This window comes from Salarias fasciatus, chromosome 18 (assembly GCF_902148845.1).
Source record: "Salarias fasciatus chromosome 18, fSalaFa1.1, whole genome shotgun sequence".
NCBI classification, from domain to species: domain Eukaryota; kingdom Metazoa; phylum Chordata; class Actinopteri; order Blenniiformes; family Blenniidae; genus Salarias; species Salarias fasciatus.
This window is the reverse complement of record NC_043762.1, coordinates 15,941,207-16,060,602: the sequence shown is the minus strand read 5'-3', so window position 1 is coordinate 16,060,602 and position 119,396 is coordinate 15,941,207. Positions and strand designations below refer to the sequence as shown.

Below are 119,396 nucleotides of genomic sequence, written 5' to 3'. Positions count from 1 at the left end.
GTACAGGATCTGTACAGCGTCTCCAGGTGAACAAACTGGCCTGAGCATCTCTGGCTGGCACAATCAAAATCATTAGTGTTATCTTTACTGTCTTGTCACCGTTCTTCTCTCTTTTCTATATTCTCTCACACAAAATCGCACAGATCAAATCACAGCCCTGTCAGCAGCCATTTCCCTGCTCCCTCTGCATCCACGGGGAGCACAGCGAGTGCGGTGTAGACACACACCCAGGGTGGCGTCTCGTTCCTGCGGCTGATGAGAGCAGGCATGATGGGAGCGAGGCATGTAATGTGATTTATAGAGCTGGGCTCACTTTTCAAATTCAATCAGGAACTTTGATTACTGATGAAAATTTGAGACAGGAAATCGCTTTGATAGCAAACTAAAACCTCATGAGACAGAGGAGCACTGATGTGTGCATGTGTGCGCGCGGACCTGGAAACACTGAGCCCTGTCTGAACTCGGCCATATTTGATTAGACCGAACACATGCGATGCAATCAAGAGTGAGGAAACAGGAACTGCAGCAAGTTTGAACAATGACTTGATGAAATCTTTAACTCGAGTTTTTCTCATTTTGGACTCACCTGAACTCATGCATGGGCATGTCCCACAATAGTTTTAATGGGGTGAAATTCATCCAAATATGCACACACTTTCACACACACTGGCCTACACATTATGGGTGACCCTGCAGGGGTCACGGTGGATCTATGGCCGCTTGGTCCCTTGTGTTATTTTAATGTCTGCTGTTGCACATGAGGGGACACTCAAGCCCACACCTGACAGCATGACAGAGGAGCCCATTTACCAATCCCAGTGTGTGTGTTTGTGTGCGTGCGTGTCTGCGTGTGTGTGTGTGTCATAGAAAGAGCGAGTGAGCAGAGGAACAGGGAAAAAGATGGCGACTGAGCGGCAGCGTGCTTGTGCATGTATGTGATACAAACATGACAGCCTCATCAGTCACCAGTGGCCTTTTAAAGTGTTCTCCATAGGGACATGTGACCTTTTCACATGATGTCAATAGCAGCTGCATGATGAATCAATTGCCCAAGCTGTTGGCTTCTGGTCGCCTCTGTTATCCAGAGTAAATACGCGAGATGACATGCCGCCTGTTGAGACACCTGGAGACAAAAGCCCAAGGTTATGGATTGACTTTTAATGGTGAAAGGAAACCCAGCAGCGATGGCGGTGAGACAGCAAAGAACCAATGAACCTCAAAGTGGAGGCTGCATGTGGAAAGAAAAAAAAAAAAACTTTTGGATGGACGGATAGATGGATGGATGGAGGTGAGGGAAATTAAAAAGCTGTGAGATGAAGGGGGGAAGCAAGGAAAGGGAGATAATGGGGTAGTGGAGGTCAGGGAGCCAGCCCTAACCTTTCTGTCTGTCTGCTCGGGATGGATAGGGATTGGGAGGAAAAGTGGGGATGCACAAGGCCAGCAGGAAGATTAAGAGTGGCGGCGGGAGGAGGCAGATACTGAGGAAATGGAGAACAGACCCTGAAATTTTGTGTGTCAAACCCTGTGTGTGTGTGTGTGTGTGGGTGTGTGTTTGTGTGGGAGGCATGGGAAGGCGAAAGAGAAAGATGGAGGGAGCGAGTGATAGGGGAATGTGGAGCCTAATATGATGGGCTAAATGAGGTGTAATGGCGGTAACATAGAGTGACAGCAACTGGGTCAGTGCATTAAGGGGTTAACCAAGGCCAGGAGTCAGCGACCTTCTCTCTCCCCTGAGACTGCAATATATCTCAGAAAGAAGCACACACACACACACACACACACACACACACACACACACACCCTGATAATGAAGACGTGGTTGCCGGACGACCATATTTCGCCATTCAAGAATGTTATGATGGGAATTTCACCACCGCTATCATCATTAGAGCAGAGCTGGGGACAAATGAGACTCCCCTTTGAATTTTCCAGTCAGGCAGTGATTTTTATGTGAGATTAATCAGACCCTCGCCCACAGAAAATTTACACCCTCGGGCAATAACACCTTTGAAACACTCCTATGTGGGGATGCCTCACATTTTGTACAGCCGTATCTTTTAAAGGTTCACTGTCGTAGTGTTTCAGCGCTGCTTATGCGATTTATGTGTTTATAAGAGGGAAATGCAGAGAGAGAAAGGCAAAAGGCAAAGGATGTGCGAAGAAGACACAGCAGGCTCCAGGTGAGAAATTAGAAATATTAGCATATTTATTACAGCAACATGAAAGACATTAGAATGCCTACAACCCTTTACAACAAGCAACGCTGAGGAAACTGGCATGAGGACAAATAAGCATTGTTTGGTGGCCGGAGAGAAAGAGAAAAAGAGAGACAGACTGAGAGCCCGAAAGTCTCATATGAGAAGAACTCATCAACATTTACAATACAGGCCATATGGAGAATGGAAACAAACACTGTGTATGATATTCAGCAACTCGGTCTCGGTTCACGTAGCTCACCTCGAGAAGTGTGAAAAGTGACAGAAACCCGGGATCGGAGAGTCGAAACCAAACATTAACTTTGTGTGTAAGTGCATGAAGAACTTGTCAAAAGGGGAGGATATCGTTTGGTTCGCCATTATTTTGCGGGAAGCATGTAATGTTGCCCAAACCTCAGAGTCGTACCAGAAATTTTAGCACAAAGAGTTACGCAACCAAAAAAAAACAAAACATTGAGTTGTACACCAGTCACATTCATAGTGTGCAAAGAAATAACACTGATAACTGGACTTTTCCAATCAACTGTCATGTATTTCTGACAGCAAGTTAGTTTCGTCTCTACGAAGAAGTGAAAGTTGTGATGCTGTTGAAGGGCGTCTCTGGACTTGTTAAAAAGAAACTGGGGTGTTGATGTGAGGTCACCTTAGGAACACAGATAAATACCACCTGTATATACACTGTACTCTTTATATCGCCTTTATGGGGCAACAGAAAAGAACAATAGCTCAGTAAATAAGGCATCTAAACGACTAACGGTCAAATGCAGACCGCTAGGGTGAAATCATAGAGTTAGCAAGAGTAGAATGAACCACTTCACACTCTTGGGTTTTTGTGTTTTTCTATTCTTATCTGTGGATTATGAAGCATAAAAGTGCATTTTATATTTAAAATATTCTGTATTTAAACATATACCACACCATTATTTTCACTAGTTCAAAAACAATGGAGGAGAAAAAATAAAAAGAAGTGTTAAAGCCCCTCCCATCGTTGACTGTTGATCTGCCTGGAGGCATATTTATTCCTGCACAGCACCTGCAGTGCTGTACACACATACAGAAGCGTGGTTATGGCAGCGTATTTAAATTCAAAAGACGTGCATGGTTTGAAATCAGAGGTAGAAAAATGAGGCATTTTATTTCTCGCCAGCAAAATTGCATGTAAATTTGCAATGCAAAAAAATAAAATAGATCTTCTGAGCTGGTCTGTCTATCGGTAACAGTTTTTTTAAATCACCCGTGGATGGCTAATACATTTTTCCTAAATTAATCAGTTTAAATGTTCTTGATGTTTCCAGGGGACACGTGGCGGAGCCGCGGATGTTCTCCAGCGCTCTTGATGGCATCCACATGCATATTCAATGAAGCGATGAGGAACAAAAGGTAAAAGAGTTTTAGGGGAATGCTGGGTAGATCGTTCCTTTGTGGCAACAATGAATCTCATACCATTGAAATTCCCCCCCGGTCCCCTTTCCGTATGATGCCACATTTACATGTCTCTGTATTGAGAGCTGCTAATCAGGCGCCTCGCTGACGGCGTGCGACTGTCGGATGTCTGATGATGGGAAAGAAAAGCTGTTTCAGCAGAGAAGATTTGGAAATTTTTTTACATGATTGCAGCAAACACACTCAGCTCTGCCGCTCATCCCACACATGCATGCGCCCATACGAATGTGGCACAGTTTATAAGGGGATACAATGATATGAGATTAAATCCCATCAGCATCGCTAACAACAAAGAAATAATCCACAAAACAACATCTGCCTCACGTTTTGCACATTACGTGCTGATTTTAACATAAGTTATAACCCCGGACTTCTTTGTAAATGAGATTTCTTGACTTTGAAGTAACAGTTGGTTACTAAGCTGGCAGGCATGCTCGGGGCGAACTCACATTTCCACATCAGCATGCCTACAGTGGTTAACAGTTGCAGCTAACATGAGGACAGGTAAAGGCCATGTGTAATCCATTGCTCGCACATTTGCTGTTGTATTTTGGTTTTGAAAAGGCTCAAGAATAACGCCGCCTCTCAAACGCTTATAATGCATTTTGTCTTTAGTCCATGCACACCACTTCAGCACAGGGATTAATGCAAAGCGGCATCGATGCAACGCTAAAAGGGAGGATTACAAAAATGTGAAAAAGTGACTGAAAGATTTCTTTTATTATGTGCTCGCCCTTTCCTCCCTTCCTCTTCCAAAAAAAAAAAAAAAGCATTTTTTTTTAAGTTGTATTTAAGCAGAGACGAGGTTAAAAAGTGCTCATCATTATTGTTTAATGTGGATTCCAATTGAAGCCAGTGTGTCAGTAAGGAAAGTCCATTCTACTCATTCTAACGCTATAGTAGAAACTGCAGTCACTGTCACCTGTCAACCAAAGCTGGAGCTTTGCGCCATGCTACATTCCTTTGTTCAGACCAACCAGTCGCCTCCCTTCACTTTTCCCCTGAACGAGTACTTCAGAAATCTCTTTTTCACAAAAGTACATCATCATTATTGTTATCATTACAAACATTCTAACATTGGAAATCAACACTGTACATATTTTACACTATGATACAATCATATATACTGTACTTTATGCCACTGTTGGTCCTATAGTACCACATATATTAAAACTGGGTTTGGGAATACAAGGAAAGCAGATTCAGTGCCATTAATACAGTGTGCACAAAGAGGGTCCCTTCATATCTAGCTGTGTAATTCAATGTGATAAGCAGCAGTTTCCCTCTGAGGAGGAAAATAACATCAACAAATTTATTTACCTCTTTCTGTAAACATCGTCTTGTAACTTTTACGCTGTGGGTCGGTTTGAAAACAGAGATGCTCAAAATATGTCGGCATGACTGGTAACAAGAAAGACGCTACAAGAAAAAAATCCTCTCGTCTTTGTTTCTTTTTTTTTCTCTCTCTCTCTTTTTTCCTTTTGAGTCCAATTTACGTTCTTGTGGTGGCACAGCTGAAAAATCAACACTGCGTATATTTCTTCCTGCTGAAAAAGGGTCCAGTCCGCTGCTCCTTTTCATCAAGCAGACTAATTGGCAAACACAAAACACTGTAATGATTGTGACTGGGCTTGTGTAACCATCCAGATATGGAGGCCGATGAAAGGAACACGCAGTCGCAATAGCAATATGTTGCCCAGACGAACATGTCAAGGTTACTGTACATGGCACAACACTGGAGAAACAAGGTATACGCTCTTAACAGTGTCAACTCTATCGTGACCTTTGCATCACCTTTTGCTCTACACGAAACACTAAAACTTTCTCCACACACCTGAAACATGGGAAGGCAAACTCTTGGGCTGGAATACACCTCACAACATTCAATCTCCTTCAGACTATGCTGCTGGGAAGAGACAGTGGAAGAGTAAAACGTTCTCTTTGCGGCGTTTCACCCGGAGCGCTTTCTGCCAGCTCTTTGCTGTCAGGTACGCGTCGGCAGGCGTGCTCTGGGCCTAGCTGTTCTGGAAGTGTGTCTTGGAGCAGTCGCTGAGGAAGCCCTTATCCTGGTCAAATACACTATTTAAATTAATGCTATTTCCATCCTACACAATCTACATCCCTGCCTAAATCTAAAGGTCCAGTTCCTCTGTTCTCCGCACATTCATTTCATTCAAAGCCTCGGCGCTTTCCGTCGCCTCTCTTCGGACAGAGGGCCAATGGAAGAGGCCGGACTTGTTCAAGGTAGTAACTCCTGTTAAGGTCGAGCCGTACAAACCTCACCACCGATACAAACGTTAGGTCCATCTCTACGGTCGTGGGACGCACAGCCCATATAAACATATATCTACACATATACAAATCTGACCCTTATTCAACTCATCCAGGTGAAAACTCAAAACAACAAAATGACAGTAAAAACTAACTGTACATCTCACAGACAGTGATGATAATCATTTTCTAATCTGTTTTTTTTTTTTTTGTCTTTTTTATTCTCTTGTGTTAAAGTCTTTTTTTTTTTTTTTCCTTTTGTTGAGCTGATATGATGTGAAATGGTCTTGGACGCTGCAGGTACGGCCCCTCTCTGCTGCTTCGTAATGGTGTTTTGTGTAGCTTGGGAGTGCGAAAGCCGGTAGTGCCCATCGGGGATGGGGAGAAACGGGGAAAACTGCGAGAAGGTGAAGGAGTCAAGCGTCCATGTTGTCTCCGTCTCGGTGTGTCCTAAAATCAATGGAGGCCCAAGCGCAGAGGATCCATTTCCATTTTCACAGGGGAGACTCTTTGCAGGAGCATCCAGTTTGACTCTGTCCCTCTGTGTGTTTGTGAGGAAACTGTTATACTTGAACATGCGTCCCCTGGGTCTGCAGGCTCTGCACGTTGGACAAAATCTTCTTCTGGTGGCCGGCCAGAGTCACTCCCATCTTAGCCAGTTCACTACGCAGGAAAATGAGAAAAATACAGAAAAAAAAAAAAAAAAAACACATTACAAAGATGTTTTCAGCCAAAGAATTCTGCAGTCAAAGAGAAAACCAGACGTTGATGTTTTATGTGTAAAACCCTGTCTTCAATTTTAAATGACACTGATGATGAATGTAATCTGGATCTGACAGCACTGGCGAGCTTTGGGGATGAGACAGCAATGGGACACTACACGTCAGTACCTGATACTGATGTAAAGGATTGAGTCCAAGCTAACATATCCAGCACTGGAAAAGTTGTCCTTATACTGGCCCATCTTGATGGCCTCCAACCACTCATCCACTGTGCTCACACTGAACTCTGGGGTGGTCGGGTCCTCCCTGCTGGGATATAAAACGCACTCAAATTGTAATTAAGTGTTTTATCATAGCAGTATTGATACAATATATGTGCTGAAGTCAGTTACACCTCTGGGCAGACGTTTTTAAAACTACTGTTTGCAGCACTTTTAAGTTGATTATTATTCCTGCGTCTAGATTTGCATTTGGACAAAACAGGTTTAGTTCTGCAGTAGATACAGCGTTGGCTGTATGTTAAGCTATTAGTGGGTAAGTATGATCAATGGTTCATTATCTGTTGCCTTCACCCCACCCTCAGTGCGAATGCTCATGGTTTCACTTATGGAACGGAGTGACTTGTTTGCTTCCCTTCCTTTGTTACATGAATTGTTACTAATGATCTTACAGTTTATTAACCTGCATGCAAAAAGTTGTAAAAACTGAGCATTTTAGTCACTTTAATAGTGTAGTTTATTCACTTTTGATCACATATTTACTCTTGTAGAATCTTGTTAGTGGTATTTTTGAGTCTCTTATCTTTTTAAATGTGCTGAGAGTGGATTTTTTTTTTTCTGTTTTCTGTTTGTAAAAGTGATTAAACATCTGTATGCTGGCCTGAATCTGCTCATTAGTTAAATGCCTTAAGTGTAAAATGTAAATGCAAGAAGTAATGGTATTCTGTGTGGATGTGTGTGATGCAACTGGGAATAAACTGAATGTGATACTTTTGATATTCAAGCCCACGACTCCCCCATATTCATATCTTTGCTCTGTAAAGTGAAAAATGTGGATAGAAAAGATAGTCCAACCTATAGTCTCACCAAGTATCTCATTTATATGTGCATGTACCAGTGAAATTCACAGGTTTAAAATTCATAGCTTTCTCGTACTGACCATGCTGAGCTGTTGGCCAGTTCTCGGAGACTGCCCGGGTTTCTGATGAGCTTATCCAGGATTGTGACAATCTGTCCAAACTTTGGCCTGTCGCTTCGTCCCTTCTCCCAGCAATCCAGCATGAGCTGGTGCAGCACCACAGGACAGTCCATAGGAGCAGGAAGACGGTAGCCCTCATCTATTGCTTTAATCACCTACACGGAAAGACAAGTCGATATCAGATTCTTTGATCAATACGAAATACAGATAGATGCTTTTTATAGCTGAAAACTGCAGCAGATTGAAGCAAAAGGCCGCCGTCTTTATAGTAACAGGCAGCTGATTGACACTGCAAGTGAGAGGTGGGGTGTGTGTGTGCGTGTGTTAGTGACTCACATCCTGATTGGACATTTCCCAGTAGGGTCTCTCCCCGTATGAAATCACCTCCCACATGACGATACCATAACTCCACACGTCACTGGCTGAGGTGAACTTCCTGTAGGCGATGGCCTCTGGAGCAGTCCATCTGATAGGAATCTTTCCTCCCTGGAAACGGTTCACAAAACAGACGAGAGACGCATTCACAAACGGAATCTGTCACCGTGAACTTTCAGCTTTCTGTCATTGATAACGGCTTAATTACTTTTAGTTTAGTTCAATTGGTTCCTGACTGAGCGCTGAAGTAAATGAAAATGCTTTTGAATCAAAGTGCAAAAAAAAAAAAAAAAAAAAAGATTGCAGCAGCAGATAATCTGGGCACAGATTGTTTTTAAAAGCAAGGTATTTTCAGGTTATACCTCAACCTAATAAAACAGCGCGTCTCTTGAATGCACTCACAACACAGGGGGAAGTTTGCTCCTGTGTTTATTCCTCGACTTGTCTTTCGTCTCCCATCATTTTTGTTTTTCTCTGTGTTGCCTCCGCCTTTGTTGTTGATGCACAGATCAAAAGAAAATCCATACAGCTCACTGTATAGTCACAATAGGCAGTGAAAGATACCTGCATCTGCTCTCTTTCAATCTGACACGCGCACACACACACACACACACACACACTGCATCATACCTCTATAGGCTTGGTTGAGCTTTTTAGCATGCGGCAGCTGCCTCTGCACCATCTAGCATTCCCCATCTCTGCTTGGTCAAAGTCAAATAAAAGACAAAGCTGCCAAGTCACTCGGCACTGTACTTTTGTTTCCACCTCCCCCTGTCCACCCCTACCCCATCTCCTTTTTTTTTTTTCCCCCCTCCTTCTTAACTGCTCTCACTGGATGTTTTCCTGCCTTCCTTCATTCTCTCTTTCTATCTTCCTCTTCCCCCCGTCTCGCAGCCTCCCTGGATCTCGCTCTTATTTGATATCCACCTCTCTCTCCCTCTCTCTCTCTCCCTCTCTCCCTCCTCCTCATCTTCGCCTCGGCCTCTGCTTCTCCCCCTTCCCGCCCCCCAATGCCTGCAGCTCTCCATCTAGGTCTCCTGACATCAGTGGGAGTTTGTGTGTGATTGCAATAGAGCAGTCAGCGGCTGATACACTCCTCCCAGGGCAATGCTAATGCCATATTAAAAATAACATCCCCAACACTTCCTATGAATATGAATAATGCCGTCTCCTTGTGGACATTTTAGATGAGTTACTCCACAGTGGTTTAACTCACTGACGTTTGAGTTTCTTCATTCTCTCTGAGCTCTGTGAGAAGATGTTGTTACCAAAGAGTTCCCTGATCTGACTACATATAAGCAAACGCATTAATGATAATAAAAACTTTGATTGTATGTGCTGATCCTCTGTAAAATTAATGTGAACAGTAGGAGCTGGTTCTCTCAGCTGTGAGTAGAAGATCTCCAGATCCGCAGACCATTTTATTTTACGAAATCTGACTGACCCTAAATGCACCGTTGTGAAAATAATAAAAATCTGCTAGTCCTTTACACTTTTTCCTTTTTTTTATACTCTGTTTGACAGTTAAGGCAGATTGAGAGCCTTTTAGTGTCATAATAGTTTTGCCCTGCAAAGAAGGAAAGTGAAATTCTTCTCCTGCTGCATTTATTGAGAATTGTCATGGCTGCCTGACATAACCCAATTATTTTCAGATCTATTGTTTGAATTGGCCGTCCGTCCAGACTGGATATTAGCCACTGATCTGTGTGCAGAAATCATATGCAGCACATTTTTTGGACTGGTCAGGCCCACTAAAAATATATATATATGAATAGATTCTGATCATGTTAGTGTGAGCTTGAACCATAAATAAATCCAGATGGTGTGGTTCATTGTGACAGTGTGATACCTGGAGAGTATCTACAACGGTAACTACTGATCCAGTGAATTTTATTAAGTCAGCACATGCTGACTGTGTAGTTGCGATTACTCTCAATGTTCATAATGTGGGGAAAAAAAAGAGGGCTTAGTCGGCAATGTAGCTTCAAGTTCAGTATAAAGACTCCATAAAACTGTAACAAAAACACTGGCCTCGGGTGACAATCTAGACACGTTTTTGAGATAGTCTATGCTGATGTGCATGTTTAACTGTTCCTAAAATCCCTGTTGGTGTACAAATTGGGTTCTTCTAAGCTTTATGTGCAGATATGTTTGGATCTGGCTGCATATTTCTTTATTTAAAAATCATCTGGTTCAGTGCTTCATTGGCTTTTTTTTTTTTTCTTTGCTTTTTCTTTTGGTAAAGAACAATAACAGAGAACTCAATGCACAGAAGAACTCTTGATCTCGTTTATGTATGACGGCCGTGTGAAAGCGAGTCTCACCCTCGTAGTGTAGGCGGCCTCGGGGTCGTCCTCCAGGACTCGGCTCAGGCCGAAGTCGGACACCTTGCACACCAGGTTGCTGTTGACCAGGATGTTTCGAGCTGCCAGGTCTCTGTGAACGTAGCTCATGTCTGACAGGTACTTCATACCCGAGGCGATGCCACGCAGCATCCCCACCAGCTGGATCACCGTGAACTGGCCGTCATGTTTCTGGAGTGAGAGATGGGGATTAACAAGAAAAACGCAGTCAGAACATAGTGCGAAGGCTGATATCAAGGTGCAGCAGGGTGCCACAGTGATTAGACTTCAGTCCCTAACAACTTCAGCTAGATGGAAAGGTTTATTCCAGGATTTGGGCCGCTGAGATGGCAACAGCCCGCACTGCTCAAGTGTCCCTGAGCAGGACTGTGAATCTGCAGCAGATCCCGCTAACCCTGCGCTCTGACCTCCCCGAGAAGCGCAGCAAGCAAAAGATGAATTTCTCCTTCCAGGGATCAATGAAGGATCACAAAAAAATGAACCCCACTTGCAGAGGATTGGATGTGACGGAGCAGGCAGAACTTTCCCCTCCGACGCTGACCGTATTCCCCGGCACAACTCGCTGGATTTCAGATTTGAGCCGTCTTTGGCAGAGAGTGGAGCCTGTTGATCGATGGTGGTCCAACTCACCTTCCTCTGCCAATTATTTCTGCCCTGGGCCAATGGTCTCCGTTAAAAAGCCATTCATGTTATCAGTCACCCTCCCTCTTTTATATCATCCCTCCTTCCTCTGTCTCCTTGTTCTCTCCATCCATCTCTGTCTCCCCTCAGTCTCGGTCTTTGAGAGAGGGAACTCTGCACTACTTTGACTCCGAGTCTCCATCTATCTCTCTATCTTCCTTCATCTCCATGCATTTGTACAACCCCTCCCTCCACTCCCCTTTCTTCTATCGCTTCTTTTTTTTTTTTCTCCCTCTCTCTTCCCTCAGCAGCTGTGGAGTAAGTTAATTAGCTGGTGGTTTTGTGAGATGCTGATTGATTGGACTGTCTAACAAACCTACAGACTTCCTCTATCAATCTGCCCACCACATTGCACTGCCAGGAAGGAGGGGGGGGGGAAGGGTGGGCAGGGGAAAGGAGAACAGACAAACGCAGGGCAGAGAGGTTAGGCTCGGAGAAAGAGGAGAAGGACGAGACACTTCTCTTCTTCTGTGCAAAATTTAGCATCTTATTTCCATAGTTTCAGTAAGTGAAAAGATGGATAAGTGAGAGAGGGATGAGATGGAAGAGTTGAGAGGATGGAGGGCGCCGGTTTTGTTATTTCAGAGGGAGATCTGCTTAATAAATGGTCGGAATAATTAAAGACACATATGGATGCCAGATGCGCGGATCAGTTGTAAAAACGATAAAAGTGATTCCGTAATTATACGGAGCCACTGCGGACACTCTTTACGATCCTCATTATAACACACAGTGTAGCACAAAACATGCATTTAATCCTGCATGTGGCTGTGCGTTGAAAGGTGTCATCCTTCAGACATTTTTTCTCCTTCCTGTCGTGTCATTTCGCTCCAGTGTTGCCAGTGGGATTGGCGTCTGTTCAGCAATGGGCCTATCATCGCAGCCTTAATGGCTCTGGAGCACTGCAGTGATTTTACTAGCTGACAAACAACTCTGAATATGAATCAGGGGGGCGTTGAAAGTGAAGCACGCCAGGGCTGCAACATGCTCTTCATCCCCGAGCAAAACCAGGCTCAGGGCCCCTCAGATTAATCAGTCCTAATACCTCTGCATGGTTTGCACTGTACGAAGGAGGAACCATGGATACATGATCAGTTTCTACAACATCATATCATCAGTTTTCATGAGTAAATTATTAAAACAACATTCAATAGTTCACGTCTTCAGGTTTTTTAAAGAAAAGATTAAGGGACTAATTATTTTATAACATTAGTTTCACACTATTATTACATCTAAGTGTCGGCTCGTCTCTTTCCACATTGAATAGAATAAAGCAATGCCTCCAAATCTTTTCTTTGATTTTTAAATCGCTTCACTGATAGCGATTCAGGATTAACCTTTTATTCAGAGCTTACTTTGGTAAAGCCTCACATGGATTTAAAATGTGCTACATTGTGTGCCATACAAAACTGTATTTATTAAGTGAATCAAGATATTTTTCAAATGCGTGATCGGCACACTAAGAGCCTTACGCAAAAAAAGCATTTCTTACAGACACTGGAAACTCTTGGATTTACCAACATTGGAACTGATGTGGCTTGTGTGTGGTATATATATATTTATGTGACACAGCAAATGTAGCACATATTGACAATTTATTTCAGTTTTCTGTTCTACGATGTGGGCATTAACCCAAGTTTTATCAAGCCAAAGATCAACTGATCCGTTTCTCTATCTGGACTGAAGATGTGCTGATTATTGTATGGGCGATGTGGCGGAGCCGTGCTTTATGCTCTCATGACAATAGCGATTTGAACCTCATCTCTGTTTGTCATCTCATAAAAACACACTCACTGTGTAATTACTAATCAACATTTCTGCCAATGTATTTTAAATTCAGCAGCCCGCCGAGCCTAAATTGATCTCCCGTTGTGTGAAAGCATCAGGGATTTTTAAAATTATATTTTGGAGTTTCTTTTTTTTGTTGTTGTTGTTTTTCGGTTGTGTTGGAAACAGCAGTTTGAGGCTCCCACGTGATTCAGCTGTGGATAAACACAGCCGATAATGTGGCCAGTGATTATAAATGCTTTTACTTATGTAGTCAAAAGAAGTCGGTTTCTATTTCGTTTCCCTGTTTATTGTGTTTCTTTTAAGCAATTATATGATGTGGCTTTTAATTAGCTTCATAAGACTGTCTAATTCATATTTGGCAGTTTTATGAATATGTGTAAAAACTTGATAACCATCTGAATAACTCCTGGGTGAACTCTTGGTTCTCGGTAAAACATTTATCAATTGAAATCTCAACCTTGTAGAGATGAAAGTCAATTTTTTGTCAGCTGCCTTATGAATAATTTCATCGAGGAAGTTTTGACCCGAAGCGGAGCGTTTCGGAGCGATGAACCCCGCAGCTTCAAGCAGTTTACAGCCGGAAGTTCACTTTCATGCGTGGCCTCGGTTAAGGCTCGTAGCGGCGACCTTGGAAGAAATGTGAGCGCAGCGTTCTTTTCCGCCGAGCCGTGACTCACCTTGAGGAAAGTATCCAGAGATCCATTTTCCATGAACTCCGTGATGATCATCACCGGCTTACCTAGAGAGGCGCATAACAAGGCAGCTGTTACTAAGGCAGAGTTACAAGCAAGAAACACACAAAAACTATAAAGAGATGAGAAGAGAGAAGAGGCAGCGTCCACAGCTGTGACCAGTGGCTCTCGCCGCCTCGCTGCCACTCTCAGGGGAATAACGTGGCATGTCGTCATCAGTCACAATGACAGCTTCTAATCAGCCCTCTCCATAAACGCCAGGAGATAATTAGAATAGACCAATCCACCAGAATGTGTGTGTCTGTGTGTGTGTGTGTGTGTGCGTGCATGTTTAAGGAGGGGGGGGGAGCCCTCCTGAGATCTCATGAATACTAATCAGCCTCAGGGGAAGGCATTTGTGGTTGGATCGCTGTGCACCTGCACCTGCATGAGTGTGTGTGTGTGTGTCTGTGCGTGAAGGGGCGGTTGACTGACAGGCGCCGTGCACTCTGGTCCCCTGCCCGGCATCTGGCCAGGCTTACAAATCATTAACAAAGTACCTGCAATCACATGCATACAAGCACACAGACGGACACACACACACACACCAAAAACGCAGCACTCGTCTTTTCTTTTCACAGGGTCCTCCCTCGGTTCCGCCCCCTAAAGCCACGGCTTTGCCGATCACAGCCACGCACGCGACACGCAGTTACAAATGAGTGCGGGGGTGCGTGCGGCTTGTAAACACACAGCCGTGACGAATAGGTCACTTTTTCCAAATCACACCGCAGAGATGTTGAATGACATCCAGGGAAAAACAGAAGTCTGGATGGAGAGAAATCAAATAATTGAATGTCAGATCAGATTGTCTCGGTATGAACTTGAATATCTTGTCTGAGAAAAGTTGAATTCGAGAATATGAGGAATGGATGGTTGTTTCAATGGAAGAGGAGAAGTCTGTGGGGGGGAAAAAAAGGAAAGGAAATGAAAAAGACAACAAGAAAAGAAAATTAAGGAAGGAAAGTATACAAGGCCAAATATGGAGGCTTGGTTGGAGGAGGGGTCAGTGGGCCTGTCATGGAAAGGCAGGAACAACACCACCGAGGCCTACAGTAAGATTGTAGGTAAAGACAGCAATACATCACCTTAAATGAAATCACTATCTCACTGCAGCAAACACACAAACAGAGTCGCCTGGGCTCTGGCGGTGGTGTCTTCTTTGACAGTAACATTAGTCTCAGGGATAAAAGTGAAAGAGAATTGGATTTTCTTCTGCTGGGGGTGAGGACTGCTGGTCACATTTATCTCCACACGGGGTCTGTGCTGTGTGTGTGTGTGTGTGTGTGTGTGTGTGTGTGTGTGTGTGTGAGTGTGTGTGTGTGTGTGTGTGTGTGTGTGTGTGGGAAGGATAGAAACAGACGGAGCTGGTTTCAGGGCAAGTGGGGAACTACAGCGCCACGATGGCCGCCTGATCTCAGCTCAGATCAGAGGTGAAGAACGTGAAGGTGCCTCTGTGTAGGTGTTTTTTTTTTTCCCAGCGGCAAACAAAACAAAAGATGGGAATGGTCCTGACCGCGAGGAGGTCTCACTCCTCACAGCTTTCTGTCCGCCTCCGTGTGTGTGTGTGTGTGTGTGTGTGTGTGTGTGTGTGTGTGCATGAGATCGAGAACCCGGGACTCTTTGGATATGAATGCATGCGTGTTGTGTATACTGTGACAGGTATTCATGCATGTAAATGTCATACTCTACAAAGTGGAAAGCTTTGAAATGAGAAAGGAGCCTGAAAACCAGCCATGGAAAGCAATTATGTGCTTGACAGTGTGTTTGTGTATGTGTCGTGTTGTGTGTAAGCTTCATGTATGTTAGCAGTGAAGTGGAATATGGGCTTTGGCTCCATGCTGTTAGAGCCGGTGAAAAGAGAGGCACAATGACATTTTTTTCCAGCTCTCTCAGCTTAGAGGACTATGAGGGTGACACAAACACACACACACACACACACACACACACATTGCACTTTCACTGTCCATCGTCTGGACACCTGGCATACAGAATTACACCAGCATTTCTAAAACATAAGGTGGGTTACCAATAAAAACCAAGCACAGGCAGACTGTTGTTGTCTACTGCTTCACTTTATCTCTTTTCGCCAGGTACAAACACACACACTCAACGATACAACGAATCCCTTTCACTTCTCGAAGCAACTTCATCAAATGCTATTCACTCTTCAAACACACGCGGCGGCAGGACCGGGCCTCTCCAGCTTGTCATCTCTGCCAAACATTCACAAGCACTCCTCAATTTCCTCCTGAAAGCACGTAATTAACTAATCACGTTCATATTCAGTGGGATTTATTGCCTTTCATCGACTTCAGAAATAGCACAGCCGCTCGCAGATCTATAAGCTCCTCCCCGCGTGTGGATGTATGTATTTATGTACATGTGCAGATTGGGTATTGGTGTTCTGCCAGGTGGAGTGTGTTATGGAACGGATCAGAAAGTACTTTATTTCGTTTTTTTTTTTTTTTTTTTTCTCCAGTACTTCATTGAGTGAGAGTAGAAAGTGTTGTCTCTGCCTTCCGCCGGGTAAAGCCGGGTCACCGTGGCTCTGTGTACCACTGCGTGTGCATTAAAGTGATAGAGACTACGTATATGCAGTCTGTCTGGTTAAATTGCATTACAAGAGGCTGTTTCTGTGTGTGTTGGTGTGAGTAAAAACGAAAGTGATAGACTCTGTATACATCTAGACAATTACATTATGAGTGCGTGCAGCAGTAGGCCGCATTACCACATTATTGAATGAGGCGGCCCAAGGTACAAACGAGAAAATGAAATAACTGCTGTATTGATTAATGTTAAGGGTCTGAACTAAATGATACAATGCTTTTAACACAGGACAGATCCTTGTTCTGGGAAGCGCCACGCGAGGTTGTAGGGGTGCGGAGAAACAGATGGACAGAAACTCAATAACCTTATCTCCTCTCCTCTCTTCACCTCTCCTCCTCCCTCCTCGCTCTCTCATCTCCTCTCATTTCCTCACGTTTGTCTCTCCGCTCATCTCTCTGCTCCTCTTTTCCTTCAAATCTCCTCGCATGCCGCCCCCCCCCTCCATCATCCTCATTTATTCTCAAGCCCCATCTTCTCTCATTTCCTCGCTCTTGTATCCTATCTCATCCATCCGTGCCCCCTCATTCCCGGCGTCCCGCACCTATCGCCACCTCCTCGTCGCTTCCCCCCCCCCTTCCCGCCGTCCTCCACTCCCCGTTTGTCAATGCGGCCCAATCTTTAGATCTGCACGCATATTCAGAACCTGAATACTTTCAGACAGTCTTGACAGGAAATATTGAAACACTTATTGTTCGACACATAAAGACACCCAGTTAGAACTAATCACCAGTTTCTTCAAACAGAAGATGGGTGCAAAATGTGGTTCCTCCGGTTTTCAACAGCACCTTTGTAGAGCAGCCCTTTTTTTTTTTTTTTATGCGTGTGTGCACGTCTGTGTGGGTCGATGTGTGTGTCAGATGAGATGGAGTTCGGTAATTGAGGGTTTTCCAAATGAGCCGATTGTTGCAGCGATTGTAAAACACATAAAAGAGGGATGGATAAAATGAGGGATGGGGAAGATAAAGGAAAGATAAGGAGATGGGGTGGGGGGAGGAGGATACGGGGGCAGATTGCTGCACTTTTCTGATGTGTCGGGAGACAGATAGAGAAAAGAAAGATCTGCTTTTTTTTTTTTTTCCCCCCCTCCTCTTTTTCCGCATGTGGCGGTCTAATTAGCATGACAATAGCAACAATCAGGTGACAGACGGGAGAGTAGGTTATTAGAGTGGCACATGGCTTATGAGGTTTTAAGCAGAGAACACACACACACACACACACACACACACACACACACACGAACAAACACGCACACACATCCAAACATCCACAGAAATGAATGAAACCAGAAAATGCAGACAGGCGAGACTGGCACTCATGAATATGTTCAATCCAAAATAAAATTGCTGTTTTTTTTTTCCCTTATATTAACAATACTTCCATCATTAGCACTACAAACAACTGCCATAATCACTGCACCAGTGGTTTTCAAAGGCGTAACAGCATGAAAAATCTCGGGGCAGGGGGAATGCCTTCTCCCAGCGGGATGCTACTTTAATAGATTTTTGAGAAGAAACCGCGGTGACGGAAAACACTGGCGAAACTAGGGCTGCACAATTAATCGAATTTTGATCATGATCACGATTTTGGCTGCTGCGATTAAATTTAGATGATCGTCGCGATTTTTAAATTGAAAAAACGGGCTCTGTTGCGTGTCAAATCAAGCACTTTTTTAATCCAACAATAAGCCAACCACCAGGGGGCGACCTGAGCCGTGTAGCTCCTGCTGCCTTCAGGGACACTCCGTAAAAGTAGCTGCTGATGGACGCCACTGCGGTGTCTCAGTCAGCTGTTAGCTTAGCTGTTAGCCACCGATGAACTAGCTGGCTTTGAACGATTCCTTCATGCTCAAACATCAGTCGATGGAACGCATCTCAACTTCTGTACCGGTGGAAAGAAGATGTAAACGCTGAGCGTCTCGGACAGAACGGGAAAAGCTGTTATTGACGGACAGTTCAGGATGTCAGCGGCGTAGCAGCGGCTTGGAGAGAAAGAGGGAATCATTGTTCTGGTAGGTTTCATTTCTGGGTTTAGCGTGGCTGTTTACTGTTCTCTTGTTGTTTTATCTTCATCTTGTTGTTCAGTGATCATCGTGTTGCTCTCAGGGGTTAGAATGCAGCAAGTGACGGTCGCTCAGCTGTGAGGCGTTCAGGTTCCAAAGTCATAATCCGGCTCTTTTCAGAACAGAGGTCTGGTCAAACGTTTGTAAAAACTCACAGTCGGTGCGTCTATATGTTCGTTTCTAAGGGAAAGCGATCGTTCACAACATTGACATGGTTCTAAATAGTTGTTTAGATTCTAATTAAAACATCTTCAATTATGTGCGCATGCACACCAGACTTCGCTGAAGTGCTGAAGACGCACATCTTCAATTTGACACTTGTTTGTTTAAAAAAAAAAAAGTGCAATGAAAAGGTATGTTTTACATAACATAATGAATAATCGTGATGAATAATCGTGATTACAATATTGACAAAAATAATCGTGATTATCATTTTGGCCATAATCGTGCAGCCCTAGGCGAAACTATATTTTATGTTATTAAAACACACGTTTTAGAAATGAACTCACTGCATGTAAGAGCAGTTAAAAAGAAATACGGGAAAACTTCCAGGATGTTTCAAATGAGGCTCAAGCTCTGTGTTGAAGAGGACCAGCCTCTCACTGCACTGCTCCTCCTCCACTTGGCTGAATTAATGCACTGACTACGGCTGCTGACAGTACTTACACCATCAATATGCCAGTGATGCTTGTAAGAGTCCAGCTTTTTTGAAATATTGCTGCAGCAAACTGCACAAATCTACACAATAAGAACACTGAGAACGTACCTGTACTGATATAAATTCTCTTTGCACTGTAGGAAAGGATCGTCCGTGATAGAATGATCAACAGCACATTCAGTTTTCTTGGAGCGTTTAAAATAATTTCTGTCATGATAATAATTTTCACAGTTGGATACTTAGAGGAAGGGACATCTGGAAAGTTTAACAACTACTGTTTTCAAATATTAAATGGACTGAATATTCACTGAAAAGTAGAAATAACTTTTATAAGAAAGGCGGCAAATTTATTTCCCTTCTGAATGTCTGTAACTCCTTCAGCTGCACTGAAACGGCAATCACTCCCAGGCTTCCCCAAACCGTTGCAACGCTCACTAATTTCTCCACTCACACCTACACAAACCAATCCAGCGCACCTGAGTCCGGAGCAGCCGGGGTCAGCCTGCATGATTAGACCGAGGGCGTCGGGAAGGGACCAGCTGGTGCCGGGGAAAACGGCCTGGAGGAATTATTGACCCATCTCAACTCTCACCCCTTCACTCGCACATGCACACCCCGAGCTGTGACCTGTGAAATTACTGCTCCACTAGTGAGATTTGTTTCTGAGGGGCTCTATCAGCTTCTCAATGTGCCGTGAAGACGGGCGAGAGAGGAGACACAAAAGAAACGCACGCGCAGGAGAGGACAGGCGCTCGTTACACGCGCCGAGTAGAAAAAAAAAAAAAAAAACAACACAAAGAAACACCATCGTCCACAAACATTCTTTTTAATGTTCAAAATAACACAGCAAAGTAAAGGCTGTTTTATTATGCTGAAATAAATTGCTTGTCAAGTCAGTTTGCGGCTCTTTAGCTGTTTCCTCTGTCAGCCATGCCATTGTACCCTGATGCACAATTTGTCAGTAATTCTTGAATTTACTCCGGAATTTTACAACCGACTATTAAGTGTTGCTAAAAAGAAAGTGTGGAAATGACATGTCTACATATTCCATATCGCTCTCATGTCTGAGGAGAACAGGAGCAGAGAGCAAAGGGAGCGAGTGACAGTGTGAGAGGGAATGAAAAAGAAATACAGTGGGGTCTCGTTAGTCATATGAATGCCGCTGAATATTCATGAGGCTAAAAACACATCCAATTAACTTTATGAATTATTAATATTCATGATAAAAGCTTGTGCATATGCATTTGCTCTTTTGTTGTTGGCCTAAGTGCCACTGAACACCAGTGTGCGATGGACTAAAGGTCCGTGATGTGTGTGTGTGCGTCGGTGTGAAAAGCAGAGTTTTTTGTTGTTTTTTTTCCCTCTGTCTGCTTGTTTACTATTTTTCAGTGTGTGCTGACCCTCTCCTCCAAACTTTCTCGTCTCCAGGGCTCACATATTTGTGTGTAACGAAGTGAAGGCGCACTGAGGGGACTGAAGATCTCCATCCCTCCAGACTTCAGCTCATATGAACCCAGGTGAGAATTCCTACTCAATTACAGCTTCGATCTTCACACTGAAGCAGTCGTCCGCCGCTGCTCTCTGCGGCCACCTACACTTTGTTTCAAAATAGCAGAACTCACGGCGTATGTAGTGATCCAGGAGCAGAAAACGAGGATTTGATTGCGGGTCAAATGCTGCCCGTTAATCAGAACCTGCATGCAAAATCAGCGCGCATAATACTGTAATGACAACACTTGTATCAAGTGACCACCTGCTTTGACATTTAAAAAGAGAGGGATCACAGAACGTGTCAGAGATAATGGAAACTTGTCTTCCTGAATTTACTGCCACACAAGCCCTCATCAGGCTCACATTATCGCTTTGCAAAAGCCCAGAGGTGAAAAGGTGGGCGATGAATGGTGGGATTTCTGTAATGATTATAATGTTGAATGTAAAATAACTGCCATGCACAGATACAGCGGGAACTAAGCCTCCCTTTTTAGTTGCTTTAGTGGTATCTTTCTGCTTCGGTTCACGCCTCGGGGTATTGCGTGAACAGAAACTGTCAGCCCGAGTTGCTCCTGCAGCGCGGGTTTGGTTGTGGGTCCAAAACGCAGAGGAGAAAGATGTTCAAATTTAGCCTTGGTGTTTATGTAGTCTGACACTGAGTGAGAGTGGCAAAGAGGGAGAGGGAATGTCGGCGGGGGGAGGGTGGGGGAGTACTCGAGGGTGAAAAGAGAAGACTGGAATTGACTGAGTGAGACAGGCAGCAAGGAAAAGAGAGAGGAGCAGGCAGCAACTGAATGAGAAGATTAGATGTCCGGTGATGGAGAGAGAAAGCAGGAGCAGCAGATAGGGATATGAGACAAGAAGAGGATGGATTGAATGAGCTACTGCCAGCGCCGTGCCCAGTGATAACGAATCAGCTATCTTGTTGAACCAGGCCCGTCTCTGTCTCACCTACACGAACACACACACACTCACTGTAATTGTCTAAACACAATCATGCGAAGTAAACAAGTGGCCGTTTGAGAGCCGGGCGGCCGCGTCCCGTGCACCCGGCCACGCGTCACAGGTGTGTTACCATGGGAATACGGCTTTTATCTGATCAGGGTCAGCCCTTATTTACATCACCAGCAGCTCTGCTGTGTCTCCAGCAGGCAAACACACACACACACACACACACCCACACAAACACGCGTGCCTTTTCTCTCATGAAGACGCATCGATCGCCCACGCACACTTGGCCCCGCCACATTTTTTTCTTTACTTCACTCACATCGGGTGACGACGCCCTCCAGCCTGATGATGTTCGGGTGGTCGAACTGTCCCATGATGGACGCTTCCGACAGGAAGTCCCTCCTCTGTTTGTCGGAGTATCCCGCCTTCAGACTCTTGATGGCCACGTAGATCTCCCTCTTCCCCTGCACTCGCAGCCGACCGCTGCACACCTCGCCAAACTCTCCTGCACCAAAAAAAAAAAAGGACATAATGAAACTTTGAAACTTGCTTTTGAAAGATAAGCATTGTACAATCTGATGAATATCTTCTGTCTCTCTTATCTGTTACTTCAGAGTTTTATAAGCTCCTTTATTGACTCTAAATTGCATCCAAGGTTTTTTTTTTTTTTTAATAATCCTGCAAATCTTCAATGTTAGACGTGTTACTGATTTCTCAAAAATGCAAATCCCTCATGATTTGATTTCTAACGAGTTAATGTTTCAAAGCTCATTGAATTATTGAAGTAGTCTTTTGCTGCTTTACTGCCAACTCACCAGCTCCGATGACTCTTTCTATGCGGATATTGGAAGCATCTATCTCTTTGGCAAAGTCTCTGACAGCCTGGTTGGGGTCTTCGTAGGTGTGAGGATGGATGTAAGTCCTGCTGCCTGGAAGCTTGACTGCACAAGTGGACAAGCGGAGGAACGGGAACAGAGTTATTTAGAGCAGATCTGAAATGTGCTGGAAGAAAAACAACTTATGCTCGGTATATGGCATCAAACACCGCTATCAAAAACTTCAGAATGTTAAAAGGGTAGTTTATGGGCAGGCACAGACTTGAGATGCTGGGCGTCTTTTGGACTTCCGCGCAGTTTGATTTGAGGTTGAAATGCGAGCTCGAGCGTGGGTGCTCTGTTTGAGTGACATTACGAATTATTACCTAATAAAACACTTAACTACTTTGTTAGCATTGGTGTTAAAATGACTCATAATTTTAACAGGAACCCATAAGGAGCTTCACTCTGCCAGCAAACGTTTGTGCATGAAACTGTGAAACAATGTGGTTTATTAAGCTCCGACTGCGACAAAGTCGTTGACTTATGTGGTGCGGCTCCAAATGTTTCAGGACTTTACAAGACATGGTTAGCAGCGCAAAGCGAGTGCGACTGTCGCACGTGAAGAAACAAACAGTAATGTTTTTATGGTGTTGTTTCATTGGAGTTTATTTTGTTTGAAACAATCTGCCTTCTCTCTGTAGTTTTGCTGTTTCTCGTCATGAACACTGAAGTGATTCAATACGAGTAAGTGTGAACCTTTGTGTGTTTGTGTTTGTGTTTGTGTGTCGAGAAGGGTTTGTCTTAACCTCGGCCATGTTGGAACTGCATCTTCTCTTCATCGGGGTCCTGCTTGGCTTTGATATATCCACAGTGCCTGAAAAAAAAAAGTAATGAGCAGATTTATTTTGATGCACTTTTCCACAGCAAAGAGCGTTTTCCCACAGCAGAGATGCCAGCGTTGTCTGGCTCATTATGGGACATGAATGAAAGTTCATTTTAGAATAATCCACGACTGTGCATGTGCAATAGTGTGCATCTGTTTGCCATATTAAATCTGACTTTTCTTTTTTTTTTTTAGTTTTAGAAAAGTCTCATACTGTGTAGAATCGTTCACTGTGTGTGTGTGCAAACACTGAGGGATTCCTTTTTGCATCTACACACCACAATCCTGTGCATAAGACAATCCTGGGGGGGTAAAATGAACTATTTCCATTTTTCTCTGCTCCTACCAATCAATTCAATCCTCTCTAAGCTGGCTGGCCTCAGGTTGACCAAATAAATGTGTGTGACTCAGATCTATGAATCAAAGCGTTTCCCTTTACTCAACTCTGGAGCCTTGTGGACACCAAGCAGTTCTCTCAACATTATCACAGGCCACACACACACACACACAGACACACACACACACACACACACACACCTCTCTGGCCTTTTTTCACCCCCAGCTGCACTGATGCACATATCCTGCGGTGTGGGTCGGTGCAACTATCAAGACTAAATATTGACAAATTGATCAAGTCAATCCTGAAGTGCAGCTGTGAGGAAGTGTTAAACTTATTCTGTTTTACAGACCCCGAGGGGCAGGTGGGTGTGCGCTCTGCTGATCCACAACATGAATAATGCAGCTTCTTCGCTCATTTTCTCTTTATTATGAAAAGCAAATAGTAAAATATTAAGATCAGGTGGAGATATAATAAACCGGGATTTTAAATGTCTAAAACATATACTTAAGTCCTCTGTGTGTGTACGATATAAATTTACTTGGTAGGTTCATGAATGTTTCTCTGTTGTCACAGTTTGTCTGAAGTATTAGATTACTAATAAAGAGCCACTGATCTCTTCGTCTCTCTTTCTGCGGCATTTTACAGGTGAGTCAGCCCGCAGTCAGTAATGTCCGTCCATCCTCAAGACAAATTGATTCGGGCTCAGACCCAAGAGTAACTGGGAACGCCTGACGGACAGTATGTGATTTAAGACGGCGGTGGAGAGGAGGAGTGAGGCATGAAAGAAACAAGCAGCAAAGATGCGATAAAGCTTAGGAGAAGAAAAAAAAATCGAGACAACAAAAAGCACTAAAGGGTGGGAATACCAACTAATAATGAAACTGTGCTGCGACTGAAAATGAGACGTAAAGAGCCACAAAAATGGAGAGAAGTGGGGTTTTGTTAGGCCCAGTAAATCTCAGTCATTTGGCGTTTAATCCTTGTGTTGATTTTACACAGCTGAATGCATGGTATAACCCAGACATCAATAGCCTGTCTTGGGAATACACACACACACACACACACACACACACACACACACACACACACTGGAACTGGTTGCTGGTATTTGGGGATAAAGAGGATGGGGGGGGCATACTGTTTTTCTGAAAGAGGGAGTTGGACCCCACCTGGTTATCAGCTGGGACCGAGCAAGTCGAACACCGAGGGACAATCATTACCCCCCTGACACACTCGTACACACACAGAGTGCTCCGGGGCATGTGTTTAAAACATATGGTGAACGGGGACATGGGTCACACCTCTGCTCCAACTGTGATAATCCCACAAGGACGCACACACACTCACACACACACACACACACACAAGCATATTTTCTGCACAACACCACAACACGGACTGGAAACACTTCTCTATCACTGCTGGATGTGTTGCTGTGTGTTAGTGAGAGTGTGTCTCCGTGTGTGTGTGTGTGTGTGTGTGGGTCTGATGGGAAATGAACACATTTCCATAGTAATTACAGAGCAACTCATTTCTCCTCTCCAGTTAGAAGTGTCATGAATCATTAGCGCTGCAGTCTTAAACATGGCACAAAAACCTGACATGGCTGTGGCTTTTGTTTCCCCACGACAGCTGTGTCTGTGTGTGTGTGTCTGTGTGTGCCTGAAACAGATATTTAACGCCTTCAACAAAATGCAGTTGACCTACAACTCATCTATTAAAGACTCAGGAGGACTATGAGGAGATCGTTTTCGGATAGCTTAGGTATTTATTTATTTTTTTCCTTATTCTGGACATTTTACTAATCCGTTATGGCAGTTGTAGAAATGGTAAGTGTCAGTAATCAGCACGCTGTCACACTGGATTGTTTTCTGCGTTTGCCGTTTCCAGTTAACCTCAAACACATGTTTCTATACTTCGAGTTAAGTAGAGTACCTGGAAAAAACAACCATGCGTGCACAAGAGAAAACATGCAAACTGCACACAGAAAGATTTGAACCTCTCACTGTGAGGTGAAACCACAAACCACAACGTCACCAGGGCTCGGAAACATTTCAATCTGGTCTTTTCAGCGTGTTCTGAGACGAACAGATGATTTTAGCAGCATATGTGGAAGAGGCTTGCGAGTGCCTCGCTGCCATAAACACATCACCATAAATGTTTACAATCCCGAGAATAACTATTTCAGCGGAATCTAATGCATGATATAACATTTTAATGATCACGCTCAATCATTTATACTTTAATACGGGCAAAGCCCCTGGGTAATGTTAGGGAAAGATTGCAGCCTTAAATATTCAGAAAATCAACCCTGCATCGCCGTTTAGCTGAAACTGTCGTCTGTCCGTTCCTTAACCAAATGTTTCAACGGCGCGATGCCGCTGCCCATCTGCTGGCTGCCTGTGTGAGTGGCATCCCAAATCGAGAGGCGGTAAGCTATAGTTTTTTTTTCCCCAAGCCAATTTCAGAGGCCCCTGCAACTAACGTGAACGTCTTCCCTTCTGCATGCTCACTTGAATTACGGCTCGGAGTCTCTCCCCCACAGTATTACACAGCGCAGTCTAACACGCATGTCTCGTTCTAATACACTTAGTTTTATTCTCATGTGACTGTATGGTAATGATCTACCCTCAGTCTGCAATAACAGCCTCTGATCTCGGAGTCTCCTGTTTTTTCGCATGAGCCGAACAGGAAAACTGCAGAGTAGCAACAAAAACAACACATTTGATTGTGAATTTGTTTCATAATAACTGACGGCAAAAACAGCAAAGTTGACTGGCTATTGTCTCATATCGATTTGAATGCCCAGTGCGTTTACAAAAAGAGTATCTTGAGAGTCTCTAGCTGAAATAAAACTTCACAGTGAGACAGTCCTGCATCCGCACTTTGCTGCTTCTTTACGCTGTCATTGTGCAATGAGTCATTTACACCGCTGAGGAGAAGTCCTTGTTCACTTTAGCTACCATCCAGAGGACAATGCTCTCTGCTGCCGACAGTAAATACACATCCCACTTGCACAGGTGTATATTCATTCTGATTTAAAGTACACTCTCCTGCACCCATCACGCCAAAACACACACATTAATGGACTGCAATGTCGCTATCATAGCTGAGCTCTCACCTTTCCCTTTGCCTCTCTGTTCCACTTCACTGAGGACAACAGGCTATCCCTGTCCTCCAAAACCACACACTCCACATTTGCATATCAATTTACTTTTTAATATAATACTCTGTCACTCGAGACCCATTTGTCATTCTGCTACCAAGCTTCCACCTTCACAGATCTCCGGCCATATATTATTGTCTCCGAAGCCCCTCCCCCGGTTTTCTCTCCCACCTTCCCCTTGGCCGCCCTTTATTTCTCCAGGGCGTTCATTTTTTTTTTCTTAATTCTTCTTCTAAAATGAAACTTCCCCCTGTTTAAAAATACACGTGTTGCCTTTTTTCATTTCGTTGCAATCTATTTATCATCGGCGGACAGGCCCTGCGCTCGGCTCTCCATGTGGTCGTGCTGCGCTTTCTCTTTTTTTTTCTTTTTTTTTTTTTCCAAGCGATAGAAAGAGTGGACACTGGGAGCTGGAAAGAAGGGAAAAAAGGAGAGCGAGAGAAGGAGATGGAAAAAGAGAGTGCTGACAGGCAAGAATGCACAATGGGGGTCCAAGCCTGCATACCAACTAACAAGCAATCAGATGGAGGGGAGGAGTGGGGAGAGACTGGGAGGCAGCGTAGGAATAGAAACTGGATGGTTAACGTAAGGGATGTGTACCGAAAGCGAGGGGTGCGGCGGTGCTCGTGCCGCAACGACGGGAGCAGAAAGCAAAGCGGAGGTGACAGAGATAGCGCACGCAGGAAAAGAGCTAAATAGAAAAAGTAGCAGGGAGGAGATGTAAAAACCTCCGAACCGGGATAAGTGCAACAAAGAGAGAGATGAAGAAGTCAAATCCAGACCGCGTGGATAGAGGATTAGCTGAGACGGTGGACAAGCAGAACATTATCAGCACATAGCTCACCCCCGAAGGGAAAGGCACGGGAGAGGGAGAGGGAGAGGAGAAGTGCCTTGACGGACAGATTAGGAGCACATGACAAAGAGAAGCCTGTCAAGAAACAACATGGTTGCGGGGCACATCCTGAGAAAGTATGAATGGCATCTGCATCTGTAGACTTCACTAAACTGCTGCACAACAGCAGCTTTGGAGAAGACGAGGACATTCGGACACGGAACGCTCATACCTTCACTTTACTCCCTCTTATTAAACCGCTACAGTCAGTCATTGTTTTCACCCATTTATTCCTTGTCCAGATAACAGGAAGCTGGACGCAGTCCCACTGTCCCGCCCGGGCACGGACAGACCTCGGGCAGGCCGCCAGTCCATCACAAGGCAAACACGGGAAAGATAAACACTCAAATTCACTCAAACAGACAATTTGCAGTATTCATTCCACTCGGGTCTAGAGGGCTACTACGGCACGCAAAGATAAACTGACCTAAGCATGACGTGAATGTTAAACGTTCTCCACGCATTGTCAGAGGTATATCTCCCAACTGTGGCGCCAAAAGTATATTCAATACTTCCAAAACAGTAAATCTGTTCTTAATGACTCGCCTGCCTAAGAAAAGTTTGTTTTCAGTGTTTTTGTTCATCATACATTCATCATTATTTGTATTTTTAGTTCTTTCTGAGCCTCATTAGCCTATACCTTGCATCCACCAACTGTGCCTCCGTGCGCGCAGGTGTGGGGCAAAATAAAAAACTAAAAATCCTTTTTGGCCTTAAAACTGGCCGTTTGCTTGAAAGCAAATGTAAAAGGCATTTCTGCTTCTGCCTCTCTTTCCGATAATGTCAGTATTATGGCAAGTCTTCATTTATTGGTCTATTAGCCTCGGGCTCCATTCCTGCCTCAATTCCCCCCTCAGTCTGACTCCAGGCTATTGAGAGGAAGTCAACAACATATACCGCTCTGAACTGTGCTGATTTGTACTTCCTCTGATAATTAAAACGGGGACTCGGTGTTTCTGGTGTCACTGCAGTGCGCCGAGGCTGCAGAACGTTTGACTGCGTTTTGCGAAACATCTGACCCTTGTCAGACGCAGACTGGGTCATTATCAGATCACACATATGCTGCTATATTCTACAATATCCTCTTTCTTAAGCTGCAGCAGCCCGGAGTCCACAGTATGCTTGTTTTATCAGACAAATAATCTTAAAAAAAAACTGGAGCCTGTGTGAGTCGGAGGGGGAGGACAGAGCGAGGCAACAAACAAAGGGAGGCAGGGATATTGAAGGACGGCTAAAAAGGGAGCCATAAAACACAGGACGAGACAGAAGAGATGGAATAAATTGGAGGGTAGCGAGCGCACCTGAAAGAAAAAAGAATGAGAGGCAAAGAGGAGATCAAACAAAAGGAAACTTTGGCAGGGCAGAGTGAGAAGTTTCATTATGCACCAAAGGCATAATAGAGAGGTTGTGAAAAGAGAGTGAGGTGAAAGTGAATGGTGGATAACCTTGAAACAAAGCGGGACACAACCCAGACTTTGAAAAAGTATAAAGAGATGGACCAAAGACAAAAGACGGCGATGTGTGAATGGCAATGTGTTGGCAAGACTAATTTTAAGTTGAACCTGAATGTTAAGGGAGCTAATGACTCGCCATTTTTCATAAGGCTGGACATCCGCTGCTGGCAGGCAGACAAGAAATAGGAATTGATACAGTCTGAAATGAGTAAAAGTCAAAGGGGATCATTCATACGGAGGCACACTACATTATGTCTTCTTCTTCTTTTTTTCCCTCCCCGTCTCGTCTCCTCGTCACTCGACCTGTCTCTCTCCTCGCCTCTCGTCACCTCTCATCTCCTCTGCTCTCCTCTTTCATTTCCTGTCTCTCCACATTATTTTCCCGCTGCTAATCAGAATGACTAGAAAAATGAAATCAGTAAATCATTAGTCACTCTTCCAGCATGACACAATGAAATGACACATTTACCCTTCTTTCTCCATCATTCCCTCCACACACAGACTCACAGAGGTAAACACACACACACACACACACACACACACACACACACACACCCCGCTGTGGGCATCTGCTCTCATTATTACTCATGATAATGGTAATTCTATTTAATATCAAGCTATTAAATAACAGTAATTACTGAAGAATGAAATCAATTGATTAAATTCACTCATTATTTCACAGCAAAATTATCTGTCGTTTTCCAACCTGAAAAACAAAATACATTCTCTCAGCTTGGGCGCTAATAAACAGCGAGGTTTCTAAAAGCTAATTGAAGACTATTAAGAGTAAAAACAACATGAGGAAAAAAAAAAAAAAATAACAGAAGAAAAGGAAAAGTATTCGGTAATGGAAGCGAGAGCCCGGTCACGGATCCTGGCCTCCTCTGTCCGCGTCTGGCAGCGGTTCAGCTCTCTCTGACCGCAGAGTAAAAAGATTTACTCAGCTCGGGCTAATTATTAGAAAGGGGAAATGATTAGCTGGAGAGTTATGACTAATAAATCTGTCCATGTTTCATTAACACCCTGTTTGGAAACATTTCATTTGGGCGCATCTCATTACGGAGAGCGGTAATGGCAAGAAAGCAAGAAGAAGGGGAGAGGAAAGGTAGGAGGTGTGCGAATCGCAGCGAAGGTCCGCAGCCGCGCTGCCGTAATTGGTGTAATGTAGCAGGATTTTTAACAACGTGGCGAAAGGTCAAATGTGAGAGGACGGAATGAGCAAGACGAGGATAGAGAGAAGCATGTCATCTGTATCATTAAGTAAAGTGTATTTTTATATTTGCCAACACATCAGTGCGAAACTAATTTCCCTAATGATGTTACTACACCGACACAACTTGATTAGGTCATGAGTGTAATACATGCACCGGCGTGTGTGTGTGTATGTGTGTGTGCGTATATATGTGTATCCAACAAATCTGTTTAAATGCATTATAAACTTTAAAACCCTGGATGAACAGTTCTGAATTTGTGGGATGTTTATAGGACATTTGATCAATCCCGCTGCAACATCTGCTCATTTGCATAAGAGTCAGTGTGTGGAATAGTTTTGCACCTGCGGCAACTCGCTGCTATTATTGCAGTTTGTAAGCTACTTTTCCAGGCGTTTTGCAGACAAAGCTGTATTTGGCTACACCCTACAGCTTAGCTGCATTAATTGAAAGCGCCGGCATCCAAGCATCACGCGCAAACCTGCCTAATGACATTTCACACACCGCCGTCAAAATGGCATACATGCACGCACGCACCTTCCCACACCGGCCCTGTTTTGTTTCAGATTTGCCTCGACCGATTCTTTTCGCTGCCAAGTCATTATTAGTGTTATTATCAAGCAGACAAACCAACACCACCTACAACTGCATTGTCCTGTTTCCGCCCTCTCCCTACATGCCCGGCAGTCATGTCTCTGCTACTCTATTTTCTTTTTCCAGTACCCAAACTAAAAATCCTGATCATTTTTGTTGTCACTGAAATGTGTTTCTCATTTCAAATTCTCACCTCATCTTCAAAATACAAACAAGCGGATGCCCACTCACAAGATTTGAGCCGTTTTGCTCGGTTGGTTTTTGTCGTTCCTGAGCTCCTCGCCCAGTCTCCTTCTCTGGCTGCCTCCGAACCCATCCCTCCCTCCTCTCAACAGCATGTTTCTCTCATCAGCACATGCTTCCTCCTTCCTCTCTCCTCTTTTGTGTCATTAAGTTTTTAAGAATCACCCTGGGCTGAACAACAGATGCTGTGGAGGTAAAAGAGCTTACGAGCGCAGCAACAGGACGCTGTATTGTGTGGGAAAGGTGTCGCTGCTCTCTATTAGCGAGACTGAGGAGCCTTTCTGCTCGTATCAGCATCATTATGACAAATCACTTTCCTGTGTGTCATTTCTTTTTACAGCCTTTTGGCCATTGTTATTCAAATTTCTGTTAAAAGCTTTTTTTTTTTTTTTTAATCTGGCTCTCTGAAATACGGATAATTAAATATTGATATAATATCAAATGCGTGAGATCAGAAGATTGGATATTTAATCACACTTCCATGTAGCAAAAACAAGAAAGCCGGCGTGAGTGACGAACATTCAGCTCTGGAAAAGGATGCTCGACATTACAGACGACTTTCAGATATATTTCGGATGAAAAAGCTTCAAAACAAGTCTGGCGTAGATGGAACAACTTCACTCTGACTCTTCACCAAAACTCCCACAAGAAAAACACGAACTCAGAAAAACACACAGGGACCTGGCATGTAGCCAGAGCCTGTAGCGATCCAGACACAAAAAAAGAAAAAAGAAAAAGAAGAGATGGTTGTAAGGCAGGAGAATCATTAGACTGCAGACAAAACCGAGGCACAAACACGCACACTGATGCTGGGAGGCAGAAGCTGTAACATGTTTAACAAGGAGTGAGAGAAAGTGGGGACCGAAGGGGAGAGCGCCGCTTTTTGAGTGAAAGGCCATCTGCTAAATCCACGGCTATGCCAGTCGCCTGCTAGCTTCCCATCGTTCGCACCTGCCAGCCTGCCAAAGCACCCTCAGGAGGACAAAGGCACCGGCTTCACACGCGAGCAGAGACCCGCACGCATATACTTGCCGAGTAATAATGGCACGCACGCGGCAATAACTGGTGTGATTTGTCAGCGCCGTGCTGTGTCTGAGGAGCTTTCCATGTTTTTTCATGTTTTCCCTCCTGCGGTAACAATAGCATAACAGCACTTTATTAAACGGGAACAGGACAGAACAGAATAGCCTGCAAATCAGCCCGTTTATGAGGCATGGCTGTTCAGTATGCTGCCGGTGGAGGCTGCAGGATACGTGCATGTGCCCACAGGGGTATATATATATGAGGCTCCGCAATTTTATTTTAAAATTCAGTGATAAGAGCCTTGTGTTGGGATGATTAGAATTTGGTTCAACAGGTGGAAAAGGAGTGAAATGTAAACAGAGTAGTGCTTATTTGGTGAATGATTTAAACAGCAGGCATTCAGGGGGAAAACAAAAACAAAAGCCTTGAAAATTCAGCATAAAATCAATTAAAACCTGGCTGAATTTTAGCGTCAGTTTCATTTTGATCATTTTCAACATGGAAACGGTCGCAGCAATGTGTCTGACTCATGTAAATTTTTAGAACAGAACAGGAAATTAAAGCCAAAATAAACTGAAAACTCAGAAAGAGTGAAATGAGAGCAGGGAGTGAAAGATTTGACTGATTGTACGATAAGATGAATCAGATTTTTTTTAAAAAAAGAATGCGGTCTGGACAACACGCCGGGGGGGTTATTTGTTCTCAAGAATGACAGGCGTATTGTGCCTCGCAGTGCAAACGGCCACCCATTATCTCTCCTCCCCCTTCCCACTCCTCCTCCAAACACACTAATCTACCTTTTTATCTTTTGCTCCTTGCAGCTCTCCCCTCTTCCTCCTGGCTTTTCCCCTCCTTTCATCAACCTACTTTTCTCTCCATCTCTCTCAAGTCCGCTCCTCTTGCTCTTTATCTTTCACACCTTCTCAAAATGTCTCTCACTCGTGGCGCAAACATACTTCAGATGTACACACACTCACACTTCTGCTGCAGTCTATCAGCCCCGCTGCCCATCGAATGTTTATTCTCTTCCTCTGCCTTCCCCATCCTTGTTCTTTCCCCTCTTTCACTCATCTCCGCAGTGATGTCCCTTTGATCCTCACTTCCTTGCACACACTCTGTCGATGCACACAAAGCACACACACACACACACACCCATACTGACAGATGTACAGATGTTGTTTAATAGAAAGCAGTAATCAACGCCGCTTCCTCCCAAGCGTCCACACTTCTAAACGGAAGAAATATACACAGGGAGAGGAAGAGAGAGGGACCCGGAATTGATGGCAGTGCATCGACCCCTCTGTAAAACCGAGTTAACACTTCCCCAGCCCGTGAAACCTGATTAGACGAACGCGAGAACATGTTTGTGTCATCACACGTGTTCCACGCACGAAATGTTTAGCAGTTTGTTTTTCTCTTTGACAGACAGCCCTGTAATTCCCCTCTGATGAAAAAAAAAAAAAAAGAAAAAAAAAGATGTAGATGTGTTCCTCTTTTTTGTGATGTGTGTATTTGCGTGCACACAGGACAGTCTCGGCTGATTACATTCCCCCTCGTCAATAGTGAATAGAGCACTCAGGCTGATAAGCAATCACCTGAATCAATACTAATGTTTTTAGTGTGTGTGTGTGTGTGTGTGTGTTGGGATATGCATGTTTGCATGCATGTGGAAGTGTCTGTGCATTTCTTGAAATGAGTCTAATGTGGTTGAAGGAAAAATATTTGATTTCAGATATAGGCGCCTGCCGTCTCGTTTTCTCCCCGCTCTCCGTTCCCTCTCCTCCCCGTTTCTTCCTCCTTCCAAAGACTCCATCTCTGATCCTTTTATCTTCTCGCCCCGCACCGGCCGACATTCTTTTATTTTCCCCTCTGCCTCTCATCTCGCTCTCCTCTTTGGCCTTCTTTGAGTCGGAGCATTAACAGTCTCCTAACCTTCAAAGGGCGATCACAGAGTCCATGCTCTTCACATACAGAATAACACAGCCTCTAGTTAGACACTGTCAGCTGCGCAAATGTCAGAGTTCGAGGCCCTGTTTAGACTCACCCATCTGTAATATCTCACAGAAAAACAGATAGATATGCGTTCATGCACACACAAGCCGGTTTCTCTTCCAGTGTTTATCACCAGAGGCCGTCCTCCTCACATGATAACATGTTGAATTACAACTTTGTGAGACATCCTCTTTAAACAAAGTACCAAAACCACCAAATCTTCTAAACTGTGTATTGTAACAATTTACAGGATAAATCTGGTGATATTCTGCATTTATTCTGTGTAATTTCCAATACAGCAGAGGTTTTTTTTTCCCCCCCATAAATGACTGGCTGAAAAGAGTGAATTGTGTAAAAAAAAAAAAAAAATACCACAGCCACATTTGTTTGACTCCACATGATGTGGACATCCCACATTCTCCATAACAAAGAAGCTCCCAGAGTGCATCAGGGGATTTGGCAATAAGAAGCATTACTATGTACGAGGCTTAAGCTGTGCAGGTAACATTTTATAATCCTGGTGTTTTTGTTGGATTCAGTGAGACCAAACTATTTAGCAGTCTTAAGTCATTTGACAAAAATACCTGAGTGGGTAGCTGTTCACCCCCCCACCCCACCACACCACACCTCTTGTTTTTTGCTGAAAATTTGACACGACCTACCTTCCACTGACGACGAAGCAAGTCACCAGGAAGATGAGGAGCACGATTCCTCCGGCGATGGACACGGCCAGGATGGTGGACTGGTTCGGGTCCCCGATGGCCAACACATCTACAAAGGAAATAAAAGTGAACACAAGTGGATTACAAATGTGAGCGTGAGCGAACAGCTGAGGATGGCAGTAAGTCAAAGACGGTTTCTGCAGGGGCAAAGTGATAAGAGGAAAGACTAAAGGAGGCTGGGAGTTAAAGAGGCAGCAAGTGAGACGGTGAATGTGGTAGTGGAGAGATGGGAAGAGAATGAAATATGATAGCGATGGAAAAGTAGATAAAAGACAGAGGCTCAGGGAGAGGAAGAAAGAGAGAGCAGCAAACGAGTGCAGGAGGGAAAGGGAGGCGGTTTGAATAGTAACTAAGGTACTTGATGAAACGCGCTCTCCCTCTCTGCATGGCCTATGAGGGTATGAGAGTAGACGTTAAAGCCATTCCCATTCGCCCGCGCTGTCCAAATGGATATGTTAACATTGCACATAACAAGGCTACCGCCAAGAACTTTCTGCAAAGATGCATCGATTTTTATGCCACACCAATCGAGCCATTACTCAAAACAAATACCCCATTTATCTGGCTTAGCAAAGCATGAGTGGGCACGTGTGTCTGTGTGTGTGTGTGTGTGTGTGTGTGTGTGTGTGTGTGTGTGTATGTGCTGTATATATATATATATGAACGCGTGAGCTGAAGGGGCAAATGAATGCCCTGGAGCGGCCACAGATAAGCATTGATCTCCTATTACATTTGGTTACACTCACACACACACACACACACACACACGCGCACACAGCCACACGCACGCTTCTTTAGTGATCCATTCAGTCGATCTGATCAGATAACCTTGATATGAATGCAACAGGGTCAGTTGCATGTGGCAAATTCTGTATTTTATGAGGCTGAACTTGACTGTGAACCTGCTAGATCGCTCTGTGAAGCCCGAGAGCGACCTAAAGCAGGATATGAATCGAAACAAATGATGTACCGCCATTGATTATTGAATGATCTGCAAACTAATGGACGCCTTTTGAATGCCACAGAATGATCCGTGGAACAGTGCCATATATTTACTGATTTATCCTCTTCTGTCAGCCTGTCAAGGAATCAATGGCCACTCCGAAGCTCATGTTACAGGGACCCGAAAGCAGAAAATCCAGCACATGTAATAAAGCCATAAGCAAAGAGTGACAGCGTATGAAAATATAATGACATAAGGCTGAATATGTAATGCTAGTAGCTGTTTCTGAGGCCTGAGAAAGTCTGAAGAATTCATCAGTATTTCTCCTTCTAGTGCAAAGCAACGAAGACGAATGATGTCCAACTCCAGGAAAGCTGAGCAGATAAGTCAGGAAGGACTGGCTGCAGCTGCATGTGGACGTGTTTGTGTAATTCCGAGTTTCATGTGTAGAGATGTGGATTTTGCTGGGTTTATTCTGGTGAAATCGGTGAGTCTTCCTCTCACCTGCTAAATATTCCAGAATACATTCAAGCCCCTGGTTGAGATACGAAGAAGAAAACACGCGAATCTGCCAAGGTCTCACAAATGACAGCAGAGCTGAAGAAGCCATTTGGATGAAAATGAGCTATTTTATAACCGACCAGTGCGCCGATTTGAAGTGTAGGAGGGATGAATCAGATTTCTACTCCACTTGGAGCAGACCAGTACATTTCGCACTGCAATTAATCGCTTTCCTTTCTCACCTGCAATTATTTACTTTCATTTTTTTTCGTTTGACAACGAATTGCATGACCTGCTTTTATTTTTTTTTCTGAATGCAACCTTTTCCTAGTATTTCAATTCATTGCTTGAAATTGGTTGGAAATTTAGGTCACAGTAACAAAAAAAAAAAAAAAAAAAGGTGAAGAAGATGATGAAGAGAAAAGTCTCCAGTTCATTACGTACCTTCATGGCTGGTTTCCAGCTCGATCTCTCCTCCGTAGCTCCCATAGCCTCCGTCGGTGCGCGCCCTGACCCTGAAGACGTAGGTGGTCCCGGGCTTCAGCCCTTCCACGGTCATCATGTTGGAGCGCGTCTTCAGGACTGTGTAGTTCTGCTCTCGCTGGTTCTGGCGTGGAGAGAAGGAGGGAGAGGCGGAGCAGGTGAAACACTGACGGCTGCCATCAGGTGTCGGGGAAATGAAGTGATCGGACACGTGAACCCTCCGGAGAGCGTAATGCAGAGCAATGGAGCGTGGTATCAAGAGGAACCGACGAAAACTTCAGAACGTGTGGAAAGTAATAGAAATGTCAAAGCGCTGAATGCAAATCTTCCTTGGGACCAAACACCTCACTAAGTTTTCATTTGTTCGTCACTGGACCATTTGTCTGCAGTTACTCATGAGAGTCTGTCAAGCCTCATAACTTAGGCTCTCCTCACTTCATTCTTTCACAACCTTGTAAGTGTGTGTGCATATTTAGGTGTGTGTGTGTGAGTGCTTGTCAGTAAGCTGATTCCCTACAGAGAGGCTGATACTTCGCCTCATGAAAGAGACTCCGAAACACGGATTACCACAATTCTACTGTTAATGCCTGGCAACGAACACACGCGACGACGCACGCAGAGGCTTAATTTCATTATCTTGGCTGCGCTCTGCGAGGTTTACCCGACCGATGTGTGGTTAATTAGCTTCGTGAGAGATGTGGAGGAAATATTCCACAAATACAGTGGTGAAAATAGAGAAACACAGCGAGTGGAAAAACTGACATAAATGTTTTGTGATTAAAGTAGTCAATACAGACATGTCCCAAGGCCGTGTGCGTACTCCACCTGCACAGGCAATGAGATTGAAAAATAGTCTAATAGAAGAAAGAAATACTTTATCATCAAACTTTCAGAAAGGGGGAAATAAGTAGGAATGGTTGTTGGAGAAAGTTTCCTAAAGTGTCAACAATTTTGAAGCAAATAAAACATTAATTCATAAAGAGGAAGCTCTGAATTTCCCTGTAAGTGTGAGTGTTTCTCTGTGTTTGAACTGCGACAGACTAGAGACCAGGCCGGGAGCATACAGTCAGCCGTTGTTTGTTCTTGAATCCCAAACTTCCCACAATGCAGCTGTATGAATTGTATAAAGGGGAGGTCGAGACCGCCTTGTTTGACTGTGATTTTGTGCCGAAGATTCTCTTGCGAACGAGCGTCTGTGTATTTCTCTCTCACCTTCTCATAGTAGATGACTTCGTACTCCACTATCGCGCCGTTGGGTCTCTGCGGACCCTGCCAGGCCAAAGTCACGCTGTCCTTGCTTCGCCTTTCTTTCAACACGACGCTCACTACAAGCAGAGAAGAAATGGGAGGGCGAAAGCATGAACAACAATCACAACGAGATTCAACAAAAAAAAGAAGTAAAGAATCTAAGAAGTTGAGTCGCGGGGGTGAAAGGTGATATTTCACAAATGAGAACATCCGCACTGCGCGGAGTGTGTCATGTCATTTTGATAATGAGACAGCTTACGAAGTGCTTAACATAGTACAAGTGTGATTACAGCCTGCTACAGTGTGTGTGTGTCTGTAAAACCCAAACCCACCGACTTCCTGCCGACTCCTCCCACATCGGGCCACGCGCTCGCGTGGGTTGAGATTATCTGTCTCTGTGCGTGTGTGTGCGTGTGTGTGTGTGCGTGTGTGCGTGTGATCCTAATGAGGTTAACAACCTCCCACATCTCTTTCACCTTTTCCCCTCCAGATATGACACACACATCCGGAGTAAGAAACCTATTAGTCATTGCCACCTTGTCACACACTTCCCCTCACACACCGGGACAGATGCACGTATGATGATTACACATGTGCGAGCCGAGGCGCTGAAAGTGCTCCTCGGTCTCTGGGTGTCGGGGTGTTGCTTCACAGCTGTAATCTGAAAGTTCTCATATGAAAGCTTGATTCTATTTAGGAGTATACTGCAATCAGGATACAATTTTGAAAAATAAACCTCTCCCAGTTCCCCAAAATCCTTAGTTGAGGATGATGGAAAAGTTCTTCCCCAGGGCTTTTCTTACCAGCCTTAAAAGTGACTTCTAGCAGAACGCTTTCATCTAAAGTTTCACCACTTATATACTTACTCACATAAAATACTGTTTGGAAAGGCTGCCTGTGTTACCAAGTGCTGCTGTCGTGACACTCAAAGTCAAATTGTAGAGAATCTAATGTGTTACTGGAGTGACTTTACCCTTGTTACGTGTGTGTGTGTGTGTGTGTGTGTGTGTGTGTGTGTGTGTCTGTGTGTGTCTGTGTGTGTGTGTGTGTGTGTGTGTGTGTGTGTGTGTGTGTGTGTGTGTGTGTGTGTGTGTGTGCGCGCGCGCTCTCACCTGTCTGTGACGTAGTGACATTGATGACGATGGTTCCTCTCGGTGTTGGACTTAAGTCTGAAACCCCGTTCTGGCTCTCGATGGTGAAGCTGTAGTTGGAGTCCGGCTGCAGGTCGGTGACCAGCACGGTGGCCGACGAGAGGCCGAACTGCCTGGGCACGAAGTGGACGCTGCTGCCGCACGGCGCGCACTTCCTGCCGTCGCCGGTGCACTTCCTGCAGTGCAGGCTGTAGGCGATGTCTCCCCGGCCCCCCGTGTCTCTGGGTGGAGACCACTCCAACGTCACGCACGTCTCGTTCACTGTTGAAATGGGGTTTTCTGGAGCAGATGGAGGACCTGAGGAAAACAAGAGACAATCTATCAAGTTTTTTATGAATTTAATTCATATTTCATTCCCCCCCCCCAAGGTAGTTGTGCCTATTCATAAAGCATAATAAAGCATTTTTAAAGGTACTCTTCATATTAGGCACAGCATTATCACTGCCTGTTCTGAATGAACAGTTAGAACTGCATTATATCAATGCAATCGCAGCAGGAAGGCATTGCAATCATTTACAGTGATACTGACATGAAATAAGTTCTGCATCTGCTTGGATTCTTATATTTGATTTTAAATCACTCTCCTTGACATCAGACTTTTTTCTTTTTTTTTTTAATCAAACTGGTAACAGAGTATTCTATACGCTTTTTCTAGAGAGATAATTGTTTCACATGTGGGCCCATGAAGTTTTATTATCATGTGCACGTGCAATAACAGACGCTTAGGCGAAGAAGCAAAGTGATGCAAATGTAATGTAAAAATTTATCCGAACTATTACTGTGCAAAGTGTGAATAATATTTTTCAAAACGTATCGAGTTACCCACAATGATGGCTTTTCTTTGGGTATGACTCAAACACTGCAGAGGAATAATTGTAACCTAGTTTAGCTTTAAGCTCAATACGGGTCAGACTGCAGAGGTAAAGCTCGCTATCTTTCTCTTTTAACGGTTTTTTAGACTATCTGCGTGCAATAGCTGACCACTGACTAAAGTTATAATGTGAAGAGAGGGGCAGAGGATTGCAGTGAAAATGGCTAAAAATGTTTTCAAAAAGCAATGATTTGCAAAATATTAAATACAAATTTTTTTTTTAATAGATAATGGGCCCTAATACTGCTCAAAATATCACTGCAGTAACATTAGTTCCAACATCTCCTGGGACTACTGTTACAACCTAATTTAGCCTTAAGCTGAACTTAAGAAGCTGCAGAGGTCAGCTCACCGTTTTCTTGCTCCACCTCGAGCTTTAACATCCAGGCAGCAGCATTCATGCAACCTTTTTTTTTTTCTGACCAAACTACACAGCAGTATTGCTCAAATCTTGTGAACAGATTTTGACGTATCAAATCTGTGGAACTTGATGCATCGCATCACATTTTGCAGAGGAAGCACTCATAAACTCGGTTATTAAGATTGATGTTCTTCTTTAACGACTTTGTTGGCAAATTTTGAGTTCATAGAAGACAAGAAATGTTTAAATACCTTATCATTCTCAGCTGAACATTCCTTAAATATAAAGGTTTTCATATTTTATCTGTTAAGTGTGAGAGTTACTCGCCGAGTGTGGTTTTCTGCAATGGAAACAGAAATGATATCCGCAAAGGATTATTGCTGTGCGTGTCACACCAGCACAGTGATGATATTCCCACATCAAGTGCGAAGTGATCTGAGAGCTGAGTAATCCACCGACGGTCCTCTGCACCACTTTCTCACACTTTATAATGTACATTGTTTTTTTTTTTTTTTTCTCTCTCTCCAATTTACATTCTTTTCATGTGCATTGTCTTCATGTTCATTACAGAACGAATAGCAGTTTCTATTCAGAACAGAGTTCTCGCTGATTAAATTAAAAATGAATTAATTGACTCCGGCCACAGGGTGGACACTTGGAGCTCCAGTAATGAGGAGCTTTGAAACAGGCAGAGATTAAAAGATTTTAAAAAAGCGACGGTAAGCGAACAATATATGAAATCACACTTACACGTATAAGTCCATCCTTAAGGAGAATTCAGCGGGGTGTTAAATAGTCGATGCTTGACTGCGGGGAGGTTTTTTTTTTTTTTCTCCCCCTACCTTTTGAAGTTAACTGACTCGCCGAGGCCGCGCTGCAGATAATAAATAGCGAGTGGACAATGATCTATAGAAAGTGCCCTGGGTAATTTTCTCATGAGTCAGGTACATTTTATGATTTAACATTACTCGGAGCTCCAGCTGACATGATTAGTGTACCACAGAGCCGCAGTCCAAAAAGTGTGTCAGTAATCATTCTCGCTGTGGCACAGAAACGGAGCGCACAACTGCTCTTTATTATACCTTCAGACGCATTGTGTTCGTGAGGGCGAATAAATGAAATGGGGGGGGGAAGTTAATAGTTAGAATTTTTCTATTTGGCTTGACATTTAAAACTTGCCAACATTAAGCCAGTGAAACACTTTCAGTGGTTGCGATGCTCGGGTTGTACCAAGTTCAGATTGCACTTGCATGAATGGGTTTCAGAGCTCCCTGGTTTGTATAGTAAATTTATGAATGACTGACACTTTGAGGAGAATTAAAAGATGAGAAAACTATTCACAAATCAGCGAAATTGAATGTAGACCACAAAAATAAAAAAAAAGGCCTGATGACTGATTTCTGTAAATGTGCACTTAAAAAAAGTAAAGTGAACCATCAACCTCTCCTCCACTGTCAAGGTAAGTCCTCGCTCTGCCGGTTCTGTCACACAGGAATCGCTCGTATGGAAATCACTGATTGTAGTTGCTCACGCCCAGCATGGTGCAAGTATCTCAATCATATGGAAATTTGGGAGTAGATGCCCATTCAACCTGACATCTCATCAGGTCCTGAGTGAGAGGTGAGCCTCGGGGGGGCTGCCAGCAAAGCCTGGGAATTTACTGATTAGCCTTCGCAGTGGCGAGCTTCTCTAAAATGCAGGAGGGACGCAGGACAACGGTGCGTAGGGGATGGGAGGCCATGCTGGGCATAATTGAGGCCATCGGTCATAAATCTGCCGAAAGGGTGTGCTGACTGATCCTGCTAATTCTGTCTTTTTCTTTTCTCCCTCCCTCCCACTTCCCAAGGCCACGCTCAGCTGTCCATCATCGCCGCTGCCACTGATCGGCCTTTTGTGACACTTATATTATATGCCCCTGATAGTCCACTCTTCCCCCCACTGTTCTATTCTTGAGCCGTGTCTCAAGTGTCATTCCTAACGTCTCAGTGACTAATTCTTTCACCTTTTCTCCTTATTTTATCATTTTCCTCCCCCTGATCCTCCTTAGCGCTCTCCAACACTCAGGAGAATGTGTGTGTGTGCGCGCGCGTGCGTGCGCGCACGTGTGCACAGCAGTGTGCGGGTGAGCCCATACATATTTGAACAAACGGTTACTCATTTCCAGCTGATAACACCTGTCACATCTCACCTGCTACAACGATTAATGAGTGTAATCTACCGTAACCTGATAATGGGTTTGGGTATGCTGGTGTGTGTGTGTGTGTGTGTGTGTGTGTGTGTGTGTGTGTGTGTGTGTGTGTGTGTGTGTGTGTGTGTGTGTGTGTGTGTGTGTGTGTAGTTCAGTCTCTCTCCTCTCCTTCGCCGTGTCACTGTCACCTGCGTCTCTCTCAATCCATCTCTTTCTCTCCCTCCTATATGTTGGATCGTCCCCACTCATTCTTTTCATTCTTCTTAGCCTCGGCTGTGTCCCTCTGGTGTGTGTGTGTGTGTGTGCGCACGTACGTATGTATGACCTTTCTATCAGTGGTCTAATCTATGGTCCACAGCTAGAGTCTGATGCACTAAAGATTTGTGTGTGTGTGAAAAAAAAATGTGCACAGATGTGATGCTGCTGTTAGATTATGTCTGATCGATGTGCAAAGTGGCGCACTACCCACTGACTGCATTTGCCTCCTGAATAAGGAATATCAAGTTTGTCTTCCAGATTACACTGGGAGAAGTTTATGCCAGTAGATTAATGTACGATGCGCAACATGATTTTCTGCTTCTGAAAACATTTGCGTTGTTTATGGCTGTGTCTTTTTAAACGCTTTTGAAAAGGCGATACAGATCAGTTCAGCCTTCAGCAGAAATACTGCTAACAGCATTTTTTTTTTCCCAAATGTAGGCCTATTTGCTGTAAAGCTGGTATATATTTGATAATTTTCTCCATCACATTCAACCACTCTATGGTGAATGTGACCAAATGCACATGGACAGAATGCCTTTTTAATCGTTCTTCTGTAAGTTAAATGCACTTGGTGCAGGATGTTAATAAATTAGGCCTTTAGTGTATCTATATATGTTTGTTTTGTGTGTCTTGTGTTATGGTAATCAGCAGAAGCTGCAGCAGACCACACCACAAGGCGAGTAAATCGCAAGCTTAATAAGTGAAACGTCGTCCAATCATTTCATTACACCGCGATTCAACCATGCAAGTGCAAACATACCACCACGGGGAAAGGAGTAAATGCCGTGAGATGTAACTTGACAGTGTGTGCATCACTCACGTGTGCAGGCCATCGAGCGTGGGTCGGTCTCGGCGCGGTAGAAACCTTTCTCGCAAATGCATTCGAACGCCTGCTCCTGCGGGGACGAGCTGTGCAGAGGACATTTGGTGCAGTAGGCATCTGTGGCCGACGCTTTGTAGGTTCCAGGTCTGCACGCTGGATCAAAGGAGGAAGATAAACAGAATAAGAAGCTGTGCCAATGCCAAACCAAATGATACACACTCAGCTTTCATTAACCACACAGAGAAATGTTTTGCTGCATGGCTATGGCTGCTGTGCTTCCTGCAAAGCACCAGAACTCCAGCAAACTCCTATGATGTAAAGGCCAGCTTTATTTAACAACCCAATGAAATGTCTTTTGTAATATCATAAATGATTTTTCTCTTGTGTGCACGGTCGCTGAGATGGCTCGGAATACATTTATCCATTATGCTCCAAATGTTGTATGTAGCTGCAGTTGTTCCAGACTGATCTCCCGTCTCTGCCACAAACCGTTTTAATGGACGGTTCCAGGCTTTGTTTTTTACAGCTTTGCTCCTAATTTTGGAGCATTGGCGAACATTTCTGTTTATTATTATAACATTGTACAAAGCTCCGGGAGCTCGATAACAATGCTAAAAGTAGCGACTGGACAACAAAAAATAAATGCACGGGGGGTTTTCAACAAACCCCCTGGATTGCCAAACAGTCTTGAAATGGGCTCTGCTTGTTGTCCCTGCATTCAGCCCAGACATAACTCGACACAAAGTCATTGGAAAAGTTTATAGATTTGAGTCTTTCTAAAGTTCCGACTGCCAGTGTTTCTCAACTCACCTAAGACGCAGATTTAGAATATCATCCCTGATTTAAACCATCTATAGAAAGCTTAAACAGATTCAAGCGTAAAGCCAAATATTGGCACAATACGAAGTCATGTTACTACAGAGGTAGTATAGATACTGATGTGGCATGCAGCACCCATGGCAAGGAAAACAAAGTTTGATTTAATATACCCTGACATTAGGTTTAGTTGAGATCCTTTTACATCAGGCTGAAAGCCGGGTATAACCACAGGGTGGTACAGTCCAATAACACAGTGCTCCTGCAGATCAACTGTCATTCCTGTTATATAAGCATTAGATCTTCAGGCAACCAGGGGAACAAAAATATACAGCCACAGTCACAGCAATAGTCACAATAACATAATATGACTATTGCTATGGCTGTTACAGTGGCTGCATATTAGTCATTATGGGGAGTCATAAAGCTGGGGAGGGAAAGCGTGATACCACTCAACACGAGCGGCCCGCTGAAATAGACCAGGGACTAGAATGATTTCCCTTTTGCATCCAAGGCAGTAAAATGGAATTCCTGACTTTCCCTTTGGTAATCTAAATATAGATTAGTCATGTATTTATTTATACATTCATAGGCCTGGTATTCCCATTCTCGCAATCCTTTTCAGCCATAGTGGTAAATAGTATTACCGCCTACAAAACCCCATGTAAGGAAAATGAGGGTCTGGCATGCAATTTGATAGATGCTCTGTGTGTGTATGTGTATAATTGTGTGTGTGGTGCGTGTGTGTGTGGGGTGGGGGTGGGGGGGAATCAATGATGAGACAGATTCCACCAGGTGCTGATTGTATGTTCGTGTGCCAAGTGCTTGTGTGAGAACGTGTTAAGTATTCAGTGTGTGTGTGTGTGTGTGTGTGTGTGTGTGTGTGTGTGTGTGTGTGTGTGTGTGTGTGTTCGCCTGCTGATTGCTTGTGCTGCTGCTGAAGGTCACAAATTTAATCAAGCTACACGTCACTTGTCCTAGAAAAGCTGTATATTATCACACTAACGTGTTATAGGCACACACACACACACACACACACACACACACACACACACTCATACAGTATACACATACACTCAATGCTGTGGTCAACCCACGTACAGCGGAATGGAAAAGTGGCCTAAAAGTCGTGTGATTCCTCACTGTGGAGGTAAGTTCTTCCACCTGGATGCTGCGCTTGCTCGTATGCAGACAGTATTTTTAGGCAAATCATTCATCATAGGGGAGCAAAGTCCACTAGCACAATCCCCCAAAGAATTGAGAGAACACTGGAAAAAAAAAAAAGATGTCTGTGTAGGTGTGAAAGAGAGAGAAAGAAAAGAAGGAGAAAGAAAGGAGAAGAAAAGCAAAGGAGTGATAAATCTCAAAGGGTTTCTGCTCTCCTTCCCCCTTCCTGTCAGCTTCCAAGGTAATGGGTGCCTATGTGCTGTGCCGCGGACTGTGTGTGTGTTCCTGTTGGCTGGGCTGTAGGTGCAGAGTGGAAAAGCGGCTTTTCTCAGGGGATGTTGCATCCGGAGAGTCCTGGCTTCAGGCGCTGGCCAGCCACAGAAGCACAAAGGACCCCAGCCGTAGAGGACAGACAGGGCACCCGATGCCAGGCCTGGCCTCAGTACAACTGCCTGACCAAAAAACTTTCAGCAAGAATGGCGGCTTGGCTATACTATGAGTGGCGCTTGCTTCTCCTGATCTGCTCTTTCTCACTCCAGCCTTTCTTTCTTTGTCAAAGTCCCCCTTTTCTCCATCTCTCTTTCCCTTTCTCTCTCACTCCTCTTGCCTGTTTCCCCGCCTCCGTCCCATGGGAAACATGTTACTTGATTTGGCTACCTTATGATTAATGATTTACCACAGATATGAAAAAAGGGACAAGAAGGCTGAAACAGAGAGGCAGTGCTCGCACCAACGTGCACTCACACACAAGTTTAGACACTCAAACTCTGTTGTGAAGCTATGACCTAAGACCAGTTTTGCATTTCCCACAGTTGTTTGCGACGTGAATGTGTGTTTCTCCTAAAGATAAAGAGTGGCCTCAGATCTGGTGTCTTATTAAATATTCATTCGGTCGCCAGAGAGAGCCAGCGTATTTATGCCAATCGATACCTCTTAGATATGATACAGTACTGCTACTCAAGACACACCCTCAGTTACCACGCACTGATTGAGATGGAAACAGCTCAACTTTGTCCTTTGGGGAATGATCGGACACAGTGCTCATGAGATTATTTAGTTCTGTGTGACAGAGTGTTATGTTTTGTGACAGAGTACTTATGTTTTTTTATTGAAAAATCAGAAATAAGAGAGTATTTTCCAGCTTTGGTGGCAAATATTGGTAGAGAGTCTATCGTGAGAAAAGCAGAAGTAAAACAATACAAACCTTTTTGTTTGCTGGATGTGTAAACAGGATTCGCTCATGTTTTATTTACAGTCGGTGTGGCTGTACTCTAAGTAATCAAAAAGTAAAACTCAGACAGTTTTGTACTTGTTGCATTTTTTTTGACAAAAAAGTGGAATGTTATTCTTATTTAAAATCGAGCAAAATCAAGCATTACATGTCAGGAGGGGCTTTATGAGGAATCGCCGCTAAATTATTTAAGGAAATGTGTCCAGTTAATGTTGGAGGGCCTGTATAGTTGTACAAACAAACACACACACACACACAAACGTAAAGTTGACACGTCAAAGTCAATGTCATTACGATCTGCGCTGCATTTTTCTGATTTCTCTTCCTCTACCCAGCAGCGGACGTCGTCCTCTCGTCCATCCAAGTGTTTTCAGTAGGTTCACTGCTAATTGCTCAGTTCTCTCACTTTCTGTCGCACTTGGTTCAAGTCAAACATTGGCGACCCGCCGGCTTTACCATAAAGGGCAGAAAGACGCGACCAGTGCACGTGCGCGCGCATCCGTGAGCGTGCGTGGCGTAAAGTGTGTGTGTGTCTGTGTGTGCGCGCGCCCATGCGTGTGTGCACGTGCGTGTGTTCATTTGGGAGGGAGGGAAGTTGTGTAAAGCTTGCTGGCCCGCGGGAGATGAGTTCCATAATGGTCACCATGGCAACAGGCTTTCAAGATGGAGCCCTTCGAGTACCCCTTGAGTGCCACAGCTCCTGGAGCACAGAGCAGCCTGTGTGTGTGTGTGTGTGTGTGTATGTGTGTGTGTGTGTGTGTGTGTGTGTGTGTGTGTGTGTGTGTGTGTGTGTGTCAGTGTTAGTTGAGGGCAGCTACTTAAAAATTGATACATCAAGCATCAGTGGAGAAATCTGACAAGATTGAATCTGACGTCCTTTACGGGCATCAGGGTCGCATCTGTGTGTGTGTGTGTTTATGTGTGTGTGTCTCTGTGTGTGTATCTGTGTGTTTGTGCTCATGTGTACATGTCCGTGAAACATGTTTACGGTCAAACTGACATGTTGTCATACTAAACAAACGTCTTGCTAATAAAGAAAACGCACAATCACAGAGAGAGAAAGGTTTGTACGTTCAAGGGTTCCTCACAGTATTATTGCGCATGTGGTTTCCTAATTTCCTCTGTTAATGTTCGCAAAATATAGCTTTAATAGCCACAAGACATCTTAACCTCTGAGTTCATAACCGAAACTGTTGGTGTCAACAGTTTCTCGCAGTTTGCTTGGCGAACAAGAAGGCCTGTGCGGGATGGAGATGTCAGCATCAGAGTGTAGCTCCCCTGCCGAGTCTCTCTAATCCCTAATCGGAGTTCATGACAACCTTTAGTAGCGTAATATTCACCATTACCACTAATCCTGCAAGTCACACAGACAGAGAAATCAACCAAGCCTGTTACAGTTCTACGGTTTTTCTTTCTTTTTTTAGTTTTGACAGTAAAAGATAAAAAGAATTCGGAGTCAGACATGTTTTGTTGAAGTTGAAGTGTATTATCATGTCATGTTTGGAGATGGTTATTTACTAAAAAAGGAGACTATTACCCAAAATTAGTGGGAGCACTGTCTGTAAATACGACTTGCACTGCCGTGCACGCACGCATTTCCAATCTGCAATCTGACTTGAACTGACAGCCACGCTAATGAGGATGTTTGCTCACCAGCATATTGGGATTCAGTGGGCAAACTACCAAATTTAATGACTGATTCTAATATTTGCAGACTCGATGTTTGGATATATTTTAGGTCAGAATTACAGAAATTAACAGATTTCTTAACAGAGTTGCGTCGTTTTGCAGGAAAAGGGTTGCAAGAATATTATAGGGAAGAAAAGCATGCTGGAGCCTGGAATAAGAAAGGCAACAATATACGATTCAAGTTTGTACAGACAGTTGTGAAGTCTGTCAGTGAGAAAATGCATCCAACCACAGAACAGGTGTGAAAATATCCTTCCAGTAGAAATATCGGTGAAGATTTATTTTCAAATGTAGCTCCTTGAAGGATCCTTTTGTGTGTGTGATATTTTCTTTCTGGGCATGGTCCTTCTAAAAATGATCAGCTTGTGAAAAAGATAAGTCTAGGTAATCATAGGTTGCATCTATTTATTGTGTCCATCGCCACTTCTTAGCAGTTCAGCTCGTGCAGGAACTGTCCAGCATCGTGACTGACACTCCAGGACAGGCCCTTAACTTTGTTTATATGACATCTTATCACTTTTCCGACCCCCCCCCCCCCCCCCCCCCCCCCCCCCAACACGCACCGGATCAAACCGGATATGAAAAGGTTTATGATGTCCAGTACATGAAGCACACGAGTACACTCCGGCTACTTTCTGATCTGCTCTCTGTCCTCTGGATGCCAGCCAATTACTGAAAGCGGCCAAGAGGAACTACGGGATGTCGCCCCTCGCTTCCCAATTCTTTTCATATCAGTCTATTCTCTGTTTCTATTTTCTCATCTCTTTGTATTCCCTCCTGCCTGTCTACTATTTCTGTTTTTCTGTCTGTCCTCTCTTGCCCGCTCTCTCGCTTTCTTTCGTGTGTGTGTGTGTGTGTGTGTGTGTGTGTGTGTGTCTTTATTTCCCAGCGGGCTGTCTGTCATACTTTGACCCTGACCTTCTCCAGAGCTCCTGCACAAATATTTACTTTGTGGCTGACAGGCACACACACATACACAACCGTCAAAAAAAAAAAAAAAAAAAAAGACAGAAAGAAAGAAATCACAGGGAAAAAGAGCAAGCTCAGTTTCAGTGCAATTAAAGCAAACACAGATCTCCACAGACAGCCACTTTTCTGGTGGAAACCCAAGCTGATGGCTCGCTAATTTTGAGCCCGTGTGATTATCTTGCAGTCTAAAAACAGATCAAATAGGTACCAGGTGCATGTGTGTTTCTGTGTGAAGAGGGTCACGGGCAATAGATGGACAGAAACAGAGGGGAAGGCGGAAAAAGGAGGGAGAGAGCACATGGCAGACCTATAAAGGTCTGTTGGGAGTTTGGTTCACAGTCTGAATATCTTATTCTTCTGTCTTTTGTGTTATCAAGATGAAAGAGACATGAGAAACAAATCCAGCGAGAGAAACACACACCGAAAGTTCCGGTCTACACAGATGTAAACTTTCACTATTAGCGCACGCACTTTCTCCCCCATGACACCCATAGCTCAAACAGCTTCATTAAAACTGAGCCCTTGGTGTCTTAACATGTTCTGAACACGCATATACACACACACACACACACACACACACACACACCGTCTCCCCGGATGCACCCGGACACACACGGCGGCAGTAAACGTGCCCACATCAGCCGGCCCCGTGACCAGCGGAGTGTATGTAGGAGGAGCGGCGCCCCTCTTTTCTTCACCCGCGTTATTTTCAGTTCATCACTCTCAATAATTCATCCTCTCAGGCAGAGAAGGGAAGGAGAGCTCCGTGCCTTTTTCTCTGTGTCAGTCACACACACACACACACACACACACACACTCACACACACTCATGCAGATGTACCTGTCAAGTGGGAGGCCGCATTTTTTGCAGTCTTTATTTTGTGGGTGAGTCTGTCAGCCAACTCGCAGCAAACTGGATTGAAATAAGAGCAAAAAATCCTTCCCGTCTCATTCAGAGTCGACGATTACGTAAGAAAAACGGTGCTTCAGATTGCTGAGATTGTTCAAGGTCACAATAGATGAAAAAAAGACCGCAGCTGAGTTGGAGGAGTTGAGATTTTGTACACATTTCCTATTATACATCTTCAGAAAGGAATGCATGTGTTTGTGTGTTGGTGTGTGCCTCGAGTGGCATCTTCTTCCTGACAGACACGGAGCTGCCTCGTTATGAATGAAGTGTTTCACCAAAAAAAAAGAAAAAGAAAAAAACTTCCTCTTACCCAACTCCTGCAGATGCAGGCACCTATTCAGCATGCAGGAAGTCAAGGATGTCACATAGGAAAAAAAATCCCCCTTGGGTAAATCGGCACCTTGTGTGGCTTTGGAGCTCTCCGTAATGAAATCTGCTAAACTCAGTCCCGCAGGAGCTTTTCATCTGAATAAATATCGACGAAACAATTAAGTCTATGGGCAGACCTGCTTATGAAGCAGTCTTCAAAGGTAATGACACTCAGGCCTCAACGATGCCCTTTTAGCATTGCAATGCAGAGAGAATCCACAAAGAGAGATTGTTGTTGGTGCCTGACAGAAAGACCACGAGTGTTCCTGCTGGTTTCGGTCCGGTTCATTTTGAACTCATGAAAAGGTTACGGACGAGCATGTGCTGTGTTACACATGATGATGTCCATTTCACCAGTTATGATTAGATTAAACTAATCAAAGAGCCAAAGGCAGAAAGTTTCTTATTCTAAACCCTCCTTACAATTAGGAGTATGTTTAACTGTTGGCACGTCTCTCTGCAGTTGATGCCACTTTGCATTCAGAAAATAAATCACTCTTTGTTTTGGACTCAGCAATAAGCTTTCAAGCAAACAATTTCTCCTGAATTAATGAGAGAAGTTTAAAAAAAAATCCATTTTGGGATTTTTCTTATGGATTAACAAGATCAGTTACAAAACAATGAAGAAATACTGTCATCAATCTACGACTGTCAATCCCATTATTCAAGTTTTGGAGGGTATTAAAGAAGTTATCCTGAATATATGAGCTTACCGCGTGCCACTTTAATCAAGCTGGAACTTCTGCATTAATTCTCAGACCTTAGTTTAGAAAAAAAAGTGAAAACCCAATTTTGTTAATTCAGAGAACAAAGAATTATGTGAATTGAATCAACTTTAATAGTTCTGTCAAAATGTGTCCATCAGATATTAAGGCTTTTAAATGGATGACTATTGAGATATCAGTCAAATCAGATAAAATGGCAAAAACTTTCTGTAGTTTGAAAAGCACCAGCCTGCACCTGTTCTGTGTCCTGCAGCCTTCTCGGGCCTCTCCTCTGGGAAACGTCTTGAGGCACTGCTGAGATTTTCCATCTACTCTATTAGTACCACAGCAGCGGGTTCAATTAGAAGTCTTGAAAAACTGGAGATTGTCACATCTGTCAAGAGGTTCTGTGTAAATTTGTTCCCAGTTCTGGCAAATGCTGCAGGCTAAAAAAGTCGTTTTGAATTTGGTGGACGTTTCCTTTTTGGCCGTGGAACAACGGCGCAGCTGTAACGCACACAAAAGCGGCAACAAATTGGACTTCGACCACGGCTACATCTGTACAGCGGAGCAGAGCAATAACGCCCGTGCAGCGCCGGACCAATCAACCTGACAGACTGGTCGTACATCTGGAAACCATCCATAAACTAGAAAGAGAAGGAGGGAGGGGGGTCAGTGGTTGCCTTCCTGTCGTTGTGTTTCCTGTCGAACAGACCCGGTGGCTGCCTGCACGTCTCCTCCGCTCCCTCAGTGCACACACATGCACCTTTCGCGGAAAGCTTCGATTTTAAATGAGAAGTTTTGACACAGATTCAGCAGGAGAAAAAAAAAATAAAAAAATTGGGGAAATTGTTAACTTTCCCATGAGTGCACATGTGTTTATCCCTAACTGAAACTCAACGGCATATGGAACACAGCCAATTAATGGGAACTGTACCCAAAGGAGACAGACTCTCCCCTTTAAACCCTCTCCCCTTTCTCTCTCCTCTCTCTCTGCCTCCGTCTGCAGGGAATAGTGCTATATAAAGACGTGAGTAGTTGAAACGTGCATTAACAGTTTCTTAGTCCTTGGCCTGCTTTTCCTCTCCTCTCCTCGGGTTTATCCACAGCTCAACCCGCTGCGCCAGCCTGAGCTCAGCCACACGAGGTCCGGTCACTGTGAAGCCGCCCCGATGTTCAAGCCTCGCCGTGGTCAACAGTTTGGTGGTAAAAACACCATCATGAGGCGACTTTTCTGAACTGGGCTTGCACGTGCGACCACGGCAAGAGAAGAGTGGTGCATGGAGAGCCAGGATGAATAGACATTATCTGGGTCAGTGCTGCGCGGGTATGTGGATGGGAACTATGGGGGTATGGAGGATGCAGTGGAAAGCCTGAGCCTTTGTGATTTTGTGTCATTTATTCAGACACAAAGGAGAGGAGTTGAGAAAGTGAGAGGGAAGGGGGACAGAAAAGAGCATAAATGATGGGAAGGATGACTGCCGTTACCTAAATAAATGAAGAGCGAAGTCAAACCGGCAGAGCAGTCTGAAGGACAGACGACCGGCCTTTACCGAGCCTACACCGCGGTTTCACTTTGAAGAACATGCTGCTAATAATAACACTGTGTTGCCTGACACTTCAGCAGCTTAAGACACTAATATTCCCAGCAGTTCATAACACATGCACCTCTCGTATTCACCATGCCCAAACAAAAAGTGTCTGGTCGAGCTGTCTGAAGCCTTCTGTTCGCCGCCCACCACCTTCCTACCCACACCTTCATGCTCTCAAGCTCCCAGAGCTGCCACAGAACATACTACAGGAGGGAGCCCTTGACCTTCAAAAGTCTGTATCTGATCAACATAAAAATGCTCACTATACCCACTGCCTCCGCTGCCCACACAAATAACACAACACACACACACACACACCTCCACTGTTAAGGATAGAGGCAATAAAGAAAGGCAGATTCCCTGCTGAGCTTTCAGCACACACACAGACACGCTCAATCTCTTTCACAGGTGTGAAGATTAGCCTTTTCCTACGTCTTCTCCTGCTCAGACCTTTCATTACGGAGAGGCTGCAAACCTCCTATGAGATATAAAGCGTAAACTTCTTACGGCTGTATGTTCGAGTGTGTGATGCAGCCTGTTCTGTGCGCACCTGTGTGTGCAGTCAGAGTACTTCCTGTTTTAAATGTCCGGCGCGTGCACGTTATGTTGGAAACAGACTTTCACAGTAATTCCGTCCCTGCTGAGCTGCGGTCAGAGCCACGTCTGATTGACTGCGCGGCAAAACAGAAGGCCTTTGATTTCCACTCTCCAAGTGTTGTTTGACTGGCTTTTGTACATCACTGAGCAGGAGAGACAAACAGAACAACAACAGGGACTGCTGCATCCTTTGTTGGCTGGAAGTTCCCAGATACAGTCGATGAGCACAGATTTCGGTTTTGATCCCTTTCAAGCACTGAACGGTACTAAATCTCACAGCCTCACTTCAGAAAGTTACTGAGCCCACACAAAGAAGCAGTTTGGCATTCAACCACCTGCCACAATGTGACACGTTCCACTCCGCAGCTGATGCACAGATTGCGAGATATAACATGTTAATTTATGAGCTTTTGAGGTGACTGTAGGTGGATTTTTATTATCTTTGAACGGTTGCCAATCTTTATGCTAAGTTGTGGAAAGCAGCCGTGGGCCGTTTAAATGCTTTCATGAATTAAAACTGTGAAAATTCCCTTTGCAATTAACACAAAAAACAGCCTCACCACTAAAGGTTTTATTATAATGTGGATCAGCATTAATGTCTAGATTAATCTCAATCTTCTTTTCTATGTAAGAGGAGACACATCTTCCCCAAAATACCGACTCTCTGTTTTCCTCTAAAATATTATTCCAAGAGGTGTAGCAGCCCGTTAAAGTCAAAGTTGATCTCCATCACAGCCTCACAACTGAATGCATCAGACAACTCTCACCAGATCGGACTTGTTCCTCTATGATTCGCACTTTGGTTTTGATCCAATTAGAAAAGCGAAAAGAACAGCGGGCGAGCTAAGTGGAGACAGTACGGGGCGAGAGCTGCGACTTTTAAAAAGTTCCACTTGTTCCTGCTGCATGTTGCCAACATCAAACACACAAATGAAATGAATGAGGAGAAAAGGGGGGAACAGAAAGGTATAGCCAGGAAGACATGTCATTCTGACCCATCTTACACACACACACAGAGAGAGAGAGAGAGAGGGAGAGAGAACTTGCGTTGAAGTGACAGGTGTCTGTCCTTCTCCACTCCTTCTCCTCCATCTCTCCAGCATCTGAGGCAGTAATTGGCGCTGTCAGACACACAGAGAGGACGGAACACACAGACGCACACGTGGTCACAGCCACACACACACTCCTGCCCTTCAGCAAGCACCCCTGGGGCTTAAAGCAGGAGCAGGTTGAGAACAGTATTCACAGCATTGCCTACTGGCCGTGAGAGAAAGAGTCAGCGTGAGTGGACAAGGTGGGAGTACGAGGTGAAGACGGAGGAGGTGGAGGCAACGGCGGCAGACAGAAAAGGGAGGGCAAACAGAAAGCACAAGAGACAAAGAGAGAAGAAAGAAAGCGGTAGAGGAGTGGAGGCGGGGGACTGTAGCTGTACCGAGGCCTCTGCTTGTGGTAGAGAGAGATTGAAGAGAAGTGACAAGGATGTGCAAATGTGACAGAGAGAGAGAGAGAGAGAGAGAGAGAGAGAGAGATTATGCAACTCCAGTGGTGACAAAGCAGATGAGGATGATTTTCTGACTGAGCAGATGAGCTGCAGCCGTGAAGCCACTGTGTGTTCAATGGATGGGTCAGTTCGCTGTTAAAGGACGATGCATATATGAAAAGAAATCACATAAAAAACTTTGGTGATAATAAATTCTGACATATGACGTTTTTCTAAATATTAATACCTCTAATCTAAACACCATAATGTTGTCAACAGGCCACTGCACACTATTTTGATGGATCATTTTTAGTTCTGTCTGATTAAAGGTCAAATAACAAAGCTTCTATACTTTCCACTGGCAATCAGCTGATCAACTGTATGTATTTCTCTGAAAAAAAACTTGAAAAGCTTCCTTATACAGTCTTGTGAATACAGCTCTTTGTCATTTTTCAGTGGACTTATCATGGTTCTTATTATTTCCAAGCACTCTAAATAGTTTGTAGTGTTTTGAAACTGAGTTCCACTGAAGTTGGAGTCATGTGAAATGTAATCAAAACCAGAGCTCCAGCTCCTCCATGAATTCTGCCTTTCCAAATACAGGGGTGTTTCGCTGGAGGTAGAGTGTGAGGCTGTACGTCAGCTGTCTTTCCAACTGAATCATATCAAACAGAGGTTTGTAACATTTTGGCTTCACAGCATCTGTGTACAGCGCAGTCAAGCTCAACAATTCTGCTAACCTCAAAAAGAACATTAAACTTTATCTTGGGCATCATTACATTTCAATGTAATAATGCCTGTGATCTATGGATCATATTAGAACGTCTGCTGTAGTCGTCAACACTTTCCCGTCATCACCAGAATATCCTGTTTGTTCGAGCTTGGAAGTTCTACAGTTTGTTTGAGTTTTTATGTTCTGCTTTTGTTCAAGGGGGTTTCTTTGTTTTCCTTCCATATGCCAACCACAGGCGTCAGGGCAGATAAACAGTATTGATATGCAGGGTTTCCCCCTAGAATAAAAAATCAACAAATAATCAGGTGTCCACTGATCAAATAAATTGTGGGCTGTCGGCCTAAATGCTGCTGGTCTAAATAAGTATTTATTGTTCCACAAATTACTTACTTTAGTCAGATTTTAGGTCCAAAAGAACATTTGTATAATTATCCTATATGTTTTCATTATCACATTAATTATGATGAGTCGGTACATTATCGCGGTCAGGAAGAGTGATCGTTTGATGATCATTCATCTCAGGCTGGTGGTTTGTTTGTGTTTATGAATTAGAAATAATGCCTCATTTCCCACGGATCATACAGCCTCCTATTTCACAGTCTGGTAGTTGTTTGGACTGGTAGGAAATTCTCCCACTAAAGTAAGCGTCTTCCCCTTGTGTCATGAAGCACTTGACCAAGTTTAATCTAATCCCGTGTTCACCAGTAACAAACACATTTAAACATACATCCTCTCCTCCTTTGGGGAATAAGAACCGCTGGGTTGGAAAAGAGAAATGGAGAAAGATGAACACATGATCTATAAATGTTTAACGAGTGCAGACGAAGGAGATAAGGGCCGCCGCTACAAGGAAGCGGCGGGAGACAGAAAGAAAAATGCTGAGGTGAAAAAGGAAGACAATACCAGGAGAGACGGGTGAAGAGCAAAATGGGTGGCTTGTAGAGAGCGTGAGGTGGAGAACAGCCCCATTATAGGAGCAGACACCACCAGAGCAAGGTTAGAAAATAGCAGAGAGGAGGAGAAAGAGCCAGAGATTGTGAAAAAAGGGCTGTAATTGGAGGTGTCTGGTGTTTGTCTAACACACAGAGGCTAGTAATGATTCCATTAGCGCTTCACACCGAGAGAGAGCGACAGCGAAACAGAGAGGCAGACAGAGCGGGAGGCAGAGGGGAAAAGAATGAGAGTGACACAGAGACAAAAAGAAGACGCTGGAGAGGCCAGAAGATATGAAAAAGATTCACACAGAACACCCAAAGACAACAGTGAGCAGCCAGCAGCCAAATGGTAGAAAGGGAAGAACACAAAATGAACAAGAGGAGCAGTCAAGGCGTCCATTAAATGGCTTGCTCACCTGCATGCTGATGATAATTACAAATGCCCCTCCAGTCCTTTCTGCAGCTCGCTCCCCCACCTCACCCCTTCATCTCTTTGTGTGGCAGCAAACGAGGGAGGATGATTTAAATGCATTAGCGGAGTGTGTTTTCCCTAAGGAAGACCTCCAGACTGTGTCAGGGCAGGAACCTTTTGTTTGGAGCTGATGCCGAGCGCCGAGTGGACTCTTTAAAAGCATGGCCCCCCTTGTTCTCTCAGGAACACATTAAAGCACAATGTGCCGGGGTGCTGCACCTCTCCGTGTCCTCCCGTGTCTTTTAGAAATGCGCCCGTTAAAATGAGGCTGGTTGCAGACGTACTCGCATTATCTGGCGAAGTGGATTTGATCAAGGAAAGGAAACCACATCACAATCGAGGCAGCGGCACATGAGCCAAAGTTATTTCACACAAAAGAGGGATTGTCTCCCAGGAGTAAATTTGGCGTGGTTTTATAGGGAATAAACAAACATGAGATATGTTTGGCTGACACACGCTGAGTAGCAAAATCTCCTGTTGTATGAGGAGCAAATTTCATTGCTATGCAAATCCTTCCCAAGATCCCACAAAAATGTTTTCCCTAATACCAAGTAGGTGGCACATACATCCCTGTGGCAGAGAAGCGTCACTGAACCACAAAGGAATTAAAATCGACTAGAAAACACTTTTTTTTTTGTTTTCTTGGATTGTTTCTGCAATAATTGTTAGAGCAGCAAATGTTGCTTGAAATGAGCTAAAGCCATAAATCTGGAATTCCTCTTGATGACATTGGACACCTGTCCACACAACATCTGTAGCGAGCAGAACTCATTAGACACGGGACACATATATTCCCTGACATCTGACCCAATACTGTCAGTAAGCTCTGTTATTACCTCCGCGGTACACGCTCGCGTATCCCGTTACTGGCTTGTTAAACGCACTTTCATTGCTTAACTTATTCTCACCGGAGTGATGAGAATCGGGGTGCAGACTGATGAGGTCATGGAGGTCAACCGGGTCAACCCACTCTGTTGCATCTTTTCACTGACTGAAAATAAAGCCTCGATGCAAAGGGTGCGTGACGGACCAGCACAAAGCCATTTCAAACCTTTGCAGGGAATCCACCTGTCAAATAACCAGTTTGTCAATTTCCAAGACAGCCGTGCAGCTCAGCAGTCTGCGTTTCATGATTGAGATGCAGCCAGAGTTCTACCACAATCTGTGCACATTATCAGTCTGCAAACTGCAGAGTACAGCTTGTTCTTATTCACTTGTCTCTAAGGCCCAACTGCCAAGTTTCCTGGGCGTCCTGGCTGCCGCTTCTCCAAAACAACTGAAATTGCATTATGTGCACCGATTTCAAGTCTGCAGTGATGAATATCTATGATTCCATTTTCTTTTCGGGGGAAGAAGTGAGCCCGCAGGGACAGGTGACAGCGAGAAGCTAATACAGCTTGCTCACTCAAATGCATGCATGCACAGTATGTACACACACGCACACACACACACACTGCACACACCATCTGGGGACTTTTACAACTCAATAATCTGCTTCCTAAGGCATACCTTCTCCTCCCCTTCTTCAACACAACACACATCAATAAGCACCTTCTCACACACTCTTACTGCTCTTCTCCGCGCAGAAAAGAAATGAGATATTCAACTCTGACAAACACACAAAATAAATAAAAAATGGGAGATGCCTCAAAGCGACTTCTACCCTTTCCTCAGCAAGAGCTGTCCTTGCAGTGTTCATCGTGATGACACCCATACACTCACACACACACACGCACACACACACGCACGTATGCACGCTAAAAAACAAGGCATCTGTAACCCAAATACAGACTCATCGTCATTCCAGCTTCAGTTTCACAGCAAAAAATCCCAGAACTGAACGTGCACACACATTCATACACCACATCCGCTCCTCTCCCCAACAGTATATTCATGCGGTAGAAAAGGCCGAACGGGTGTGACCACAGCATTGTTACAATGAGTGCATTTGGAAGCTATTGTGGATTCTCACAATTGTTCTCATTTCCGAAAACTATCTTTTTTTTAATAAGGCATGTTGCATACACAAGTACACACTGCAGCTCAAGGTTAAATCCTGTCATAATGAATTTGCGTTGAACAAGCATTAAACCACTTCATACATTTTTCTGTCTGGCTTTAGTCGTTTGCCTTTTTTGTGGGTCTTTACCCAACACACACACACACACACACACACACACACATACACACACAGTCCCGAAGAGGCCTCGGGGCCGACGCCCCACTCACGTTGGCAGACGTCCTTGTTCTCCTCGAAGCCCGGTTTGCACACACACCTCCCGATGGGAACCAGCCAGCCTCCGTCTGCGCTGCAGTACATTTTGGGAGCTTCGAACTCCTCTGAGGCGTTCACACACACGCCGTGGACCTCAACCAGCGCCGTGTCTCCACCTGTGATTGTGTCGGGGAACTGGGCCAAGTTGAGCACCGTGAGCGGGCACTTTTTGTAGAAGACTCTGACAGAAACCAGAGCGATGCAGGCTCCCAGGTCCTGGAAGGCCAGGTAGAAACCCTTTTTGCTCAGGTTGCTGATGTCTCGCACTTCCGTGTTCAGCTTCAGGACACGATCGCCAACATCCACCTGTGGACAAGAGATATTTGTACGTTTTGTTTCATTTGATAGTGAGCGTCCGTTACAAGATATTCAAACATGTTCGCGTTAGTAAACAGTTACAACTTCTACAACATCCTCATTCATAGAAGTGATCAATGTAGACTAAATAATCTTGGATTCCTATTCGCCAGTGAGAGGAGGAGGAACTGTGAGAGAATGCAGGAAATCCAGACGCTGGACTGACAGAGCTGCTCTGCCTTCGCCCCTACCCTCACCTGTGACCACGAACCGAAAGAATGAGCGAAATGGGTTTTCTCTGCAGGGTGTCAGGCGCCACTTTTTTGTGACAGAGTGAGAAGCTCAGCCATCTGGGAGACATTCAAAGTTGAGCTGTTACTCCTCCACAAGAGGAGCCAGTTCAAGTGAATCGGGCATCTGATTAGGGCGCCCCCGGTAACCTGCCATTCGTATACCAGACACGTCCAATTGGGCAAAGGTGCCAAGGTTGGCCTCAGACCCACTGGAGAGATTATATCTCTGGTTTGGCCTGAGAGCAGCTTGGAATCCCCCACCCCCCAAGAAGAGGATAGATGGGGGTATGTGCATATATCTTTAAATACATATATTTGTGTATCTATGGTATGGATTTTGTATTTATAGTCAGGGTATATTGTGAGTGTGTGTGTTCTTTGACTGTATGGATGTCCTCACCTGTGTAAAGCTTTCATCCGCAGCGATGGTATCAATCTTGACGTACTGACTTTCCTTGATGAACCACAGGTTGGCATTATTAGATTCATAGTAGTACATGTTGAATGTCTGCAAAACACACACCGTTCATCAGTTAGCAGCCGTCACAGAAAAACACACAGTTAACCAGGACAGAAAATGTGGTGAATTTCTAACAAGGCTTTCATTTGCTGTGTGTAACTGTTTGTCTGCTTCTTTTGAAACCGAAGTCCGTCTGTGCCGACGGCCAGTCGGCAACACTACCCGCAGCTTCATGAAAGTGAAGGCCTTTTTAACTGTGTCACATTAACTCCGCTAGTCATTCTGGAGATGTAATGAGACCGAAAAGGGTGTAGAGGGCAAATAAAGTAGAGTGAAATGAATACAGAGGAGCAGTGCTATCAGAGAGATGGGAGGACAATGGAAAAAAAAAAATATTAGGTTAAAATATACACAGACACACAAAAAAGGCCTCTGGAGCTGCGTACGTTTCAGCCTGTGTCAGGTCTTTTTTTTTTTTTTTTTCATGTTTCCTCTCTTTTCATCTATTCATAATCCATTAAAGTGTGCTTCAGTCTGCATGAGTGTGTGTGCGCGTGCATGTGTTTGTTTTGAATGCATACAGCAAGAAAAAGAAGAATCAAATCGTAAATCAGATAATTAAAATGGCCTTTTGCAGCCCTGCTGTATAATGTAGTATAATGTAGGAGCACTGATTTCATACTTCCAATAATTATATTACGAAAAGTACATATCACCTTCTGAAAGGCCTGACATTAATAAATATGCTAATATGTATCAAAACAACAGAGCAGGCCGATAGCTCAGATATAAATCAATATGCAGAAAGAAAACCTTCCTCCTCACAAGTGTTCATTTACAAGTGTAAACAGGCTTAAATTAGTTCATTTTTATTCTCACGGTGCAAATATGCATGCTGTTTTAATGTGTGAATGTCCTACTTTGTGTTACAATTACTCTCACACTTTCATTGTAAATATATGTGTTTAGTTGTGAAAGAAAACACCGATCACAATACAGCCCACTGCGTTTTATTCAAAAGGCGACGGAGACGGGAATGACAGATAATACTCTGTAAAGATTCAAACAAATTCTCTGTGCAGCATGTTTCGAATGTAACTCACTCCTTTGATATTGATTTCTTCTAAAGAGACTCTTTTTTTTTAAACAGATTTCAAAAAAGCAGACGACGCAACACCAATTGAATTAGTCACATATAAATGTTTCATCATGTGTGAGCAACGCAGGATGACTTAAACACACACCGAGTCCTCAGAGGCCTTATGTGTCATGGCGTTTGCTCCTGCATTCCCAACCGTTCATAAAGATGACGCATACCTCTTTGCAGGTACCGGGAACCCCGGGCAGGCTGTTGCAGTCCCTCAGAGTGAACTTAATCTCGATGTAGACGCGCTGCGCTCCTTCCCTGCTGATGTGGCGCGTCCTCAGCCAGTTGTTCTGGTTGGCCTCCATGACGTTACACACCTGGTAGGTCCTCATCGGGGTGTTCCTCTCATCCATCACACTGATCTCCTCCCACTGAGGATTAGAGAGGGAACGTGTATTTAGACAAATCTGTTTAATTTATTTATTTATATATTCGTGATAATTAAAAGAAGGAAAAGTGAGGGGAAGGAAGGAGGGAGCACATGAAACTGTAGCCATTGGGATTCTTGCCTCACACTTCAGTTTATGTTGGGGTTTGAGGCCTTTATTCAGTGACTCGCAATTTAAATTGTCTCCGTGTGATAAAAGTTTTAGCAAAACAGCGAATCAAGTGGGAATAAGTTTTGTGGAAATGAAAGTTGTCAGTTGCGCACTTCCGCCAGCCGCCACATGCTTGTGTAACATGTCTGCATTTATCAGCGCCGTTGCAAACACCCACCCTGACCTAGAATCAGCTCCGACTCACAGCAACCCTCACCTGCAGGAACACTGTGAGGGTAAGTACACAGCGCAGAAAAAAAGGCAAAAAAAAAAATACAATAAAAAGCAAAAGCACAGAAATAGTGCTCAGATAGTGGGGGTGGACAGAGTAATGAGGGGAAGCCGAGGTGAATGAATAAGTGATGTGGAGAAGGAGAAGCGAGGAGAGGTGAGGACAGCAGAGAAGCAATTGTGTCCTTGCGAGGAAATGTTCTTAACCTAAAATTACATTTCCAATCAATGACAAAGTGAACGCGAGCGCGAGGCGGAGTGATGTTCAGCAGTTATGAGGCCGGCTTGACAACAGCACCACTCAGCTGTAAGATCATCTTACTTCATCACTGGTCAATGCACAAAGAAAATCTCAGTTCAGAGATTGCTTGTGGGGGAAACTGGGCCCGAGTTCAGTGAAGTGTGGTTTAGCGCAAACCAACACTAAGCCTGCATGTTCTGTTTCCATGTCTGGGTGACTCTGAGTGATGATCTGTGTCAAGATGACTGAAGGACTGTCTTTGTCTTTGCTGCACATGTGCGAGGAGTGAGGCTGTTTTTCTAAAGGGAATGCATGATTTAGCGCTTAAGAAGTCGAAGTGTGTGTGTCAAGAAGTAAGATGGAGAAAGAGAGAGAGAGAGAGAAGGAGTAGGTAGGACAGAGCTACTTTGTCTCCCGTCATCTGCTACCATCTGTTTCCACTTCTGACTAAGGCTGTAATTGAGAACACTTCTTGCATGAGCAGGAAAACATTTCTATCTACACACACACACACACACACACACACACACACACACACACACACACACATAGACAGGCACACACGTATATACAAGTGACACACACACAGAACATGTCTATTCCTTAAAGAAAAAGAAAACAAACCAATGTGGTTTTAGTGTCTCAAGATATCTGATCCGTTCAAGAGGAAGCTAACTGGATTTTCTTGTACACACACACACACACACACACACACACACACACACACACACACACACACTGAAAACGACACTTCCAAACTAGACGAGTCCTGGTTTGTGACCAGGGATGAGAGGACCACCATCTCTGCGCTGAACTCCAGTCATGTGAAGGCTGAAACTTTAAGCCCCTCAAGTGATGAGCGCAGATCGCCTTACAGCTGCGAACCCATGTAAACACAACGTATACATGGCGTGAACACATAGCGGATACACGCGTGCGCACAGCTGCAAGAACGGCAGCATGCGCTTGGACTCGCCATAGTACCTTCCAGTCATCCCTAAAGTACCTTTCAATTTGAGAAAGCTAAAAAAAAAAAAAAAAAAGGCTAGTAAAACTACATAAAGCAGCCAAATGCAAAGAGAAACTTTGAGTCCAGGCTAAGGTTGACTTCTTGAGGTTAATCTAATGTGACGGCTCAACAACCCAGCAAACGCTTGACGCATTTCACCTCCGAGTCCTGAGCACTAAAACAGATCCGCATAAAAACACACTTCTCACTATAGGCTCGCGCACGCTCGCCAGCTCCCTCGCACGCTCACATGCTTTTAATCTCCGCTGAAATGTCTGCAGCGTATGAACTGGAGCCTGAACAAAACCAGCTCTTTCTTGATCCTAACTGAGTTGTCCTTGAGCAGAGAAACAGAGAGGAGGAAGGAGAAAAAGCTGGAGAAGAGGAAGCAGAAGATTGTTTAATGCTGCTGCAGTTAGCTGATACCAACGTCCCCGGCAGCCGGTTTAGAGTTTGGAGATTACATACAGTATAAACGACGTATCACTGGAGTCTTGTATGCACACAGCGGCAGAGACTCATTGTGATCAGCCACACTTGATTCAATTAAAAGAACAAAACACGAGACCGAGAAAGAAAGGGAGCGAAAAGAGAGGAGAGTGAAATGAATGTTGGTAAATTACAGGCACGCCTGGCAGCTAAATGGACCCATCTGTGCAGAGCCGAGACCAGTCGGACATAACAGGACGGTCACACACACCCACCCACACAAATACACAAAGCTCAGTCCCCAGGGAGTGGTGATTAAAGCATTTATGGGAATAGTCATTGAGGGATAAAGAGGGCTTTATGATGTCTTTGTTTATTTCTTTGTAGGCAGAGTTTGGAGTGGCTGGATTACTGCCACTTCCTGGTGAGTGACTTATTTCCCCAGTTGGCGAGTCTGTTCATTGTCACTTTTGCCGGGTGAAAAGCACAGGTGTGTTTAAGAAGTTGGAAAACAACCTGTTTGCCCCCATATCTGCTAATGATACCGCAAGCCGCATGAGGGGCAAAAAAAAACAAAACACTAAAAATACATCTAAGAAAATGTTTGGATAGACTCACAGTTCACACTTTCTGAACACAGGTGTACAAATATGCACAAACACACACACACACACACACACACACACACACACACACACACACGGTTGCCGCTGCTGCCAGTGCTGTGTTGTTTCAGTCTGGGTCTGAATTAACATTCAGAATACCCCCCTCCCTCCCTCCCTGAACCCTTAATCACCTCGGCCAATCAGCACTGAGCCTGCTTGATTGCTTTGAAGTGAAGCAGCGACGTCGGTTCGGGGTTTAAGTTCAACCATTCACAAGCTTAACATTACATCCCTCCTCCTGCAATCATCTGATGGGTACACCTACGACGGCATAATTGGCCTCTGAAACTCTGGAACAGTCTACGTCTTAATGAGCAGAGACAGAAAAGCAGAAGGTAGAGATGGCAGAGGTGGGCGGAGGGGGGGGGGGGGGGGGGGTTTGGGGGGGGGGGGGGGGGGGGGGGGGGGTCTGTGGGCCGAGGTGCCTCCGGGGAGAGCAGAGAGGTTGTGGGGCCTCCCATTTGCAAACATCATTAAGATGTATCTGTTTTGTGTCCCTCACGAGGAACACCCCTGCACGGTGACAGAAGTGGGTCGCTCCGCTCCGTCTCAGCCACATCCGGCCTCGCACGGCTTGGATTAGGCGTGACCTCTGGGGGTCAAGTGTCACTTTGGACTGATTCAGGTAGACACCGGCCTCATGTTGGTGAGAATTGCTTCTCACTGCGAATAATCCTCAGGTTTAAAGTCCAAAGGTCATCTTGATAATCCCTCTGTATGAAATGTCGGACCTTCTCACAGCCCTTCTCTCACTTCTCCTCTTAGAGTATATCATAGCTCTCCTATCACTTCTGTCAAATTTCATCCTCCGCATTTCATCTGCGACAGATGTCTTTCTTATGGGAGGGGGAAGCATCTAATTTTGACTAACTTTAAACCAGATAAGATACATCCAGCAATTTGTATGTCCGAGCATCATCCTTTTGACAAAGAGAGGCTAACTCTCAAGTGTAATTATTCAATGTTTAAATAAAGAACAACATTGGGATACTGGCGTGTCGAGATTGAAGTGATGCCCTCAGGACAGCGAAGAATATTTTAAGTAGCCTGCATAATGACTCAGACTCATAAAAACGGCTTTGTCCCACTCTGCATGACCAAAATGGACTAAGCCCTAACAAAGCTTACAGATTAACAATTTTGGTATATGCACGGCATTCATGCATATGTTGACTTAAAGAGCTGCCGTGCAAAGCAAATGTAAACAGAAAATAAATAGAAAATTAGCTTTTTGATCTCCGGTGACTTCCTAATGGTGTGCAAATCTGCAAATGCAGCCACCATGCTTGTGTGTGGTTATATTTCTGAAACCATCACACTGAACTCAAACTTTTGCTTCTAACACACATTAGCTACACACTTTGACACCCACCAATGTTTCTTATCATCAGCTATCACTGCAACGCATTCAATGCACTGCTAGTCACATCTTATCAGTTTTTTTGTTTACAATTCATCTTTTTATTATTTATTATTGAGCTTTTTTCATGTGTTTATGCCATGTTGGAAATTGCCTGCCTTGCTGCTGTGTGGTCCATCTAATTGCACCCCAGGGGGGGGAAAAAAAAAAAAATCTGTTTTTCAGGTTTTCTTTTATTTTGCCCTTGATTCTGCCAAATGCCCTACCTTTCAATGACAGAATAATTAATAGATTTATGCGGCGAGTCAAAACTGTTCCAAAACGTAATATAGTCTTATTTGCTCTCGCCGCACTCGTCCGCCAGTCAGGTGAACATACAAACAGCTCTGAAAACATAACCTAATTGACGGAGTTAATGAAGCGTTAAAATGACTGATACTAAAATCCGCACCGAGGTGCTAATGAATTAGGTTACTGTTAGTTTTTAAAGTAATTATGTCAGGACGTCACGGCTAAACTTGCAATTTTGAAGTGATGTTAGAAAATAATAACGCACACCAGTCTCTGCTAACACTTCTTTCAGGTCACCGTAATTGATTTTTTTTTTTTTTTTTTTTTTTTTTTTTGTTCACCTTCAGTTCCACCTTCTTTTGGTTCATGTCTCTTTGTCTTTATTGTGAGACTGAAACCATTTGTGCAGTTTTGTTGGCGTTTTCCTTTTCAGATAAAATAGTTGATAAAATACATGTCTGGCATTGAAGTAAAAGGACTAAATACATTTACCTCAGTTGATATGATTAACAGTCTCTTCATTCTGTTCATCTGAGAGACCCTTGAAGCTACTTTACCTTGAATTTCTGTACTAACTTGGTAATGATGACGTCCAGGAAAAGGAGATGGTTATTGTATTTTTTTTTTTCAACTTTCTGGTTGTTGTTTTTTTTTTTTAATCCATACAAAAACTGCCCAACCTGCAGCATATCTTCAAATAAAGTAAATTTTGTACTTCAAAATGACACAAAACCTTCCATAAAATGAACACTTTAGACCCTGGTGTACCGCTCTCCTTGAGAGGACGAGGAGAAACCCGTAAAAACCTCCAGAAGATGACCGCACAATCAAAGGCTTTTCAATTAGGCTGAACTTGATACCCTTGATCGGCTGAGAAAACAACCTTGCTGAGCTCTGCTCACTTGAGCTGCCTCTCTGCTGCACACAACCATGAAACCGCGTGTGGCATCCTGCAATTTAACACACTGATGCTGAATGGCGGATAAGGAAGAGAGAGAGAGAAGTGTGACTCGAGAGGAAATAGAATTAATTCAGAGCCATTCAACAGCCTCGGCGCTACAGTGACATACAGAGCCGGCTCTATTGAAGGCGCCTCGTCGCTCTTCCTCTCCGCGCTCCCGCCCTCTTCCTCTCCTCACTTCTCTGTTGTCATTTTTTGATTCATGGTGGCTGCACTCCAGACTCCCTTGGTCCCTATACCTGCAAAAAGCCAGTTATGTAACGCTCGGACCACCCCCACTCGCCCTCGCCTCCTGACACACATGTAGACATGCAAACAACGCCAACAACACCATCGCCTCTTATGTAACAATGTTTACTTCTCCACCTTACCCTTTCGCTCCATCCGAAAAAGATTACAGCCGGTTATAGTCGGAGGCTCCTGTGCCACGGCGCTTCCAGCGCGGCAGAAATAATTTGTAAATTCCCCCTGCAGACTCCCGATTTAGCAAAGAGCGCTCATGAACCCAGTGCTCCCGAAAACACACACTCCAGCGCTGCTGCACACTCCGAGTCCCTGCCTGCTCCCTGGAAATAAAACCTGTCAACACAACCTGCTCCTTCAGATCAGGTTCATGCGATTGGAGACGGTTCCAACACAAAGAGATGATATTTTACATTTTATTTGTGTATCCGTGTGTGTGTGTTCAGATACTCACCCCTTCATTAGGGTACGCCTCCCAGCCCAGGTCTGCCAGGGCCGACATGGAGTCCAGCAAAGTAACTGCAACAACACAAACAGAAAGAAACAAACATGTTAAACTGTTAATTTCTCAATTCCCATTTTTCTCTACAAAGTTTTCAAGATACGGTGTGACACATTTTGCCTATGAAAATGGACTACACAGCATTGTGTCCGACTGTAAAGCTTCCACATAAGAAACTCCCAAGATGTTTCCATGTTTTATACAAGGGTGTCTTTTGTTGTGTTCGAGCACGCTGGCAGTGGAATCACCAGCAGTGGCAAGCCTATAATTTCTGCAGTGAGATTGCTGTGGTTGTGCTGCAGCTGTTATGGTTCAAGGGGGACACAAAGTCAGACAATTAAACAGCGTCAAGATGTCGAGGACAGACTGCATTTTCCAGTTAATTTTGACTTTTTTGACATTAAAGTAATAGTCCAACCAAACCCCCTCTTTAGAGTTTCACTCATATAGAAAAAAGGTTTGAACACGGTGGTTTATTTCCTGAAGATTTTGTTCGGCAAAGCCCATCATTGAAGTCAGGCCACTCGCTAGAAGTCAATTATTTCTTTATGTTCCAGTCATTTTGACTCTTGCATTTAAAATGTAATGGCTGCTTTTGAAATCATTGTGAGCATTTTGAAGGCTTTGTCAGAGTGACACTCGCAAGAGGAGAATGTCATTGAGGACAAAGTGCAGCGGCACCAAAATGAATGGTTATTGTACTCGGAATCACACATGTTGTTTCCAGCGTGTGATCTCGGCATGACGGGAGGAAGTGGAGGGAGGACGAAGCGAAGGTGAGAACGAAAGGAGAGGAGGAGAAGTGGCAGGTTGTACGGCAGGAGGCATAGTGAAAACCCGCTCGGATTTGAGAGCAAGGTTTCCAACCAGAGTGTGTTTCTACGTGTGTGTGTGTGTCTGTCTCTTGTTTATGTGCAGGTGAGCGCCTTGCTCAGGCTTGGCTCGCTCAGGTCCTAATCAAGCCTTCAACACTGCTGACCATCAATATTTAATCAGCATCCATCTGCAGAGACCACTGCTTCTCTTTCTTCTTTCGCTCTCTTCTTCGCACACGTTGTGTCCCTCCCAGATTATCCATCCTGTGTTGAAATCTTTCGACCTACAGATCGCGCCTCAGACGTGTGAGCCGCTGACCTGACACGATTTAAACTGACTGCATCACTTTTAGGCGGCACGCTTTCTTATTCCCTCAAAATCACTTAAAGGTAACAGCTGCAACCTAGAAAAACTCCACTTCCTAATAAAAATTACACTAATGACTCAACTGTAGAGAGGTGAAAGTGTTTTTCAAATCCTTCCCAACCTTTCTTTTCCTGTTTTTCTCCTCTTTTCACGCTCATGCTGTTCGTCAGCCGTAACTGAATCCCAGCACAGCGCAGCACGACAACAGGGAGGCGCCTCATGCTGCAACGCCGTGTCCATACATGTGCGCGTATATCAACACTCACATCTTTTTGTGTCTAAGTGAGAAAAACAGCTCAGACAATATAATGCAGGTAGAATAATGACGCAGAGAAAGGGAGACGCGGCGCAGCGGCGCTGAGGTGAGAGGGAGACGGATTAAATGAGAGGGACGACACTGAAACTGTGGAGGGGAGGCGCTGCGCTGCTAAAGGTCAGAGAAAGCCTCCAGCCCCGGCGTGTGTTCAGGGGAACTGAGGACCATTTACACCGCTTTCCTCAGTTCATGGGCTTTTGAGTGGCGTAGAGAAATGGGACATAATAGTATAATAATATATGATTTCAAGACCCGGCAGAGAGGCTCTCGCATTCTTTTTCAAACACGCTCATATTGCTGTGCAGAGATAAAAGCGACCTATCAACAAGGAATTAAGCAAAATTGTCTGTTTCAAATACAGCCAATTATGTCAGTGATATTCTCTGTGATTTACTTAGTCTAATAACATTTTATGTGTTTGACAGAGTCGAGCTGAGCGCAGCCGTGGCAGTTTTAAAGGGTCAGATAACTCACAGAGATCCCGCTTTAAACCAGTGTAAACAGAGATTGGCCGTGCTCTTCAGTTAAGAAGGGAAAGAAAGTTTTTGGCATTTTTGCAGCCGCTGTATTTGTTCTCATTAGATATTTTTCTTACTGTCCAGTAAGCTAAAGTGTTGCTCAGGCCATTACATATTCTAAAGCCACTTCGGATTCCACAGGGACAATGCACATATACATAAAGCTACCCATCAACACTTTCCTCTTCTCCTCACACCCAATGTCAATACCACTTATCACTTGTAATCAATGGCTGGATTCATCTATAATGTATTAGCTGTGCTTTCCTGTCTGCTGACACAGCCACTATGCATATATGTATGGATGTGCACGTGTGTGTTTGCATACTTGTATGCGTGTCTGCGTGCCGAAGACAGAAGAAAATTAAAGAAAACAGATGAAATTCTTCCTCAAACAAACAAGAAGGCCCACCTCGAGCTTTACCAGCCCATCCATCCCTAAACGCTCTCACCCCTTCCCTCTTCTTCTCTCCGCCTCCTCCAGGGAATCGGCTAAATTGTGTGCGTGTGAAATTTAAGCCTGGGCCAGACCTGCTTTGGTCCAGAATAAAAACACCGAGCTCATCACTCAGTCACTCGGATCGGGCTCATGTTCGATCTAATGACCGGCCTCTGTCTCACTCACACACACACTCACACACACACACTCACACAATCTACTGGTTAGGGAGCAGCTAAACATGACATATTACACCCACAGTGGTGCACCTTAAAACTGCGGTCGCTTTATTGGAAACTAAAAGTGCTTTATGACTGAAAATGCACTTAAAATGGCCAACTAATTAGCTTCCGAGCACACAATGGTTTCTTAAAATTTTTTTGTGCGAGTGCAGGGATCCACAGCTCTGCTTACTGTGAGGGCTGTTTGGTTACAGTGAGACAAGCTGTCGTATTGATTTTCAACACCCTACTGTGAGGTTTACATTCTAGAAGTGAAAGATAAGAAGGGCGACGGGTGTAGAGCGTGAATTTGTGAACCATAAACTTGTGTACAGACGTAGTAAGAAGAAAAAAATAAAACCTGAAACTCCAACAGCTTATAGAGCCATGTAGAGAAAATAGAAAACACTTTTTCAATCTCTGTCTTTTCATCTCCTTCTGCGTCTCTCTGTTTTCCTTCACACGCCCGCTTCCCCCCCCTCTGGGGTGTCTGTCTCTCCCTGTCTTCTTCTCTTTTTCCTGCCCGTCTCTTGTCAGTGTGTGTCTCTCTGCCGCTCGCTCCCTGGACGCCGTCCACCGCTTCAGCTGGGCTGCAAGAAGCTGTGATCCAATTGCCAAGAATCAAACGGTGCTGCCAACAGCCAGACTGGCACACAAAGAGCCCAGGATGCTTCCACACACTCAGACACACACACACACACACACACACGGACACACACACACACACACTCCTTAAGACTGTGCCAGCCCCACAAAGAGGACTGCACAATGAGACCACCACACTGACTCAATATAGAGTACAATATGTGACTACTTAATGAGTTCTTGAGCTCTTTTCTTCTCAAAAAACTAAATTCATTTATTCATTATCCGGCTGAAATTGGTCAAATTAGCCGACGTTGAAGAGAGAGGACCTGTGGTCCAATAAATACGGTGAGATGTCTCTTGTTTTTACCTCAGAAATAAAGCACGGGCTTATTAACAAGGACGACGGCAACTCAAAACTCCAGGTATAGATTTGGAAACAAATGTGCTCGTCTTGTTTTCTGCTCTTTTCTACAGAGTCTGTGATTAATTCACCTTGCATATTCGGTTTGTTATGCTTCGTAATCACGATAACAACGGCGTTGCTTGTTTCGATTCATTTAACTCAGGCAAGCAGTTTGTTGTCTCCTAGGATCTCTTCACATTTTATTCCTTAAACAAGACTGTCTGTTCAGAAACGCAGCACCACATGAGATGTGATTACGGGCCGTGTTTGGCCCTGGGGTCCGACTCCGGACATGCCTGACTTACAAGATTCGGTTTAAAGGTTTACTGTGTTTTGTTTGCCACAGTAAAATACTAATTAAAAAGAAATAAAGGGAAGAGTGAAGGCATAGATTATTTTTTTTTAAAGAACACACCTCTCTTAGGAGCCGGTGTTTAATGCCTATGGATCCCAGTTACAATTTAAAATGACTCAGATATCATAATATTATCTTAAAAATTAGTTTGCCAACATATCTACTAACTATATTTTGAATTTGAATGCGTCATTGCGGTAAAAGGATGAGTCTTGCTCTCTCATGTGGGCATTATAAATATGAGAGGATAAACTTGGAGGAGCTATTCTTGGTTTCCTTGGCTGTGTTGCATGACTCACAGATGGAGCGTTTTAGCTCTTTGACCTCGGTAATTAAATCATCATTCGAAATGCTTTGCAACAGTTATGAAGTGGTTAAATGAACTTCACTGACGTGGTGCATTTTGCAGCTTCTGCTGCCTCAGAGCACTTTTCACTGTTTGATCACATTCACCCTGCCATGCAGCCACTCACACACAAGATGCTCAATCATGGCATGCAGATATGGTGAAATGGTGGAGTCACACCCGCCCACAGCAAAGTGAGAGGCTTGAAGTTTAAAGTTTTTTTAATAAGTTTTGCACTGCCTCTAATCAACGAGTCAGTTAAATTTTGCTGGGAAAACTTCTAACAACCGGAAATCCAGGCATATTTTATATCCCAGGTCAGCCAATCACGGCTGACCATGAGAGACGGCGGGGTAAATCCATCACAGGGTAAACACAAAGAGACGGGCGGTCACACACGTTCACACCAACAGGCGCTTTAAGGTCACTTATTAATGTCAAACGCACGCTGTCTGGAAACAGCGGAGCATGTGGACCTTCCAGCCTCTGCTTCATGGATACACCTGAAACCTGTTTGGTCAGTATAATCCTGTGTGTCTGTTTTCAGGAACAATCTGAAACAAGCAAAACATAATGCAGAAAACACTTTCCGAACCACCTGCTGTTCCCACTTCACAGCTCTCCTGTCAGGAGGAAGAAGCTGGGGAAGGTTGAAGTCAGTGAAACACTTCAAACCTTTTCTGTTAGCTCATCAAAAATATGGAGATGCTTGAAATGTAAGCATGGAAAAAAAGAATGACTTTTTTTGGATAAAACTCTGCACTGGATGCCACAAATGAAATATCCAAACAAGTGCAACACACACAGACACACACACTAACACACACAGACCTTCCCCTGCTTCCACTCCACTGAGAGTGCAGTTCAACGAGCGAGAGCGTTGTCAGGGCAACAAATGAGCCAACGGAGAGCAGGATGAAGGAGTGGGAAGACTTGAGCTCTGAACTTTAGGAGAGAAAAAAAACAAAACCACGCTGCCGTGGCACTAAGTCTGTTGTGCTCGCTGCCTTTTCATCAGCCCTCCCTCCATTCGTCCAAAAAAACCACCAGCGGCTCTCAATCACTCCTGTAGTTTTTCCGTCCACGGCTGAACTCGCGTCCTTTGTTCGTCGGCTTTTGTGGAAGCCGTGCGGATTGTGTTAAACATACTTCCCATCATCGTCTCCAGTTACTGCGGAACACACGTTCAGTATTTCACGATGAAATCATCAGCTGAGGAGGAAGCTTCGCATTGTGATTAAGATCCTTCATGAAACCTCTGTTATGTAAACAGCAGGAACGAGGTACGACGTCCTTCAACGCTGAGAGGAAATTCTTCATGGAAAAATGAGTTTCTTTGTAGAGAAGGCTCTCTTTAAACTTTGTAATCCTTCAATTTAATCTTACTCTTTCATTTGGCTTGTGAACATTTTTGGAAACTTTTTCATTTATTCCTGTTTCTTTCAAAATAGTAATTCCACTTTGATAACAATCACATAACATGTGGTTAAGTTGTTCTGATAAACATTTGGATAGCTGCTGCTGCTGCTGCTGCTGCTGGTTTTATCTCCTGACTCTTTCTCTTTTCCTTCCAGTCACTTGATCTGATTGATGCATTTATATGACTAAGCAAAGCGTTGTATAAACGAAACCAATGTGACTGTTCAGTGAGTCATGTTAAGAGTATCTTGAGTTGATGATATGGCCGGATATTGCGAGATATTTATGTAACTTTAAGACTTGTTACGCTATAAATAGGTGTGATTTTTGCCAGCATAATGCATTGCAGTACATTTTATGTGTAAATGGAACATTTTCACATTATTTAAGTATTGAAAATCCTCACACAGCACTATGTTACCAAGAATGCCCTATGAGGGGGTTAAAGGATATTCCTAACTGAACATATGGAGTCGTTATTATGGATAATGATCAGATTTTACTGGAGTCTGTGCTGTTTAACTATGAGTTTCCTTTGAAGCAGGCATATCTAATTCTGCTGTATTTTTCATTTCAGTATTTCAGCATTAGATAGGATATTTTCCATGGGGAGAAGGTTCTATCGAGCACGAGTTCTGAGAAAAAGATTTGTTGTTATTCTTCAAGTGTGATCGCCGTCAGCAAGACGAATGTATTTATGAATAATTTAATAGATTTAAATGAAACGCTAATCCTAATTCCTCCTCCATCCAGTTGAATCGCTTCTGCTTTTCTTTTTTACGATTCATTCAGTTCACATATGTTATGTTCATCTGTTGCACTTCAGCAAGCACAAAATTAAATTCCACTTTGGGATGAAATGAATTACATTGATTAAAATCAGTTATATTGAGCATCACCCCACATAATTACATAGAAGTCTATAACTATTTAAATGAGCGACACACAAAGTCGGATCACTGAAGGTAAAAGCTGATTCTGCGAAACAAATAAAATTCAATTAGCATTTAACATGCATGGCTAAATGGTGGCTGGGTGTCTGAATTATCACTTGTCAGGCAGAGAGAACATAAATTAAATCATAAAAAGCAGGATATCGACAGCGTAATAAAAGTTAGAACTGTAATTTGTCCTTTAATTACAAAGCAAGTGATAAAAGTTTGATTGTATTATGATTGATTTCTTCATAAATATTTATAGGGACATTTGGGGTTTTTTTTTTTTTACAATCAACTCATTTTATTTTAATATTTTCCATCATCGTGTAAGAAAAACCGAAGATTCGGCCTCAGATCATTTTTTCTATATGAGCAAATGTGATATGATTCCAAAAATGCTTAGTTTTGAATAGAAAATAGCATTTTCTTCAAAATCCTGTATAATGGAACGCTCAAATCCAAAACTGTTTACATCAGTTTGAGCAGAACTCAGTGATGAGTGAAAATGGCAGTTTGGTTTTGTGCAACTTAAACATGTCCTAATGAGTCAATGAATTTTGGTTGTTTGGCTTCACATGGTTTATATGTGGAAGTAAATTTTGATTACTACAAAATATCAAAGCAAATCCTTTATTACTATCACTTATTGCACCTCTTTTCATGACGTCTGTGAAACGATACGAAGCGGAAGCTGATCAAACAAGCCTGATGCAGCTGAATAACGGCGTCTCTGCATCTTTTAGCTCACGCTCTTGATGTATTGTTAACTAGAAGAATGGATTTTCTATGATGTTTCCACGGTAACAATCCATTCTAGTTGTCAAGATGAGGATATATAGGACAATGACCATTACACGCCACACATGGAGAAAAACGTTATCGCGGTTAGGAGGATATTTTCAGTGATGCTACTGAAGTAAAGCGATTAAAGATTAAAAAAAATTAAAAATTAATCTTGAAGAAGGCAGGTGCACAATGATAACAGCGAAAATTTTATAAATGTATAAAAATATTCATGTATGAGATGAACTGAAGATGAGTGAGGCTGAACTTTTGCGGTTTCCGCTGCAGCAGAAGCCACATTAGCCTACGCTGCTATTTCATATACTGGCAGCGTTAGCAGGACAGAAAAGATGATATTCTGACAGACTGTGACAGGAGCACTGCCCTAGTTTGTTGCTTGAAGAGGCTCTGGAGTGTGTTGCGTGCATTTGTGCGTGTGCGTGCACGTGCGTACGTGTACGGCCTTGTCTGAGCACGCTGGTTGAATGCTTACACCGTTGAACTGTGACACCCAGTCAGATCCAGACACTTGTTTTTTTTAATAAGCTTCTTCCTCCACTGTGCCAACACCTCATCAAGGGCGAAGAACACACACGCACACACACACACATACACACACACACACATCTATAATAATGAACAAACACTTCCATACAAACAGGCGCACACAAACCAGAGGCCACGAGAGTTCAGGAATAACTTAGTGAGTAAATTGCATCCACCTTTTACGCACGATAATACTATTATGTAGCCACTCATTCAGAAATGAATTTGGAAAAAAGAAAAAAAGTGAGAGTTGAGTCAAAAGGACAAGCAGTGAAAGACAAACCTCTTCTTCTTTATTAACACACATGACAGCTAATTTTCCAGGAGCATCTGCAAACACTGCCACTTCAAATAAGGTCTCTGGTTTTATTTTGTTTTGTTTTGCTTCTCCTTGACCTTCCTTAGTCTCCACTATTTTAGCTGTTAAGACATTCACACACACACACACACACACACACACAGCTGTCACACAGTGGTTGGTCACAGGAGGGTAAATTGGCCTGGAATCTCAGGAGCGAGCCTCAGTGGTGGAGACAGATAGGCAATCACATGTCAGATAAAAGTGTGCTTAGACAGGTTTCCACTGTTGATGCACACCATAACACACACGCGCACACACACACACACACACACACACACACACACACACACACACACACACACTTAAGCGTTTAATGGTAGCACACCCACAGCAGTCTGTGACATGTCTGTGTTGCAGCCTGCCTATCTGCCCTGGTGCCTCCATTAAATTAAACTTATTTGCACTCTGTGTCAGTCACTGTGTTGTAAAGAAAAATCAGCAATGACAGACTGAAACTGAAGTATGGGCGTAAGGAAAGAAGACCCCCTAAACTCCTCAGGGAGCAAAGCGCTAACAGAACAAAAACTGTACCAACCATCGGAGTAGGTGCAAAAATTCTGAAAACAAAAGTGTCTTATTTGCCGGTCTGTCTTTTAAAATGATCTGCCACCTCTGCACTTAATGTCTGGTTGAGCTTAAGCAGCTGAAACTTTTTACTACTGACTTTAAATGGACAAATACCGACAAGCAGCCAAGCACTGCTGCAGGGTTCAGTGTCATGCTACCTCTGCCTACGCTTTCCTTAGTAGCAGCCATAATTTTCACAGCTGGAAGACATTGCCTTTCAAGAATACTTTAACAGAGGTCTTTTCAAGTGTTTGAACAAGTGAAAACAGCGCAGCTGCATTTCTGCAAAGTAAATTTGACCTATTTCAACTCAAAGAATCCCTGTGTAAATGTTTTCTGACTATATTCCAAGTCTGAAGTGTGTTTTTTTTTCTTCTTCTTCTTCTAATAATGCCTTCACAGCTGCTCATCAGAACAGAAGAGGTCGGGGCAATGGTGAGTGAACAGTCTCTTCTATAGATGACCCACATCCAGGGATGTTTGTTTGCAGGGATGGCTTATGCAGCCTCTCACAGCCATAGCAAGATCAAAACGACAGGACAGGCAACAAGAAAAACAGAGCAGGATAGACGTAAGGAAACAACTAAATTCAATTTAGCCAAAAAAGGTCAAGACTGAGGGCACACCGGGGGGATGGAGATGTGTGTGAGCAGAGGCAGTGAGGGACGGAGAAGGAGAAGAGTGCATGTTTTTGGTGGTGGCTAGACAGTGGTCAAGGCTGAGTGACCGTCAGTGATTTGACCAGCAGTTAAGGGCTTCAAGCGAGGGGGAAGGGGGTCAGCAGACACAGCGACGGGAGCCCACTAAGTCCAAACTTTACTGCAGAAAACCAGACTTCACGCACTGAGAACAGGCTTCCTGGGTATTAAGGGAACGATCATTCACTGGGAATCATTCAGATGTGGCTGGATGATAAAATCATGCCCCCCCCGGTCACTGGTCTAGAATGCACTGACACTTACAGAAATGACCATATATGGGCACTTGCCTGGTAAAGGGTTAATATGTGTCATGTGAGGAAAAAGGAGTCAATTGGCAGCAGCGCTGTAGTTCACTCACTGTTACATCTGTTTTCAGTACAATAAAGTAAAGGCAGGTATATGGGAGTTTCTTGTCCTTTTTTTAGAGCAGCACAGTCAGCAAATAAATCTGACTGACGTTACGTTCGATTTTTGCTGAAGTCTGCAGAACCGCGGCATGAACAGCACATTAATAGTTATTATTACTTTTTTTTTCACTCTGTGAAGGAATAGGTTGAGATTTTCAAGATGCTTATTCAGTTTCTCGTCGCGAGTCAGATGAGAACATCTGTTCCACTCGTGTCTGCGCCGTGCGTGTTGCTGCTGCCAGTGGGCTGCAGTCGTCTCAGCAAAGCATGCAGACTGGAAAACAGTGGTTAAATAGCCAGTCCGGCACCTCGGCAGCTCATGGAGGAACAAGGTGTTTCTTGTTTGTCGTGCCCCTCATCAGATTTCCGTCGGGTTATGCACAAGTAGCTGCACTTGTTGCGAAAACTCCAGACCCCGTTAAGCCACAAGTATACAGTTTACAAACCACAGGCGCTTACTCAAGGTCTTAGATTAAAAAAAAAAATTAAAAATAGCGTGTGAATTTTCTCCAGAAACTCTGCTTTCCTTCCACAAAAACATTCTCTGAATTGCTGTGAGTGTGTCTGTCTGTCTGTGTTTGGCCATAGCTGGACGGCAACATGACGCGCTTTAAAGACTCCTAACGGTGGAATCCATCGCCTCTTGAGAAATATACATGAGAGAAAGGAAGAAATCGTGTCATAATAAGCTCTAATGAAAGATACAATTACCAGAGAACAGGCACCAGTGTTGTGGTGGTCATGACGGGTTATTGCCGTGCTTGTAGAGAGTAATGCTATCTGTTATAAACCCAGTGCTATTAAAACATCAAATCCTAGAAGAGAAAAAAAAAAACCTAAAAAGGCAATAATTTGAATGGATTAAGCTGCTACAAAACTGTAGTGAGCAGCCACTGACGACCAATAAATACGACACCAGGGCTCTGTGGGTGCTGCTTTGGACGCTCTGCTCGATGGAGCACAGAGAGATGGTTGAGCTGCTCCATTTTTTAACTAAGTGTTGGTCTTTGTTCTTTTTTTCTTTCCTTATCACTTCTGTTTTTGTCGCTCAGCTTTTCTCTTGTGGATTTGCCTTTTATTTATAATTTCAGTCTTTCTCCCTCTTGTGCTCTGTCTCTCTCTCTCTCTCTCTCTCTCTCTCTCTCTCTCTCTCCCTCTCTGTCTCTCTCTCTCTCTCTCTCTGTCTCTTTGTCTTTTCACACTGGCATACACACACGTTGAATCCGTGAGGTGAAGCCCTCGCAGCGGAATCCTTCTCTGTCACTGAGTTGTATTTATAACCCCATCTATCAGCCAGCCCCCAGAATATGTGACACTATTCTCTGGACCGAGACCACCAAACTGCCCCCCAGCCATACATTAAGATAGAATAACTGTATGTGGGAGTGTGTGTGTGTGTGTGTGCGTGTGTATGTGTGTGTGTGTGTGTGTGTGTGTGTGTGTGTGTGTACCGTGTGCATGGGCCTGTGTTAAGCAGATATAGGCGCTCCCCCTCATTACAGGAAACATACTACAGCGGCTCTCGGCTCCTGTCCTACCGATACACCGAGAGTCAGAGAGACACACAAAGAGAGACAGCAGGGAAGGAGGACGGAGAGCAGAGAACAACAGCGAGGAATACAGAGACGGTCGCCACAAGGGAGGCAGAAAGAAAACATCGGAGGGCGGATGAAAAAGAGTGGGAATAGAGAGAGAGAGAGAGAGAGATCGGGGTGGAGGTAGAAACCAGGAGGGTGCTCAAGCTTGCAGCGGGTCTCTGATGAGAATGGAGATCTATATCCTTTCCTGTCCAAGGTCATGGTTGTAACATGGAGCAGAGCAATTCTCCTGGACACACACACACACACACACACACACACACACACACACACACACACACACACACACACACGCACGCACGCACACACGCTTCTTGAGGTATGGCTCTGCCGATAACTACAAGCAGCCATTATAGATTAAAGCAATTAAACCAGATGAGACCTTTGACCCGGCATTATACCGTAGTCAGGATCTTGTGTGAATCATAAGGTGTGAGTGTGTGTGTGTGTGTATGTGTGTGTGTAAGTAGAGGGCAAGCTCTACATATGCTTGCCTCTGCACTAACTGCTCACCCCCATGTTAACATTAATCACAATACATTTTCCACCAGCGCCCCCGTCCCCAGGCCAATTCGATGAAAAACTTCAAGTACGCCGTTTTATCAAGTGCAGGCATAGATTACACGTAAACCTCGTATCGCTAACATGAGCCACAACTGAGTCACATTTTTTCCACATTTTCTCATCTTTCCCCACCGTTCCTCATTAATTCAGCTGAATATCCTTTTTGCATGAGAATTCAAGCCAAATTCAGGACGGTGTAATTTATTTGCTTCCATTAGTACACAGCAATGGAGATCCAGTTGCAGAGAAAGCAAGCGCAAGGCTCCACGTCTTTTTTTTTTTTTTTTTTGTCGGAATGAAAGAGGTAAATTTAGAAAGAGAGGGAAAACACAAAAATAGAAAGTTGTGATCGTCTGCTTCTCTCCCCTGCGTAATTCTGCACAACGAGGTTGCAGTAGGGAAGGAAATTGGGAGAACAACAACAAGAGAAACACATTGTTCCAGTGTTTGAGAACACACGGGACGAGGACAGTGCAACAAGAAAGGGAACGGAGGGGAGACCCGGGAGCGTCTTCCACCCCGCTGTTACATCAGTCTGCCCTCTGGGTCCAGACAGAGGGAGTGCTGGGCTCCCTCTGCTGGCTCACCTAAACACACCCTGTCTCCCGCTCCTCAATACTTCTGACAACAAAAACCTTCCGAGCGTTGCATTGCTGTTTCCACTCTCAGCTTTTGAATGAAGCACTTTCCCCCCTCGCGCCTCGTGTTCTCCACTCGGGTGAAATTATCGCTTCAATTCGAAGTAATTTTGCAAATGAGGCCGAGGAGCCGAGTTCTGCCAGTCTGTCTTCACAACTGAGGTTCTCGTAAATGCCAAACAATTTTGGAGCAGATCAATAGCTCTGGTAGTAAACTAAGCTTGTTGACAGCTTAACACTGCTTCCCTGCTTACACTATCAGCTCCATCAAAGGGACTGTATTCCTAATTGAGCCTTGAGAGCTGTAGCTCCCCTTTTATGACAGCCTCGCTTCTGCTACTAGACAGACTCAGAGGGAGGATTTCCTGGAATAACACAGCTATCGAGATGCGTGGGTGGAGAATATGCACACTTATAGGCAAACACAAGGTATATATACACACACACATACACACACGCGCGCGCTGGCACAAGGACACGCAGTCCCTCTATTAGACGTGGAGGCACAGCAGGGAGCCTGGCAAGCCGAAAGGTTAAAGCAGAGCACAGAGCAGTTGACAAAAATGGTTTCATCAGATTACTGTGCCATCGAGGCACACACACACACACACACACACACACACACACACACAAGATGGATTTATAGGCAAAATTACAGCTAAGACCTTCACACAGCATGAAGTGACGAGATAATGAAAGAACAAACGAGTGACACAGATTGCCCCACAGTGCAACACTGCCCGGCACCTGGTGTGCAGAGCGTCTGTAATGGAAGCCTCTCTGGCTTGTCAAGTCACCTCAGAGATTGAAAAGAACAAGCTAAACACGATTTGCACACACACAAACATTCCCGGCGACTGGCATGCCCTCCCTGTGTTTATCCAAATCAACAGGAGTTTCCTTTGACTTCCAGTCGGTTTCATCAGTCATGCTCATTTGAGTGAATATTATACCAGAGTGTTCGGGTCTCCCTCACGTGCATTGTCTCCTGTTCAAACCCTCCTCCTCCTCCTCCTCCTCATCTCTCTCAGACTATCTATCCTCCAGAGCCTTTGTTCTGTATGAACTCCTGCCGGCGCTGACATACATTCAGCACAGTGTATGTACACACACCGCTTACACTGTTAAGTCAGCTGGAGACAGGAGGTCCATTTAAACCTTGGTAGGGCCCTGTCTGTGTGAATCATCTGCCTGTTTAATTCACCCAGTTGAGCTCTGTGTGTGTGTCAGTTATGGGGGGAAGGCAGAATATATCAATGAAAGTCAATTCACAGAGATGGAAAAAGCTTTGTGGAGCTTCAGAACAAGACTGACTGGAGCTTTTCGAGGAAAACTGAAAGAATTGATTCACAGAGAGACAGTCCTGTCACAGCTGCACCATCTCTAGTCAGACTGTCAGAGAGCAAAGGAGCAACAGACTTCCAGATTTCCCCAAACAGCCTCCAAACTGTTTCCTGACTTAATTACTGTGAACAGAACTTGCGGACACGGTTCTGCACTTCTCCCCATTTATGTATGCGTCCAACGTCCCATTAAACAAGCCCGCTCCCATGTTTCAGCCCACCAAGCAGTCAGAAGTAGTTAGTAAGTAAATGCATTGGCTAATTCCAGGCTGAGCATCGATGTTAATACAATAACTGAGAGAGCCTCAGCAGCAGCGTGTGACAAATTTAATGTAATTGCTGCTGCTCATTTGCAGACTGAAGCAATAGACTTCAGTCCGCAGCGCACAAAAAAAAAAAAAAACCACAGCATTTATCAGCGTGTAATAATTAAGATATCAATAATCAAGAGGGATTTTTGGCAGAGATGCCAATGTTGTTTTGCCATAATTATTATAAGTTGGGCTACTTTAGGAGTGAGTCTGTCTTTTCCAGATGTGACAGAGCGAAGCGTCGCCCTCAGCCTCCTCCGGCTGCCCTCTGCTTATATGTCATGCAAATTTAATGTCAGTATGCTCAGAAAAGAAGAAGAAAAACGTGACGAACACTTTTTTTTTTTTTTTTTTTTTTTTTTTTTTTTGCCTCTCTCTGCTTTCCTTTATGCATGATTCATAACCAAACGGAGCACTTAACGGGAGTCTCCGCCGCCGCGCTGCGCTGCGCTCCGGTGCGCCGCGCTCCTTCCCCGGCGTGAAGCTCCCCATCCGCCCGCCAAAGTCATCCAACTCACCCCGCGCACGGGGTCACACGCGCGCACGCCGGGACACCCACCTTCATTCTCCGGGTAATTCCGTAAGGATCGGCACGGCGACAACGCGTGAAAAAGCAGCAGGAAGGACAGGAGGAACGGGGATGGATAGATCCACAGGACGCGCGGTGCTGGTGCCATTTTTCAGGCTGCGCTGCGCCCTCGCTGCATCCCTGTCGGCGGTGTCGAGTCGGTGAGCGCAGCCTCGCGATTGAGGAGGGAGAGAGAGCAGAGGAGAGGACAGGAGAGGAGAGAGGGAGAGAGAGAGAGAGGGAGAGGAGGGGACGCCGGGAAGGAGGGTCCAGAGTCAGCCAAGTCCTGTCAATCAGCCGCCTGGCTTTGGGATGATGTGGAGACGCACAGAAAACAAGTTAGTCTGCAAAAAATCTGCATCACATTAAGTGATTTTTCTCATTTATGGTTCGTTTTTGAAGGTTAGAAATGAGCGTTGAAGCCCGTTACTTCTCTTCAGCTCAAATCTTGTTATCAATAGCCAGTTTTTTTTGTTTTTTGCCAGCACCAAACCCTCTGAAAATGTGTAATCTCAATTTAATTCCATTATAGCTAAATGTTTCCAATATGCTTTAAAAGTCCCTCAAAACCAAGCCTCTTACAAGATTAGACAGTTGTGCCTGCATAATTCTAACTTTGTGAATGTAGCCTATTCTAATTGATTAATTGATTAAGACCCAGTTCCCATCCACCTTTATGACATTTGAAAAAGCTGGAAACCTACAATAAATGAATAAATAAATAAAACAATGAATAAATGTATCATGACCTCCATCCAAGCCTTAATGTCTAATTAGGGGAATGAGCAGGGAATTCAATTACATTATGCCGACAGTTTTTTTTTCTTCTTAATTATACCAGAATATCCTGCTAAGAAAGTCATTTTAGAAGTGAAAAGCCTTTTCTATAGACCCGGAATCATATGTCCTTGCTGGGTCAGACCCAAACAAATCCAGCCATCTCATTATGATCCACTTGTTGGGATCCAGTCTGTGGAACCACCAGAATAAACACCCCCATCTCGCTGCAGATAACGCTGTCAATTATCTACTCGTAGATAAGTGACACGGACACATGGCAATTACTGTATTAGGATCATTCTGACTGGCATCTCTCCTCTCTGTCTTTGCACAGTTGTTGGTATATTTCTCCTATGGATGCTGACAGTGGCCGACAACACTGACACGCACGTCAGATTTCAATGAGACAGTTTCCAGAGATTTATTCAGCCTGCATTACACATACGTGCGGGCTGAGGCTATGCGCTGTTGTTTATGGAATGTGGCTGTATATGTCTCGGGCTGGCTGCCTTTAAACATGAATAAATAATGTGCACAACTTGTCACATGAAATGTGCGAGGAAGAGGCGGGAGTGTGCAAGGTCAGCCTTTCAGTCTTGCACATCTTTAACAGCCGACTGACAGAGTTTGTACAATGCAGCTATGTGGCGTGTCTCTATAATGAACAGTGATCATATCAACAAAATAATGACAATACTCAGTTTAACTGTCAGTTACAAATCTGGTTGAACCCAGTTTGCGTAACTATTATAATTGAAATGCTTTTTTGTTTAATCATGGAACTATTTCCATGTAGCTATTGGTTCGGAAGTGAATACTTCTAAGAGTAGAATTTGACTCTTTTACATATTTCTAAACTACATTTGTTTAAAATCAAGGCACATTTCCTGTCTGATTTGCATCAGTGTTGTTGTGAATGCCTGATGAGAAAAATGAAAGAATGGGTGACGAGATCCCACAGGTCACTTGATGCTCTGGGTTTTTTTCCCCCCACGAAGCCACCAGGCAAATGCGACGTAACCACACTGTGATTTATGTAAGGATCGTGACCACAATTATATTTGCCACGAGTAACGTTCCTCTATCACGCTTCTGTCCCAAATGAGGCTCCTGAAAGAGCAATAAAACTGTCAAACACACCCTGATTTATGCTGAAATTCTGTTTTACCCCCTCCTGGCGATGTGTGCAGCTATAGAAGTGTGTTACGGCTTTTGTGTTTTCCCTTGTCTGTGTGTGAAGCAGCCACATCCACACATTTGTTAAGGGTCCAATTATGATGATGATTTGTTCCCTGCAATGGCTTTACTTGGATGACCTAATTTTCTCATTGAGTGTAGAGGGAAAAAAGTATTACAAATTTTTTGCCCTTCTCCGACATCAGCTCAGTCCTTCTTTCCTTCTTTTTCCCTCCCTTCGCCTCCTGCTTCTTCTGCTGCCATGACTCTGCATTCATCCGTGCGGTGACAAAACATTGTTGTCATGCATTCCAGCAGCGACAGAGTGACATGGCCCCTTAAACCTTTGTCAGCCCTTCTTCACACACACACACACACACACACACACACACACGCATGGTCATGCATGCATCCTGACACACATCCCGTATGCCTTGCGGAGAAGCCTGGTTTTGCATAATGACATTTCAAGGCCAGACACATGCGCACAAAGACATGCAGTGACAATCTGCCGGCAGAACTGAGTGACAGCAGCTGAACCAACACTTGAAATGTGTTGTGTGTTCCCTTATGCTTTAATGCTCACATCTCCATCAGTATCAGTCTGTGTTTTTCTGTGGCGTTTACTTCCCCCATTGAAACCTACACACGTACTTCCACGTACAACAAGAACCAACTTAATTCCCTTTAATTCACTTTGACAGGATTTCTTCCTTTCTTCATTTCCTCTCTTCTATTGACCTTTCGATTCACACCCCTCACCCGACTGCTGGGTTACTCATTCACTTTCTCTGCAGTGGGCCACCATCAACTTTTTTTTCTTACTTCGCTCTTTAAGTAAACACACTGAATATCTGTAAACTCACAGCTCCTCTTCTAGAAAGTGGAGGACAAATTTGAATCCCCACCACAAGCGGCGCAGCGGGAGTGTGTGCAAGTGTGTGGTGCGTGCTTGTGCCATTGGAGGCGATCACTTGTTTCACGAGGGGCAGAGGTGATGACAGGGTCGTCTGCCTTGCCAGGAACTCCCCCCTCAGCCACTGCTCTCTATATACACACACACCCTTAGCCCTATTCAGAGCCACTCACTCATGTGGTAATGTCTCTATTGTGACAGCCTGAACGCTTTATGGGCAACAGCTTGGTGCTGGCATTTGGGCAGAAGTGTGTGTGTGTGTGTGTGTGTGTGTGTGTGTGTGTGTCATCCACTGTGGAATCTGCTCATTGAAGAGCTTGAAGCATTGAATGACTTTTTTGCTCCTGACTGGTAGCAAACTAGCAGAGAACGGCCCGGGCAGGGGGAAGGGAAGGCAGAGCTTCAGGTACTAAGATTAAAGGACAAAACCACACACACACACACACACTCACGCACTCACTCACACACACATCATTCCACTTCACTCTTCTCTCACTTTCCTACCGCCACCGTCTCAGTGAGGCAGGCAGAGCGATTCGTCATGTCAGAGAGCCCTGGTGCTGCCATACAACAAAAGGTGAAAGGGAGTGTGGGAAAGGGCTGGTGCACAAAGCCCTCCCTGCCCCTGTCTGTCTCCCTGTCTCAGATACATACGCGAGCGGAGAGCCCCTTCCAGCATCCCCCCACCCTGTGACATCCAAGTTCTCCAACTGCAAGAACACAGCCAGTCTTCCTGCACCTACATGTTTGTGGTCCTTTTGTCGAGTTTAATTGATTAATTTGGGGGTGAGTTATACCCTGACATGGGCATTAACACTAACACTGGAATTTCTGAGCTGGCTATCAATCGTCAATGTATATATTTTTAAATAGAATGCAAAAAAAGAGAGAAAAATAACTCAGCATTAGGTCTCAGTAGCAAAGAAACCCCTTTAACTCAGTCCAGACAGCCATTCACCCTGAGAGATAGAGGGAGGAAGAGTCTGTGGGACAGAGGGAGGGAGGACGAGATAAAAACAGCTATTCAGGGAGGAAAATCTGCTGGTGTCTGCCAGCTCTGCCCACAAAAAGGGGGCAGGAAAGAGGAGGAGGATCTCCTCGAGACTGACGCCAGCTATGTAGACAGAGAGGCAAACAAACAAACAGACAGAGAGACAGACAGACAAACAGAGCGGCTGAAAGCGGAGGATATTCACACCGTTCCAAGTGTCCTCTCATTTAGGCCGTATTTGTTCACCTGATTTTCTCTGGCTGCCGGAGATCAAATTGTTGGGGATGGATACACACACAGACACACACACACACACACACACATAAGCACATAGAGTAAATGCTGACTCGTGTGCACAGTGAATGCTGTCTGGCGTATAGCGGAGTCCATGCACGGGGTATTTACGGTAAGTCTGCCGAGGAGGAGCAGTCAGTGTCTTACCATCTCGGTTGTGTCCTTCTCAAACAGAGAAATGATTTAACAATCAATGAAAGCTGACCTTGCCTTCCTGTATCACATTCCCGCTGGAGCTGACCTATTAGCCAATGATGAGAAAACATGTAGATTCGCCAGCGGGTACCAACAACAATTTGAAAAGCATTTTAGAACAGAAAGAGGGTTATTTACAGTATTTTTCCTCTCCGCATATGAAAATGTCATTATGCTCCTCACAAAATGATCTTGAATCTTTCTTTTTCTTTTTGTAAGCCGACGGGAGAAAGTGGTTCATGTTATTAGCTCCAGCCAATCTCACATCACATCAAAGGCATTAAAGAAGAGGGGAATGGACGGGCGAAAGGAAGGATGGAGTCATCATGTAGGATTGGAGCGTGCCCAAACAGTGACAGCCTGTTGGCAAAGAAAGGACGGAGAGATGCCCAACTCACTGCTTTGCTGTCTCAATGCCTTATATCGATAGAGCGGCTTACATTAGGGAGTCCATGAAAAGGTATTTAGTCTTGAATGTCATGCATATGGATCACTTGAACCTGCAGTCATCAGGTTTTTGCTCCTGTCAGTGTAAACATGGGAATCAGTATCCTTGATAGCATCAGTGTTTTTGAGTATGTGTGTTTGTTTTGTGTGAAGCCTTTATCCTGGTATTGACCAGGATATGCAGGCTCTTATCTCAGTTTCTGATCCATTCTGAGCTCAAGCCGTTAGCACAATAACGACGACAGTCTGTTAGTCACGATAAACAATGTGCTCCATTGGATCATTCCTGTTCAAAATTTCAACCTGATGTCTGATTATTATTATTTTTTTAATTATTTTGTTCTTTTGATGGTCAACAGATCTATTGTGTTCATTTTTAATTGTGATAACTCAATACTATTGGCAGAGAAATGTCTGATGACACAGATGGGTAGTGGTGCATCAGATGCTTGATTCAGAACAGTAATGCTTATAAACTACTCTGATATGCTGCAGCAGAACAGAGCCATAAATATTAATACTTGTGTTTCTCACTTTGACTATCCATTCCATATTTAATCTTAATAGGCCCAGCAAAACAGTTGGTAACACTTTACTTGAAGCCCCCCTGCATAACACATTATAAGTACATTCATAAAGCATTATAATGCCATTATAACATGTGTAGCTGTAGTTATAAACATTCATAGATGATCACAATGCCAGGACCAAACCCTAACCCTAACCCTAACCTTAATCCTATGCTGTATACTGCTGTATAGTGAGTTATAAAGCATTGTGATCATGTATTAGTGTTTATAACTACTTATAATGTGTTATAAAGAGGGGCTTCAAGTAAAGTGTTACCAAACAGTTTTATTTATAAGTTCAGATGCAAAACATGCAGAATTACAGACGCAAAGGGAAACATACACATTTATAAAATTAGATAAAAAAAAAAAATCTTTCTTGGTTGATGTTAAAAACTGTATTCCATTTTCAGTTTTTCGCTGGTGGATTTCTGGCAATCTGAAACCAGGTGAGGTTCCTTTCACATTGTTTGAACGCCTGCTGTAAACTCATCGCCGTCCTCCGCAGGTCTGTGACCTCCCCGCATGATAAGCAAATAGCCCCGATAGCATCTTCCATCTGGAGGGACCCAACACGGGGATTTCAAATGGCCAACTGGAGGAAGGCAATCTTTGCTGGCACCGTTTGCCTATGAAACAACATAGTTCTGGATCCCTCTCTCTTTGTCACCTGAGGGTAATCTCCACACCTGCTGATACAGTAATATGTTTTTCACTTTTGATTATGAGAGTTTACTATTATGTGTCCTGTTGCGTTTGCTTTTTCCACACTAAATCTGCCTGTTTGTTATTTCTGTTTGAATCAAATCAAACTACAACTCTTGCAGGAAAAACAGACGGAACAAACCGCAATAATCTCACCCCTGTACTAAACCAGCCAGCAGAGAAAGACCCTGAAATTAGCTCTCCTAAACAAAATAGAGGTAATGCTCTTTCAATGTTATCAGTTACACCTGTGCTCTGCCTGCTGTTTGAACTTCTATCCTAGGGCATTATTTCTGAAAGCAGGGATAAATATACTGGGGGTTTTGTTATTATCTGTTTCAAAGTTTGGTAACACTTTACTTGAAGCCCCTCTTTATAACACATTATAAGTAGTTATAAACACTAATACATGATCACAATGCTTTATAACTCACTATACAGCAGTATACAGCATAGGATTAAGGTTAGGGTTAGGGTTAGGGTTTGGTCCTGGCATTGTGATCATCTATGAATGTTTATAACTACAGCTACACGTGTTATAATGGCATTATAATGCTTTATGAATGTACTTATAATGTGTTATGCAGGGGGGCTTCAAGTAAAGTGTTACCCAAAGTTTTTTACTTTTATTGTTACTGTTATTTACATTTAAACATACTTATTGTACATATGCATACTTATAAATACATCCACAGATGTGAACATACACTTACATTACAGCACATGAGTCCTCTTAGCATCCATAATAAACTACAAAAGCAAATAATACTAACATGTAATGAAACTAAAGCACATTAAGATAATACAAATAATAAAATCTGTGATTATGGTGAGGAGTAAAAAGACTTTGTCTTTGAGCAAATAACATGCAAATTAATAAATTTCAAGACTTCTCATGAAACGCTTTGATGTACTGGAGCTGCAGTAACTCAGTTTTGGATATTTTATTAGCAATAAGCAGCAGAAGTAGAAGCGACACATTCCTCACACAGAAGCAGTCAAAACTCCTGCGACGGCCTCATTCAGTGGAGTGAAGTGCAGCTGCTGAGAGAGTCTGAAAATCTGAGTCTTACAAACCAAACAATGAGCGCCAAGCAGCTGAAAGCTGCAGGTAACCTTTCAGATTGCAAAATATTTGATTTCAGGTAATTAGAAAGAATTTTTTTTTTTTTTTTTTTTTAGTTTGAATGAGCCACTTTTTAAGGGGGCGTCTGCTCTTTTTTTTTTTTCCTCTTTCTTTCACCAGAGGCACAGTCAGAATGATGCACACGGAGCAAATACACATGTTGGTGCGATTTGTCACCATCCAGCCCGGCACGAGGAGGCTAAGCGCTAATGGACAGACACTCTTGGTGCTCTAAACAAATTAGGTCCATTACGAAGAAGCAGACGGCACGGGTGAGACAGACGGATGGATATGTAGAGAGAAGCAAGATAAGAAGTTCAAGATAAAGGATGTAGAAGTGGGTAGATATAGTGCAAGGTAAGCATAAAAAAGGGAGAGGAGAAGGGAAGAGACGCAGGCCCACAATGAATCAGTGAGAAAGCTGTCTGATCAAACACAATTTTGTGTAACTCTATGTGTGAATCCGGCTAGACATCCAAGCGCTCCGAGGCCTCGTGAGGGAGGCTAAATGTGCATTATCGTCCATCCATCACTCACTCATTACTCATTCACTTACTTACACTCAGACACACACACACACACACATTCGCCGAGCACATACATGAATGCTGATACGCCCTAATACGTGCACTTAACACCAGACTGGATGCAAGTGAGACACATTTATCTCCATACGGCCGCGTGGAAAAGACTCTGAGTGCATCTGCGAATGTGTATACGTGTGTCGAAGTGAATGTGATCCGGCAGGTTTCAGGTCAAAGCAATTCTTTGTGAAACAATTGGTCCATAATCTGATTGGCAGGGAGACTTTCTCCTGTTTTCCATCTTCTCCTCTCTTGCTCCTCATTTATCATCCATCCGTTTCTCCTCCTGTATGGATTCCTCTGTTCCTCATACAGCAGATCCCCTCTCTCCTGCCTGCCGCTACTTTTGCTTTTTACCTCTGCGCTTGTCCGCCCCTCCCCTTTCTCTGCTTTTCTTCCTTCGTATATCCTGTCTCACTCTTGATGATATAAACACATCATCCTGTCTGCACCGCGATCGCATTACCTGTGGTAGCACAGCTCATAACCGTAGCACCTCTGCCATCTGGAAGTGTGTGTGTGTGTGGGTGTGTGTATGTCTGTGTGGATATTTCTCATGTTGCGAGGACCTAAGTTTGTCATCAGCGTCCCATTATTGTGACGCGCCACGCATTACGGGGACACAGAGCAAGTCCACATATTGTAAAGACATTAGGATCTGAGTTGAGGATTTGTTTTATGGTTGTGATAATGAAAGGTTAAGATGAATGTCAGGAAAAGGCCAAGGATTAGGTTTAGGTAGGTAGTAATTAGGGTAAAGGTTGGAGTAAGGCTGAATCCCATTTCACCCCTTAGCCCTTCCCCTTGGCCCTACCCCTCGTTTTGCGCGTTCACGTGGAGGGGTAGGAGTGTCCCAATTGTCATTATGACGGAGGGGTAGGGCCAAGAAAGAGGGCCAGTCACCCCTCCAAAAGGAGATTCTCGAGAGGCACACTCCAAACGGAGGGGTATCGGCCGATGGCGAGGGGCGCTTGTTCTTTCAGCCTAGATCATGCCTGGCGGGCGGGGTTAATTCACTTCCGCATTGACTGGAGTGATCGTTTCCACACCCGCGCATTCCAGGCGCATTCCAAACACAACAGATAGACGATTATTTTCAATAAGCTGGTTTCTTCAACACGGCCCGCCTGGAATGCGCGGGTGGGAAACGAGCGCCCCCGCCAATGCGGAAGTGAACTAACCCCACGGTCCAGGTGAACAAAACAAGCGCCCCTCGCCACCGGCGCCACTGGATGACAGATTTCTCAGAAAGCCTTCCAAGATCGGCAAGATGGCGGCGTCCGCAACGAAAGACGTTCATAAATGTCAGTATTTTGTCAATTAATAAAGTTTTAAAATGTAAGAAAAACATTCTTCTTCGGCAGATAATTGTCGCATCTGCCTACGTCATCGGCAGCGGCGACTACTGATGACGTACGCGATTGTCGGAGGGGTGTCCCAATTCGGAGGGGTTGACTTTCTCCCCTACCCCTTAGCACTCCGTTTCATAGGCGGAGGGCCAAGGGGAAGGGCCAAGGGGAAGGGCTAAGGGGTGAAATGGGATTCGGCCTAAGTCTCTGGGAAATGAAGGCGAGTAATGTTTGCTGAAGCCTTAAGAGGGTGCGTGGGTGTGTGCGTGCGTGCGTGCGTGCGTATGAACTCATCAGTGCAAATGCGTACTAACACTTTCCCCTTCAATAATCAAAGTGAATAAAAAAACTGAAGCACAAAGATGTTTGCTGCAGTTGTGGCCTTGAATGTTTTCTCTGGAATTACTACGATCACAGAGTTATATGAAATCTGAGGCTGAAACACTTTCTGCATGAGGAGAAGGATATCACCTCAGCCATCCAGGGAAAATACACTCCTAGTCAGAGTTTAATGGGCTTAAATGCAGCTGCATGTGTTTGCATCCATCTGTCTCTTTTTACTCTTATTTCATGGAAACTCATTACTACTTTCCATCTAGTAAATGCTCAAATGCATTAAAAGTACTCGATTCATTTTTTTTTTTTTTTTCAAGGGGAAGGTTATTCAAAGGACAGTATGCCACAGAGCAAACACATTCATTACCTGCCTGCTCTTAGTCATGCTGTGGACGACATTATCCAGTCCATCACCTTGCTCCAGATTGACGTATCTCAATATCGATTTGATGTCTTTCCAAAAGATGTCGTGACAAGTGTTGAATGGATTTTTTTTTTTTTTAAATTGCACATTCTGCACTTATAAATCTTAAGGCAGCACATGTCGATGTGATAGAACGATCTGATGGGAAATGATAACAGTAAGACTTAACGTCCAGCTCAGTCTAAACCTCACGTCAGTTCTGGGACAAAGAGCATTAAAACAAGTCAAGTCTGATGACAGTTGCAATGATTTCCTGAATAGAAAGAAGCAAAGACTGTATTGTGTAGCACCTTTAGACAGCCAGTAAAGCACACAGCATAATGTGTAAATGATGCTTAGATATCCAAACTTTCATACCGCCTTAACTTGCCTTACCCAGAATGCAAAAATCACAAGTTGTGTAACTCTCAGCCGCACCTTGCATCCTCATCAGGATTCCTAGACTTCAATTATGTGTTTTACATCCTGAAGAGTCGTCCTTATGACCAACAAGCCAATCCTCATATACTAAATTGGTGAAGTGCTTCTTTAAAGGGAACTGTCTCAGAAGAAAAACATCAACAGAGTGAATTTTATTGATCTTATGCCGAAAGAGTTCCCCCAAACAAAGGCAGAGCTACTTCCCAAAAATCACTGCTAAGAGCTTTTCAAGTAGCCTTGATTCTTTCTTGTTTTTCGATGCAAATCTTTGGTTGGATGCACAACAAGAAATGACACAGAAGTCAGTCTAAGTTGATCGTCTCGACTAATGAAATATGCAGGTTATTTGATCTTAATCCACATGTTGCTTAATAATCTACACGACAGCAAGGTGAGAAGGTAACAACAATACACTTACACAGGTACGCACGCACACACACACACACACACGTACACACTTTAGTGTAGAGGATAAAAAAAAGACAAAACACTTTAGCAGTGTTTCCTTCGACATTATCGTAGCGATTTAATGATACGCTATAGGCCTCATTTAAACCCTTTGCAGCTGCCTGGGATCTATACGGCCATGTCACTCAGCAGTCAATATCTCTTACACACACTCGCTCACACCCGCGTACACATACCCTGGGAGGAATTTCTCTTATCGGGAAACATCAGATCAAGCAGATACACTTGAATGGCTATTGGGGCCAGATTGCCTCTCAGTGAGGGGGGACTCTGGATCAATGTTTTTGCTCGCAAGTCAAACTCATCCTGTTGTGTGTGTGTGTGCTCAGTGACTGTTTGCCTGCTCAACCAGCTGTCTGCTTATTCACAGCATGTTAATATTAAGACCACGGCGGCGAGGATCAGAGGACAGAACGGCAGCTCGAGGAGAGGCCGAGTCCATCCGTGGACCCCGGCTAACAAGAGAGGCCCCTGGCCGAGCTCCCCCGCTGGGTTCAGGAGACAAAGACAAGTGCCTGTGTTTCCAAACATAGGCCCCTCTCACCACCCAGAGGTCAGGAACTTAGAATAATCTAGCTCAAACAGGAGGGGCCCGCTTTATCATGCACGCACGCACGCATGCACGCACACACACACACACACACACACACAGACATATTTAGGGATTAAAGCTTTGATTTGACCCTGCTTAACTCAGCCGAGGAACAAATAGTGGGGTGTCACAGGAGAGGAAGGGCTGCAGGAAGAACATTAGGAACGACTGGGGGTTCTGCTTGGGGCAGAAATGCAGAAAACGTGGAAAGACAAAGGCAGTCGTGTGGTTGATGTACAGAAAACCTGCATGTGTCTGTCGAAAGATATGAAGAAGCAACAGGGTGAGATATGGACTGGATGATCAAAGCACACAAATAATGAGAGGATGAAGAGGGAGGGAGACCTTGCTACGGCGACTTACGAAGGAGCTTTGGTGGTCTAAAAGGCACTCGTGCTCTTTGATCTTTCACTAATAATGTCTCTCATCTAAAGTGGCGCTGCCAAAGGGAGACAAATGACTGACGACCAGATGCTGAAAACAATCAGTCGGGTCTGCGTAAATCAGCAAATACAATCCCGAAACAAGTATTTTGTGCAGTTTTGTGGTACTCACCTGTATTTAAACACCACATTGTCTGTTAGGGCAAGTCTAAATTATTCAAGGCCAACTGACATTTTATCTTTCTGGGCTCACGATGTGCGGTATTGCTGTGAAATGTAGAATATTATGTCAGCTATAGCCTCGGGGCTGCAGCGGTTGTATTTTCGCTACTCTGGACTACTGAGCTAAATTTGGATGACTCTCTCAGAGGCTGTCATGAGCTCCGGCAGGTTCATTCACTACAGGGAAAGTACGCCATCTAGTGGATCTGTATGGAAGTCCATGTTGGAAAGTGGAAATACACTCAACCAAAGACTCAGTGTGTGCTTCAGTCATTTTGTGAAGTGGTGCCTCACAAAGGTAAAGGAAAGTTTCAAATTAAACCCTGTAATATGTCTAAGTTTATTTAATCCCCTTGTTGTGACATCCTTTAACTGATACTCAAGAGGACTCTTCTTGTTAGATTACAGAAAGATGTGTCTTGAATTATTACTGTAAATAGAAGCTACATGTTTTCAGGAAGTACTTGTACATCACCCTCTCGCCTCATAGATTGTAATCTCAGTATATTGGCCTCATTTTTAATCTTGATCGGCCTTTCTGTGCGCAGCTTACATCTGATCCTTATCTGGCTACTTCAGGTTGAGGTTTTTCAAACAGTGTGAGTGATATGAGTAACTCAAAATGTTTGAGTGGATGTGGTCATCTGTCTCTCTGTGTTTTCCCCGTGATGGACTGACTGCTGTGTGCCAGCGCACGCCCCGTCCTCACCTGTTGTTAGGAAAGACTCCTGCAGCCCATGGATGAATGGATCTTCAGTCGAGTCAGAAAACGCTCTTTGCAGCTTTTTCAAGTAAGCATTGCATATATGATACAAATTCTTTAAAAGCCAACTTTTTAGCTGTGAAAACTGAGGCAAAAGAACACATAAATACTATAAATAACATTTTCAAAAGAGATCACCTAAAAAGATGTTAAAGACATAGAAAACCTGGGTATAAGCTTTAAGATAGTCCAGCAGCAGGTGTACATAAAGCCTTTGTTGCTATTTCAACCTGTTAGTGCAAAATTTACTGTTTACTGTGGTTTTTGTATTAACGACACCCATAAACTGACCAGTAGGCTTCTGTCCCTGAAGCGCTGTAATATCCCTGGGCCATATACTGGTTTCTGCGGGCTCAATAAAACCGTAACAACAATAAAAGTGTTACAATACATTTAGAAAGTGGGGTCCTCAGAAAAAAAAAACACACACAATACAGCAAGCTCACAACAAAAAGTAATACAGGCTCCCTCACACTCAGGTTTGAATATTGTTTGTCTTAATTGTTTACAGTGATGGAAAACAGATTTAGAGCCACTACACAATTTATAAATGAGTTCTGTAAGACCTTTTGAAAAACGAAGTATGAGTGTGACTCCCATTAACAAACACTGAGGTAACTCCTCCCCTGCAACAGCGCCACAACTAATGGGCCCATTTTACCAAGCCTACAGAGGGGAGTGGACAATTTGCTGTCTATAATAGCACAGGCTAAAAGAGACAAGTTACTGAAGCGGTGAAAACCCACTCCATCTGAAATGATCGTGGTGGATCAGCTGTGGCATTGCGCGTCTCCCAACCGTGAAGAAGCGTGGGCTGAGGGCCGCTATAATTAAAAGGCGTATTGATTAGACTTTCGCGCCCCCTGCGTCCCATGGAGCGTGAGCCGGAGGGGCAGGGCGGGTCAGTCACACTCACAGACATTCAAATCACCTCCGAGCCACAAGAGCAATGTCTATGCTAATGCCTATGGTAATATGGGCCCCGGTTTACGTCGATTATTGACGCTTTCTCTAAATGGGCGGTTGATCCTCAATTGAAGCTTCATTTGAAAGGGTCAATAGCGGTGAGATTGATACCGGGGCACGGGGTCAGTTTCATTTCAGCTCTGCCGGTTTCAGGAAATGAATTGGAAATTACTTAGTTAATTGAAATATTAATTAGAAAGTAAATGACATTTTTCAACTCCAAGTGGGATTTCTGCTCATCCCTTGGTATTGAACAAAGATGTACAATATTCATGTATGGAGGCCCGGGGGAATAGGTCAAATGCCCTCATTTGATGAGGATCGAATTTTCTCTGGTTTCATTTAGGGACAAGCTTTATGTGGCTTGACTTGTATTTTAAACTTTATGAGGACCAGAAAACTTGACCCCCCCCCTCTGCCACGGGGGCCAAACTGCAGGATCTGACAACATTCAGCATGTTTTTAAGGTTAAGGATGAGTCTTTAGGATTGGAGTAAGGGATGCTGCTGGGTGCTCCATTGCATTAGTCAAGGTCAGGTTAAGAGGCTCGAGTAAAAGTCTGCCGAAAATGAGTCTTTGCAAAGACTTCGAAAGGTATGAAACCGTGTGTGTGTGTGTGTGTGTGTGTGTGTGTGTGTGTGTGTGTGTGTGTGTGCGTGTGCGCTCGTATCTCAGAGACAGAAATAAAATGAAAAGAGCCAAGTACAATATAAGTCTCATGGAAAGATAAAAGTCACTGCCAGAGAGCTGGCTGTAGATATTTGGACCAGAGAAAAACCATGGTTGATGAGTGTTGGACTTGTGTTGGGTGTCGACGCTGAGGGCGAAGCAGAACATCGGGCAATCCGTCTCAGAAAGGTCGGTGTATTGATCAGCTTGTATGGCTCCTTCGTTACATATCAAAAACATCTTTGCTCTTCCCAACAATCCTCTGGCTGTAAGAATGACCTGGAGTGCTCTGCTCTTTACGGCAATCCATCCTCAGACGGCCATTCCGCTTGTCTCACTGAGGCCCAATCATCCCTCAGACTCTATCCCAGAAACACCATATAGCTCTTTGTTACAACACACCTGGCCTCAATGGAAGGTTTTTTTTTTCCACTGCTTCCTCTCTAAAATGAGTCTGAGATGACCTGAAACGATCCGGCTGATTTTAATAATTTCACAGAGATGTGCAAAATCACGTATCTTTACCTTCCACAGTGATTTAATAAAACATTTCAGCGCTGGGTAGAGAATTAAATTAAAGAATAAAATCCTTCCTCGCTCTTGATTCTTTATTAAACAGAGAGAGCTGACACCGCCTTATATATATCCATCTGATGAGACAGCTCTTTACTTCTTTCATTTGTAATATGTCACTCATATTGTGACTTCGCCTTTTCGGCATTTGCTTCAAGCTGTTTGAGAAACATTTATGTCGTTCGTATCTCTGCCTTTGTCAACGGAGGTAGCAGAAAGCACAGAGGTCACTGACTCATGCATGAGGAGGTGTCGTGTATACGGTGTGGTAGGAAAGGTGGTGATTGGTTTCCTTGTACTTCCCACATTCTTTCTGCATGGTGGTCAGGTGGGCTGCTGTGAAACTTTTAATGAACTTTCCCAGGGTGTGTGACCGTATGTAAATATGTTCTTAAACACGCTTTTGTGTTGAAGTGTAAAAAGCTTGGCAGTGTGCTTCTCATTGCAATCTGTGGTCGATATCGGATGATGATATGAGAGTCGCTATTGATTGTAATTTCTTGCAGGGCTGCGTTCCACTCTCTCGCTTTATTAGGAGACTAATTCCTATCAGCTATGCTGTCAGCCAACAGCAGCCCTGGCTGCTGCCCAGGACAACAACTAATGAATAAGAGAGGAATGAATAATCCAGTGAGGCATTTCTCCTCCGGCAAACGGGTTTCCACAGGGATGATAATGATAAACCTGGGATACGATGTTTAGAGAAATGTGTGTGTGTGAGACGCATGGTTTTGTAATTTTGCATATGTAACATGTTTGTGTTCTTGGTAAAAAGTCACACATTGAAGTGTTCATTGATTTTGATGATTGGACATTTAGGACGGCAGCCATTTGTGTGCCTTTGAGTTTTGCTACCATTGAGTGAAGTAATCAAGGACATAAAGGCAGCACGTGGTTTCCACCCCGACAGCTGGTGGGCAGCCAATCAGGTGTTTACTTCAGCTTTTAGTGTAGCGCTGGTATAAAGCAATGGCTGAAAGATAGTTTATCTGGGTTAGGAAAGTCCTCACCTCTCCACATGTAGTGTGCATGAATGCAGAGGAGGGGAGAATAAAGAAAAGACAAACTCACTGATATCAGTCATAACATTATAATAACCGTAGTAACTCGGCTCACATGCAGATTTCACTTGCGTGTGTTTGTGTGTGTGTGTGTGTGTGTGTGTGTGTGTGTGTGTGTGTGTGTGTGTGTGTGTGTGTGTGTGTGTGCTTGTGTCTGTGCGTAACTGTCTGCAACTTTTAAAGTAGAAGAAAGTTGTGGTTTACCTTGGAGGAGAGTGACGAGTAGCTGTGAGCGCTCATCACACTGGGTTCAGGGCGGCGGTAAGTCGACTGTTTCTCACTTTCTGGTTTGGGGGAGAGGTGGGTTGTCGGATGGAAATTTTTATTTCATTTGTTGAAAAACCTTTCGCAATTGCAATGAGAAAGAATGAAGACCGACTGAAGACTGGACTGACCGTGTTGGATTATCTTCTCATGTGCTTTCAGTTTTTATTAATTTGTCCTTTTAAAGATTATAGTTCTGTTAATTTTCTGAACTTCTGTGGGGGGATTTCCGTCTGGTGTAGAACTCATTGTTTCCCCTCCCCACCCTGCCACCGCAGTGACTATCTTCCGTGTGGTCATTGACGGGGGGGCGGGGGGCTGAGATGAGGAACAATTTAAGGTGTGAGCTGGAGGACTTCATTTCATTTAAAAGCAGTGAAGGTACAGGCTACACCTGCAGCCTGAGCAGGCTGTTCTTTCGATTTGGTTTTCTGATACGGCCTCAAGTAATCAGTGAAGATATTTACAGCGTATTGTTGGTGCTGAAAGGCAGAGGACCGCTGAGGGAGAAGATGCAGTTCAACCTGGTTTTATTCACTTTTCTCTGTAACGCCTCATGGAGCATCTTTGTCCAAGCAAGTGAGTTCCGGAGAAAACGTTCTTTCTGATCCGTAGATGTTCTGAATGTTGTATCAGGGAGAAAATAGAAGTTTCTAATCGTACCTTTTCTATCTGTGACCCTTTCTAGCTCATGGACCTGTGGTTAACTGTTGCATCAAGTTGACCGGAACCAAAGTCACATTGGACAAAGTTCAGAAGTACACCATCCAGTCTTCGGGAGCTTGCCCCATCTATGCAGTAAAGTAAGTGGTCCTTCCATTTCACAATTTCACAATGTGTTACGTCTCCTCTAAATTTAAATAAATGTCTAAAGGACCACCAAACCCTGTCAGTTATAAAGCAAACAAGCTTCCGTGGGTGAAAGTTATTCCTTTTGACATTTTGTTTATATCTGTTAAGGTTACAGAGATATTGTCTGTTTAAGATGAATCGGGGTGAAGAAAGTTCAGTCATTGTAAAACAACATCTCTCTCTAGAGTGTCTTTGTTCTCTTAATCTTTAAAAGGCCCTTTCAAAAGGGCCAGTTTCATCAAATCAGTTTGATATTTTAAAAATGAAACTTTCTAGACACGAGACTGGACTCCACAAAAATAAACGTAGTGGGATTATTTTGCTCTAATGCCACTAAAGTCTTCAGAATTGAGGAAAAACAACAATATAGAAACTGCAGAATCATTAACATGTTATTATCTATTGCAGGATTGTGACAAAGCAAGGAAAGACACTTTGTGCAGACCCAAATGACAATTGGACAAAGAAAGCTATGGAGAAGGTGGACAAGGAAAAGCAACCACGACCGGCGACACGGACAAAGGAAAAATTAAAAAGTGTTGCAACACCAGTCATGTCCACATCGACACAGAACCCTACTCAGACAACACCAGCCACGTCCTCGCCAACCAAGAACCCTCCTCAAACAACAACAGCCACGTCTTCATCAACCAAGAACCTTCCTCAAATAACACCAGGATTGTCCACATCGACAAAGAACCCTCCTCAGACAACACCAGCCACGTCCTCGTCAACACAGAACCTTCCTCAAACAACACCAGCCATGTCCACATTGACACAGAACTCTCCTCAGACAACACCAGTCATGTCCATATCGACAAAGAACCCTCCGCAAGCAACACCAGCCACGTCCTTGTCAACCAAGAACCCTCTTCAAACAACACCAGGATTCTCCACATCAACAAAGAACCCTCCTCAGACAACACCAGCCATGTCCTCGTCGACCAAGAACCCTCCTCAGACAACAACGGCCATGTCACCTTCAACACAGAATCCTCCTCAAATAACACCAGGATTCTCCACATCGACAAAGAACCCTCCTCAGACAAGAAGTCGAATTAGACGGATGAAGAATAACTACAGAAGAAGGAACAGAAACCGAATAAAACGAGCACAGAAACAGCTGACAAAGATCTTCAGAAGAAGAAGCAAAAAGCAAAGAAAACAAGGCTGATAATCCGGAGACAAAGCCAAATGTTATTATATTATGGTGACTATATGCCACATTACAGTAAATGGACAAGATATATTTTGAACACATCTTGGTGATATAAACATTTGTACATATAAGAAATCTATATTTCATGCTGTCTTGATAATAAAGTATCTTTTTTTTGACATATGTGATGTGTTTCTTTATTAAATCAAGCACCACGTGTCCCAGAATGATCCTCACTAGCGTGTTTTGTGATTGTATTCTAGCTGTAGCATGTGGGAAAGAAAGGAAGAAACCCAATAAAGAAATACCCAAAATGCAGGGAAGACAGCAAATATCAAATTTAGAGCTGTACAGAAATCAGGTAAAGAAACAGAAGAGAGGGAATTTTTTTTTTTTTTTTTTAATCATATCTCCACAAAAACAAAATGACATGAGATTCCATGGCAGCATCGAGCAGTAATTTTTAGCCAAGAATAATGCTGTTTCCACAGTAGGGCAGTGATGGATATTCTGATATACGCTTTCAGTCATAACGTCACGCCGACCGTAGCTGCCTCTTGTTTTGTAGGTCCTTCTTTTGTTTTGAAACTGTCAGTGAATGGGCCTTCATTTGAAACCTGAGCGTAAATGGAACTTTTCAAAGCGAATGGCAGGACTCGAGGCGTCACACTGCCCAAACCGGCCTGCGTTCTTCCCCACAATGCATCCTGGTGCTACGTGTCCCTCCGGTGGGGTTTGTTCCACGGGCCTGGCTGTCTAGGTGATGTGAAAGAAAACGATCGTCCGACTTCACAGCTTTCTTCGTTTGTGGTGTTTAACTTTTGATGTGATGTTGAAGTTGTGAGAGCTGGGCCACCTGGACTTCCTGGCTGGTTTGCAGGTCTTTGCAGGTCTTTGCACTGCAGAACAAACTTTGACCGTCATAACAAAGCTGCTAAATTCTTGATGAATTGCTTACACCTTGTCAATTTTTCTACTTCTACCAAATGAATGAAGAACCCAAGCAAATGCCCAGGTTATGGCTGAATGGTCTGGGGGTAGTTTGTAAATAATGACAAAGATACTTTTTGTTTTGTTTCTTTTTAGTTAAATTCAGTCTTTTCTGTTTCGGGTTTCGGGGTCCGGGCTGTGTTTGGTTTCACCTTGTATTGGCACGCCAAACCACAGCCACCACATCCTGAATGCTCGAATGTCTTCATGCCTGCTGTGGTCTGACATTCAACACGAGCATCAGTAGCACCGTTTCCTCTCTTCTAAGAACATCAAGCACTCTGACAACTGTTTATTTAGTAACCATGCAACTCTACATGTGTCTTAAAAAAATAAATAAATAAACAGACACGCATTGCTTGATGTTTTCTAACTTTGCACTGCTGCTATTGGCAAAAATAAAAAAAAAATATGATGATATTTTGGAGGGATTTAAAAGGAATCCCCTTTTCAAATGAGATTATTACCCAGCTGGATGACTTCATTTGTCTTTGAGGTCAATTTGAGTATTTTCACATCTGTTTTGCATTTGTACAACCACTGCTCTCATTGGCACACCCTGATGCCAGTATTGAAAACCAAACAGTGAACTATTAAGTATAAGACCGAATGAATCAGTTTCAAAATAAGTGCAGTTGCGTTGTGTCATCGCATTTTAATTGTAATTCTTCAGATTTAGGGCTTCACTACAACACAAGACTAAGAGTCATTTAGACAGTCACTTATGGAATCAGAGTCAAATGTTTCTGAACGCCACTGTTTTTCATTCTTGAGTGTTGATAAAAAATACTGATAAAGTCTCTAAATTATTATGTCTGTGGAAATGGATTCTCTTTACTTGACACAAGCAGTGTATGTCTGCCTCTTTAACTCACAGTTACTCAACAACGCTGTGCTGGAAACTATGTGTGTGTGTGTGTGTGTGGTAAGCCGAGCAGGTGGTTGGGAGGTCGCTCTCCCCTCTACTCTAAACCAAACATCACTCACAGTCAGCACAGGAAAATATTTAATGTCATATTCCTACGCACTCTAAACTCTGACACACATGCAAAATCTTGTGAATCTTAATGAGTGAATGAATGAATGAATGAAGAACCTCAGGTCAAGGTGGAGCAGAGAAATATCTCCAATTCAAGCAGTCCTCGTCACAAAAATAATATTCATAATTGATTTCCCACACCGGCCTGAATATGATGTTCTCTATACAGTGATTTGTAAGAAAAGCTGAAAGAAAAAATGTCTAATAGGAAAAAATATATAGTTGCATGCAAAAGTGTTCATACAGCTTCAACCTTTTGACATTTTTTTAACCTTACCAAACGTGAATAAATGTAAAGATTTGTGATTTTATTTTTCTTTTTTGCAAAGAAAAAAAGGCTGAAATGCGTTTTGCAAAAGCAATTTCATCTTGAACTGCAATCACAGCAGTCCTCTGGGGCATGTCTCCACCGGCCTGGCATATCGAGAGACTGAAATTTTTGCCGATTCTCTTTGAAAAACACATCAAGCTCCGTCAGATTGGATGATGATCTGCGAACAGCTACTTTCAAGTCATGACTGAGGTTTTCTATTGAATGGAGCTCTGGGCTTTGACTAACATGCATATCTTCAGATCTGAAGGGTTCTATAGAGGACTCTGGCGGTTTCCGCTGTCCCGGTCTCAAGTCATTTGTAGATGCGAGCAGTTTCCATTCCTAGATTGCTCAGTTTTTGGCTCCATCCTCTAATCAACTGTGATCGGCCTTCCTGTCCTGAAGAAAAGCATCCATACAGCATGATGCTGCCTCCACTATACTGAGGACAGTGTGTTCAGGGTGATGTGAAGGGCTTGTTACCATGAGCCTCTGGACCCAATCTGGTTGACCTGGATTTTTTTTATGAGAGAAAATGAGTGTGGATGCTTCTAGTTTTTTATTTCTAAAAAAAAAATCTGGAAAATTGCATCTCATTTTCTTCCACTTCACACTTGTGCAGCACGTTGTGTTGGTCTACTCTGTAATATGACGTTCATTTGCTCCTGTGGTTGTAATGTGGTAAAAAGTGAAAACATTTACGAGGCAGAAACACTTTTGCTAGCTACTGTATGCACAATGCATAGGTTATATTCATAAGTTTTTTGGAATCATGAAAACTTATCCAGACCCCAGTTACATCAAGGCATTTACGTTGCAGCGCTGGTGGGGTCTCAAATTCAGACGTGGGGAGGGGAAAGTCCATTACACCGTGGTTTGAGGAAATATATCGACCGCAATAAGTCAAACCTCCCCCACCCTTGCACACTGAGACGCCGCTGCTCTATTCAATCCCACACATAGTACTCAACATGTTTCTTTCTTTTTTTTTTCTTTTTTTTTTTTAAAGTCACACATCATATGACAGCACTGTTAAACGGGGGAACGTTCTAACTGAAAGCCCCTGCAGCTTCCACTCATCAGACTCGAAGCCCACCCTGCCCGTCACACAGCCGCTGTGAGGAGAAACGTGTGACCAGAAAAATTAATGAAATGTGGGTGTCTCTTCCTGTTCTGAGAAAAGGTTATAGACAGGATGCAATTCAAGGTACCGGTAAATGTGTTTTTAGTTAGCATGTTCATAATGGCTTGAAGGATTTTAAACAGTTATTAGAGACATTCTGACCACTCACTTTATACAGATTCTGTGTAAATGCACCTTCAAGCAGCTCAGAAATCAGTCAGTACGTTTACATGTTAATCTGCAATGGAATTAAAACAAGTAATATGCATATTTACTGATTTACATATTTATTTAAAGCTAGGGTTGGCGATTTGAATGAGATACATTTTTTTAAATACTGGTTAAAATAATCTTTATGACCCGATGGGAAACAATTCATAGCGTGTTCTTAAAGTAGTTTGGAAAATATCCGCTATCTACAGCAGGAATAAAACGGGAAAAACAGCAACCAATCGTCTTGACGGGACACCTTTTTTTAAACCAATCAAATCCCTTCGCCGTTCGACCTGCCCCCTGCGCGTACATGTCAATGGCGTGCACTGACCCTGATTCAGTGCGCGCGTAGAAGGACGGAGCGTCGTTGCAGAATGGCGGAGAAGAATGTTTGGGGCTTTACTTACCGGTGAGTGCGCCATACTTGGCATAGTGCAAATAAAGAAAAACGAAGAAACGAAGCGCTGAGGACAGGTTACGCCAGGAACGCACTGGACGCGGAAGTGCTGCGCGCACCGCACGCGCGAACGTCTCTGCGTCTCCGCTCCCAACGGAGCTCCTCCAATGGGGTGGGAGCTGGGCGGAGCCTTGGGGAGATGCTACATTCGTGCTACATGCTAGTTTTCCAAGATCGCCAACCCTAGCTTTAAAGGTGTAATACAGGATTTTCTCGAAAAGACGAAGCCAAACGTCTGTTACTCACTTTTTGAAAAACGCGCCTGCGCCAGACCATCCGCCCGGCTCTCCTGCTTCTCCCAGGAAACGCCTATCAATGGCGGAAGCATGCGAGCGCAACCTCGTCTTCTCCGGGCATGCACGGCTCTGTTTCCAGTTTCTGCGATCGGCCTCGCTCATAAAGCTTGTTTTCCGAAACAGTTACAGTTTCATTATGTCAGACTCGCCATCAGTAGCTACTAGCTGAAACCGAAGCTCGCCGGCTACATAAACACTCTGAATGCGCATGCGCAAAAGGGAGAAGCTTATTGGGCGCGAGCACGTAGAACGGCCTTACGGAAGCAGCTTGTCAGAATGATTGACAAACAGACCCACCGGTTATTTTGATGATCCACCCGGAACTCAAAGGACTGTCTTGGATGTGTTAACATGAAAATAAAATGGCATCCAAAGTCCGAGAATGTCAAAGTAAAGTAACAGACATTCCGTTCATAATGTATTAAAGCTCTGCTGGTGGACAGTCTGTACATCGAAGGTGATGCATGAGAGTTCAGTTACACTATCTACTACAGTTTTTCACGACTGTTAACGCACGTGTTTCAATACAATAACGGCTTTCTCAATATTGCACACACCAAACTGAAAACTGCACACACAAAATGCTAAACCTGACACTCCCTTTGCAAGAACACTCTTGCCATCAAATCTCTACACTGTGCTCACAAAATGGAACTCAGGTTTTCATTTGCTACACACAGTCCTATGACACATACCGTTCATTGAGCACACACAAGTAAGCTTTTGCTGCACACTACCAAGCATTTACAGCACATTGTAGTGAAAAACTGAAAACACTACTGTAAAATGGAACACACCATATGAACGACAGTGACTCTGGAAAATAAGATATTTCTCCTTTCATAAAAATGACTCAATGTAGCCTATTTTTTAATAAAAAAAAACCAATTAAAACTTAAAACAGCACACAAATATGCAGCCAAAAATGTTTTATTTTTGGACATAGTTGAGGAATCATCGTGATCAAGCATCATCATGCCTTTGGTTTCTGTCAGGCCAGAGGGCCTCGTCCACATCACAGGCCATGTTCTCCCTCTGGAGACGTCTCTGGAAGAACCGCCTTGAGAGACGCATGAATCCCTGAATGGACTCGAGGCTGACGTCGCCACAGTCTCCTTCCATGGCCTGGACCAGTGGGACCTGGGTCTGGGGGTTTCACTCACACACCTTCCACCTCCAAGCAGAGAAGAACTTCTTTATGGGGTTGAGGAATGGAGAGTACAGTGGGAAGAACAACAAAGTGTGGCTGGTCCTGGAACCTCTGACGTACAAGCAGAGCCCGGTGGAAACGCACACTGTCCCAGAGGACAACATAAGTAATTCTCTGAGGATCATTAGTGTGATCTGGTGGAACAAGTTGTTCGTGGAGGTCATCGAGGAAGGCCAGCAGCAAGTCCGTGTTATAGGCACCAAGATGTACATGGCGGTGCAGGACACTATAGTGATTTATTGCTACACACACTTACTCCAACAATGGCCCGCTGGCCTATGATATTTCTTCGCTTGCACCTCCTCTTGACCAGATTACAGTAAACCCAGCCTCATCTGTGAAAATGATGGTAACACTTTACTTGAAGCACCTCTGTATAACACATTATAAGTACATTATAGTGCTTTATAGCTACAGTTATAAACACTCATAAATGATCAACATGCTTTATAACATCATAATCACCATAATCCTATGCTGTATAGTTGGTTATAAAGCATTGTGATCATTTATGAATTTTTATAACTACTTATAATGTGTTATACCGGGTGCTTCAAGTATAGTGTTTCCAAAATAATATATTCATATAGTTCATTCGCCATATCAAGCTCCTCGATTCGCTGAAACAACAGAGAGAATGCAAGTTACTGTATGGACAGAGAGGTCAAAAGACACTGTAGAAAAGGAAAAAAAAAATGTGTTACTGTACATCAGAGGTAGGCTACAATACCTGCATGTCAGTGCTGTACTGTAATGTATGGGACTTACAAGCACAAAATGGTGCTGTAGCTCCATCACCTGGTCTGTGTTTCTTTGGAATGGAACCCTGTTCATACCTGGTTCACAGCTAATGAATTCATGAATTCCTCTTGAGGACACGGTCCGCGTGGGGGGACATCCATTCGGGGGTGCGTGCGTGAGTGTGTTGGAATCCAGCCGCGGGCCGGATTTGGCCCACTGGCCGCCAGTTGCCGATCCCTGGTATACAGTGTACTGACCTGAATTTGTTGAATTTTGAACACTTGTGTGTTGTTCGTTGATACCACTGAGATGTTACATGAGAAGTGTGTGTAGCCACAGAACATTGTTTGTAGTGTTTTGACAGTAAGTTAATGTGCCTGCTATATGTTAATGTGACTGCAATTTGTATCGTCGGTTGAAGCTTTGAGCTTTTACATGAGAGGTGTGTGCAACAGCTGAATACTGTGTGTAGTGTTTAGACCACAAGGTGATGTGCAATTGGCGTCAGAGTGTAAAGAAGGAAAGTCAAGAGTCTAGCGGAGTCATAAGGGAGTGTGAAGCAGTGACAATTCGAGTCGAGCGAATGGTACGTGAAGTTAAGGTTGTGTAAATTGTGCTAAAGTTTAGATTTTTGTGTGTTAACAATCGTGAAAAACTGTAATACAGGATGATCAGATTGTCTCATGTTTCATTTTTCAGACCTATATCAATCCAGTTTTGTCTTGAAGTTGGTTTCACCTTATGACCCTAAACTGCACCTCAAAACGAGAGAGGAATCTAGGTCACGGAGCTGAGAGAGGGTTGCTCAGTACCTTGATTGAAGTGGAGATATGGAGATTTCAGATGTAGGTAGGTGGGAGAACACTGTGAATTTTAGGCCTATCTGAAGTGTGTTGTAATCAGTGTTGAACTCTTCATTGTTTTGCTCAAGTAATTGTTTCAATAAATGTGGATGAGAGATTTTGAACATTCATTGACTTTTTTTCTTTTTGGCAGTTGCTGGCAAATTCTAAAAAAAACTTTTATGATAGACTTGTATTTTTGAAAGATATGCAAGGTTAGGTTACATGTTTTGCTCATTTGCATAATTATTACGCACTTTATGGATACCAGCTGCATCCATATTGATCATCAGTCTAATATGCGACAGCATTTTGACAAGATTTTAAATAGCAAGCAGAAGCAAGATGACGGTTTCAGTTGTCAATATTTCACTGTTGCTTAAAAAAACTAAGCATAAACTCTCACCAAGACCCTCAACATTGTCCGCCTTCATTTGCAAACCGAACTCACCGATCAGCACATGGCTGGAAAAATAGGTGATAGAATTTCCTGCTGCTGCAACAGCTCTCTGCAACAACTTTTCTCCACTTTATCGCTGGTGGTCTGAAGGTGTTTACTCATTTTCCACTGAAGAGCCATGTGGTTTCTGCATGTATGCTACTAGCAAGGTAAGTTTTGGTCTATGAAACACCAACAAAACCAAAGCTCTCAAAACGCCGAATCGCACATCCACTGTTATGACACTGCTGCTTCGATAGTTTGTTGAGTGCTTTTTGTGTCACTTTTCCATGCAGACTGGTTCTTCCTGCCTTGTCATCGTTGGAATGGAATGATAGAGCAGTCAATGCTCAATTAGCAATGATACGAGTTGAATGATTCAGAACAGAAATGGAAGATGTAATGATGACACTCCAATGATGTATTGCAGGTGGTGAATTGCATTGGTACACTTGCGTGTGTTTGTGTGTGTGTGTGTGTGTGTGTGTGTGTGTGTGTGTGTGTGTGTGTGTGTTCTTGTATTTCTATCCTTGTCGGGGCCAAATGTCCCCACAAGGATAGCAAAACGTGGAACGACGTGCCTTGTGGGGACCTTTTTCCGGTCCTAAGTAGGAGAAACAGTGTTTTCTTGACCATGTTGTTGTTACTGAAAAAAGTAAAAGTGCAAAAACATTTCTTTAGGGTTAGGCTTTGTTGTGGTGTGGGTTAGGGTTAGGGTAAGGGTCAGGGTTAGGGGCTAGACATGAATGGGAGTCAATGGACGGTCCCCACAAGGATAGAAATACAAGACTGTGCGTGTGTGTGTGTGTGTGTGTGTGTGTGTGTGTGTGTGTGTGTGTGTGTGTGTGTGTGTGTTCTCGTATTTCTATCCTTGTTGGGGCCAAATGTCCCCACAAGGATAGCAAAACGTGGAACGACGTGCCTTGTGGGGACCTTTTTCCGGTCCTAAGTAGGAGAAACAGTGTTTTCTTGACCATGTTGTTGTTACTGAAAAAAGTAAAAGTGCAAAAACATTTCTTTAGGGTTAGGCTTTGTTGTGGTGTGGGTTAGGGTTAGGGTAAGGGTCAGGGTTAGGGCCTAGACATGAATGGGAGTCAATGGAAGGTCCCCACAAGGATAGAAATACGAGACTGTGTGTGTGTGTGTGTGTGTGTGTGTGTGTGTGCTTGTGTCTGTGCGTAACTGTCTGCAACTTTTAAAGTAGAAGAAAGTTGTGGTTTACCTTGGAGGAGAGTGACGAGTAGCTGTGAGCGCTCATCACACTGGGTTCAGGGCGGCGGTAAGTCGACTGTTTCTCACTTTCTGGTTTGGGGGAGAGGTGGGTTGTCGGATGGAAATTTTATTTCATTTGTTGAAAAACCTTTCGCAATTGCAATGAGAAAGAATGAAGACCGACTGAAGACTGGACTGACCGTGTTGGATTATCTTCTCATGTGCTTTCAGTTTTTATTAATTTGTCCTTTTAAAGATTATAGTTCTGTTAATTTTCTGAACTTCTGTGGGGGGATTTCCGTCTGGTGTAGAACTCATTGTTTCCCCTCCCCACCCTGCCACCGCAGTGACTATCTTCCGTGTGGTCATTGACGGGGGGGCGGGGGGCTGAGATGAGGAACAGGGGCGGGGGGCTGAGATGAGGAACAACTTAAGGTGTGAGCTGGAGGACTTCATTTCATTTAAAAGCAGTGAAGGTACAGGCTACACCTGCAGCCTGAGCAGGCTGTTCTTTCGATTTGGTTTTCTGATACGGCCTCAAGTAATCAGTGAAGATATTTACAGCGTATTGTTGGTGCTGAAAGGCAGAGGACCGCTGAGGGAGAAGATGCAGTTCAACCTGGTTTTATTCACTTTTCTCTGTAACACCTCATGGGGCATCTTTGTCCAAACAAGTGAGTTCCGGAGAAAACGTTCTTTCTGATCCGTAGATGTTCTGAATGTTGTATCAGGGAGAAAATAGAAGTTTCTAATCGTACCTTTTCTATCTGTGACCCTTTCTAGCTCATGGACCTGTGGTTAACTGTTGCATCAAGTTGACTGGAGCCAAAGTCACATTGGACAAAGTTCAGAAGTACACCATCCAGTCTTCGGCAGCTTGCCCCATCTCTGCAGTAAAGTAAATGGTCCTTCCATTTCACAATTTCACAATGTGTTACGTCCCCTCTAAATTTAAATAAATGTCTAAAGGACCATCAAACCCTGTCAGTTATAAAGCAAACAAGCTTCCGTGGGTGAAAGTTATTCCTTTTGACATGTTGTTTATATCTGTTAAGGTTACAGAGATATTGTCTGTTTAAGATGAATCGGGGTGAAGAAAGTTCAGTCATTGTAAAACAACATCTCTCTCTAGAGTGTCTTTGTTCTCTTAATCTTTAAAAGGCCCTTTGAAAAGGGCCAGTTTCATCAAATCAGTTTGATATTTTAAAAATGAAACCTTCTAGATACGAGACTGGACTCCACAAAAATAAACGTAGTGGGATTATTTTGTTCTAATGCCACTAAAGTCTTCAGAATTGAGGAAAAACAACAATATAGAAACTGCAGAATCGTTAACATGTTATTATCTATTGCAGGATTGTGACAAAGCAAGGAAAGACACTTTGTGCAGACCCAAATGACAATTGGACAAAGAAAGCTATGGAGAAGGTGGACAAGGAAAAGCAACCACGACCGGCGACACGGACAAAGGAAAAATTAAAAAGTGTTGCAACACCAGTCATGTCCACATCGACACAGAACCCTCTTCAGACAACACCAGCCACGTCCTCGCCAACCAAGAAGCCTCCTCAAACAACAACAGCCACGTCTTCATCAACCAAGAACCTTCCTCAAACAACAACAGCCATGTCATCTTCAACACAGAACCTTCCTCAAATAACACCAGGATTCTCCACATCGACAAAGAACCCTCCTCAGACAACACCAGCCACGTCCTCGTCAACCAAGAACCCTCCTCAGACAACACCAGCCACGTCCTCGTCAACACAGAACCTTCCTCAAACAACACCAGCCATGTCCACATTGACACAGAACTCTCCTCAGACAACACCAGTCATGTCCATATCGACAAAGAACCCTCCGCAAGCAACACCAGCCACACACGAATACTGTGTGTAGTGTTTAGACCACAAGGTGATGTGCAATTGGCGTCAGAGTGTAAAGAAGGAAAGTCAAGAGTCTAGCGGAGTCATAAGGGAGTGTGAAGCAGTGACAATTCGAGTCGAGCGAATGGTACATGAAGTTAAGGTTGTGCAAATTGTGCTAAAGTTTAGATTTTTGTGTGTTAACAATCGTGAAAAACTGTAATACAGGATGATCAGATTGTCTCATGTTTCATTTTTCAGACCTATATCAATCCAGTTTTGTCTTGAAGTTGGTTTCACCTTATGACCCTAAACTGCACCTCAACACGAGAGAGGAATCTAGGTCACGGAGCTGAGAGAGGGTTGCTCAGTACCTTGATTGAAGTGGAGATATGGAGATTTCAGATGTAGGTAGGTGGGAGAACACTGTGAATTTTAGGCCTATCTGAAGTGTGTTGTAATCAGTGTTGAACTCTTCATTGTTTTGCTCAAGTAATTGTTTCAATAAATGTGGATGAGAGATTTTGAACATTCATTGACTTTTTTTCTTTTTGGCAGTTGCTGGCAAATTCTAAAAAAAACTTTTATGATAGACTTGTATTTTTGAAAGATATGCAAGGTTAGGTTACATGTTTTGCTCATTTGCATAATTATTACGCACTTTATGGATACCAGCTGCATCCATATTGATCATCAGTCTAATATGCGACAGCATTTTGACAAGATTTTAAATAGCAAGCAGAAGCAAGATGACGGTTTCAGTTGTCAATATTTCACTGTTGCTTAAAAAAACTAAGCATAAACTCTCACCAAGACCCTCAACATTGTCCGCCTTCATTTGCAAACCGAACTCACCGATCAGCACATGGCTGGAAAAATAGGTGATAGAATTTCCTGCTGCTGCAACAGCTCTCTGCAACAACTTTTCTCCACTTTATCGCTGGTGGTCTGAAGGTGTTTACTCATTTTCCACTGAAGAGCCATGTGGTTTCTGCATGTATGCTACTAGCAAGGTAAGTTTTGGTCTATGAAACACCAACAAAACCAAAGCTCTCAAAACGCCGAATCGCACATCCACTGTTATGACACTGCTGCTTCGATAGTTTGTTGAGTGCTTTTTGTGTCACTTTTCCATGCAGACTGGTTCTTCCTGCCTTGTCATCGTTGGAATGGAATGATAGAGCAGTCAATGCTCAATTAGCAATGATACGAGTCGAATGATTCAGAACAGAAAGATGTAATGATGACACTCCAATGATGTATTGCAGGTGGTGAATTGCATTGGTACACTGCCACTTTCTGTCTTACTAACACAGAAGCTTTCTATTTTCAGGTTTTTGAGGTTTCTGCTTGCTGATGTGCTTGTTTCTGCAGCCGGGCATGCAGACAGGTTCAGACGCGTGTTGGTCTCGTTATGTGGCCGTGCCCTTCTTCACAGAAAGGGTAAATGTGTTCCAATTTCACTGAAAACCACTTTGGTGGCCAAATAAAACCAAAGAGCAATTTTTATGAAAAACCTGCAAAAGGTTCAGTTCACTTCAGGACGTGTGTGTGTGTGTGTGTGTGTGTGCGCATGTGTGCGTGTCTCCAGCTGCAAACACAAGCTGTTTAGCAAGTTGTAAGTCATGTTTTTCGACAGCTCGATTTGGTCACTTTTTTTTTTTTTTGTAAATTATAATTGTGATTACAGTTACTTTAGTGTCAGCTAAAACCTTACAGCAAACTCACAAGTACAGCCGGAAGCATGAGTCCCAAATGCAACTACGACATTAACCTATGTGAGCAGAAACCGCACTGCTCAAACTTTCCACCGCAGAGAAGGAAGCACCGACTATGGGAGAATGACACACACACGTATGTGTGTGTGTGTGTGTGTGTGTGTGTGTATGCTGTGCTTCACATTGACACATTGAGGAGTTGCAGTTCTCATAATCTCCAACAGATGATGCTGGAAAGAAACCTGTCAAAAAAAGGTGTAAAAGTAGAAAATGAGGACCAAGACAAACAGAAGTCATCGAAAGTGTTTGACTCAGAGTTTACCAGGAGTTCTCCACTGACCTCCGTGACTCTGTGTTTAGATTAGGTCGATTAGTAGGATCGTAAAGATGAGTTTTGAACACAGTATGCTTGGAAAAATTGCCAATAATATTTAGAAAAATGACCAATGAAGTCACGTCAGTGAAAGTAATAATTTATAGAGAGACAAAAGACAAACAACAGTCAGCAGCAGAGTAAACACAGAACGTCACTTAAAAGACAAAACCCTGATATCTGCTGTAGAAATCAGCAGTGACTAAAAGCAAAACTGAAAGCTGGCTCTTTGTAAATGTGCAAAAAAATCCTCAGAAATGCAACACCAAATGAATAAAAGTGTTGCAGTGGAACTGCTGGATGTTTGAGTGATGAACTGTTACAGCTTGAGCAGTGAAAGAGAACGGCAGTAGTGTGTTTACAACTGTGTGCTGCACATTGATTACTGCCTGTTCAACTGGATTTATATACGTAGGTATTAGTAGAATTGTCACACATAAAAAAAACTACAGAGCTTTTGGCCATTTTCTCCAACAGAAAGCTGTCATTCCATGCTTTCTGCTAGTCTTTCGATTTTGTAGAAAATAGAAGGATTGACCTTGTGTTTTTTTTTTTTTTTTATATATATAATTTGGATTAAATCTCAGCATTGACAAACAAAGCATCCCACAACCCTGAGTTTAATAAAAGATTATAGGAGATTGACTCATTTATTTCAATTATTTTCTATCTGTGTCCCACCTATACTGTGATTGTATTTGCTTATCGGCGCGATACATTATTCATTTTCATCTTCACTAACAACATTCAGGGAGAAGGACTTTAGTGTTGAAGTTCCTAATAAGAAAGAATCCGACGTGTTGCTCAATAATGAGCTGCGGCGTCTCTGTGGACATAATCATGTCGTCAGTCGGAACTGAAGCAGCCTTCATTTGTTTGCATCTGAAATGACAGTTAAGTGGACGTTTAGGGGACAGGTCCATTAGGTTTAATTGATTTTCTCCTTTCCCTCTTAGGTGACCGCCTGTGATTACAGCCTGACTCAGAAATAATAACACTATTATTTCTGAGTTTCTTAGTGCTTCAAAATCCCCAAGGTCTCCAGTGCAGTGATTCACCTAAAGATTTTTCAAAGATTGTGTTATCTCCTTTCATTGAGTGCTTTGAGATTAAGATATGAAAGCGAAACTATTTGCATGAACTTCAAATCTTAACCGATTTAAAACTATGAATCCATCTCTCCAATATTTAATATCTCAGATCAGCTCTTCTTAAAGTTTTTAGTGTCTTCTGCTTGTACCACCACTATAACCAGCAATCGAAAGGGTGGATTATGTCTTTTATTGATCATTTATTGATATTTTTACTCGTCACGCTGTACATAATCACAAACATTATAAAGACAATCCTGACATTTTTGTCGCCCATAAATACAGCGAGTCAAAACATGGAGAATAAAGACTGTTTTTCATGAATTTGATACATGATAAAACATGATAGAACGACCAAGAGATAATTGAAAACAAAGTTTTCTTTCCCGTTCGCAGATAATCCAAACTTCAAAGTGTTAATCATCTAAAATTTCACAACAGAAAGTTCCAAACCTTCATCATTTACATCACAAAGGAAAGTCTACATAATTTCGGGATTAAAAGGCAGTTTTTCAGTCATTTTCCCTTAAAAAAAAAATGACTAGTAAGACAATTGCAAATGCTAAAGATTAGCCAGCATATACAGGCTAGTATACTTTAACACAGAATGGTTAAAAGAAAGCTGTATTTTTTTCAGTAGACAGCTTGTTTTGCAATTTGATTTCCATTTCTCTGAAGCCGATTACACTTATCATGCTTCCTTCCTCCTTTTGAGTTGTCATTTCTGCTTTCCACTGCACAGGGATTAATTCAGAAGCTTCCCATGCACTAAAGTCAGGTCTGTGTGGCTCAGCTGGCACTGCAGGCAACATGAAATAGAAGCTGAAGAAAGCTCGGAATTAACCTGAGTCTCAGCATGTTGCTTCAGGATTAGCGGGAAAAATAGTTTATTTAAGGCATTCAGGTGCTTTTATTGTAATGAATCTATGTTGGAAAATTAGGAGAAAACGTGTGATTAGTCTCTTATCCTTCATATTAATTCTGCTGTAAATAAAGACTAGAATCCCACAATTCTGTAGGCACACCATATAAAGTAGAAGCACTCAGAGTGATTTGGGGCTTTTTGTTGTTTTAATGCACTCTCGAAGCAGCACTAATGAATTATATGAGCCAATGAACTGCATCAGCTCCCTCACTGTTTTCTTTTTATACAGTGATTCTTCAATTATTGCCTCAACATCGTATTAATACTGAACACCAGGGTTTTAATCAGCCCAGTGTGGCAGCCAGTAAATTTACATGGATCAATATTCCAAGACTTATCAATAGTGTTGTGATGGTAAAATGAAATAGTGTTGTGTTTTTGTGCTCTTTCAGCTGAAAGTTAAACCATATGACTGAATGTGTTTAGTGCAGTTTGCTTCATGATACACTGTTTGTTTCATAACTCACAAGACTCATTGTTTTGGGGATTTAGGCCGGGGAAATTTCCTGATAAGATGTCCAGTTTTTGCAGAGTGGCGAATCCCAATAATGACTGCACTGTCTTCCAAGGTCGTTTTCCTCTAAACTGCCCAGCACCTGCTCTGGACTCCTCCAGTTTTGGAAGGTGTAGAAGTTTTTTCTTCTCTGTGTGTGTCTCCGAGTGGTTTAGTCATGCAGGCAAGCCGGCCGTCTGTATGACTCCTGTACTCCAAATAAACTCCAAAAAGACCATTCATTGAAGATTCCTTTTATCCAAAGCTGTCAGTGGTACATCATAGACTTTCCATGACAGTGGACTATGCTATAGTAATGCAAACACAGCATTATGGAGAACCAGCTTTTGGGCATCTGTAATTTTTTTTCTGCCCTTTCTGTGAATTGACTCACCGATTCACATTAAAAGGAAACAGGCAAGTGAAGGGCCCTGTCGTATTTAGCTTTTTGAGGAATCACAGAAATGTGTTTTTTGCATGAAGGCTTATGGTAGTCAGAAATTCCCAACATCTTTAACATAAATCATATTATATGAGTGATTATTTATGGCAAACAAACCAGGACCAATCAGCTCGGTAATTGCACATTTTCACTTTTTTTGGGGGGAATTGTTTTTAATCCAACTCAGGATACAGGAGTACGTTTTGTAAAGGTCAACAGTTCATCACCGGGCACAGAGGGACAGACAGTCACACGCTCATATTCACACTCTGGAATGATTTTGTAGACACCAACTAGCTGGCTGTTTCAAAAAGGCCTCACTCAACATGTACGGGCTTGTAACAGCTGTTGCAGGATATGCGAGGGCAAATGACCAAATTTGGGAGGCGTAAACTCAGAAATCTGTGGTTTGCGGTGGAAATCCTGAGGATATCCTTCCTTCCCCTTTTCTTCTTCTTGTAACTGTGATCGTCAGCAGCAGCAGAGAAAGAGGACGGATAGGCGGAGGGATGGATGAGACACTCGGCTGACCGGCACATGACGCTCAATTCGCTTTACTGCTGTAATCAGCAACATTCACACCTAAATGAAATCATTTGACAGATACCCAACAGAAAACATTAATAAATGATACTCTTTTAATGAGGCAGATTAAATAGGATTACTGACTGTTATGAATCCTCGTGTTTTCGGTTTATCTTTTTTATTCACGCTTACTGTGTTCAAGGTAAGCTGAGTAATGTAAGCCAATCAAACGGTTCTCCACTTCACTCAGTCTGTGAGCCTTTTAGCTGCTGCCAGCCTCTTGCACACTGCTATCATGTGCATACAATCCGTTCTGTGTACAGTTTGCAAGTTCTCCCTGTACATGTTGATTTTGATGACTTTGTGTGGCGGTGAATGTGTGACGGACAAGCGGCCCGTCCAGGCCATGTGCTGCTTCTTCTTCTGTGTACATTGTCGGCTGGTTTTAGATCGAGCCACCCACAAAGTTGGACAAAGCAAAAATTAATGGATTAATTCATTACCATTCGCAGTTTGTCACAGTTCACACACATGCACTTGATCTCAGCAGTTCACTTTTGATTTTTAGTCAATGATTGAATGTTTCTCTGTTCCTGAAAGAGTTTCTCCAGTTTGTGTCATTGTCATGATGAAATCTTTTATTGGGAAATGGGCATCCGCAGCGTCACACGAGTGTGTCCTTTTCCCCGCCACGGCACACACAGCACTAAGTCGCAGCTCATCCGGTTAGCTTGGCCCTGTTCCTCTTTTTACGGGATAAAACGGAAGGGCTCCCCTCAAGGAGATCAGTCGGCTCCATCCTCCTGATCTGCTGCTCAGCGTCTGAAGATCTCCCACAGTAATCATGCAGCTCTGCATCGGAACACTGGTGTGCACGGCTCTCCTCGCCGGAGCTCTGCTGATGGCAACAGCCACCGCCGGTACGTTACTTTCACTGTATTGTGTGCATAGAAAGAAATATTGTATGTGTGAAATGTGAGTTTGGTAAATTCTGAAGAAATCTTCTCTTCTTCTGTTAAACAGAAACAAAGGTGATCAAGTGCTGCACTGAGGTCAGCGTCAGTAACGTCACCGCTCCCATCGTCGGCTACAGAATCCAGAGGAAGAACCCGCCATGTGTCCGCGCTGTCATGTAAGAATGATTTGTTTATTAAGACGAGTGGTGATCGAGTGATCGCCTGAATTTTATACCAATGCAAACTCTTTAGATTGGCTTGGAGATTGACCATCTCTTTTCTCTGTTTCGTCCAGCTTTAAGACCACGGAAGGAGAAGTCTGCAGCCACTGGAGGCAGGACTGGGTGTTTGCCAAGATCAAGGAGCTCGAGTGAGTAGGCCCGTACTGAGAACGCTCAATAAACAG

General features: G+C 43.7%; 2 protein-coding genes across 7 annotated transcripts; one reads left to right on the top strand and one right to left on the bottom strand.

Annotated features, from left to right (window-relative positions):
* Positions 1–2,181: 2,181 nt before the first annotated feature.
* Positions 2,182–83,608, bottom strand: LOC115405665 (ephrin type-A receptor 3-like). 2 transcript variants are annotated; one of them, XM_030115303.1, is made up of 19 exons: positions 83,435–83,608; positions 68,284–68,348; positions 62,031–62,231; positions 60,654–60,761; positions 59,618–59,969; positions 43,722–43,877; positions 39,182–39,517; positions 38,034–38,146; positions 36,783–36,945; positions 34,835–34,943; positions 23,181–23,248; positions 22,372–22,497; positions 21,876–22,061; positions 13,737–13,798; positions 10,549–10,758; positions 8,186–8,335; positions 7,811–8,004; positions 6,821–6,961; positions 2,182–6,593 (listed from the first exon to the last, which is right to left on the bottom strand). In XM_030115303.1, exons 1-19 carry the CDS (start codon positions 83,550–83,552, stop codon positions 6,494–6,496), a joined length of 2,958 nt encoding a protein of 985 aa, XP_029971163.1. In that variant the 5' UTR covers positions 83,553–83,608; the 3' UTR covers positions 2,182–6,493. The 2 variants fall into 2 exon arrangements, with proteins under 2 accessions (XP_029971163.1, XP_029971164.1); XM_030115304.1 differs by lacking the exon at positions 6,821–6,961.
* Positions 83,609–99,754: 16,146 nt separating this feature from the next.
* On the top strand, positions 99,755–112,990 carry LOC115405667 (uncharacterized protein PB18E9.04c-like). Of its 5 annotated transcripts, none has more exons than XM_030115308.1 (4): positions 99,755–100,295; positions 100,405–100,519; positions 100,977–101,301; positions 112,283–112,990. In XM_030115308.1, exons 1-4 carry the CDS (start codon positions 100,040–100,042, stop codon positions 112,499–112,501), a joined length of 915 nt encoding a protein of 304 aa, XP_029971168.1. In that variant the 5' UTR covers positions 99,755–100,039; the 3' UTR covers positions 112,502–112,990. The 5 variants fall into 5 exon arrangements, with proteins under 5 accessions (XP_029971168.1, XP_029971167.1, XP_029971166.1 ...); XM_030115307.1 differs by lacking the exon at positions 112,283–112,990 and adding an exon at positions 101,522–101,886 and having other exon boundaries at positions 99,757–100,295; positions 100,977–101,437; XM_030115306.1 differs by lacking the exon at positions 112,283–112,990 and adding an exon at positions 101,502–101,886 and having other exon boundaries at positions 99,759–100,295; positions 100,977–101,417.
* The last annotated feature ends 6,406 nt before the right edge of the window (positions 112,991–119,396 follow it).

What these genes read in the sequence shown, in the direction of transcription:
- LOC115405665 (XM_030115303.1), bottom strand. Translation starts at nt 83,552, where the DNA reads ATGGCACCAGCACCGCGCGTCCTGTGGATCTATCCATCCCCGTTCCTC. An exon ending in TGTCACTACGTCACAGACAG is followed by an intron (nt 38,147 to 39,181) that starts GTGAGAGCGCGC and finishes CTCTGCTTGTAG; the next exon opens with TGAGCGTCGTGTTGAAAGAA. An exon ending in GCTGGAAACCAGCCATGAAG is followed by an intron (nt 34,944 to 36,782) that starts GTACGTAATGAA and finishes TTTCCTTTGTAG; the next exon opens with ATGTGTTGGCCATCGGGGAC.
- LOC115405667 (XM_030115305.1), top strand. Translation starts at nt 100,040, where the DNA reads ATGAGGAACAATTTAAGGTGTGAGCTGGAGGACTTCATTTCATTTAAA. An exon ending in GAGCATCTTTGTCCAAGCAA is followed by an intron (nt 100,296 to 100,404) that starts GTGAGTTCCGGA and finishes GACCCTTTCTAG; the next exon opens with CTCATGGACCTGTGGTTAAC. An exon ending in TGCCCCATCTATGCAGTAAA is followed by an intron (nt 100,520 to 100,976) that starts GTAAGTGGTCCT and finishes TATCTATTGCAG; the next exon opens with GATTGTGACAAAGCAAGGAA.